Genomic DNA, 144,179 nt, shown 5'->3' with positions numbered 1-144,179 from the left:
TCCGAACACAATGCTAGGACACTAGATATCAATTTTAAAAAAATCTGTAAAAACTATAAACACATGGAGGCTAAACAATACACCACTTAATAACCAAGAGATCACTGAAGAAATCAAAGAGGACATCAAAAAAATACCTAGAAAAAATGGCAATAAAAACACGATGACTCAAAACCTATGGGATGCAGCAAAAGCATTTCTAAGAGGGAAGTTTATACCAATATAAGCCTACCTGAAGAAACAAGAAACATCTCAAATAAACAACCTACCTTTACACCTAAAGCAATTAAAGAAAAAACAACAAAAAACCCTCAAAGTTAGCAGAAGGAAAGAAATCATAAAGATTAGACCAGAAATAAATGAAAAGTAATGAAGGAAATGATAGCAAAAATTAATGGAAATAAAAGCTGGTTCTTTGAGAAGATAAACAAAATTGATATACCAGTAGCCAGACTCATCAAGAAGAAAAGAGAGAAGACTCAAATCAATAGAATTGGAAATGATAAGGAGAAATAACACGTAAAACTGAAGAAATACCAAGTATCATGGGAGATTACGACAAGGAAGTATAAGCCAATACAATGCACAATCTTGAAGTAATGGAAAAACCCTTAGAAAAGCACAATGTTCTGAGACTGAACCAGGAAGAAATAGAAAATATAAACAGACAAATCACAAGCCCTGAAATTGAGACTGTGATTAAAAATCTTCCAAAAAAACAGAAACCCAGGACCAGATGTCTTCAGAGGTGAATTCTGTCAAACATTTAGAGAAGAGTTAACACCTATCCTTCTCAAACTCTTCCAAAATATAGCAGAGAGAGGAACAACCCCAAACTCATTATATGAGGCCACCATCACCCTGATCCCAAAACCAGACAAAGATGTCACAAAGAAAGAAAACTACAGGTCAATATCACTGAAAAACATAGATGCAAAAATCCTCAACAGAATGCTAGCAAACAGAATCCAACAGCACATTACAAGGATCATACACCATGATCAACTGGGGTTCATTCCAGAAATGCCAGGATTCTTTAACATATGCAAATCAATCAATGTGATACACCATATTAACAAATTGAAGGAGAAAAAACATATGATCATCTCAATAGATGCAGAAAAAGATTTTGACAAAATTCAACACTGATTTATGGTTAAAACCCCTCCAGAATGTAGGCATAGAGTGAACGTACCTCAACATAATAAAGGCCATATATGACAAACCCACAGCCAACGTCATTCTCAAAGGTGAAAACTAAACACATTTCCTCTAAGATCAGTAACAATACAGGGGTGTCCATTCTCACCACCATTATTCAACATAGTTTTGGAAGTTTTAGCCACAGCAATCAGAGAAGAAAAAGAAATAAAAGGAATCAAATTTGTAAAAGAAGAAATAAAGCTGTCACTGTTTGCAGATGGCATGATAATATACATACAGAATGCTACCAGAAAATGACTAGAGCTAATCACTGAAATTGGTAAAGTAGCAGGATACAAAATTAATGCACAGAAATCTCTCACATTCCTATACACTAATGATGAAAAATCTGAAAGAAAAATTAAGGAAACACTCTCATTTACCATTGCAAAAAAAGAATAAAATACCTAGGAGTACACCTACCTTAGGTTACAAAAACCTGTATGCAGAAAACTATAACACACTGATGAAAGATGTTAAAGAAGATACAAACAGATGGAGAGATATACCATGTTCTTAGATTGGAAGAATCAACATTGTGAAAATGACTATACTACCCAAAGCAATCTACAGATTCAATGTAATCCCTATCAAACTACCAATAACATTTTTTCACAGAACTAGAACAAAAAAAAAATCACAATTTGTATGGAAACACAAAAGACCCCGAATAGCAAAAGCAATCTTCATAAAGAAAAACGGAGCTGGAGGAATCAGTCTCCCTGACTTCAGACTATACTACAAAGCTACAGTAATCAAGACAGTATGGTACTGGCATAAAAACAGAAATATAGATCAATGGAACAGGATAGAAAGCCAAGAGATAAACCCATGCACATATGGTCAACTTATTTTTGGTAAAGGAGGCAAGAATATACAATGGAGAAAAGACAGCCTCTTCAATAAGTGGTGCTGGGAAAACTGGACAGCTATATGTAAAAGAATGAAATTAGAACATTCCCTGACACCATACACAAAAATAAACTCAAAATGGATTAAAGACCTAAATATAAGGGCAGACATTATAAAACCCTTAGAGGAAAACCTGTGCAGATCATTCTATGACATACATCACAGGAAGATCCTTTTTGACCCACCTCCTAGAGAAATTTAAATAAAAACAAAAATAAACAAATGGGACCCAATGAAACTTAAATGCTTTTGCATAGCAAAGGAAACCACAAAGAAGCCGGGAAGACAACCCACAGAATCGGAGAATATATTTGCAAATGAAGCAATGGACAAAAGTTTAATCTCCAATATTTACAAGCAGCTCAAGCATCTCAATATCTAAAAAAGAACAAAAAAAATCCCAAAATGGGCAGAAGACTTAAATAGACATTTCTCCAAAGAAGATATACAGATTGCCAACAAACAAATGAAAGAATGCTCAACATCACTAATCATTAGAGAAATGCAAAGCAAAACTACAGTGAGGTATCACATCACACCAGTCAGAATGGCCTCTTCAGAAAATCTACAAACAATAAATGCTGGACAGGGTGTGGAGAAAAGGGAGCCCTGTTGCACTGTTGGTGGGAATGTAAACTGATACATCCACTATGTAGAATAGTATGTAGGTTCCTTAAAAAAACTAAAAGTAGAACTACCATAGTACATAGCAATATCACTACTGGGCATATGCACTGAGAATACCATAATTCAAAACGAGTCATGTACCAAAATTTTCATTGCAGCATTATTTACAATAGCCAGGACATGGAAGCAACCAAAGAGTCCATCAACAGGAAGATGTGGCACATATATACAAGGGAATATTGCTCAGCCATAAAAGAAACAAAATTGAGTTATTTTTCTTGAGGTGGGTGGACATAGAGACTGTCTTACAGAGTGAAGTAAATCAGAAAGAAAAAAAAATACCATATGCCAATATATATATATGTGTGTGTGTGTGTATATATATATATATATATATATATATATATATATATATATATATATATATATGAGAGAGAGAGAGAGAGAATTAAAAAAGTTAAAAAAAGGCTCTGAAGAACTTAGGGGCAGGACAGGAATAAAGACGCAGGTGTAGAGAATGGACTTGAAGACACAGGGAGGAGGAAGTTTAAGCTGGGATGAAGTGAGAGAGTGACATGGGCTTATATATACTAGCAAATGTAAGGTAGATCGCTAGTGGGAAGCAGTTGCATAGCACGGGGCTATCAGCTCTGTGCTGTGTGACCACCTAGATGGAAGTGGTAGGGAGGGTGGTAGGGAGATGCAAGAGGGAGGAGATATGGGGATATATGTATATGTATAGCTTATTTACTTTGTTATAAAGCAGAAACTAACACACCATTGTAAAGCAATTATTCTCCAATAAAGATGTTAAAAAAATAAAATAAAATGCATGAATCATCATTTACAGTATCCCTGAAATGTAGTCTTATTATCTTTGCATATTTTCAGGTGTAAGGAGCTTGCAACTGTGCATGGCGACACATTCCATTATAGAACTATTGTTTTTCTTTTCTTTTTTTTTTCTTTTTCTTTTGACAGTGCCTCTTCACTTACAGATTCTGCATGGGTAGCAGCAGATATTGCCTGGAAAGTTGGATGAAACCAAGCAAAGGCTTTGGATCAGGTTCCTGGAATTGAAGTCCCCAATCTCTGCCCAGCAGCTGAATTAATGTCTTCATAAACTTACTATCAGCAAATAATTTAGACTATGGAATGACACTGGCTCATTGTGTCTTCTTATCAAATTCTAAAATGTACATAATAATATTAATACATTTTTCTTATTAAGGCCTTATTTCACAAAATTATTCTTTCATCCACCTAGTATATTTCAGAGCTATGCCTGATAATGAATCATTATATGCAGTCAGGTATAACATACTTTGTGGAGATACTGCAATGTTCATTTTATTGTTTAATTTCCTTTTAGGACCAAGAGAATATGTCTGCAGTAGTAATATCTAGGAAAAACTCTCCCCAGGTGTTCAGGTTGAGGGAGGAATAAATGTTATATAATGAAAATTACTAAAGGCAGAACTTCTGGAGCCTGGCTTAGCAACTGCAGCTTCCCTGAAGCCAAATGCATGGCTAAGCAATGACCCATGCAGGATCACTGCATATGGCTGCTCAGACTGTGCCTGAGCAACTCCAAGGGTGCCTTCCCATAGACTATTATATGATCCATGATCTTAGAGTTTTGCAACACAGTGCCCTGGCCCCATAAAGTAACTGATATTCCTAAGGCATAAAAATTGGAAAAGATAGAGAAGGGGATAATAATAATAATAATAATAATAATAATAATAATAATAATAATAATAATAATTACTAAATTTTATTGCTTGAAGTGCCAAGACCTAAGTGTTTTGCCTTGATATTTTTTTAATTTGATCTTCACAGCTATCTTTAAGTTAGATTATATTTTCTTAGTTTCACAGATAAGGAAATAAACACGTACAAGATGAAACATCCCTGACAACAAGTTGTTCACATTCAGTGGGGAAATAAGCTTTCATAAATTATCACAGTACAATGTATTTCTATTCAAGGAGGAAAATTCTGAGTCATCTTTGAGTCTTGCATCATTATTTAGTAAATTTTCAGATCTTACCAGTTAGAGTCACCAAATATCTATTAGTCAGTCTTCCGTCCTCTCTATCTTTACTGTCACTGTCATAGTTCTGGCTTTTCTTATACCTACTTTGAGGTTTTTTGTTTGTTTGTTTTGTTTTTTTTAAGCATTCTAGTTGGTCTCCCTGACATCAGTTTATTCACCTCCAGTTTATTTTCACATTTCTGTCAGAGCGACTGTTCTAAAACAAATATTTGAATCCCAGCTAACTACAGTAGATGGAGCACAGTGCAGGTCAGCTGTTCTCATAGTGTGGTCCAGAACTGCTAGGGGTCCTCAAGATGCATTCAGGGAATCTGTGAGTTCAAAGCTATTTTCTTGTACCACCGTCATGCTCAGTCATTGGCTAAGAGCAATCCAGAAGATGCATGGCCACTGCACAATGTAGGTAGTGAATCAGAGGGATGGCAGCTGAACTTGTTAATCAGTGATGCTCCCTAGAGCTGATCATCTGAGCAATGAATTTCTGTGACCACCACAATTTGGGAAGGAGAGTGTTTGTGTGCCAGAGAACAGTGGGGTAACTTTAGTGCAGTGGTGACTGTGGTGGTGGTAAGTGAGGAGTAGTAGTCTCATCTTTCACAGTGTGTAGTTGATAAATCATATACAGCATGGAAAAAATCTAGGAATAACAATAAAAGCAAACTATTATGAAATTTATCAGTAAATACCACATGAAATAGCTAAAAGAGCTAAGCGAATTTTTAAAACACACATATATATGTGTGTGTGTGTGTGTGTATATATGTATATATATATATGTATATATATATGTATATATATATATATATATATACATATATATATACATATATATATAACTTGGAAATAGAAAAAATAAAACACATATTGGAGCACATCACAAAAGTTTTCAGTGACTTCCCCATTACCCAGCAGAGAAAATCTGAACTTACTAAAAGCAGTGAGTTGTCATCTATCCTCTGCCTCACTTTGGAGCCATTTCCACTTTCCTTCCTCTTCCTGTTGCCTAAAATCCAGCCACTCTGAAATGATCTAACCCTCAAAATTATATATTATTTTGCAAAATTATTTAGCAACTGGACCATTTTTAAATTTGAAATTCTAGTGCTGAACTGTAATACATAAAGCTAAGAGGAGCTTCTCTAGTTGACAAAGGTATTGAGTATTTTAAATCTCTACCAACCAAACCTCCATTACAACCCTCTCTGCATATAGATGTAAAGCTCTACCACACATTATTTGAAAAATCCCTATGCTTAAGCACATAGCAGAGGATTGGGGGGGTCAATGAATGTGCACCAAACAGACTTCCTAGAATAATCCTGCAACACATTGAAGCAGGTCGTATTGAAACCCAGTAACAATGATGCTTCTACTTATCTACTGAGTCACTGTACTCTTTTATTTAAATTAAATTTTATTGAAGTATACTTGCTTTACAATGTTGTATTAGGTTCTACTGTACAGCCAAGTGAATCAACCATCCATATACATATATCCCCTCCCTTTTTGACTTCCTATTTAAAGATAAAGAGAAAAGAGAAACCTCTTTTAGCTTTCTTACTATTCAGGTCACCACACTACATTAAGTAGAGGTCTCTGTTGTATACTATACAGTATGTTCTCATTAGTTAACTATTTTATACATAGTGTCAATAGTGTGTATGTGCCAATCCCAATCTCCCAATTACTCCCACCCCCACCTTTCCCCCTTGTCATCCACACATTTGTTCTCTAATCTGTGTCTATTTTTACTTTGCAAATAGGATCATCTGTACGATTTTCCTAGATTCCATATATATGTGTTAATATATGATATTTCTTTTTCTCTGACTTACTTCACTTGGTATGACACTCTCTAGGTCCATCCACATCTGTACAAATGACCCAGTTTCATTTCTTTTTATGGTTGAGTAATATTCTATTGTATATATGTACCATATCTTCTTTATCCACTCCTCTGTTGATGGACATCTAGGTTGCTTCCAGGTCCTGTCTATTGTAAATAGTGTTGCTATGAATATTGGGGTGCATGTATCTTTTTGAATTATGGTTTTCTCTGGGTATATGCCCAGTAGTGGGATTGCTGGGTCATGCAGTAGTTCTACTTTTATTTTTTTTTTTTTTTTTTTTTTTTTTTTTTTTTTTTTTTTGCTGTATGCGGGCCTCTCACTGCTGTGGCCTCTCCCGTTGCGGAGCACAGGCTCCGGACACACAGGTTCCGCGGCCATGGCTCACGGGCCCAGCCGCTCCGCGGCACGTGGGATCTTCCGGGATCGGGGCACGAACCCGTGTCCCCTGCATCGGCAGGCGGACTCTCAATCACTGCGCCACCAGGGAAGCCCAGTAGTTCTACTTTTAGATTTTAAGGAACTTCCATACTGTTTTCCATAGTGGCTGTATTAATTTACACTCCCACCAACAGTGCATGAGGGTTCCCTTTTTGCCACACCTTCTCCAGCATTTATAAACTGTTTTCTTTCTCAGTGCTTCCCTTTTTTATCATTTATATGATGAAGGTAAGGGCTTAGATATTCTCTTAGCATCCTTCAAGTTCTAAATATTTATGAGTCTATATGAATGTCCAAATTATGGAAAATTAAACATCAGTGTAGTATAGAATTTAATTTTCCTATTACCAAGACCTTTATGGGGTTCAGGCACAGTACTCAAAAATATGAAACCTTGGCATATGAATATTTTAAACTGAAGGAGTTTGAGAAATGGCAGAATAAAAATGTTACTCTGATTGTTGCCTTCCCCCAATCCTGCTCTCCTGAAACAGTTCATAAAATTTTCAGGTGACAGATACATCCCCTCTATACCCATTGGAATGGAGCATCCTTATCTCTGAAGACAAAGAGATACCAAGAAAAAATCCGAACAAAAGGCCCTTGCTAAGTTTCCTCAGGTTTACTACAATTACCTCATACTCTTTTACTTATCATATTCCTCTATGACTGTCTGCTCTTCATAAAACCTATCATAAAAATACTCAGGGTTAGTTGTTTCTTCTGGTCTTCACTTTCTTTTATTTTTCCTTTTTAATTTTTATTGGAGAATAGTCACTTTACAATATAGTGTTAGTTTCTTGCTGTACAGCAAAGTGAATCAGTCATACATATATCTATATCCACTCTTTTAGATTCCCTTCCCATTTAGGTCACCACAGAGCATTGAGTAGAGTTCTCTGTGATACACAGTAGGTTCTCATTAGTTATTTATTTTATACATAGTAGTGTATATATGTCAGTCCCAATCTCTTAATTCATTCCACCCCCACCTTCCCTCCTTGGTAACCATAAGTTTGTTTTCTACATCTGTGACTCTATTTCTGCTTTGCAGATAAGTTCATCTCTATATTTTTTTCTAGATTCCATATATAAGCAATATTACAAGATATTTGCTTTTCTCTTTCTGACTTACTTCACTCTGTATAACAATCTCAAGGTCCATCCATGTCTCTGCAAATCACACTATTTTGTTCCTTTTCTGGCTAAGTAATATTCCATTGTATATATGAACCACATCTTCATTATCCATTACTCTGTTGATTGGACATATAAGTTGCTTCCATGTCCTGGCTATTATACATAGTGCTGCTATGAAAACCGGGTGCATGCATCCTTTTGAATTATGCTTTTTTCCTGGATACATGCCTAGGAGTGGGATTGCTGGGTAATATGGTAGCTCTATTTTTAGTTTCTTAAGGAACATCCATAATGTCTGTACCAATTTACATTCCCACCAACAGTGTAGGAAAGTTCCCTTTTCTCCACACCCTCTCCAGCATTTATTGTTTGTAGATATTTTGTTGATGGCCATTCTGACCAGTGTGAGGTGATACCTCATGGTAGATTTGATTTGCACATCTCTAATAATTAGTGATGTTGAGAATCTTTTCATGTGTTTGTTGGCCAGCGGTATGTCTTCTTTGGAGAAATGTTTATTTAGGTCTTATGCCCATTTATTACTTGGGTTGTTTGATTTTTTTTTATTGAGCTGCATGAGTTGTTTGTATATTTTGGAGATTAATCTCTTGTCTGTTGCTTCATTTGCAAATATTTTCTCTCATTCTGATGGTTGTCTTTTCATTTTGTATATGGTTTCCTTTGATGTGCAAAAGCTTTTAATTTTAATTCAGTTCCATTTGTTTATTTTTCTTTTTATTTTCATTACTCAAGGAGATGGGTTGAAAAAGGTCTTGCTATGATTTAAATCAAAGAGTGTTCTGCCTATATTTTCCTCTAAGAGTTTTATAGTATACAGCCTTACATTGAGGTATTTAATCCATTTTGAATTTATTTTAGTGTATGGTGTTAGGGAATGTTCTAGTTTCATTCTTTTACATGCAGCTGTCTAGTTTTCCCAGCACCACTTATTAAACAGACTGTCTTTTCTGCATTGTATATTCTTGCCTCCTTTGCCATAGATAAGGTGGCCATAGTTGTGTGGGATTATGTCCAGACTTTCTATCCTGTTCCATTGATCTATATTCCTGTGTTTGTGCCAGTACCATATTGTTTTGATTACTATAGGTTTGTATTATAGTCTGAAGTCAGGGACCCTGATTCCTCCAGCTTTGTTCTTCTTTCTCAAGATTGCTTTTGCTATTTGGGGTCTTTTGTGTTTCCATGCAAAGTGTATATTTTTTTTTTTTCTAGGTTTCTGAAAAATATGCTTGGTAATTTGATAGGAACTGCACTGAATCTGTACATTGCTTTGTGCAATATAGTCATTTTCACAATACTTATTTGTCTAATCCAAGCACATAGTATATCTCTTTATGTGTTTGTGTCATCTTTGGTTTCTTTTATCAGTATCTTATAGTTTTCTGAGTATAGGTCTTTTGCCTCCTTAGGTAGGTTTATTCCTAGATAATTTATTCTTTTCCATGCAGCGGTAAATGAGGTTGTTTCCTTAATCACTCTTTCTGAATTTTGTTGTTAGTGTATAACAATGCAGTTGATTTATGTGTATTAATTTTGTATCCTGCAACTTCACCAAATTCATCGACTAGCTCTAATACTTTTCTGGTAGCATCTTTAGGATTTTCTATGTATAGTATCATGTCATTGACAAAGAGTGAATGTTTTACTTCTTTTCCAATTTGGATTCATTTTTTTTCTCTGATAGCCAAACCTAGGACTTCCAAAACTATGTTGAATAAAAGTGGAGAGAGTGGACACCCTTGTCTTGTTCCTGATCTTAGAGGAAATGCTTTCAGATTTTCACCATTGAGAATGACGTTTGCTGTGTGTTTGTCATATATGGTCATTATTATGTTGAGGTAGGTCCTCTCTAAGCCCACTTCCTGGAGAATTTTTTATCATAAACAAGTGTTGAACTTTCTCAAAAGCTTTTTCTGCAACTTTTGAGATTATCATATGGTTTTTATTTTTCAACTTGTTGACATGGTATATCACATTGACTGATTTTCATATATTGAAGAATTTTTGCATTCCTGGGATGAATCACACTTGACCAGGATATATGATCCTTTTAAGGTGTTGTTGGATTTGCTTTGTTATTATTTTGTTGAGGATTTTTGTGTTTATGTTCATCAGTGTTATTTCCCTGTAATTTTCTTGTTTTTTGATATTTTTGTCTGGTTTTGGTATCAGGGTGATGGTAACCTCATAGAATGAGCTTGAGAGTGTTCCTTCCTCTGCAATTTTTTGGAAGAGGTTCAGAAGTGTAGGTGCTAACTCTTCTCTAAATGTTTGATAGAATTTGCCTGTGAAGCCATCTGGCCCTGGATTTTTCTTTGTTGGAAGATTTTTGATCACAGTTTCAATTTCAGTACTTGCGTTTGGTCTGTTCATATTTTCTGTTTCTTCCTGGTTCAGTATCAGCAGGTTGTACCATTCTAAGAATTTGTCAGTATCTGCTAGTTTGTCCATTTTATTGGTGTGTAGTTGCTTGTAGTAATCTCTCATCCTTTATATTTCTGTGGTGTCCATTGTAACGTTTCCTTTTTCATTTCTACTTTTATTGATTTGAATCCTCTCCCTTTTTTTCTTGATGAGTCTGGGTAATTATTTATCAATTTTGTTTATCTTCTCAAACAACTAGCTTTTAGGTTCATTAATCTTTGCTTTTGTTTTATTCATCTCTGTTACTTTTATTTCTGCTCAGATTGTTATGACTTATTTCCTTCTATTAACTTTGGGTTTTGTTTCTTCTTTTTTCTCTAGTTGCAAGAATAAGTTGTTTATTTGAGATTTTTCTTGTTTCTTCAGATAGGATTGTATTGCTATAAACTTCCCTCTTAGAACTGCTTTTGCTGTATCTTATAGGTTTTGGATTTTCATGTTTTCTTTTTTTTCTTTTTTTCTTTTTTTTTGTGGTACGCGGGACCCTCACCACTGTGGCCTCTCCCACTGTGGAGCACAGGCTCCAGATGCACAGGCCCAGCAGCCATGGCTCACAGGCCCAGCTGCTCCATGGCACGTGGGATCTTCCCAGACCAGGGCACGAACCTGTGTCCCCTGCATCAGCAGGCGGACTCTCAACTACTGCACCACCAGGGAAGCCCTGGATTGTCATGTTTTCATTGTCGTTTGTCTCTAGGTATTTTTTGATTTCCTCTTTGATTTCTTCAGTGATCCATTGATCATTTAGCAACATTTCATTTAACCTTCATGTGTTTCTGTTTTTTACATTTTTTTTCCTGTAATTGATTTATAATCTCATAGTGTTGTGGTCAGAAAAGATGCTTGATATGATTTTAATTTTCTTAAATTTACCAAGGCTTGATTTGTGGCACAAGATGGGATCTATCTTAGAGAATGTTCCCGTTGTGCTTAAGAAGAAAGTGTATTTTGCTGCTTTCAGATACAATGTCCTATAAATATCAATTAAGTTTATCTGGTCTAATGTGTCATTTAAGACTTCTGTTTCCTTGTTAATTTTCTCTCTGGATGTTCTATCTATTGGTGTAAGTGAGGAGTAAAGTTCCCTTACTATTATTGAGTTACTGTCAATTTCTCATTTTATGACTGTTAGCATTTGCCTTATATATTGAAGTGCACCTATGTTGTGTGTATATATATTTACAATAGTTATGTCTTTTTTTTCTTGGATTGATCCATTGATCATTATGTAGTTTCCGTCTTTGTTTCTTGTAACAGTCTTTATTTTAAAGTCTATTTTGTGTGATATAGGTATTGGTACTACAGCTTTCTTTTGATTTCCATTTGCATGAAATATCTTCTTCTATACCTTCACTTTCAGTCTCTCTATGTCCCTAGGTCTGAAGTGGGTCTCCTGTACATGGCATATATAGGGGTCTTGTTTTTTATTCATTCAGCCAGTCTGTGTCTTTTGGTGGGAATATTTAATCCATTTACATTCAAGGCAATTATTGATATGTATGTTCCTTTTACCATTTTCTTACTTGTTTTGGGTTTGTCTTTGTAGGTCTTTTTCCTCTCTTGTGTGTTCTCCCTAGAGAATTTCCTTTAAGATTTGTTGTAAAGCTGCTTTGGTGGTGCTGAATTCTCTTAGCTTTTTCTTGTCAATAAAGCTTTTTTCTCTGTCAAATCTAAATGAGATTCTTGCTGGGTAGAGTAATCTTGGTTGTGGGTTTTTCCCTTTCATCACATATCCTGCCATTCCCTTCTGGCCTGCAGTGTTTCTGCTGAAAAATCAGCTGATAACCTTCTGGGGATTCCCTTGTATGTTATTTGTTTGTTTGTTTGTTTTTCCCTCCCTGCTTTTAATATTTTTTCTTTGTATTTATATTTTGTTAATTTGATTAATATGTGTTTTGGCCTGTTTCTCCTTGGGTTTATCCTGTATGGGACTCTCTGTGCTTCCTGGACTTGGGTGACTATTTCCTTTCCTATGTTAGGGAAATTTTTGACCCTTATCTCTTCAAATATTTTCTCAGACCTTTTCTCTTTCTTTTCTTCTTCTGAAACCCTTATCATTCAAATGTTGGTGTGTTTAATGTTGTCCTAGAGGTCTCTGAGACTGTCCTCATTTCTTTTCATTCTATTTTCTTTATTCTGCTCTGCATTTGTTATTTCCACTATTTTTTACTTCTAGGTCACTTATCCTTTCTTCTGTTTCAGTTATTCTGCTATTGATCTCATCTAGAGTATTTTTAATTTCATTTATTGTGCTGTTCATCGTTGCTTGTTTCATCTTTAGTTCTTCTAGGTTCTTGTTATATGTTTCTTGCATTTTCTCTATTCTATTTCCAAGATTTTGGATCATCTTTACTATCATTATTCTGAATTCCTTTTTCAGGTAGACTGCATATTTCCTCTTCATTTGTTAAGTCTGGTGGGTTTTTATCTTGATCCTTCATCTGCTGTGTGTTTTTCTGTCTTCTCATTTTACTTATCTTACTGTGTTTGGGGTCTCCTTTTTGCAGGCTGCAGGTTTGTAATTCCCGTTGTTTTTGGTGTCTGTCCCCAGTGGCTAAGGTTGTTTCAGTGTGTTGTGTAGGTTTCCTTGTGGAGGGGACTAGTGCCTGTGTTCTGGTGGATGAGGCTGGATCTTGTCTTTCTGGTGGGCAGGTCCACGTCTCTTGGTGTGTTTTGTGGTGTCTGTTGACTTATTATGATTTTAGGCAGCCTCTCTGCTAATGAGTGGGTTTGTGTTCCTGTCTTGCTAGTTGTTTGGCATAGGGTGTTCACACTGTAGTTTGCTGGTCGTTGAGTGAAGCTGTGTGTTGGTTATGAGATGGAGATCTCTGGGAGATTTTCACTGTTTGATATTACATGGAGCTGGGAGGTCTCTTGTGGACCAGTGTCCTGAAGTTGGCTTTCCTAACTCAGAGGCACAGCACTGACTCCTGGGTGCAGCACCAAGAGCCTTTCACCCCCACAGCTCAGAATATAAGGGAGAAAATGTAGAAAGAAAGAAAGAAAGATAGGAAGGAAGGAAGAAGGAAGGAAGGAAGGAAGGGATAAATGAAAGAAAGAGAGAGGAAAGTGGATAAAATAAAAAAGTAAGATAAAATAAAATAAAGTTATTAAAATAAAAAAATATTATTAAGAAATAACTTAAAAAAAAGGATGGATATAACTCTAGGACAAATGGTGACAGCAAAGCTATACAGATAAAATCTCACACAGAAGCATACACATACACACTCACATAAAGAGGAAAAGGGGAAAACAATATAAATCTTGCTCTCAAAGTCCATTTCCTCAATTTGGAATGATTTGTTGTCTATTCAGGTATTCCACAGTTGCAGGGTACATCAGGCTGATTGTGGAGATTTAATCTGCTGCTTCTGAGGCTGCTGGGAGAGATTTCCCTTTCTCTTCTTTGTTCGCCCAGCTCCTAGGGTTAAGCTTTGGATTTGGCCCCACCTCTGCATGTAGGTCGCCGGAGGGTGTCTGTTCTTCGCTCAGACAGGACGGGGTTAAAGGAGCAGCTGCTTCAGGGACTCTGGCTCACTCAGGCTGGGGGGAGGGAGAGGTGTGGATGTGGGGTGAGCCTGCGGTGGCAGAGGCTGGCTCAGCATTGTACCAGCCTGGGGGCTGTGCGTTCTCCTGGAGAATTTGTCCCTGGATCCCAGGACCCTGGCATTGGAGGGCTGCACAGGCTCCCCAGAAGTTTGGTGTGGATAGTGACCTTTGCTTGCACACAGGTTTCTTAGTGGTGTCAGCAGCAGCCTTAGCATCCCATGCCCGTCTCTGAGGTCCTTGTTGTTTGCCGTGGCTCATGCCCGTCTCTGGAGCTCCTTTAAGCAGCACTCTTAATCCCCTCTCCTCACGCACCAGGAAGCAAAGAGGGAAGAAAATGTATCTTGCCTCTTCGGCAGGTCCAGACCTTTCGCCCGACTCCCTCCCATCTAGCCATGGCACACTAGCCCCCTTCAGGCTGTGCTCACGCAGCCAACCCCAGTCCTCTCCCTGGGATCCGACCTCCGAAGCCCAAGCCTCAGCTCCCAGCCCCACCCGCCACCTCGGGTGAGCAGGCGATCCTCTCAGGCTGGTGAGTTCTGGTGGGCATCAATCCTCTGTGTGGGAATCTCTCCGCTTTGCCCTCTGCACCCCTGTGGCTGTGCTCTCCTCTGTGGCTACAGAGCTCGCCTCTCTGCCACCCACAGTCTCCACCCCCGAAGGGGCTTCTAGTGTGTGGAAACCTTTCCTCCTTCACAGCTACCTCCCACTTGTGCAAGTCCGATCCCTATTCTTTTCTCTCTGTGTATTCTTTTTTCTTTTGCCCTACCTAGGTACGTGGGAAGTTTCTTGCCTTTTGGGAGGTCCGAGGTCTTCTGCCAGCATTCAGTACGTGTTCTCTGGGAGTTATTCCACGTGTAGATGTATTTCTGGTGTATCTGTGGGAAGGAAGGTGATCTCCACATCTTGCTCTTCCGCCATCTTCCTGATTCCCCGACTGCTCCTTTCTTGACAAGTGCTCACACTTCACACCAACCCTCCTCGGCACCATTAATATTATGTATTGAAATTAATAGAATTTTGTTAGTATACTTGTTGTCCAGTTATTATATTATAATATTGCATACCATAAAAACAACTAAATCTCCTTATCAAATTAATTCTCATCAAATCTTTGAACATAGCCATTTTATTTTTTTTGTTATTCACAGATAGTTATTATTTTACTAGGATGATTTCTTAAAAGATTTTGAAAGCAGCTGTGATCTAAAATTGCTGTTTATAGAAAGATTCATGGAATAAACTCTGACAAGTATCTAGAAAACAGATTTTTGATAACTTTAAGACTATATCATTGGACTTCCCTAGTGGTTCAGTGGTTAAGACTCCATGCTCCCAACACAAGGGGACTGGGTTCGATCCCTGGTAGGGGAACTACATCCCACATGCATGCTTCAATTAAGAAGTCTGCATGCCATGAGTAAGAACCTGTGTGTCTCAACTATGACCTGGCACAGCCTAAATAAATAAATAAATAAATAAATAATACCATTGAACTGGAAAAGAATGTCCAGAACTAATGAAGGAGCTGGTTAATTCATAAAACTATGAGTCTAAAGTTAAGCAGAATTATTAATTTTATAGGATTGCATAAACAGATGAGAATTATTATAATTTTTATACATTTTTGTTTAAAATAATACTGGTTCTTTAATACTTTGTTTTCCATATTTAAATAAATATTGTCTCTTTTCTTTTAAGCTATGGAACTTGCAGGATTTTGGTAAAGTATACCTTTCTGAACAATTTTGAAACAATTAGATTTTTCTCCTAACCGGATCCCTTCAGAATTCTGAAACTTTTAGTGAGTATTCTTATTTTCTTGGCAATATAGTAATTTGTATAAGTTCAATAAGAATATGTTCTCCTTATAAGAGGACATAATTGGAAACATTGGTTATACTACCAAGGCTTTGGATGGAATGACATATTTGAGAATGATGTGTGTAGAATCAGATATGCCCAGACAGATTTAGGAAGATAAGGTTGAATTTATGGAGCTAGTAAAGCCTCTGGAAAAAAACACCTAATATCTTGCTTTCTGGGTTAGTAAGGAATGTTACTTCCTGGCAGCCCCAGGAAACTCAGGATATTTGGAGGACCTCAAGAAGAGAGGAATTTACCCAATTCTATATGTTTCATATGTGAAGTCTGATGGTAAGTTCTTGGCTTGGCTTCCTAACCTCAAAAGGCTTTTAAAAATCCAGTCTGAGATTCTTTATGTACAGTTCCACCAAAGCAGAATTAAAAAGAGCATATATCATCAATCAGTATTTTTGTCACTTTTAAGTAAATAATCAGTCTAAGTTTAATGAAATGACTTATTTTGCAAACAAATTAGTTTTACTGTCCTTATCTTTGATAGAAATGTGAGTGACTATAGAGAGAAAAATGATGTTTTAAGAGAAAACTATAGCATACCAGATGCCAGATTCTAGTCTTGTTCATTGTCTTTGAGGTTTTATTCTCTACATGTAAGCTGGGCTGGATCCTGAATTCTTCTTGTTTCCTCCAATCTGGCTACAACTCTCCCAATTAATGTTTCAAATTTTTCTCCCTTCCAACTTAGAATTACTGAGAACTAAAACTACCCTTTTCCCAAAGCCCTGCAAGCTGAACCTGTATAACTTGACACAAGCTTCAGAAGAAGCACCACAACAGCTCATGTTTATATCGTCATGCCTGCTCCTGTGTGGGCTACTCAAAAGTTTCACCAGAACACTCAATAACATCTCCAGAAGCAGTAAAACTGCAAATAGGAAAATCTGTCAGGTTGCCACTGCCTGCCCTCACTCAATCTGAAGATGCTTTGAGCCCAACTTTGAGAAGTCTTCTCATGTGATTGCCCTATGGACTCAAAAACTGAGTTTATAGTTTGTTCTAGTTATTAACCTTTGTTTATCTTTCATTTCCACAGGAATACCCAGGACTGAGAGACTGATTCAATTGGTTATAGAATAATCTACTATTTCAGTTTCTGGACTGTAAAACTTCTTAGGGAAATTTCAGATGGGAAATGATGGAGATCAGGACATGATACCTCAAAATATGTAACCTTGGCAAATTGGATATTTTAAGTGGAAGATGTTAGAGAAAAGAGCAGAGCAGGAAGGTCACTCTGAGTATCTACCTGTCCTTCTCTCATGATACAGGTGATAAAACCCTCAGTTGAGAGGTGACCTCCCTATACCGAGAGGAAAGGAGTATCCTTATCTCTGAAGACAAAGGGCTGCAAAAAAAAAAATCCTAAGAAAAGGCCTTGTTTAGTTTCCCCCAGTTTACTACAATTCTCTCTTTAACTTAGTATATTCCTCCATGACTGTCCAATGTTCATTAAATCTATCATAAAAAAAATATTAAGATCTGTTTCTTCAGATCTTCACTTTTTCATGAAGGCTCCAGTGTCATGTAAAACTTATATTAAATAAATTGTATGATTTTCTCTGGGTAATCTGTCTTTGTTGAATTAATTTTCAGAGACATCCAGGGACCCTTAAAGGGTCAAGGAAAACACTTTTTCTCCCCTAAAACCTGAATAGTGGTTCATTTAATTTATAAGCATTTATTGATACTCTACTGTGTGAAGGAAAACTTACTAGGTACTAGGGTGCAGCATAAATGGGTCAAAAACACATGGAACTTATCAACAAGAAGCTTAAGGTACAGAAAGAATGAGAGATACAAGGGTTACAAGTATATAGACAGATGGAACATTCATTCATATTTTAACACAACCACAAGCATTATTTTGCTCTCATTAACTATAAAAATACTACAGAAAGAATGCACACATAACACATACATGAAGATTATCAATATAATCTTAACAGAGCTGGCTTTCTTTGAAGGTTTTGATTGATCAGGCAGCAATGTATCAGGGAATATTGGAGATGAAATGGTCCTCTTGAGCAAAGACATTTATATTAAAATTAAAAAAAAGAAAAAAAAGAAAACTAGTGGCAATGGAATAGCAAGGCTCCTAGACACCTGAAAAAGAAGGGGTATGTGCACAAGTAACAAGAAATGCTATGGAATGGGTAGATATGGGAGGCAGAGAAAGAACAGTTAATTGAAGGAGAGCTTTGGATGCCAGAATGAGATGAGATTTGAACTTACTATCAAAAGGAAATCTCTTTAATTTGATCACATGAGAGAAACCAATTAGAGTTCTCTAACAATATGGGGACTAGTATATGTGGGAATGAAACAGAAATGGAGAGCAAGATTAGAAATAAAGAAATGTCAAAGGTACTGTTCTCTGGGATCAAGAGAAAAATAATGTCAATTGCTGTACTGGGAGGTTTGGGAAGAAGAGACAGAGTGGAAGGAAGGATGAAAAGATACCGTGCAGTATGCTAATTTTAATATGCTAATTTTCAGGTGTCAGCAAAGCCACTAGTCTCCTCTTCATGCAAAGCATAACTAGGTAAAAATGGAAATTTAAGAAAATAGAAATTTAAGAAAATATCTACACACTACATTTTAAAGGGGACAATTTATACTTATTGAACTTAACAGAATCAAACCTAAAATAATTTTGTATTTAATTTTCAACTATTTTCAAATTGCTCAATAAATTGCAAATATGGAAAGTGCTGTTATTACTGAGTCCAAGCTCCTTCTGCTCTCTGCACAACAGGCCAATAATCAGGAGACAAGGTGTTGGGGGGCAAGGAATAACAACTTTATTCAGAAACTTGAGAGTCTGAGAAGATGGACAAGTGTCCTAGAGAACCATTTACTGGGGTCTGGATGCTAGTGTCTTTTATAGAATAAAGAGGGGGAGGTGAGGAAGTAAAGTAAAAAGGCCATAAGTTGCAAACATCTCCTGGCTTCAGCCAGACTCCTGGAAAAAATGTGTTAATTTCTTCTTTCCTGCAGCCATTCTCAGTTGGGCTGGGTCAGGATGTTTCCTGTGAGCTGAACAAAGGTATTTTTGTTTTACATTCAGGCATGGGGGGGGCAGTGTTCTTAGAGATGGGCCATTATGTTTAAGCTATGGGCAGCACCTCTTTAGTGATTAACTTGCAGCAAAAGCAATAGACTAAAAAGGTTAAAGTGAATGAAACAGATCTAATATGGAGTCAGATTTGTTATTCCCTATTATACTGTCTGGGTACCATACTTGCCTTTCAATAAAAAGATTTGTAGTTGTACAAATATTATTACAAATTTTCAGATCCCTATTATAAGGAGAAAAGGAGATGTCTATTCAGAATAAAATCTGCTAATATCCTATTTACCTTGGCTTTAAGGCTGTTTCTGAGGAAGTATGAAGTCTTTTTTTATTGTTGTTGTTTTTGTTTTTTTGTTTTCTGCTATATGGAGACATAGATATAGATAGTAATATACAGATAAATATATCCATACACACATATACACCCATACACACAATTTTTTCCAACAGTGTTTTCTGTCTCTTCCTTGAAATTTTGCTAGTGAAATTAACTTCTATTAAATGTTGATCCTGAGAGAATATGGATATTTATTTTAAGAAAAAAATTACAGTACAACTTATCACAAAGTTACAGTCAGTATTACATTTTCGAAAATAATCAGTATTGCATTATATGAGTCAAATGAACACAAAACAATCCTATTTCAGATATTTTTGCTTACATTTTTGATGGATCAAAAGTTTTATCTTTGAATTTAGTATTTTATTTTAAAATATTCATATAACAAAATAAAATGAAATCTTCATCTCAGATGGTCTTTCAAACTGTTGCCTTTTAAATGTTACTTTAAAACTTATCATTGTCTGAAAAAATGATAATCTACTTTTTATGATATCCGAGATGGTATTAGTATTTATAGAACTCTATTGTTTGCAGATACATTGTTCTCACTCTGCAAACTCCATTCCCATGATTCACTTATTTTCTTCATTAATAAGACTGTGTGCAGTGATAACACACATCAAGCTCATTTACCTAAAACAAACTCAAAAAGACACAGTTCGTCCACCTCCCTTGTTTCAGTACACTTGAATTTCTGTTATTACTGGTATTATTCAAAGCCTGTGAATTTGCCTCCTATGAATTAAAAGAATAAAGTGCATTAAATCTACACTTACCAAAAAGAAAAATGTTACCCTGTGGTGTGCATGTTTTCCACATAATGTATCCATTTAAATGCAGATAATCCAAGACAATAAAAAATGTCTTACCCTAGATGGGTCATATATATGGTAATGATGGAAAGATTAAGACATTTCAATTTGTGTCTCATTGGGTCAAGATGTTGGTTTAAAATCTATTACCTTTTTCTTTGGTAGTTCATTTACATTAAAATTTGTTGCTGAAAAGGATTTTATCTGACTTACAGTTTTATAAAATAACAAAGAAACTGAATATCCATTTAGTAGTTACAGATACAAACCTACAGTTGATAAGAATGTAATCATAAGGCCTATACTCCCCTAGATATATACAAGCTAACTAAACTGCAAAATGAGGATCACTAGAAAGTCTGACTCTAAATTTTAATTATGAGAATTAGTCATTGGAATTAGCTTTCAGTGAAATGTTGGAAAAGCAGTAGTGGTATATGAAGATTAAAGCACACACTGTTCTGATATACTTCATTTTTCAATGTGCAGTAATTTTTAGAAGTGAAAATCTATAGCTCCTTAGCTCATACAATTTTTTGGAATTATTTTTCTTAAAGCAACAACTGACCTTGTTAAATGGTGAATATTTTCATCTATATCAATTGAAAACTGTCACCACATATAAAACTAAATCAATATGTTATTTCATTCAGTCAAGTTAAGAATCAGTTATGTCAACAAATAGCTGCTACTGGGTCTGGTCTCTATCACCAGAAAATAATAATGTATGTACATGATGTGGATCAGGACATGCTATCCCAAAATATGGTACCTTGGCATATTAAATATCTTAAGCTGAAGGAATTTGAGAAAATGTTCTAAGTAGGAAGGTCACTCTGATGTCCCTCTCTTACCCTTCTTCCCTGAAAGAGGTAATGAAACTCCCTTGTGAAAGGTACCTTCCCTGTATCAGGAAAAAGGAAGACATTTTTATTATCAGACATAGGGATTTGGGGCTGAGATATCTGTGCAAATAAACTTTGTTAAACTAACCATAATCTTCCTAGTTACTACTTCACCATTTACTACCCCTAACCCACACCCCTCTGTCTTATCAATCCTTTACAAACATAATGTTTCTTTATCAAAATGTATAAAAGGTTCCTGCTCTGGTCACTTCTTTGTGTCTTCATTCTCTTGTGGAGATTCCTATTAAAATTTTAATAAAATTTGTGTCCTTTCCTTCTGTTATTCTGTCTTTGTCAGTGTAATTTTCAGACACATCCAGGGACATTAAGAGAGTCAAGGAAAACTTTCCTCCCCTACATATATCAATTAAAAAAGGAAAGTCACCTTTCAACGTGGTGGAAATATAACAAAATTAGAAGAAGAAAAATTATAACCTGACTAGATATAATCTTAAAGAGGAATATCTAAGACTAGATGAGGAAAACTCAAACTAATTTGTAGTTTGAAGACATGAAAACATTTTAGACATTTACACAATGTTAAATATATAAAAGTATACCATATTAAATAAATGAGGATTCATTGAAACACTGTAACAAGTGATAAAAATACAATATCCACAAACTTAAGCAAAAAAGGGAAACCTACTAGTTTGTATCCAATAGAGGTATCCAAACTACATGATAGAGAGTAATGAAATGATATGAAATAGGAACTCAAAGGCAGTCAGAACTCTCTGTTTCTCTGTCCTTTCTCTTTTCCTGTTAGTAGGAATAAGGCTGCCAAGGGCACCAGATTCATAGCCCTACTATTCCAGAAACAGAGAGGAAAGAGATTTTCTCCATCAATTTCTGTTTGTAAAATGAGTGGGAATGTGTTTGATAGAACCACCTTGATAGCTACTTCCTGAACTATCACTACAGACAGGGAATTTGAGTCAACTAGGTTGTGGAAGGAGAGAGAAAAAGTCACCAAAGAAAGAGGCAAAACATACATGGCTACCAGGAGAATTGTAACATGGGTAACTACCTCCATTTCTGATTGGGTTGCATATTGTGAATATGTTAATACTTTAAAATCTATGTGCAAGTCCAGTGCAATTTTTTTTTTATTTTTTTATTTTTTATTTTTTTGCAGTACGCGGGCTTCTCACTGTTGTGGTCTCTCCCATTGCAGAGCACAGGCTCCGGATGCGCAGGCTTGGCGGCCATGGCTCATGGGCCCAGCCACTCCGTGGCACGTGGGATCCTCCCGGACTGGGGCACGAACCCGCATCCCCTGCATTTGCAGGCAGACTCCCAACCACTGCGCCACCAGGGAAGCCCCCATTGCAGTTTTAATATAATTTTGTGGTATGTGTATTAGTAAGGAGGGAATTTTTAAAAATGATTCTATAGAGCATTTGGCAGAATAGCTATGCACTATAATCTTTTGTATCATAAGATCAAATCATTATTTTATAGAGTCTAGGACATTTAAGAAACTTATATACGACAATGGCATTGGCTAGATTTATCAATAAAAGATAGACTATTTTATACATTATGGTGGCATACATGATTTTCCTTGTAGAAATGAATAAAAATGAAACCCCCATCTTACAGAGGAAATAAAAATATATTCCAGATGTATTAAATATTATAGTTTATTTATTTTTTATTCTTACAAGAAAATCTAAAGTCCTACATGTAAAATTCAAATGTTGTGAATACCTTGCTAACCAAGGTAAGAATCTATGAGATATAAAATTAAAGCAATAAATGCTTGAATATACATTTGTTAAAAAACACTATAGTATTTTCTTCTGAGGTAGCTTACTCCTTAGGCCTCTTTTTATTTTGGTCTGTGAGGTCTTATTCACCTGGGGGTACTGGCTTCTCAGTTTATGTGAACTTTTCAGAGCCGAAAGACAAACTTGGAGAGGGGTGTTGAACAAGTTCAGTGTGAAGAGCTCAGGCTCCATAAAACCATAGTTAATCACTGCACCAAGCAACACTTCTGGTCTAGGTTTCAACTTTAGATCCTCAGGAGAAGACTATAATCCACCATTCCTGAAGGATGGGAAAGGGAGGGGTGGAGGCTGATAAGTATATACAATAGTTCCCCCTTATCTTTGGTATCCTGTTTCATGGTTTCAGTTACCCATGGCCAACCAGAATTTGAAAATATTAAATGTAAAATTCCAGAAATAAGCAATTCATAAATTTTAAATTGCACACCATTCTGAGTAGTTCAATGAGATCTCACACCATCCCTCTGCATCCATCCCTGGGGCACAAATAATTCCTTTGTCCAGAGTATCCCACCTGTTAATCACTTAGCTATCTCAGTTAGATTGACTATTGAGGTATTGCAGTGTTTGTGTTCAAGTAACTCAATTATTTTACTTAATAATAGCCCCAAAGCACAAAAGTAGTGATGATGGCAATTCAGATATGCCAAAGAGAAGCCATAAAGTGATTCCTTAAAGTGAGAAGGTGAAAGTTCTTAACATAGTAAGGAAACAAAGGAAAATTATATGTCAAGGTTGCTAAGATCTATGATAACAACGAATCTTCTTTTTTTAATATTATTTTTTATTGGAGTATGGTTGCTTTACAATATTGTGTTAAGGAATGAAACTTTTATTTGTAAAATTGTGAATAATGAAGAAGAAATTTGTTCTAGATGTGCTGTCACACCTCAAAGTGCAAAAGTTATGAACATAGTGTTGAATAAGTGCTTAGTTAAGAGAGAAAGGCATTAAATTTGAACAATAAGATATTTTGAGAGAGAGAGCACATTCACCTAACTCATTACAGCATATTGTTATATCTTCTATTTTATATTAGTTATAGTGATTAATATATTACTGTGCCTAATTTATAAATAAAAATATGTATCATAAGTATGTCTTAGGAATAAATTTAAGCAAGAAGGTAGAAGACCTGTACTCTGAAAACAGTAAAACATTGATGACAGAAATTAAAGATGATACAAAGAAATGGAAAGAAATCACATGCTCTTGGGTTGGAAGAATTAATACATTTAAAATGGACATATGGCCAAAAGCAATCTATAGATGTAATGCAATCCTTATCAAAACACTCATGTAATTTTTCACAGAACTAGGAAAAATAATCTTAAAATTCATAAGGAACCACACAAAAATCCCAATTTGCCAAAGCAATCTTGAAAAAAAAACAAATGGAGGTATCACCCTCCCAGACCTCAAACTATACCACAAAGCTGCATAATCAATTAATCTGTGACAAAGAAGGCAAGAATATACATTTGGAGAAAATAATGTCTCTTCAATAAGTAGTGCTGGGAAAACTGGACAGCTACATGTAAAACAACGAGATTAGACATCTTTTCACACCATATACAGAAATAAATTCAAAATGGATTATAGACCTAAATGTAAAACATGAAACCTTAAAACTTCTAGAAAAGAACATAGGTGGAACACTATTTGACATAAGTTGCAGCAATAGTTTTTGGATCTGTCTCTTAAGTCAAAATAAATAAAATCAAAAATAAACAAATGGGACCTAATTAAACTTAAAAGCTTTTGTACAGCAAAGGAAACCATCAATAAAATGAAACAACCTAGAGAATGAAAGAAAAATATTTGCAAATGATATGACCCATAAGGGGTTAATATTCAAAATACATAAACAACTCATACAACTCAATATCAAAAAGCTAACAACCTGATTTAAAAATGAGCAGAAGACCTGAATAGACATTTTTTTTCCAAAGAAGACATACAGATGGCCAACAGGCACATGATGCTCAACATTGCTATTTATTAAAGAAATGCAAATCAAAACGACAATAAATTATCACCTCACACTGGTCAGAATGGCTATCATCAAAAAGTCTACCAATGGCAAATTTTGGAGAGGATGTGGAGAAAAGGAAACACTCCTACACATTATTGGGAATGTAAATTGGTGCAACCACTATGGAAAACAGTGTGGAGTGTCCTCAATAAACTAAAAATAGAACTACATATGATCCAGCAATTCCATTCTGCGTATATATTTGGAAAAAAAACAAAATCACTAATTTGAAAAGATATATGCACCCCAATGTTCATTGCAGCATTATTTACAATAGCCAAGTTATGAAAGCAACCCGTGTCCATCAAAAGATGAATGAATAAAGAAGATGTGATATGTGTGTATATATATATATATATATATATATATATATATATATATATATATATATATATATAATGGAATATTACTCAGCCATAAAAAATGTATAATGCTGCTATTTGCAGCAAGTGGGTGGACATAGAGAATATTATGCTTAGTGAAATAAGTGAGACAGAGAAAGACAAATACTGTATGGTCATTTATATGTGGAATCTAAAAATTAAACAGATGAATATATATAGCAAAACAGAAACACACTCACAGATATGGAAAACAGTAATTCTTTTAAAGTGGTAAGAAAACTTTTAAAGACCCAATGAAACAGCAAGAGAAATGTATAAATAGACCCTTCATAGATGATCAAATTAAAATAATAAACAACCATATGAAAAGATGCTAAAATTTACTAAAAGTCAATGAACTACAAATTAAACTGACAGTGACATATCATATTACCCCCTTCCAATATAAAATAGTAACAGAATTTATCTTTGGCAGAGCTGTAGGATGTTTTGTAACTGGTCAGATACTGACCAGTTAAGTATCAATTTATAAGTGTATATATATATACAAAAATATTTATTGCAGCTCTATTTATAAGGACCAAAAACTGAAAATAAAGTGACTATTATTCCAAGATAACAGTGTGTAAAATGAAATTAAGATAATAGAAGTTCAGATAAATAGTAGTGAATTTTTCTGATTATTTTTTTGTTTTTCATTAACTATAATTTATTTAATTCTTAAATCTGTCTTTAATTTGCTATGTTTGTTATTAGTTGATATTTTTTCTCCAGTACTGATTCATGAAATCAACTTGATTGCATATACTAAATTCTTAGCTCTAACATCTGATAGGAAATGCCTCCAGATCTTTAACTAATGTGGACTTTCTAAACATAAAAAAGTGGAAGAAATAATAAAGAACATTTTGAATTTTAATAATTAAAAATATATAAGTTCTATAAGTCAGAAATCACTATGAACTAAAAGCCAAAGGAAAAAATAATAATAAATTGAACATCAGCATATTTTAATATTATATATCTTTATTGGCCATATATATAATAAATTTGCTGTTCACATACTAATTTGTTTACTCAAACTATTTATTAAACAATCCCTATGTGCCAGTCATTGTTCTAAAGTTTGAGAATACAGTAGTGAACAAAATAGATAAAATACTCCTTTCTCAAAATATAGTGATGGGGTCCAGCAAATAAATGAATTTATATAATATATACATCAGAACTTGATAAATATTAAGGTAATAAGGAGTGATGTGAGATAATTATGGTGGGGAGAAGAAGAGATTGTTATGTTAAGTATAATGGTCAGAGAAGGCCATACTGTATAGGCGACATTTTGAGCAAATTTCTGAAGGAAGATAACTTTTTATGTCCTATGCCTATTTTCCTATGGGTATAACCCTAATTTATCGAATCTCAGTATATTAAAGGTCTATTAGGAATATTAACTATTATTATGCATGCAATTATAATTTTATATCATTATTTACAGTGAAATGTCAATCAGTTATTAAAATATTTTATTGAATATTTCATCATATGGAAGATGTTCAAAGTATAAGTTGTTAAGAAAAATTATTCCAAAATTGGAAATAAATAAATAAAAGTGAGAGGCATGTCCTTTCAATTTTGATCAGGGGCACAGGCCCACCCAAAGGTTTGCAGAATGAACTCTGTTCACATGTTTGCTATTTATTAAAGGTACCACACTTATTGAAGTTGCAGCTTTGTACAGATGCAAATAAATTCTCTCTGGGAGGAAAAGATAACTCCAAATGGTAGGGTTTATTTTCCTGTAGAACATCAAACAGTTTTATATCATATCCTGACATTCTTAATGCCATAACATTTCCCTATAAAACTGCCTAAAAATACCTGGCTCCTCAAATACTCTTTGAACCAGTTTTAACATCTTATAAGTTCCCTCATTAATTAATGAATTGAAAAAAAAATCTTTGACATATTTTCAGTTTATATTTTCATGACAGCCATGATTTTACATTTTGAAAAACTATAAGACAATATAAATTTTTTAAGTCATTTTCACTCCTCAGTCACACAACAGATTCCTGAGTGATTTTTTGAGACTTTATGGATTTTAATCTCACCCAGTATACAGTGCTTTGTCCACTACAATTTTTTCCAGGAGTTCATGCTGAGGTAAATTGCCAGCTCGATATTTGAGTCTTTCTTTCAGATATTTATATTTTATTATATTTAAAATATCTGTACTTCTGTTTACTTTTATGAACAGTATCTCAGTATATGCACAGAGGAATTCCATTAATTGATGAGAAGTCACTATTTGTATAAAGCACATTCTTGTATTTAGACTTATCTGATTATCACAACAATGCCATGAAATAGGTTGTGTATATAATATTGTCTTTATTTTATACATTTTATAAATTTGTAACTTGAAAAATGAGGTGATTAATGATTTGGCTAATGTCACACACCTAGAAAGTCATAGGACTTGACATTTCATGCCCAGAAATAGGAATTACTGACCCTAAATTCAATGTTATTTTCAATAATGCTAGAAAACATGATTGTATTATTTGTCCAAATGCCAATGAAAGAATTGTACAACTAGGATAACTAGTTAAATAGTTTATTAAATTTCTATTGAGACCATTATATAAACTTGCCAGGGTGCTTATCCAGAGAATTTTTTTCCCTTTTGCATTGTCTGACAAAAATGAAGATATTTCCCTTACTCTATTCTCTGCAGCCTTTCAATTGAGAAACGACTTTTACCTGGAAGACAAGTTGCCTGGGAAGGCAATCTTCTGAAGCCAAAATCTTTGCTGAAGGCACTGAAGGAGTGAGGCTCTAGCCTTATTTTTTATTAAATAACTTTTTTTATTATAAATGCAGTGCTACTAGTCCTCTGTACTTAAAAACCCCCTAAGCTGATATTGGATATCTGAATTTGCCAATGGTCTGTGTTCTTCAGACAAGAACATCATGTATTTGTAATGACATTATTATAGATAAAGTCATTTAAGGTAGGTAATTATTATAAGTATTATTGTTTCACATTTCTTATTTAAAGATACAATAATTTCAACTAAAAAATAACAACAATTCTTCACACAGGAAAAAAAAAAGCTTCACTTATTTTATATCCATTAAAAGGTCAGAAATCTCACAGATAAAACTTCTGAAATTATAGAATATTTTACAAAAATTCATTGGCATTTTCTTAATTAATGATTCTTAAAGCTTATGAGTCATCTTATGACACAATCTTAGTAGAATGAATAATTAATTTTTAAAAAAGGAAAAAAATGCAACTAAAATTTATTTTATCTGATTGGTTAAGGAGATTAAATTATATTTTTTATTCCACATTTTCATAATACTTGATTTAAAGTATCATAAATTAATGCATTAAATTACAGAAAATAATGCTGCTAATTATTATTTTATTGCTTCAAGTGTTTGACAAGTTTGACCATCACCTAATGACATCAAGCTCATTAACTCTGTCATGCTTTTGATAGACAAGAAGGGCAACTCCAATTTTAAACTTAGATGCATCAAGTTCATTAGCCCTGTCATTCAGTTGATCTAGGAGGAGCAAAACTCTGAAAAAAAAAAGTAAATTCAAGACTTAAAAGTGATTGTTATGCCTCATATCAACCTTTCTTCTCAGCAAGTGAATTGGTGACTGGTCATAATGACCTTTTTAATATGACAACTTGAAAGAGTTCATACCTTATCAATCAACTTAATAGTTGTTTCCCAAGTGTCTGACCAACAGATTTTGAGAAAACTGAGGCATCTTCCTCAGGTGCAAAGAATAATTGTCTGGCTTGTGAATTAATGGCTTGCAATCAATTCCAAAAAATACATCTTACAGTTAATTAACCATTTCAGGAAGAATAGAATGTTACATGTCTTTGCATACAGAGCCTTCCACTTTCTCATAGACTTTGGTCTAAAGCAAGTATGTGTTGAAGGAAAAGGAAGTGTTTTTACCTAAATTCCATCCCTCAGTTTCATCATTTGTGTAATGAAGATAATAACACTAATTAACATGTGTAAAAAATGTAAAACTGTGCCTAGTACAGAATAAGCATTCAGTAAACGCAAGTCTATTATTATACATTGCAATCCAGAATAACAAAGCAGTTGTAGGGTATCTCAAAACTTGTGTGACTAAACCAGAAAAGCATATCCTATTGTTATATTCAACTAATTTAGTACCAAAATATTCAATACTGGCTACAGTTTTAATCAGTTATGGGAAATATATAGCATGTTTGCCACTATTTGTCATCTTCCCAACTACCTGGATGCTCATAGACTCTTTTCTATTCAGCAAAGATAGGATTTCCAGTTATTCTCTGAACCTAGTGTTCCACTACTATCTATTTAGATGTGGCACACAAAGTGAAATCTATTTGCCATCTCTGGCTTACCTGATTGCATGGTAAGTACGGAAAATGAAACACAAGAGGGAAGGTAGATGGCTAGCTAGCAAATACTAATGATCAATTAATAGTGGATATTATTAATTCATTAATAATAAATCCACTATGACTCCCATACATACACTAATATAAATATTTTAAAGCTTATGGGGAGAAGAAAGCTTAAGATTGAAAAAGAGGAGAAAAAAGGGAAGATAAAAGAGAAAAAATAACAAATAAATTACTGAGGGGTGTCAAACAGAAGCCACAAAAAACCTCCTGGAACAGAATATGTCATTCCCTTGTGATGTTCTAAGAATTGTTCTAATTAGATTGAGATGAAGTGGCTAGAAGTAAATATTTCAAAGGAATTCACATTTTATTACCTAGCAAAAATATTCTATTTTCTTATGATATTTTTGTCTTATCATTGGAACCAGTATATATCTATTTTATGTTGGTTTATTTTTGTTTTATAATTCATGTCAGTATTCTGAGTTCTAGTTCATCACTGCAGGCTAAAACATGAATCAAAAAGATCTTTGACATAATTGGAATAACATTCAATGTAATGTGCAGGAATATTGTATTCAATGACCTTTTCATTATCTTAAAATTTATGCAATATAAAATATTTAAATTTTGTCCCTACCAAGTTATGCAAATATTTTAGTGTATTAATTCACCTATTAGCGTGTTTTTAGCTTTCTCTTGTCTCCTGCATATTTCACAGACATTATTCTAAAGTTTTATAAATTTGAGAATGAAAAGTATAGAAAATATTAGAGGATTAATCATGGCATATTGAGGAAAACATCTATTTCATATTTTTGAGTCAGAGAATTATAGCGATTTTGAGTAGTAGAGATTTTAACCTTTATTATGTGGCTTATATTTCCAATGGCAATATGATGTTTTTAAAGAGAACCATAGTGTTTTGTTTTGTTTTTTCTTTTAGAAAAGACTGATTATACTTTGTTTTAAATATAAACTAAATAATGTTAGAACTAAAAGTCACCTCAGAAATCATCTGATGCAAATCCTTCATTTTATAGAAAGTTATAGACATTTTCTAATATAATAAAGACAAGTCCCTGTGGAAAATACAAAGTGATGTGTTGGAAAGAGCATGGAAATTGAAGTTAAACAGACCTGGGTAATAATCTAAGCTCTGGCACTTAAAAGCTCAATTATTTGGTCAAGTTAATAACTTCTTTTAACAATGTAACTATGAACTAGGCATAAAAATGTCCATTTAAAGAGTGGTTGTGAGATTTATATGACATTGTGTGAAGAGCACCTTATAAATAGTGGAAAAATAAATCTTCTTTCCTGTTCTTTTGAAATTAGATTTTGGAAGGAAATAGAATCACGGACATACCACTCATGACAATGAGAAAATTTTAATTTATTTTCATCATGGTTGTGAGGAATACAGTTCTTTCATGTGTGTTTGGCATTAAAATGAAATGGCCATCCTTGCCTGAGTAAAATTTCCATGAAATTCAACAAATGTTTATTAAATATATACTGTGAACCTAACACTCTGTTGGGGCAACTGTGGAAAGGAAGAAATAAATAATAGCATTCAAGAAACTTATAAACTGCATAAGATTATGAATATAAAAATCTTGACTCCCAAGCTAGAGTTTATGCAATATATATTTTTAATTTAGTTCAATATGCAATAAAATTAAAAACTTGTTTCCAATGTCTATGTCATATATATGCATACGTATATGTATACTTAAAATGTGTGTGCATATTATATATTTGCACATATACATCCTTATTATATAATTTCTTCTTTGCATATGTATCCAAACTTATTTAAACATATACATTTTTAGTATCATTTTATTAAGCTTCCTAAATCATTTTTCATAGTGATTTTAGTGTATGACTAGTTTGATGTGCTTTTAAATAATAAAGTTTAGATTACCAGTCCCTTGGCATACTATTGTCTGTCTTTTCACAGTAGTTCAGACAACCTGTTCAAAAGCATTTGCATGTTAGAAAGTGTGTGAGTATATTGTCTTTGGAACATTTTTGATTGTGTGCTCAATAATTTCTAGGACTATAGTAAGTCCCCTACACGCAAACTTTCAAGTTGTAAACTTTCAAAGATGCAAACATGCCCCTGTATGCCAGCTGACTGTACTGTAAGATTAAAAATATTTTCTTGGGCTTCCCTGGTGGCACAGTGGTTGAGAGTCTGCCTGCTGATGCAGGGGACACAGGTTCGTGCCCCAGTCTGGGAAGATCCCACATGCTGCGGAGTGGCTGGTCCCATGAGCCATGGCCACTGAGCCTGCATGTCCGGAGCCTGTGCTCCACAGTGGGAGAGGCCACAATAGTGAGAGACCTGCATGCCGAAAAAAAAAATGTTTTCTTTATTTTTTTTTTATGTATAATTTGTGTTAAGTATTATAAGCCTATTACAGTTCAGTACGATATAGCTGATTGTGTTAGTTGTGTACCAAGGCTAAGTTTGTTGGACTTATGAACAAATTGGACTTACGAATGCACTCTCCAAATGGAACTCATTCATATGTAGGGGATTTACTGTAATTTCATATCACATATATTATATGAGCATTTTAACTCGAATTATGACCTTTGTCAAATCACTCAAACATGAATTACGTATTACAAAAAGTTAGTTAGAGGGTCATAATAGATTGGCAAAAACACAAGCAATCAAAGAAAAAAAAAAACAGAGAAATAAGACTTTATCCAAATAAAAACCTCTTTTACTGCAAATGACTCCATCAAGAAAGTGAAAGGACAACCCACAGAATAGGAGAAGGACAACCCACAGAATAGGAGAAAATATTTTAAATATATCTTATAAGGGTCTAGTTTAAAAAATATATACCAAGCTCTTATAACTCAACAATAAAATGACAAATAACCCAGTTAAAAATGAGTAAAGAATTAAATAGATATATCTCCAAATAAGATTAAAAGTGGCCAGTAAGACCCTCACCCCCCCAAATGGTCAACATTATTAGTCTTTAGAAAAATGTAAATCAAAAACACAATGCAATACCACTTCACAGCCACAAGGACTGTTGTAATTAAAGATACAGAAAATAACAAGTGTTGGCAAGGATGTGGATAAATTGGAATGCTCATACATCTATGATGGGAATGTCAAATTTTGTACCTGCTTTGGAAAACAGTTTGGTAGCTTCTTAAAATGTTAAACCTAGAGTTATGATATGGCCCAGCAATGCTACTCCTATTTATGTACCCAAGAGAGTTAAAACATATTCCCACACAAAAACTTATACATGAATGTTTATAGCAACATTATTTACAATATTCAAAAAGTAGAAACAACCCAAATGTCCATTAACTAATGAATGGACAAACTATTCATGGAAACAGAGTTTCTTCTTGAGGTGACAAAAATATTCTGTAATTAGATAGTGATGATGGCTGTACAACTTTGTGAATATACCAAAATCCATTAAGTTGTACACCTTAAAAGAGTAACTTATATGGTCTAATAATTATATCTAAGTTAATAAAAAAATATGTTGGTGGTTTTCAAAATCTCTTTTAGCAACAAAACCTGCCCATTTTTAATAACATCTTATACAAGCCTCTAATATATGCATGAACAAACAAAAGTTAAACTGTTTCTTTGAAGTAGAAAATGGAGGATTCAAAGCTATCTCATTTGGCTTCCCTCTAATCCTCTAGGGCAGTCTTTTAAACAATTACATAAAATCTTGGAGTCCACAGAGTTTGAAAATTATTGGGCTAAATGTCTTTTGAAGTTTCTTTCATCTCTCAAAATCTGTTTATATAAATATAATCTAGTTGGATAATTTTAAATTAGTTGACTGATCACTTCAAATCCAAAGTTTAATTCAACTGTTCAGCAACTGGCTAATATAGTCAAAATTTCTAATCACTTTGTACATGAAAAAAATAACATTAGAAAAAGCACAGTTTTATCTAACTTTGTTAGTGTGAACAATTCAGTCTATACTAACCTTACCACTTCATGAAACAGTCAGCAGGAGTTACTGCTTTCTTTCTTTCTTTCTTTTTTAATATATCTTTAAATTCTACCAAAATCTTGGAAAACTATATATGGAAAACTAGATCAAAATATTTGTGAATTACATTATGATAATGGAGTTGTCACTAAAATTTATTAAAAAAATTATTAAGACAATAATACAACTTAAAAAATGGGCAAAAAATTTGAAGAAGTTTTTCATGACAGAAGTTATACAGATGGCCAATAAACACAATATAATACTACACACCCAACAGAATGGCTAAAATATAAAAAGTCTGATAATGCTAAGTGCTGATGAAGATGTGAAACAACTGGAAATTATACACTACTGGTCAGAGTATAAAAGGGTACAACTAATTTGGAAAATAGCTCTGTGGTTTCTTTAAAGTGAACTTAAAGATCCCACCATACAACCCAGAATATCCAGTCAAAGGGAAAAGAAAACATAAGTCCACAATAAGTCTTGTAAAGAAATCTCATGGTATCTTTATTAATAATACCCGGAAACTGAAAACAACCCAAATGCCCATTCACAGGTGAATATATAATCAAACACTGGTAATTCTACAGTGAAATATTGCTCAGTAATAAAAAAGAATGAACTACTAATGATACAACCACATGGATGAATCTCAAAAGCAGATTAAAGAAATTAAACTAGGTACAAAGCATACATAGTGACAGACTTTCTCCTTTACCTAACTCTGGCTCCTATGAACCTTCCTATCAATTGGGCCTCAATCTTGGCCTATAAAAGCTGCAGATGATTAGCACAAATGTTTTCATCCACCCCAACACTAAGAGACTTTAGTAGACTCTAGCATGGCTCAAGGCTGCCAAAAGAACTTACTATTTGTTCTAGCCAGCACCTGATAATAGGCCCCTCACCTCCCTTTCTTATAGCATTTACTAAAAAAGGCTGAAAACTCTGAATCCTTCCTCTGTTTCTTCTACTCTCCCACAACTCAGAAGTATCTTTTCAGAGGACTGGAAAGCCATTCCTTTGAAGTGTAATCATCAGGGGGGTTACAGCCTCAGTCTCTTTGTGGGAGAGTAGATGCCTCACTTTGATAAATGCCAATTAGCAGACACACATGGCCTAATCACGTTGACATTGATTAACTTTCTTCTTCTTTTTGTAATTTTTCATTTTCCTTATTGCAGAAGTTCTCACTTTCTCCCCCTCCCTTCTCCCTCATTCTCCCTTTAAAACTGGAATCACAGCTGCAAATCAAAGTTGAGCTAAATTTACATAAGCTTTCTTCCCTACTGTAGTAGTTTCTGAGAAAAATCTGTATTTATTGCCTTTAACTAATGTTTAGCTTTTTTTCTCTTTGACAGTAGTAAATAATTATCTTTAAATGGTATTCTAAAAAGGAAGAATTTGAGGGACAAAAACAGATCAGTTGTTGACAGAGAATGGAAGATAAGATGAGGATTCATTGCAAACAGGCATGAGGAATTGTTTGAAGTGATAGATATGTTCTGAATCTTAATTGTTTGTAGTAATGGTTAGACAAGTGTATACATTTGTCAATACATCCAACTATAAACTTATAAAGGATAAATGTTATTGTATATAAATTACTGTTCAATAAAAATTATTTTGTCACATATATAAACACATACAAAATGGGGCAATTCATGATTTTATGTGGTATTTACTATCTATAACTGTACAGCTTTATCAATAAACCTGCAATTTTTGCCAACCTTATTAGCAAAACTAAGCAATGCTTCCCCAAAATTTTGCTCCACCTCCCAACAATGTAGTGATATACCAGAAATTAAACCACTGTATCAAGAAAAAATGAATTATTTCAAAGATTAAGGTGTAATAATAAGATAGAATATTCCTATATTTATATTTTACCCTGATTTTGCAATATAAAATTATTTTGAAGCTGAATGAAAAGGTAAAGTAAGCTAAACAAAGCTAAAGGTGACTCAGGAGTAAGGTCAGCAGATAAAAGAAGTGCCAGAAAGAATCGTTCTAATGCTAGAAGTTAAGTATTATTCAGCAATGAGATTTCTAACAATACAAGGGAAATAAATGTAAATCAAAATATACCTAAGATTTTAAAACATTTAAAAAGTCAGGTGCATAAGGAAAGCACAACTATTCCTGAAACTAAAAACAGTTAATTATTCTCTATATTCTTTGGAAAAAAATACACTTTGAAATTTAGTTAAAAATCATTTTACCAGTAAGTACCATGATAAATTTGTTAGACCAATATCTCATAACATTCCACAATAGAGACTAGTAGCAAAATGTCAAAGCCTTAAAAAATATTTATATATTGGGAATTATCTGGCTAACTCTGGGAAAAAAAGAAAACAACAAACAACAGCAACAACCAAAAAAGGAAACTATGAAGAAAAATGGATGAACTGCACACCTTCAGTCAATCCTCTCCAAATACTGTTTCTTTCAATTGAGCTTTTGAGAAGTATAAAGGGAGAGTAAGTTTAGGTTCTACCTCTGTCAGGAGTCTGTAGTACCTATAGTGCAGCTACATTTCTGTGACAGTTACATGCAGAGCTATATAATTTCCCAGCATCTCAAGTGAAAGGTTTTAACTTTCTGTCATGGATCTTAAGGATTTTTACAAGGATACCAATCTAAATAAGGTCATCTTGTCTACATGAGGACAGCTGAGGACTCCTATGCGCAGAGCCACAAGTCTCTTCAGTAAAAAAATAAATGATCCAGGCCCTGAATTATATACCATGAGCAAAATAGTTGATCAGTTTTGATGTGGAGCTTTTTTCTGTGTTCTCGTCCTTATGTTTATTCTCCAAACAATTGTTCAATCAGCATATGTTTAATGAGCACATGCTACATGCCAGGCCGTACTGTAGGAGCTGAGAATTTTTTTTAATTCTGATTTTATTACTGATAGTTTAGTGGGAGAGAGAGAAAAAATATGTATTACAATGCTTGGAACATATTAAGCATTATATAAATATAAACTGTTATCTTTTTAATTTTAAAAAGGTAAAATCATAAAAACACTCAATAAGATGAAATGTCAAGTTGAGAAATGAGGCAGATATTATGTTTTTAAATAATTGATAAAAGACTTGAACAAAAAGAGGTAAAATTAAAGTTAAATAGATTGTTTAAAATACAAATACATGTGATTTAAAATTAAAAATACAATAACAATGTTAAAAGTAAAACATATGTATGCATATATATAGCTTTGTGTATATACATACACATATAATATATACATAATACATATTATATTAGAAGCTAATAATTAGATTAAATTAGATAAATGGAAGAATGACTTTAAGAGACAAACCAGCAAACAACCTCAAGAACAACAAATTCAATGTATATAATTCTATAAAAATATCATTAAAGACTACTGGTTTCAACCCTAACATGTTGTCATGTTTGTCCTTACAGTAAGATAAAAGCTGAACAAACTGAAATAAATAGCTTTTCCTAGATCCATCAGAGATCTGAGGTTGCAGGGAAAACTGCTACCCTGAAATTTGTACAGATAGGCAGATCCATAGAGTCACAGCTGAGATCTGCTTATCTCAGATAAGAAGAAGAAGCTGTTGGAGCCATAAACCACTCAGAATACATAAATGGTAATTCTAACACATTGCTGGAGGCTTAGTGTGACTTAGAGTGAGAGGGAGAAACTTCTGGGGGCCACTGGCCAAAGGGGAAACCCCACAATTTCATGGGTTTTTAACCTCCAAAAACCTGAGCTCTTCAGGTTCTCACAGTGAAGAGCCAAGAAATATCCCATCTTGGCTCTGGCATGGGGGAAGAGAAGAATAATAATCGTCAAATGCATCCAGAGTCTTCTCCATTACCAAAGCCTACTCTCCAGGGGGAAAGAATACCAAAGCAATTTTCCAGAGCCTTGAGGGAAGGACATTCTTCTCACTTGAGTACCCTCTTGCATTCTTTTTTCATCTGAAGAAGCAAGAGAGATCTATACAAAGGGAAACATGTATGAAGATTACAGTCTAGAGACACAAGCCCATAAATAGTTAAGATTTAAATGGAAGATTAAAGAATAATCACTCTCCTCCATATTTCACCATCACACTAAAAAGGCTTCAGATTAATAACAGTGGATTATAGCTGAAAGAAGCAAAAGGTACAGAGTCTAAAGTGTTCTTAGGGAAGCAATGACAAGAGGGGCGACAAAATTAAGCCCATCAAAGGAATTTGAAGCTGCTGACACTTAAAAATATAGCAAAAATTAAATAAAGCCCAATTCCTGTCCAGTTTAACTTAAATCCTCTCATCAGACACCAATTTATCTCAGTTCCTATTGATTGATATATTACGGCCAGTTTTCAGCAAAAAATTACAAATCACATCAGAAGGCAAGAAAAAACACAGTTTGAAAAGACAAAGCAGGAATCAGAGCCAGACTCAGCAATGACACACATATTACAATTATCAGACAGGTAACTTAAATAACTATGCTTAATATGTTAAGAGCTACTATGAAAAAAATGTATACAACATACAAGTAAAGATGGGTAATGTCAGCAGATGTTTGAAAACTATAATAAAGCATTGAAAGGGGGACTTCCCTGGCGGTCCAGCAGTTAAAATTCCATGCTTCCTCTGCAGGGGGCACAGGTTTGATCCCTGGCAGGGGAACTAACACATGCTGAGAGGTGTGGCCAAAAGTAAAAAAAAAAAAAAAAAAAAAGGAGTCGAAGAAATTTCTAAAAAACAAAAACACAGAAATGGAAATGAAGAATGTCTTCAACATATTCATGAATAGAGTGAACGTGGCTGGGTAAATAATGAGTGAGATTGAAAATAGTTCAATAAGAATTTACCAAAATAGGTCAATAAGAATTTACCAACATAAAAGCCAAAAACAAAACGAAATGATAAAATCAAAATAATATCCAAGAATTTTAGGTTGATTTCAAAAGATTTAGCATATGCATATTTGGAATACCAGAAGGAGAACATACAAACAATGGAACAGAAGACATAGTTGAAGTAATAATGACTGAGAATTTTCCAAAATTAATGACAAGCATCAAAACAGATTCAAGAATATCAGAGATGAATCTCAAGAAGAATAAATACCAAAATATTTGCACCCAAGCATATTATATTCAAACACCAGAAAATAAAAAAACAAAGAAAAATCTTGAAAAAAAGCCAGTGGAATTGAGGGAGGAAACACCTTATCTAAAGAAATGCAAAGATAAGAATTATTAGATCATATTTCTTGACAGCAACTTTATTTATAATTGCAAATATTTTTTTAAATAAAGCAAAACTAAAAACCCTAGAAACATTCAAAATGTCCTTCAATAGGTGATGGATAAACTGTGGTACACCTATACAATTGGATACCAATCAACAATAAAATTAAACTATCAAGCCACATAAAGACAGGAATAAATTCTAAATGCATAATGCTAAATGAAAAATTCAAGTCTAAAAATGCTATATTATTCAATTATATCATAATTTAGGAAAGATAAAATTATAGAGACAGGAAACAGATCGGTTGTTTCCAGGTATTTGTTAGGAGGAGTGTAGACCACAGGTAAATAGGTAAACCACAGGGAATATTTTAAGACAGTGAAACTCTTCATAGAGATACTTGTGGTAGGCTGAATAATGACCCTCAGTGGATGTCCATGTCCAAATTTCCATAACCTGTAAATGTTACTTTTTATGGCAACATAATTTAAGCTCTTGTTATAGGTAGACCATTATGAACTATCTTGGTGGGCCCAAAGAAATCACAAGAGCCCTCATAAGGGAGAAGGTAATGTGAAGACAGAAGCAGAGAGAGATTTCAAGATGCTCTGTTAACTGGTTTTAAAAATGGAGGGAGGAGCCACAAACCTTGGAATGATAAATGCAGATCTAACTGGTGGAAAAGGCAAGGAAAGAATTCTCTCCTAGAACCTCTGGACAGATTGTAGCTGCACTGACATCTTGATTTTAACACTGTGAAACCCAATTTAGACTTCTGACCTCCAGAACTATAATAAACGTGTTGAGTACTTTTTGGGTTTAATTTACTGTGTCAATCTCAGTTTTTTTTTTTTTGAAATTATACTTTAGTTTTCAGAAGTTTTAGATTTACAGAAAAATTGAGCAGATAGTGAATAGAATTGCCATATGAATATTTATACCAAGTTACCCTATTATTAAGCATCTTATTTTAGTATGATACATTTGTTAAAATTAAGGAGCCAATTTTGATTAATTATTATGAACTGTAGTTTATTTAGATTTTCTTAGTTTTTACCTAATATCTTTCTTTTGTGTTACAGGTGTTAAAATGTAAACTGAGGCACATTACATTTTTCAAGAAGTTATTTGAACAAACATTGATTTGAATTGGGCAGTATCAAACCAAAAGTTGTTAGGAGTGCTCTACTGAGAGGAGCTGGGGAAAGGTATTTATAAAAAAGATGCAGGAACAAAGTGAGGATATTATTTGATTGGCTATAGCTTAAATAGTTGCCTTATTTGAGAAAGAATGGCTGGTGTTGTGACTGGCTATTCTTAAGTTTCATTTTTTCAAATTCAAGTGCACTGAGGCTTAGGTTTTGGTGTGCTTACATAAGCTACCAAGGCATGAAAGCCACCTCAGTCTGGCCTCCTTTATTTAAGTACCTTAACATACGATCCCACCCCAAGATACATTACATTCATTTATCATGTCTCCTTAGGTTCCTCATGGTTGTGACAGTTTCTCAGACTTTCCTTGTTTTTGATGACCTTTAAAGTTTTGTGTATTATTGGTTAGGTATTTTGGAGAAGTCCCTTAATTTACCTACTTAATATTAATCATTTACTTTTGGTTTTCTCATTGGGTTGTATTCAATAAGAGTAAAACTCTGTGTACTACAATCTTGAATGTTTTTCATAAGTCCAGAAGAAGTGTTATTTTCATTTACAGTCAATATGTTCTCCAAAAATGAATACATTTGCATTCATCTAAAGTTAGTACTGAATGTTTACTAATTTGCCTTTTAAAGCAGTTAGTGTTATATTGCTTCTATCTTGTTATTTCAACATTTAACAAAAAATATTTTTAAAATCATCCCTGCAAAAAGTTGTAAAATTTGCCATGTTTATTTAACCGGCCCGTGCTCTTCTTGTAAGCTATACAGAGTCCTAAAAGGTACATCTGTTTTAGTTCTCTGACTCCTGGCAGTGAGGATATGAGTCAATTATTTTCTAAGTCATACTGGGCTGGAGATTCCATAATTTCCCCTTGTAGCTTCACTGAACATTTAATCACTCTACCCATATATGATGAATAATGTTCTATGAAAAAGAATGAACACTTTTCATCACAGAAATTGGACAGAGAGGTCAGGATGTATTATATAATGTAGATCTTCCACAACAAAATGTTATATTTGAAGCACTTTAAAATATTTTCTTATTTGTAACCTACAACAATCTTATGAAGTAAGTATGTCTCATGATAGTCCCATTTTATAGAAAGGTTGATTTATCCAAGTTTACAGTAAATGTGTTTCAGACCTGGACCTGGAACACTTCTTTTATGACACATGTTATTATCCCCTTTCCTTTCAGTAAATCTTCTTTTTTTAAGGTTTTAAGTTTTTAAAATATTAATTAATATATATGGTAAAGTACCACCTAATCACATTTTTATAAAGAACAAATAAATCTCAGAAAAAAACAGGTGTAGCATTATTTCTATTAATAGGGGTTATTTTTAGAGATCCTTACTTTTAAATTTTTTTTATTTTAAAAAATGTTTTTTTTTTTTTTTTTTGGCTTTGTCAGGTCTTCATTGCAGTGTGCAGGCTTCTCTCTAGTTGTGGCATGTGGGTTTTCTCTCTCTAGTCATGGTGCGCAGACTCCAGAGCATGTGGGCTCTGCAGTTTGTGTCACGTGGGCTCTCTCATTGAGGCACACAAGCTCAGTAGTTGTGGTGTGTGGGGTTAGTTGCCCCGTGTCTTGTGGGATCTTAGTTCCACCACGAGGGATCAAACCTGCATCTCCTGCACTGCAAAGTGGATTCTTTACCACTGGACCACCAGGGAAGTCCTTAGAGATCCTTACCTTTTTAATGTTGCTCTTTCTATTACTCTTGTGAGAGTAAATAGTTCTTCTTAATGTTATTTTTATAAATAGTATTTAGTTATATGGGAGACAGCCCTTTTTCCAAGTTTCTCAGATACAAAGCTGAGAACACCAGAGCTATCCTTATTGGTCTACTACTTCAGAAAAAAATAGATTTAATACTGGTCATATCAAGCAAAACTAAAAAATGATACAAGCCTTAAAATTTTTAAAAATTCATTAAAAATCTTTCTTCTAACCTTTATACTCAAGCTTTTCCATAGTCCTCTGCACACTCAATCTTCTTTCCACTTCTCAGTCCATTCCATTCTGGATATTTTTTGGATCTTACTTAAAAAACAAACAAAAAAACAAAAAATACACAGAAAAAAAAAAAACACACCTCTCTATCTTTCCTTTGCCTCCACACCAAAGCACATATTCCTAATTTTACTCCTTCTTCATTGGACACTCTTTTGGTGTCTTTCACCAACTCCTTTTCAATTATTCTCTGGGTCCAGTTCCACATCTTTTTAAATTTAACTAATTCTTTAGGCTTTAAATACCATCTACAAGTTGACTATTGCTGAGAACTCATAGTTTATTTCTTCAGCCCTGACCTGTCTATATCCCTTCATATATTGTTACATAAATCCAGCAGCTTATTTGATATAGTCCACTGTATATCTCATAAACATAGACATTTTAAATTTAACAAGTTCAAAACCAAATTCAATCTCACCACCTTAGTCTAATCAAAGTAAGTCTTTTACCTCAAGGGAAAAAACAAAACAAAACAAAACAAAAAAACAACTAAATGTTGGTGGAAATGATAAATGTTTAAATTGTAACTAAAATTAGAATATTGGAAAATTTATATCTGCCATCCTAAGTTTGATAGCTTCCCAATACTTCAGGACTTTCCAGATTAATTTGTTGGCAGTATTAGTAAATGTGATTTTTAAATGTTATTGTGTAGTAAAGTGTGTAAACTTTTGAAAGATCTGCATAACTCATTGAACCAATATTTTCCAAATGTCAAATGTGTGATGTCATAAGATCATGCATGGGCAAAAGATACACTCAAAAGACAAAGTAGACCAGTATAATTTTATGTAACAGAGTATGAAAAGTTTATTGATTTAAGATTTTATTGTAGGGGAGCAAAATTTGCCACCACAAATTGCCTCTTTGGCATGTGGATTATCTCGAACTGAAAACAATCAAGACCCAAAGACTCAGGAAGAAACTTTGACCTTCCTCTTAACTGCCTAAGGAATATAGATAAAGGGCCTACTCTAGGGAGGGAGGTATCACCATAGTATGAACTGAGTGTGTAGACAGGGGAGAACCTAGCAAAAAGTCTTAAAATTCCTCTCTGTGTTCCTTTGTCTCTATATGGCCTAGAAAACATTTGTTTTTCCATTTCCATGTCAATTGTCTTCCTCCCCTTTGAGGTCCCAAACCACTACCTTAACATCCTTTTTTGTCTTTAAGGTGAGGGTTTTGGCCATTCTGGAAATTTACTAAGTTTTCATAGGTGTCTCCCATGTATACATGTTATTAAACTATTGTTTGATTTTTTTTTCTTTTTTTTTTTTTTTGGCTGCAACATGCAGTATGTGGGATCTTAGTTCCCCGACCAGGGATAGAATACATGCCCCCTGCATTGGGAGCGTGGAGTCTTAACCACTGGACCACCAGGAAAGTCCCTGATTTTTTTTTTTTTTTTTGTGAATCTGTCTCATGTCAATTTAATTCTTAGACCAGAAGAACATAGAAGGGTAGAGGAAAATTTTTCTTCCTCCCTGACACGATGTTGCAACTAACCTTAAACAAATTACCACTTGTCTCTTTCCAACTACATAGCTGTTTTAGTTTTTTCATATACTTCAACCAAAACAACATATTACAACAAACTGAATGCAGAAGCAGCTATGAGAATTCAAGTCTATTCTATTAGGCTAGATATTAAGAGATTTGAAAAAATGGTAAGTAATTGCACCATTCTATTTTTTTGTTTGTTTATTTATTTTTGAAAATATAATTATTTTTATACAAATATTATTTATGCTAACACAAAAGGGGATTATTATTGTTATATTTAATAAATTAATATACAAATATGTATATTTTAAATTTCTCAGTTTTACTTCTAATAATGCAAATATAAATAATTCACATTAGCAAAAGTTTACAAGTTTGTAAAAATGTAATGGGGGCCTGAGTACCAAAAGCTTGGGACCTGTTATTACTTGCCAGATTACAAAAATGTGTTCCACTCTGACTGCAATGCTTTTCCCTAGAATGCTTTACAGAAAAACTACTATTTATTTTTTAAGTCCTAGCTGAATCTGATGCCCTCAGCTTTATTCTCAACCTCAAGATAATTATGTAATTCCAAATTTTCTATCACAGCATTTTGTATTTTCCTTCAGAGTATATAATGTAATTTTTCATTATATAGGCATCCATATTTACTTGTTTAATGGCTTTCCCCCACGAAACTCTAAGCACCACAAGGACAGGAATTATGACTATTTTGATAAAGAGTTATTGGTATATTGTAAATTTTCAGACATTTAATGACTGACAAAAGGACATAGAGGTACACATGGTGGGGTTGGGGGCATACTTCTCCTTTTGATTTGATATTTTTGTTAATACCATGTGGTGGAAAATTATAGACAAGGACAATTTTATTTGTAGACACAAAACCTCATCTTAAATTAGTTTAAATAACAGCACAAAATAAATTTATTTAGAAGTATACAGTGATATCTCACCAAACTTCAAGACTAGAACAACAGTTTATTTCAAAGAAATGAAAATCTGTTAGGAGTAAAAGCAGCTGTTCTCTTCTTATAAGTCTCTCTTTCATTCTCTTCACACTGGGGCCTCTTATCTTCTAAGTTCTGCTCCTCTAACTGTGTTCTTCGTCTGTCTCTCTATCCTTTTGTTATATATTCTCTTTGACTTGCTCTTGCTTTGACTTCCTCAGCAAACAATGCATCAAAAAATAGCAGTGAGGGACTTCCCTGGCAGCACAATGGTTAAGAATCCACCTGCCAATGCAGGGGACATGGGTTTGATCCCTGGTCTGGGAAGATCCACATACCATGGAACAACTATGCCCATGCACCACAACTACTGTGCCTGTGCTCTAGAGCCCACGAGCCACAACTACTAAAGCCCACACACCCTAGAGCTGATGCACCACAACTACTGAGCTCATGTGACCCAACTACTGAAACCCACGTACTCTAGGGCCCGTGTGCCACAACTACTGAAGTCTGCATGCCTAGAGCCTGTGTTCTGCAACAAGAGAAGCCACCACAATGAGAAGCCTGCACACCATAACAAAGAGTAGCCCCTGCTCACCACCACTAGAGAAAACCCACACACAGCCGTGAAAACCCAATGCAACCAAAAACAAACAAAAAACAGTGAGTCAGTGATTATAACTACTGTGTCCCAATTCCACCCTTCCAGTAGAAACAATCTGATTGATTTACTATGATTTAGGCACCTTGCTCTGGCTAATAAACTATGTTCATGCAAGTGTTCACGAGAAGCCCATACTTCTCAGGAAGTATTTCTCAAATTAGGATGAGTTGTTTGTTAAGTAAAGGCTCCTAAAATTATTGACTGTTATGGAATTAATACATTATTTTCTTTGTAATTTTTTTTAATTGAAGTAGAGTTGATTTACAATATTGTGTTACTTTCAGGTGTATAGCAAAGTGAATCGTGTATATATATATATATATATATATATATATATATATATATAATATGTGTATACATATATAATTTATATGTATATGTATAATATATATACATCATTTAGATTGTAAAAAAATGTATACTTACATTTGAGCATAGTATAATATATACATATTTTACATGTATAATATATATATATATATTAGATTATCTTCCATTATAGTTTATTATAAGCTATTATAGTTCCCTGTGCTATACAATAAATCCTTGTTGTTTATCTATTTTATATATGGTAGTCTGTATCTTTTAATTCCCTTCCCCCACATTTCCCCTTTGGTAAGCATAAGTTTGTTTTCTATGTCTATTTCTGTCTTGTAAATAAATTCATTTGTATTAATGTTTAGATTCCACATATAAGTGATATCATATAATATTTGTTTTTCTGTGTTTGACTTACTTTACTTCGTATGATATTCTCCAGGTCCATTCATTATATATGTATATACCACATCTTTATCTATTCATCTGTTGATGGAAACTTAGGTTGCTTCCATGTATTGGCTATTGCAAATAGTGCTGCTATGAACATTTGGGTGTATGTATCTTTTTGAATTAGAGTTTTGTCTTTTCTGGATATATGCCCAGGAGTGGGATTGTTAGATAATATGGTAGAACTATTTTTGTTTTGTTTTTTTAAGGAAGCTCAATACTGTTTTGCATAGTGGCTGCTCCAATTTACATTCCCACCAACCTGTAGGAGGGTTCCTCCACATCTTCTCCAGTATTTATTATTTGCAGAGTTTTTGATGATGGCCATTGTGACCCATGTGAGGTTGTACCTCATTGTGTGTTTGATTTACATTTCTCCAATAATTAGCCATGTTGAGCATCTTTTCATGTGCCTGCTGGCCATCTGTAGGTATTCCTTGGAGAAATGCCTATTTAGGTCTTCTGCCCTTTTTATGATTAAGTTGTTTGGTTGTTTTGATACTGAGTTGTATGAGCTGTTTGCATAATTTGGAAATTAACCCCTTGTCAGTTACATCATTTGCAAACTTTTTTTCCCTTTTCATAGGTTGTCCTTTTGTTTTGTTTATGATTTCCTTTGTCGTGCAAAAGGTTTTAAGTTTGATTATGTCCCCATTTTTTTTTTACATTTATTTCTTTTGTCTTGGGAGAATGATCTAAGAAAATATTGCTAAAATTTATGTCCAAGAATGTTTTACCTACATTCTCTTCTAGGAGTTTTATGGTGTTATATCTTATATTTAGGTTTTTAAATCATTTTGAGTTAATTTTTGTATATGGTGAGGGAGTGTTTACATCTCATTGATTTACATGAGGCTGTCCAGCTTCCCCAACATCACTTGCTGATGAGACTGTCTTCTCTATGTTGTTTATTCTTGCCTCCTTTGTCAAAGTTTAATTGACAATAGGTGTATGGGTTTGTTTCTAGGCTCTCTCTTCTGTTCCAAATATTATTTTCTAATCCTTGGCTACAAGGTTTCTCCCTGAGTCACTTTGCAGCTTCTGGCAATGCAAGATACCCCTAAGCAGAGATTCTGAATTAACCAACTCTTAGAGAAGACTCTGAAGGAGACTTTAAAAAGCAACCTGGTGTCAAAGCATTGTTTTCAATAAATTTAAACAGGACTCTCAGGCATAATAAGGTAAACATGTGTCAACAATGTATTTTATTAATTTATTAATAAGGAAACCAGCAAGATGGTAAAACTGGTTCAAAGATAATAGGAGATAGCAAATAATTTATAGAGTTGAAAAGAAAGAATATTTGAATAAAATTATTAATGGCTAATGTCCTCTGGTTCAATAAAATTATAAAAAATTTGTGTTATTATTTCTACCATTTCCATTATTACCCTGCAAAATTCGTTTGCATTGCTCTCAGGGATGAATCATTTACATCACTATCAGTTTTCTTTAAGTTAACATTTACCCTTGTCAAGTTATAAAAATATCCTAATCGACAGTAAATATTAAATCAAACAAAGGTAAACTTTCCCAAAGTATTGGCTAATCAGTAGATGGGTCTGCTAAACAACACAAGCAGACACTGATTAGATATGGAGTAACTCTTAGATTATTTCTAAATTTTGGATACTATTTCTTAGCACTGGATTAAAGTCAAAACTTTAAAACCAGAAGAATAACACAGCAGCAATTATTAGTTTTAACATAGTGATGATGGTAACATTAATCAATCATTAATGAAACATTTAGAATTCATTGACAATTTACCTCATGACAAGGCAATATTTCTAGATATAGTCTAATAATTTATTTTTTTTAATGTCTCTCGAATTCCTAACAGGAGAAAACTTTACTAACTAACACACCATTGAATTCCTGTTATGGGGCTATGGAAGGAAAATTATTTCTACTTCTCCACAATAAGCTCATGCTCAAAATTCAGTAATGAAATGAAGGGTCTGGGTATGGCTAGAAAGAACAGAAAAAATATATTCCTCATATTCATGGCAACATTGATGAAGCCTCTTTAAAATGGAAAGGAATAACTTGGTCAAACTTTCAGTACAGAGACAGAACACAAGTTTTTTTGTAAGAGTACTTAATAGATGAACTTTTACTTTAATAAAACAATTTAATAATCTTTGCTCTTTGAAGGGATAGGTTTATACTTTATATATTAAAAGCCACTATTATAAATGTGTTAGGATTATGAACTATAAATCTGGTATATTTACTTCCTGCTTTTCTTTTTGACTTGCATTCTGAGGGGTATTTCCCTCCCCCATCCCACATTAATGAAGAAACAAAGATTCAAAGAAACTATAACTCAAATACAAAGATTGCTTTCTGAGTGCACATATACAAAACTGGTTTTTCATGGCACAGAAACTAGATAAGACAGGGCCTAAGTGAAAAGGAGTGGGAAGGTAGTGGTGACATTCTGTAAAGGTAAGTAGTACTCATGTAGAAGATAAAAAGAAAAGCTTCTTGATCCAAGGGTCAGGAAACAGACAAGAAAGGACTTTGATAATGAACTACCTGTGAGCATAGATTTCCCCTCCTTTTTGCTGAGCTTATCTCTGGAAAACCCTCAATTCAACAGTCCTGGATATTTGTAAGCCCCTTTTGGAACTGAGGGCAAGGGAGTCAGATACCATGTGAAGGACTGAAAGCATAAAGGACTCCTGACCAAGGTAAAATTTAATGAACCTCTGGATAATCTGTAAGCAGTGGTAGGAATTGATTCATCACTACTATTATATTCACCTACATTAGCTCTCACTTTTACTGAACTCAGATTCTGCTGCTCAATGTTGAAGAATCCAATACTGAGAGACAAGTATAAGGGTAAAAGGAAGGATAACTTTATTGAGGAAAAGTCAGTAATTCTGGGGAGAAGGTGAACTCATGTCTCAAAGAACCAACACCCAACTCTCCAGGTTTTGCTTGGAGATTATATAGGAAAAAGATGAAAGGACTACTTGATGAAGAGTGGTTAATCTTCCATCTTTAGAGATGAGTGTCTCGATCACATAGTTCCAAGTAACCACCAAGTCTCACTTGTGGTTGGAACATTATATAAGTCATAAATCTCTGGTAAGCTAGTCATGAAAAGCTAGAAACAAGTAACAAAGACAAAGAGCTGAGAGTCCCTAGTTACAGTATCACTCCCTCAGTTACAATCCCACTGTCAGATTTTGCTTCCATTTCTCTGGAAAAAGGGTGAAGGTCCATGTTCTATAACTTCTTCAAGCTGAGCATGGGTGATGAAGGATTCTTAGAGTGGAAGGATCTGACTTGTAAGAAATATTCTTTGATCCCCTCACATGCTGGTTGAGATTCCAAAAGAGGCATCTCATTACTAACCTTTTTAGTAATTGTTTTATATCATGCCAAGGTGACCCACTTGACTAGAAGATAAAACCTCACAATAATTAGTAAAAGAGTTAGTCCCAACTTAATGGTTCCCTCAAGGACTGACCTAATCGCAGAGGGAATCCAAGAAAATAGGTTCATAAATCAATCTCATCCACATTGAAATAGGGGAGTGTCAGAGGTACACAGGTGGGGCTGTGAGCTACTTGTAGAACAGCACAGTCAGGTCCAACAATCATGTTGAAATTGGTCGTACAGTGGTCTCTGTGTCTTCTTGATTGTTTTAAGCTCGGTTAACCTTCAATTCCAGGGTTGTTTTTTTCCCATTCTCTTGAGCCCAGTTCTTAGAACTATGCAAGCCATAGATTCAGTACTGCTCAAGATGGAGCAGTTTATGTCATGGCTACAGTCTATTCATCATACAGTTAACTTTTTTCCTTCTGGTGTCAATTAGAGTATCTGCAAAACACCACAGGAATATGCATCAGACACTGTTATCTATGTAGTTTAGGGAGGAACTAAAGATTCTGTGACTATTGTTCCAATCATTAACTGCTTCAGCCTGTTCTTTTTTGACTCAGGGGAGGCCTGGGAGGGTACAGCTTTTCTACAAACAGGAGTCAAGGTAGGTGGAGGGGATTTTGTATCTTGGAAGGCCTTATAGGTACTGCTTGGTTTCATCACTACTGTTTGTGAGACAATTTTTAGCAAATCTGTTTATTACATATTTCTTCAATTCAAAATATTCACTTTTTTTTTTTTTTTTTTTTTTTTGTACACGGGCCTCTCACTGTTGTGGCCTCTCCCGTTGCAGAGCACAGGCTCCGGACATGCAGGCTCAGTGGCCATGGCTCACAGGCCCAGCTGCTCCGCAGCATGTGGGATCCTCCCAGACCGGGGCATGAACCCATGTCCCCTGCATTGGCAGGCGGACTCTCAACCACTGCGCCACCAGGGAAGCCCCCCCTTTTTTTAATAAATTTAGTTTTTATATATAAATTTATTTATTTATTTATGTATGGCTGTGTTGGATCTTCATTGCCATGAACGGGCTTTCTCTAATTGTGGTGAGCGGGGGATATTCTTCATTGTGGTGTGTGGGCTTTTCATTGAGGTAACTTCTCTTGTTGTGGAGCAGGGGCTCTAGGTGCATGGACTTTAGTAGCTGTGGCACGTGGGCTCAGTAGTTGTGGCATGTGGGCTGTAGAGCACAGACTCAGTAGTTGTGGCACATGGGCTTAGTTGCTCCATGGCATGTGGGATCTTCCCAGACCAGAGACTGAACCTCTGTCACCTGCATTGGCAGGCAGATTCTTAACAACTGTGCCACCAAGGAAGTTGAGCATTGCTTATTTTTAATGAAAATAATTCAGCATAATATTTACCTTTCTGAATTTTGAAAACAGTATATGTTTTAAGCAGTCAATACTGTCTGTAAGCAGTGATTAACAAAGTATGATAAGGATTTCCATTAAAAAAATATTTATAGTACCACCAGACTCAATATTTCCAAAAACTTTCTGCCTAATAGTTTAAAATTTATGTAAAAACATAAAGCTACTTCTGTGTGTGTGTTATATATATATATATATATATATATATATATATATATATATATATATATATAATATCCTTTTTAACTGTAACATGCTGTGTGTGTGTATGTATGTGTATATATATATATATATATATATATATATATATATATATATATATATATATATATATATACACACACACATATAATTGCAAGTACTCCAGGAGGAATGCAGTATTGTGGAAGAGAATTTAGTAGTAAAGATTTTGTTACCAAAAATAATATAGACAAAAATATTTGTCCTAATTTGTGACTACTTTTTAACAACCCATTAGTCCTATTCATTGTGAAACTTGGTGTGTAAATTTTCTTAGACTCGTTGTTCTCATGCATGATTCCTTTAAGATAAAACATTATTCCTTCTATTAATATTCAAATTTCATTATAAATGAAACTGTTGCCTGTTTTAAAAGTAAATGAGGGGCTTCCCTGGTGGCGCAGTGGTTGAGAGTCTGCCTGCCGATGCAGGAGACGCGGGTTCGTGCCCTGGTCCGGGAGGATCCCACATGCCGCTCAGCGGCTAGACCCGTGAGCCATGGCCGCTGGGCCTGCACGTCCGGAGCCTGTGCTCCGCAGCGGGAGAGGCCACGACAGTGGGAGGCCCGTATACCGCAAAAAAAAAAAATAAAAAATAAAAATAAAAATAAAAGTAAATGATTGGGGGAGCTTCAAGATGGCGGAAAAGTGAGATGCAGAGATCAACTTCCTCTGCACAAATACATCAGAAATACATCTACACGTGGAACGACTCCAACAGAACACCTACTGAATGCTGGCAGAAGACCTCAGACCTACCAAAAGGCAAGAAATTTCCCACGTACCTGGGTAGGGAAAAAGGAAAAAGAAAAAAACAGAGACAAAGAATAGGGATGGGACCTGCACCAGTGGGAGGGAGCTGTGAAGGAGGAAATGTTTCCACACATTAGGAAGCCCCTTCACGGGTGGAGACTGATAGTGGCCAAAGTGGGGAGCTTCAGAGCCACAGAGGAGAGTACAGCAACAGGGGCGTGGAGGGCAAAGCAGAGAGATTGCAGCACAGAGGCTCAGTGCAGAACAGCACTCACCATCCCAAGAGGCTTCTCTGCTCACCCACTGGGACAGTTGGGGCCTGGGAACTGAGGCTCGGGCTTCAGTCTGATGCCAGGGAGAGGACTGGGGTTGGCTGCGTGAACACAGCCTGAAGGGGGCTAGTGCACCACAGCTAGCTGGGAAGGAGTCCAGTAAAAAGTCTGGAGCTGTGGAAGACACAAGAGACTTTTCTTGCCTCTTTGTTTCCTGGTGTGAGAGGAGAGGGGATTAAGAGTGCAGCTTAAAGGAGCTCCAGAGACGGGTGTGAGCCGTGGCTATCAGTGTGGACACCAGAGACGGGCATGAGATGCTAAGCCGACTGCTGCAGCCACCAAGAAGCCTGTGTATAAGCACAGGTCACTATAAAGACCGCCCCTCCCGAGAGCCTGTGCAGCCTGCCACAGACAGGGTCCCGTGATTCAGGGATAATTTCCCCGGGAGAACACACGGTGCGCCTCAGGCTGTTGCAACATCACAGTGGCCTCTGCCACTGCAGGCTTATCCCCCATCTGTACCCCTCCTTCCCCCAGGCCTAAATGAGCCAGAGCCTCCAAATCAGCTGTTCCTTTAACCCCGTCCTGTCTGAGCAAAGAAAAGACACCCTCAGGCGACCTACATGCAAAGTCGGATCCAAATCCAAAGCTGAACCCTGGGAGCTGTGTGAACAAAGAAGAAGAAGGGAAATTTCTCCCAGGACCATCAGGAGCAGTGGATTAAATCTCCAAAATCAACCTGAGGTACCTTGCATCTGTGGAATACCTGAATAGACAATGAATCATGCCAAATTGAGGAGGTGGACTTTGGGAGCAACTATATGTATATATATATATATATATATCCCCCTTTTTCTCTTTCTGTGAGTGTGTATGTGTATGCTTCTGTGTGTGATTTTGTCTGTATAGCTTTGCTTTTACCATTTGTCCTAGGACTCTGTCTGTCCGTTTTTGTTTGTTTGTTTCTTTTTATTATTTAAAAAAAATTATTTTCTTAATAATTATTTCTTATTTTTCATTTTAGTAACATTCTTTTATTTTATTTTATTTTATCTTATCTTCTTCCTTCTTTCTTTCTTTGTTTTCTCCCTTTTATTCTGAAACATGTAGATGAAAGGCTCTTGGTGCTCCACCCAGGCATCAGGGCTGTGCGAATGAGGTCGGAGAGCAAAGTTCAGGACACTGGTCCACAAGAGACCACCCAGCTCCACGTAATATAAAATGGCAGAAATCTACCAGAGATCTCCATCTCAACACCAATACCCAGCTCCACTCAATGGCCAGCAAGCTACAGTGCACAACACCCTATGCCAAACAACTAGCAAGACAGGAACACAACACGATCCATTAGCATAGAGGCTGCTTAAAATCATAATAAATCCACAGACACCCCAAAACACACCAACAGATGTGAACTTGCCCACCACAAAGACAAGATCTAGCCTCATCCAAAAGAACACAGGCACTAGTACTCTCCACCAGGAAGCCTACACAACCCACTGAATGACACTTAGTCACTGGGGACAGACACCAAAAACAATGGAAACTATGAACTTGTAGACTGCAAAAAGGAGACCCCAAACAGAATAAGTTAATCAAAATGATAAGACAGAGAAGCACACAGCAGGTGAAGGAGCAAGGCAAAAACCCCCAGACCTAACAAATGGAGAGGAAATAGGCAGTCTACCTGAAAAAGAATTCAGAATAATGAGAGTAAAGATATCCAAAATCTTGGAAATAGAATGGAGAAAATAAAAGAAATGTTTAACAAGGACCTAGAAGAACTAAAGAGCGCACAAACAGTGATGACAACACAATAAATGAAATTAAAAATTCTGTAGAAGGGATCAATAGCAGAATGACTGAGGCAGAAGAACAGATAAGTGACTTGGAAGATAAAAAAGTAGAAATAACTACTGCAGAGCAGAATAAAGAAAAATGAATGAAAAAAAAATGAGAAGAGTCACAGAGACTTCTGGGGAATATTAAATGCACCAACATTTGAAATATAGAGGTCCCAGAAAAAAAGAGAAAAAGAAACGGACTGAGAAAATATTTGAAGAGATTATAGTTGTAAACTTCCCTAATATAGGAAAGGAAATAGTTATCAAGTCCAGGAAGCACAGAGAGTCCCATGCAGGATAAAGCCAAGGAAAAACACGCCAAGACACATATTAATCACAATATCAAAAATGAAATAGAAAGAACAAATTTTAAAAGCAGCAAGGGAAAAACAACAAGCAGCACATAAGGGAATCCCCATAACGTTAGCAGCTGATCTTTCAGCAGAAACTCTGTAATTCAAAAGGGAGCGGCAGGACATATTTAAAGTGATAAAGGAGGAAAACCTACAACCAAGATTACTCTACGCAGCAGCAGCAGCAAGGATCTCATTCAGATTTGACAGAGAAACTAAAAGCTTTACAGGCAAGCAAAAGCTAAGAGAATTCAGCAACACCAAACCATCTTTACAACAAATGCTAAAGGAACTTCTCTAGGCAGGAAATACAAAAGAAGGAACAGACCTACAATAGTAAACACAAAACAATTAAGAAAATGGTAATAGGAACAAACATATTGATAATTACCTTAAATGTAAATGGATTAAATGATCCAACCAAAAGACATACACTGGGAGACGAGGGGAAGATGGCGGAAGAGTAAGACACAGAGATCACCTTTCTCCCTACAGATACACCAGAAATACATTTACACATGGAACAACTCCTACAGAACACCTAATGAATGCTGGCAGAAGACCTCAGACCTCCCAAAAGGCAAAAAGTCCCCATGTACATGGGTAGGGCAAAAGAAAAAAGAATAAACAGAGACAAAATGAATGGGATGGTACCAGCACCAGTGCGAGGGAGCTGTGAAGGAGGAAAGGTATCCACACACTAGGAAGGCCCTTCATGGGCGGAGACTGCGGGTGGTGGAGGTAGGAAACTTCAGAGCCATGGAGGAGAGCACAGCAACAGGGTTGCGGAGGGCAAAGAGGGGGGATTCCTGCACAGAGAATCAGTGCGGAACAGCACTCACCAGGCTGAGAGGCTTGCCTGCTCACCCACTGGGGTGGGCAGGACTGGGAGCTGAGGCTCGGGATTCACTTGGAGGAAAGGGAGAGGACTGTGGTTGGTGGTGTGAACACAGCCTGCAGGGGGTTAGTGCACCACGGCTAGCCAGGAGGGATTCGGGGGAAAAGTCTGGACCTGCTGAAGAGGCAAGAGACTTTTTCTTCCCACTTTGTTTCCAGGTGTGCAAAGAGAGGAGATTAAGAGTGATTTTAAAAGGAGCTCCAGAGATGGCTGCAAGCCGTGGCTAAAAGTGCAGACCCCAGAGAAGGGCATGAGATGCTGAGGGTGCTGCTGCTGCCACCAAGAAATCTGTGTGTGAGCACAGCTAACTATCCACAACACCCTCTGGAGAGCCTGTGCAGCCCACCCCTGCCTGGGTCCCGGGATCCATGGACAACTTCCCTGGGAGAATGCACAGTGTGCCTCAGGCTGGTGCAGCATCGCACTGGCCTCTACCGCCACAGGCTGGTCCTGCATCTTGTCCTTCCCTCCCCCCGGCCTGAGTGAACCAGAGTCCCCGAAGGAGCTGTTCCTTTAACCCCGTCCTGTCTGACTGAAGAACAGATGCCCTACGGTGACCTACACACAGAGGTGGGGCCAAATCGAAAGCTGAGACCTGGGGAGCTGTGAAAACAAAGAAGAGAAAGGGAAATCTCCTCCCGCAGACTCAGAAGCAGCGATTAAAGATCCACAGTCAACTTCATGTACCCTGAATCTGTGGAATACATGAATAGACAGCAAATCATCCCAAACTGAGGAGGTGAACTTTGACAGCAAGATTTATTATTTTTTCCCTTTTCCTCTTTTTGTGAGTGTGTATGTGTATGCTTCTGTGTGAGGTTTTGTCTGTATACCTTTTCTTCCACCATTCTCCTATGGTTCTATCTGTCCATTTTTGTTTTTTGTTTTTTTTTCTTGTTGTTGTTTTTGTAATAATTATTTTTTATTTTGATAAATTTATTTTATTTTATCTTACTTTATTTTATTTTATCTTCTTTCTTTCTTTCCTTCCTTCCATCCTTCCTTGCTCCCTTCCTCCTTCCCTCCCTCCTTCTCCCTTTCTTTCTTTCTTTCTTTCTTTCTTTCTTTCTTTTTTCTTTCTTTCTTTCTTTCTTTCTTTCTTCTTTCTTTCTTTCCTTCCTTCCTTCCTTCCTTCCTTCTTTCTTTCTTTCTTTCTTTCTTTCTACTTTTTTGAACTTTTATTGTGAGCTGTATGGATGAAAGGTTCTTCGTGCTCCAGCCAGGAGTCAGTGCTGTGCCTCTGAGGTGGGAGAGCCAACTTCAGGATACTGGTCCACATGAGACCTCCAAGATCCACATAATATCAAGCAGCGAAAATCTCCCAAAGAACTCCATCTCAACACCAGCACCCAGCTTCACTCAACAACCAGCAAACTACAGTGCTGGACAAAATATGTCAAACAACAAGAAAGACAGGAACACAACCCCAACCATTATCAGAGAGGCTAAGTAAAATCATAATAAGGCCACAGGCACCTCAAAACTCACCACCAGACATGGACCTGCCAACCAGAAAGACAAGATCCAGCCTCATCTAACAGAACACAGGCACTAATCCCCTCCACCAGGAAGCCTACACAACACAAAAAAAATTTAACCACAAGGGACAGACACGAAAAACAATGGGAACTACGAAACTGCAGCCTGTAAAAAGGATACCCCAAACACAGTAAGGTAAGTAAAATGAGAAGACAGAAAAACACACAGCAGATGAAGGAGCAAGATAAAAACTCAGCAGACCTAACAAATGAAGAGAAAATAGGCAGTCTACTTGAAAAAGAATTCAGCATAATGAGAGTAAAGATGATTCAAAATCTTGGAAATAGAAGAGACAAAATGCAAGAAACAGTTAACAAGGACCTAGAAGAACTAAAGATGAAAGAAGCAATGACGAATCACACAATAAATGAAATTAAAAATACTCTAGATGGAATCAATAGCAGAATAACTGAGGCAGAAGAACGGATAAGTGACCTGGAAGATAAAATACTGTAAATAGCTACTGCAGAGCAGAAAAAAGAAAAAAAATAATGAAAAGAACTGACAACAGACTCAGAGACCTCTGGGACAACATTAAATGCACCAATATTTGAAATATAGGGGTTCCAGAAGAAGAGAAAAAGAAAGGGACTGAGAAAATATTTGAAGAGATTATAGTTGAAAACTTCCCTAACATGGGAAAGGAAATAATTAATTAACTCCAGAAGGCACAGAGAGTCCCATACAGAATAAATCCAAGGAGAAATACGCCAAGACACATATTAAACAAACTGTCAAAAATTAAATACAAATAAAAGGTATTAAAAGCAGCAAGGGAAAAACAACAAATAACACACAAGGGAATCCCCATAAGGTTAACAGCTGATCTTTCAGCAGAAACTCTGCAAGCCAGAAGGGATGGGCAGGACATGTTTAAAGTGAATAAGGAGAAAAATGTGCAACCAATATTACTCTACCCAGCAAGGATCTCATTCAGATTTCATGGAGAAATGAAAACCTTTACAGACAAGCAAAAGCTGAGAGAGTTCAGCAACACCAATCCAGCTTTACAACAAATGCTAAAGGAATTTCTCTAGGCAAGAAACACAAGAGAAGGAAAAAACCTACAATAGCGAACCCAAAACAATTAAGAAAATGGGAATAGGTACATACATATTGATAATTACTTTAAATGTAAATGGACTAAATGATCCCACCAAAAGACACAAATTGGCTGAATAGATACAAAAACAAGACCCTTATGTATGCTGTCTACAAGAGATACACATCAGACCCAGAGAAACATACAGACTGAAAGTAAGGGATGGAAAAAGATATTCCATGCAAATGGAAACCAAAAGAAAGTTGGACTAACAATTGTCATATCAGACAAAATAGATTTTAAAATAAAGACTATTAGAAGAGACAAAGAAGGACACTACAAAATGATCAAGGGATCGATCCAAGAAGAAGATATAACAATTGTAAATATTTATGCACCCAATATAGGAGCACCTAAATACATATGGCAAATACTAACAGTCATAAAATGGGAAATCAAAAGTAACATATTCATAGTAGGAGAATTTAACACCCCACTTTCCCTAATGGACAGATCATCCAAAATGAAAATAAATAAAGAAACACAAGCCTTAAATGATACATTAAACAAGATGGACTTAACTGATATATATAGGACATTCCATCAAAAAACAACAAAATACACATTTTTCTCAGTGCTCATGGAACATTCTCCAGAATAGATCATATCTTGGGTCACAAATCAAGCCTTGGTAAATTTAAGAAAATTGAAATTGTATCAAATATCTTTTCCGACTACAATGCTATGAGACTAGATATCAATTAGAGGAAAAGATCTGTAAAAATAGAAACACATGGAGGCTAAAAAATACACTACTTAATAATGAAGTGATCACTGAGGAAATCAAAGAGGAAATCAAAAAATACCTAGAAACAAATGACAATGGAGACACGATGACCCAAAACCTATGGGATGCAGGATAAGCAGTTATAAGAGGGAAGTTTAAGCAATAAAATCCTACCTTAACAAACAGGAAACATCTCAAATAAACAACCTAAACTTGCACCTAAAGCAATTAGAGAAACAAGACCAAAAAAAAAAAAAAAAAGTTAGCAGAAGACAAGAAATCATAAAGCTGAGATCAGAAATACATGAAAAAGAAATGAAGGAAACAATAGCTAATATCAATAAAACTAAAAGCTGGTTCTTTGAGAAGATAAAAAAAGATTGATAAAACATTAGCCAGACTCATCAACAAAAAAAAAAGCGAAGACTCAAATCAATAGAATTAGAAATGAAAAAGGAGAAGTAACAACTGACACTGCAGAAATACAATAGATCATGAGAGATTACTACAAGAAACCCTATGACAATAAAATGGACATCCTGGAATAAATGGACAAACTCTTACAAATGCACAACCTGCCAAGACTGAATCAGGAAGCAATAGAAAATATGAACAGACCAGTCACAAGCACGTAAATTCAAAGTGTGATTTAAAATCTTACAACAATAACAAAAAAAAAAAGGCCAGGACCATATGGCTTCACAGGCAAATTCTATCAAACATCAAGAGAAGAGCTAATACCTATCTTTCTCAATCTCTTCCAAAATATAGCAGAGGGAGAAAAACTCCCAAACACATTCTATGAGGCTACCACCACCCTGGTACCAAAACCAGAGAAGGATGTCACAAAGTAAGTAAACAACAGTCCCATACACTGATGAACATAGATGCAAAAACGCTCAACAAAATTCTAGCAATCAGGGGCTTCCCTGGTGGTGCAGTGGTTGAGAGTCTGCCTGCCAATGCAGGGGACATGGGTTTGTGACCTGGTCTGGAAAGATCCCACATGCCACGGAGCAGCTGGGCCCGTGAGCCATGGCCACTGAGCCTGCATGTCCAGAGCCTGTGCTCCACAACGGGAGAGGCCACAACAGTGAGAGGCCCGCATACCGCGAAAATAAAATAAAATAAAATAAAAATTCTAGCAATCAGAATCCAACAGCACCTTAAAAGTATCATACTCCATGATAAAGAGGGGTTTATTCCAGAAATCCAAGGATTCTTCAATATACACAAATCAATCAACCTGATACACCATGTTAACAAACAGAAGGAGAAAAACCATATGATCATCTCAATACATGCAGAGAAAGCTTTCGACAAAATTCAACACCCATTCAGGATAAAAACCCTCCAGAAACTGGGCATAGAGGGAACTGTCGTCAACATAATAAAGGCCATATATGACAAACCCACAGACAACATCATCCTCAATGGTGAAAAACTGAAAGCATTTCCACTAAGATCAGGAACAAGACAAGGTTGCCCACTCTCACCATTCTTATTCAATGTAGCTTTGGAAGTGTTAGACACAGCAATCAGAGAAGAAAAGGAAATAAAGGAATACAAATCAGAAAAGAAGAAATAAAGTTGTCACTGTTTTCAGATGACATAATACTATACATAGAGAATCCTAAAGATGCTACCAGAAAACTACTAAAGCTAATCAATGTATTTGGTAAAGTAGCAGGATATAAAATTATGGCACATAAATCTCTGGCATTCCTATACACTAATGATGAAAAATCTGAAAGTGAAATCAAGAAAACACTCCCATTTACCATTGCAATAAAAAGAATAAAATATGTAGGAATATACCTAAGGAGACAAAAGACTTGTATGCAGAAAATTATAAGACACTGATGAAAGAAATTAAACATGATACAAATAGATAGAGAGATATACCATGATCTTGGATTGGAATAATCAACAGTGTAAAAATGACTCTACTACACAAAGCAATCTACAAATTCAATGCAATCCCTATCAAACTACCACTGGCATTTTTCACAGAACTAGAGTAAAAAATTTCACAATTTGTATGGAAACACAAAAGACCCCGAATAGCCAAAGCAATCTTGAGAATGAAAAATGGAGCTGTAGGAATCAGGCTCCCTGACTTCAGACAATACTATAAAGATACAGTAATCAAGACAGTGTGGTACTGGCAAAAAAACAGAAAGATATGTCAATGGAACAGAATAGAAAGCCCAGAGATAAACCCACGCACATATGGTCACCTTATCTTTGATAAAGGAGGCAGGAATATACAGTGGAGAAATGATAGCCTCTTCATTTTTTTTTAATTAATTTTATTTTTGGGCTGTGTTGGGTCTCCGTTTCTGCGCAAGGGCTTTCTCCAGTTGCGGCAAGCGGGGGCCACTCTTCATCGTGGTGTGCGGGCCTCTCACTATCGCGGCCTCTCTTGTTGTGGAGCACAGGCTCCAGATGCGCAGGCTCAGCAGTTGTGGCCCACAGGCCCAGCCGCTCCGCGGCATGTGGGATCTCCCCAGACCAGGGCTTGAACCCGTGTCCCCTGCACTAGCAGGCAGACTCCCAACCACCGCGCCACCAGGGAAGTCCGATAGCCTCTTCAATAAGTGGTGCTGGGAAATTTGGACAGGTACATGTAAAAGTATGAGATTAGATCACACCTTAACACCAAACACAAAAATAAGCTCAAAATGGACTAAAGGCCTTCCCTGGTGGTGCAGTTGTTGAGAGCCCACCTGCCAATGCAGGGGACACAGGTTTGTGCCTCGGTGCGGGAAGATTCCACATGCTGTGCAGCAGCTGGGACCATGAGCCATGCTCAATGAGCCTGCACGTCCAGAGCCTGTGCTCAGCAATGGGAGAGGCCACAACAGTGAGGTGTCCATGTACAGGAAAAAAAAAAAAAAAGGATTAAAGACCTAAATATAAGGCCAGAAACTATCAAACTCTTAGAGGAAAACTTAGGCACAACACTCTATGAGATAAATTAAAGCAAGATCCTTTTTGGCCCACCTCCTAGAGAAATGGAAATAAAAACAAAAATAAAAATAAACAAATGGGACCTAAAAGCTTTTGCACAGCAAAGGAAACCATAAACAAGGCGAAAAGACGACCCTCAGAATGGGAGAAAATATTTGCAGATGAAGCCACTGACAAAGGATTTATCTCCAAAATTTAAAAGCAGCTCATGCAGCTCAGTAACAAAAAAACAAACAACCCAATCCAAAAATGGGCAGAAGACCTACATAGACATTTCTCCAAAGAAGATATACAGACTGCCAAGAAACACATGAACGAATGCTCAACATCATTAATCATTAGAGAAATGCCAATAAAAACTACAATGAAATATCATCTCACACTAGTCAGAATGGTCATCAACAAAAAATCTAGAAACAATAAATGCTGGATAGGGTGTGGAGAAAAGGGAACACTCTTGCACTGCTGGTGGAAATGTGAATTGGTACAGCCACTATGGAGAACAGCAGGGAGGTTCCTTAAAAAAGTACAAATAGATTTACCATATGCTCAAGCAATCCCACTACTGGGCATATACCCTGAGAAAACCATAATTCAAAAAGAGACATGTACCAAAATGTTCACTGCAGTTCTATTTACAATAGCCTGGAGATGGAAACAACCTAAGTGTCCATCATCGGATGAATGGATAAAGAAGATGTGGCACACATATATAATGGAATATTACTCAGCCATAAAAAGAAATGAAATTGAGCTATTTGTAATGAGTTAGATAGACCTAGAGTCTGTCATACAGAGTGAAGTAAGTCAGAAAAAGAGAAAGACAAATGCTGTATGCTAACACATGTATATGGAATCTGAGAAAAAAAAATGTCATGAAGAATGTAGGGGTAAGACAGGAATAAAGACACAGACCTACTAGAGAATTGAATTGAGGAGATGGAGAGGAGGAAGGGTAAGTTGTGACAAAGCGAGAGAGTGGCATGGACATATATACACTACCAAACATAAAATAGATAGCTAGTGGGAAGCAGCTACATAGCACAGGGAGATCACTTCAGTGCTTTGTGATGAGCTAGAGGGGTGGGATAGGGAGGAAGGGAGGGAGGGAGACGCAAGAGGGAAGAGATATGGGAACATATTTTTATGTATAACTGATTCACTTTGTTATAAAGCAGAAACTAACACACTATTGTAAAGCAATTATACTCCAATAAAGATGTAAAAAAAAAAAAAGACATACACTGGCTGAATGGATATAGAAAAAAGACCCATATATATGCTGTCTAAAGGAGACCCACTTCAGACCTAAGGACACATACAGACTGAAAGTAAGGGGATGGAAAGATATATTCCATGCAAATGGAAATCAAAAGAATGTTGGAGTAGCAATTCTCATATCAGACAAAATAGATTTTAAAATAAAGACTATTAGAAGAGACAAAGAAGGACACTACATAATGATCAAGTGATCAATCCAAGAAAAAGATATAACAATGGTAAATATTTAAGCACCCAACATAAGAGCACCTCAATACATAAGGCAAATACTAAAATCCATGAAAAGGGGAAATCAACAGTAACACATTCATAGTAGTGGACTTTAACACCCAAATTTCCACAATGGACAGATCATCCAAAGTGAAAATAAATAAGGAAACACAAGATTTAAATGATACATTAAAAAAGGTGGACTTAATTGATATTTATAGGACATTTCATCCAAAAACAAAAGAATACACCTTCTTCCCAAGTGCTCATGGAACATTCTCCAGGACAGAAGATATCTTGGGTCACAAATCAAACCTTAGTAAACTTAAGAAAATTGAAATCAAATCAAGTATCTTTTCTGAAAGAAAACTACAGGCCAATATCACTGATGAACATAGAAGCAAAAATCCTCAACAAAATACTAGCAAACAGAATTCAACAGCACATTAAAAGGGTCATACACTATGATCAACCGGGGTTTATCACAGGAATGCAAGGACTCTTCAATATAGGCAAACCAATCAACGTGACACACCATATTAACAAACTGAAGGAGAAAAATCATATGATCATCTCAATAGATGCACTATAAAACTAGATATCAATTACAGGAAAAATATCTGTAAGAAATATAAACACATGGAGGCTAAAAACACACTACTTAATAACAAAGTGATCACTGAAGAAATCAAAGAGGAAATCAGAAAAGACCTAGAAACAAATGACAATGGAGACACGATGACACAAAACCTATGGGATGCAGCAAAAGCAGTTCTAAGAGGGAAGTTTATAGCAATACAATCCTACGTTAAGAAACAAGAAATGTCTCACATAAACCACCTAACCTTACATCTAAAGCAATTAGAAAAAGAATAATAAAAAAAAGTTAGCAGAAGGAAAGAAATCATAAAGATCACATAAGAAATAAATGAAAAAGAAATGAAGGAAATGATAGCAAAGATCAATAAAACTAAAAAGCTGGTTCTTTGAGAAGATAAACAAAACTGATAAACGATTTGCCAGACTCATCAAGAAAAAAAGGGAGAAGACTCAAATCAGTAGAATTAGAAATGAAAAAGGAGAAGTAACAACTGACAGTGCAGAAATAAAAAGGATAATGAGAGATTACTACAAGCAACTATATGCCAATAAAATGGACAACCTGGAAGAAGTGGACAAATTCTTATAAATGCACAACGTTTTGAGACTGAACCAGGAAGAAATAGAAAATATGAACAGACCAGTAACAAGCAGTGAAATTGAAGCTGTGCTTAAAAATCTTCCAACGAACAAAAGCCCAGCACCAGATGGCTTCACAGGCGAATTCTATCAAACATTTAGAGAAGAGCTAACACCTATCCTCCTCAAACTCTTCAAAAATACAGCAGAGGGAGGAACACTCCCAAACTCATTCTACGAGTCCACCATCACCTTGGTACCAAAATCAGACAAGGATGTCACAATGAAAGAAAACTACAGGCCAATATCACTGATGAACATAGAAGCAAAAATCCTCAACAAAATACTAGCAAACAGAATTCAACAGCACATTAAAAGGGTCATACACTATGATCAACCGGGGTTTATCACAGGAATGCAAGGACTCTTCAATATAGGCAAACCAATCAACGTGACACACCATATTAACAAACTGAAGGAGAAAAATCATATGATCATCTCAATAGATGCAGAGAAGCTTTTGACAAAATTCAACACCCATTTATGATAAACACCCTCCAGAAAGTAGGCATAGAGGGAACTGTCATCAACATAATAAAGACCATTTATGACAAATCCACAGCCAACATCATCCTCAAAGGTAAAAAACTGAAATCATTTGCACTAAGATGAGGAACAAGACAAGGTTGCCCACTCTCACCACTATTATTCAAAATAGTTTTGGAAGTCCTAGTCACAGCAATCAGAGAAGAACAAGAAATAAAAGTAATCCAAACTGGAAAAGAAGAAGTAAAGACATCACTGTTTGCAGATGACATGGTACTATACATAGAGAATCCTAAAGATGCTACCAGAAAACTACTAGAGCTAATCAATGAATTTGGTAAAGTAGCAGGATACAAAATTAATGCACAGAAATCACTTGCATTCCTATACACTAATGATGAAAAATTTGAGAGTGAAATTAAGAAAACACTCCCATTTACCATTGCAACAAAAAGAATAAAATATCTAGGAATAAATCTACCTAAGGAGACAAGAAACCTGTATGCAGAAAGTTATAAGACAGTGTTGAAAGAAATTAAACATGATACTAATAGATGGAGAGATATACCATGTTCTTGGATTGGAAGAATCAATATTGTGAAAATGATTCTACTACCCAAAGCAATCTACAGATTCAAAGCAATCTCTATCAAACTACCACTGGCATTTTTCACAGAACTAGAACAAAAAATTTCACAGTTTGTATGGAAACACAAAACACCCCGAATAGCCAAAGCAATGTTGAGAAAGAAAAATGGAGCTGCAGCAATGAGGTTCCCTGACCTCAGACTATACTACAAAGCTACAGGAATCAAGGCAGTATGGTAGTGGCCCAAAAACAGAAATGTAGATCAATGGAACAGGATAGAAAGCCCAGAGATAAACCCATGCACATATGATCACTTTATCTGTGATAAAGGAGGCAAGAATATACAGTGGAGAAAAGACAGCCTCTTCAATAAGTGGTGTTGGGAAAACTGGACAGCTATAAGCAAGAGAATGAAATTAGAACACTCCCTAATACCATACACAAAAATCAACTCTAAATGGATTAAAGACCTAAATGTAAGGACAGAAACTATCCAACTCTTAGAGGAAAACTTTGACAGAACAATCTACGATATAACTCACAACAAGGTCCTTTTTGACCCACCTCCTAGAGAAATGGAAATATAAAAATATAAAATAAACAAATGAGACCTAATGAAACTTAAAAGTTTTTGCACAGCAAAGGCAACTATAAACAAGAGAACAAGACAGCCCTCATAATGGGAGAAAATATTTGCAAATGAAGCAACTGACAAAGGATTAATCCCCAAAACACACACACAAATCATGCAGCTCAATATCAAAAATCAAACAACCCAATTCAAAAATGGGCAGAAGACCTAAATAGACATTTCTCCAAAGAAGATATACAGGTTGCCAACAATCACATGAAGAATGCTCAACATCATTTATCATTAGAGAAATGAAATAAAAACTACAATGAGATATCATCTCACACCAGTCAGAATGGCTATCATCAAAAAATCTGCAAACAATAAATGCTGGAGAGGGTGTGGAGAAAATGGAACCCTCTCGCACTGTTGGTGAGAATGTAAATTGATACAGCCACTATGGAGAACAGTATGGAGGTTCCTTAAAAAACTAAAAATAGAACTACCATACGACCCAGCAATCCCACTACTGGGCATATACCCTGAGAAAATCATAATTCAAAAATTGTCATGTACCAAAATGTTCATTGCAGCTCTATTTACAATAGTCAGGACATTGAAGCAACCTAAGTGTTCATCAACAGATGACTGGATAAAGAAGATGTGGCACATATATACAATGGAATCTTACTCTGCCATAAAAGGGAACAAAACTGAGTTATTAGTGAGGTGACGGACCTAGAGTCTGTCATACAGAGTGAAGAAGTCAGAAAGAGAAATACAAATACCATATGCCAACACATATATATTGAATCTAAAAAAAAAAAATAGAAAATGTTCAGAAGAACCTAGAGTCAAGACAGGAATAAAGATGCAGGCCTACCAGAGAATGGACTTTAGATATGGGGAGGGGCAAGTGTAAGTTGTGACAAAATGAGAGAGTGCATGGACTTATGTACACTACCGAACATAAAATAGATAGCTAGTGGGAAGCATCCACATAGCACAGAGAGATCAGCTCGGTGCTTTATGACCACATAGAGGGGTGGGATAGGGAGGGTGGGAGAGAGGGAGATGCTAGAGGGAAGAGATATGGGGACATATGTATATGTATAATTGATTCACTTTGTTATAAAGCAGTAACTGACACACCATTGTTAAGCAATTATACTCTAATAAAGATGTTTAAAAAAATGATTGCTGGACACAATGGAAAGCTTAGTAAAGGCAATATGTAATGAACAAGAACATTTTGTTAAAAATTTATAAACATCATCTACAAAAATAAAAAGTGTATATGTATACATATCTAGTGATATATATAATACCAAAAAGCAGGATAATTAAGTTCAACGAAGAAAGTTGCATTTTAATACTTACAATATTCTGTTTGTGTTACTATTTGGGGGTATTCTTGACAAAAATATTTCAAGGGTAAAAATCATAGATGTTCAAAACACTTTTTAAATATTAAGGAAATATTTCTAGACTAAATACTAATGATTGTTAGTGGATCTGTAACTTGTTATCCCTCTGTCATCAGTTTAACAGACTTCCAATTCTTTATAGAAATATATTATAAATAAGAAAAAATATTTTATGTCAAACAAAATTTGTTCATGTATCCAGTTTAATGGCCAGCTGACTAGATTATCTATAGATCCTACCTGTATTTTTTCCTACTTACCCAAGGCTACAGATAACCGTCTTCTGGCCGACCAAGCCTGGTGACACTGGTACAGCCATGACTGCATAATATATTCCCAGTAAAGACACCTCAGACTGAAATCAAGACAGCTCAATGTATAATCTCTATAAGAGGATCTTGTGTAGAAAACAGAGGCACCTGGATGCCGTATACTCAAGAAGTGCCACCCACATGCATGCATCTGTCTCCAGAATGCTTACTGCTTACCTTACTAACAAATTCTATCATCAACCAAGAAACAACTCTCAGAAACTTCTCCCCTAAATGTGAGAAAGATAAAGGTTCTGGTTTCAGCTTTTAAAAATATATATATTTTAATTTATAGAAAAGTTGCAATTTTAACACAACATAATGCCAATGTAATGTCTCATTATTTCTGAATGTGTTAGTGTGAAATTCATATAAGCAAGGACCTTTTCCTACATAACCACAATAGGACCATCACAATCAGGAAATTAACACTGATACTTTATTACCATCTAATTCTCAGACCCCATTCAAGTTTCATCATTGCCTCAATAATGCCCTTTACAGCGGGAAAATCCAGTTTGGATTCATGCATTATATTTAGCCAGTATGTCTCTTTAGTCTCTGTTAATCTGGAACAGTTCCTAAACTTTTCCTTGATTTTCATAACCTTGACATATTTGAAGATTATAGGCCATATATTCTGTAGAAAGCTGCTATAATAGTGACCCCTCCCCAAATTCATTTCCAACTGAAACCTTAGAATGTGACCTTATTTGGAAATGGGATCTTTGCAGATGTAATTAGTTAAAATTTGAGATGAGATTACACTGGATTACAGTGGGGCCTAAATCCAATGACTTGTGTCCTTATAAGAAAAGGAGAGGACACACAGAGAGTCAAGCTATGTAAAGATGCAGGCAGAGATTGGAGTGATGTGTCTACAAGCCAAGAAACACCAAGATTTGCCTGGGGTCACTGAAAACTGGAAGAGGCAAGGAATAATTCTTCCCTAGAGGCTTCAGGAACATGACCCTGGAGACACCTTTATTTCAGGCTTCTGACCTCTAGAACTATGAGAGAATAAATTTCTGTTATTTTAAACAACCAAGTTTGTGGTAAATTGTGATGGCAGTCCTACGAAACTAATAGTCCCTCAATTTGGGTTTATGTGATTCAGGTTATGCACCGCTGGCTGGGAAATTATTGAAGTCATATTTTCCTTATTCTCTTCAGTTTTTCCTAAGCTCACTGGATTTTTATTTGTCCCACTCTAATGATGTTCACTTTACTTACCTGATTGAAATGATGTCTGCCAGGTTTCTCCATTGCAAAGCTAGATTTTCCCCTTTGTAACATATATTTTGCAGGGAGATGCAATGAGACTATGAAAATATTTTATTCCTTATCAAAATTTTCCCTTTTAGTTTTAGAAATTTTTGGCTGAAATAATTATTACTATGATGGCTGTGGAAAGGTGATTTTCACTTCCAATATTTCTTCTACATATTTACTAGTTGGTCTACTACTATAGTAATAAAATTTTTCTTCTTATCATTAATTTATTACTTTACATCTGCATAGGCTCATGGAGCTCCATTTTATTCAATGGCTTATAATTCAGATTATTACTTATTTTGAGGATCAAAAGTTATTTTTTTCTAATTCGTCCAATGGAGCCCTTTCAAACTGGCTCCTCCTGTCATATTCCCATCATTCTTTGAGCAGTTCCTTGCTTTTTGTCACAAATAAATATTCCAGACTCTTCTTGTTTTTACTCTGTCCCCCTTTTGGAATCAGGCAGTTTTATAAGGAACTCTAGTTACTTTTAGTGGACAACAATATTTAGAAACCAAGATCTCAGTGCAGTTATGCTCATTGATATTAAGTAGCACTATTCTTATACAGAACTAGGAATGGTTTGTGTGTTCCCCCCCCACACACACACATCTAAATTTACATCCATTTTTAATCTATCACTATATATAGAAAACCATACATTCACACCAAGAACTTTAATTCTAACACAAAAACACAGCATTCTTTCTAATGTTCTGCCTTTTCATACTTGTAACTCGCTTTTCTAACAGTGAGAAATCTGACCCTTGTTATCCTAAATATAATTAATTATTGGCTTAATCCACCTTCTATGTAAACAGTCTATTACCACTGCTTCCAATCCTCTATCCCTTGCCCCCCCAACCCAACTTCCCAGTGCATGCCTACTTGGGCACTGATACCCCATGCTGGGTCATTCTAATGCTTTCATCACCATGCATGGATTCCAACACTCTCTGTCAGGTCACCATGACTCTTCTCCCACTCTCAAAATTTTACAAATTCAGTCTTACTTGGACTCACTTAATGTTTCTCAAAAATGGTTTATTCAGTAAGAAAGGCAGAGAGGGTCTTTTGCCTTTTAAATATCTGTCCCATTCCTCCTCTGAGAATTTTATCTTATAGCCCCAAGGTTTATCTGGACACTATGTTGTACTGGGTCCCCTGCTTGAGAGTAAACCTTTTTTATTCAGCACTCAATCTTATTCTGTAATGGTTGTTATTATTTTTCTTTAACATTGCATCTATACAAGTATAACTATTATTTTTGGGAAATTCAATATTAACTATTTTAAAAAACTGTATACACTCACAAACCAGTTTGAATACAACCAGCTGAATTTGAGCAAATAGTAATTTAAAATTATCAAGTCAATATGCCTGAAGCTATAGACTAATTTCTGGCTTATATAGAAACCTCTTTGCAACTATGACCAAATTAACACTAAAGAAGGATACTCTTGGACAGAATATTATACTTCTTTCATACACCTGAATCTTTGAGGTGATGAGTTATTAATTCTGTGTAAACAATGTGCTTAGCTACTAATGTAGCCAAAATTCAGCTGCTATACCCCAGTACCAAACTGAATCTCAGAGACAGAGTTTTGGATGAAGTAGAAAAGAATAGCTTCATTGCTTTGCCAGACAAAGGATGCCAATACCCTCAAAACTGTGTCTTCCAACCTGGAGTGGGAGTGAGGAGTTCTATAGTAATGGTTCAAAGAGGAGGGCATGATCAGCTTATGGGCATTCTTCTGATTGGTTGGTGGTGAGGCTACTGGGGCTCAGCAACATCAACCTTCTGGTTCCAACTGGTCTGAGGTCTATGCGCTTGTGGGTAGAATATGGTTAACTTCTTCCATCTCATGGGGGTTTCAGTACCTGCAGAACAGCTCAAAGATACAGTTATGTATATCCCTTGAAGGAGAACTAGGACCCTGCCCGAAGGCTGCACTATTGTTTCTTGACTGCTCCTCCCTTGTCTCTGTATCCCCTCCCTTCCCTGATTAGCAACTGTTTGAGCCTGCCCTTTGGAATTCAGGGAAGGTCATGAAAGTTGAATAAACCCTATTTCCTGCAAACAAGGAAGAGGGGACACAGAAAGGCTTTTGTGCTCAGGAGCCCCACAGGGTCCTACTCAGTTTCAATAACAAAATTAAAAATAAAGCCCAGCACACATAAGAGGGAGAAATGTTTGCAGTGATAGAATCTCAAGCTCAAAGAGATTCAGAAATCAAAAGTTTAGGTCCCAGAAAGAGTTTATAGCATCAACACATTCCTTAGCAAAACCAAGAGACCAAGAGGTAAAGCTTATGTAATTGCACATGTGATAATAGCAAGTATTATTATGCTTGCTCTGTCCAGATCATTTGTATATGTTTTCTTCCTTTGCCTTCTCTCCTCAGGTTTGGCTCTCTTGGTACAATACTAAAATTCCAAAAGAACTGAATACAATCTCCCTTTCTCTCCCTCAAACAATGACAGCAGAAACAATATTAGTAGTTCCAAATAAAAATTAGTATAATCAGTAATACTGAACAGATTGAGTAGGAGGAGTATAAAAATTTCTGATCATTTTATATTTTCTATATGCAGCTGGTTATACAACACATGAGGCTGGGTATTATAGGACCCCAAAATATAAGAATGTAAATACAGTATCTTCCACTTATTGTCTATAGACTTTGTGAAGTTACACCATCTCTCTGGGTCTTGGTTTTCTCATCTCAGGAATGTAACAAACACCGCTTCCTACATAGCATTATTGTGCAATTAATTGAGATAATGTATGTAAAGGGCCAGGCATTGTGGCCAAGTTCCTTCTGTTTGGAACTTGGGCATTGTATATACCAATGGGTCTTTGAAAAAAAGAGTAAGCCAAGATCATTTTGACTGAGGTTAGAACTATTACTAACATAGAACTGTATTCCCACGGGGAGTGGCCAGCAATGCAAATGTCAATCTCCAGAGGATATAGAAAACAATCTTCTCTTCATTTTAATATCAATATACGAAGGGACCTAAAAGAGTGTGTGAGAAGTAACAAAAGATGTGATGGTAATAAGGATTTGAAGGATAGGACAGAAAGACTTTAGGTTTCTCTTAGTTGTGTTGGTTCTTCTGTGTCAGGTATATAAAAATGTCATACTTATTTCTGGGAAGACCTGTCACAGATGTTATAATAAAAAAAACCCCAGTTATAGGGTAAAGAGGTCAGTGCTTACTGAGAACTAGCAATTTGGGGAACTGGGAAACAGGAACTGAGGCAGAAGCTGATTCACTTAAACATGATGTACCCAGAGGAGGTTAAGAAGAAGATGGTGCACAGACAGCTGCTAAAGTTATGACTTCTGATGCCATGTGATTGAGACCATGACCTCATTCAAGGTTCTTACATCAAAAAATCTTAATACGGGGCTTCCCTGGTGGCACAGTGGTTGAGAGTCCGCCTGCTGATGCAGGAGACACGGGTTTGTGCCCTGGTCTGGGAAGATCCCACATGCCGCGGAGCGGCTGGGCCCGTGAGCCATGGCCACTGAGCCTGCGTGTCCAGAGCCTGTGCTGCATAACAGGAGAGGCCTCAACAGTGAGAGGCCCGCGTACCACACACACACAAAAAAGAAATCTTAATACGTTACCAAGACTTGTTCTAATTAACTCAGAAATTGTGCAGATATAAACCTACAGAGGTAAGCTTATTTACTTTTCTGATTTTTATTTGTTTATTTTACCTATGGTAGTATACAGCTAGGGAAGAAATTAAATAATTTGTTTTTTATTCAAATTTCAAGACTAAAATGTATATGATACTTGTAGCCTATGAAACTGTAATGGGCTCGAGTAGAATAATATAGTTCTGTGAGATCAAGTTTGAAAAGCCTCTGATTTAATGTGATCACAAAATAACTACTGCATCTTCTAGAGGTGTCTTGTTTAAAATCTAATTTACATTCATGGAATAGTTCAAGTACAGGAAGATTGTTAGTATTTATGCACTGAAATAAGTTTCCTATCTAAACTCATATATACCAGTAAAATTTAAAGCAGACTTTCCATCACTTAATAGTTTTCAAATTACTGATCATTTATTTTCATATTATAGGGAATTGAATATTAAAAAGAGCTGAATATAGTTGTGAGGTATATAGGAAAATTTATGTGTATAATTTCTCAAATGTATGAATACCTAATTATTTATGAATATATGCTTTATTACTCTAAATGGTACAATGAAATTTTTTTCATATATGTATTATATTTTGGAGTTAAGCCACAAACATTGATTTTGCTTACTCCAAAAAGACCTCATCATTTTGGTCACAGCTCAATCAGCATAACATTACTAATGAAAATTTTCAGGCCTTAAAAAAAACAAAATCAATTGAGGAACCCTTTAGGGAAAAAAGGATAGCTTTATCAACAGTCAAAATTCTTTCACAAGTGAATATCACACCTGAAACACATTGAACACATTTGCAAACACTATTGCAATGGTAGACACATTTTAAAGTGATATTACATGATTTTCAAAAGCATTTATCAGACTCACACATCAGAGCTTAATGTCAAGAGTATGGAATCATGAAATGGAAGGGAAGTTAATTATTAAATTGAGAAGTGTCTAAAGGGCAGAAAACAAAGGAAAGCAGTAAGTGGAAACTTTGAGCTGAAAATCGCTTTTCTTTTGATATTGGAGCAAAAAGAAAAGATTGATCTCAGGAAGGTTTTCTGTCTGAGATTTTCCAATATTTATTTCCTAAGCACAAAATGAATTAAATTAAATTGGAAGGATGGGAGAAGCATTCACTTTTAGAGAGTTACATTTACTAAGCAGCTTAACATAGTCTATGATTTCAGATTTGCAGTTCTAAGAATTTATTTTGCCCTCTATTAATGTGGGTCTAGTAATATGATATGAAAGAAAACTATTTTGTTATATTTGAATACAAATAGAAGATTTTGCTAAAATTATCCTCAGTCACTTTACAGAGGACAGTGGGCTTGTCTTTTTTCTTTACCTCACTATTGTCCTCAGATTATTTTTAATCATAGCATTTTTATGATGCTGAATTACATGCAATGATGGACTGTATCTATGCCCAGATTCTATTCTTCATCTATAAAATAAGGGTTGGACTAGATGATCCTTATGATATTGAAGGGTGAGTACATGACATTCTAAAATATGCCACTTTGGTATATTCATTATTCTGAGCTGAAGCTACTTGAGAAAGACCAGATACCGGAAGGATTCTCTGAACTCCCCTTTTCTACCTAAAAACAAGACATAAATTTTCCCATGACAAAGGTACCCTCCTTGTGCCAGAAAGCAGAGAACAATCTTATCATTGTAGGTAAGGAGTTGACAGCAAGATAAATCTGTACAAACAAATCTACTAAAATAACCCATGTCTACCATTAGAGTCCCCCATATATTTTGTAGTTACTTTCTCACAATTTACCACCCCTAGCCCAAACCTCTTTTTCCTTTGTCTTGTCACAGCTCCATAATTTATCATTATTTGTTGAAATGGTATAAAGCTGTCAAAGCTATCTGCTTCTTTGGGTCTTGATTTAGTTTCTATGAAGGCTCCCATGCCATGTCAAATATTAAAATTAAAAAAAGAATTATATGCTTTTCTCCTGTTAATCTGTTTTTTGTTGAATTCTCAGGCCTAGTCACAGAACTGAAGAGGATAGAGGAAAAGTCTTTCCTCCCCTACAGTTCCTTCTAAGTCTTAAAAATGTTACAGACTTTTAGCTGTAGTGAGAATTTATAAACAAATACAACAGAATTAAAACATGATTTACAAAGTTGTAAAATAATAAGACCAAGAAAGTTATAGCAAATGTGAGTATCAAACACCCAAAAATGTATGCTACTCCATTATAAAAGCTCATAACCTTTAGAGCTGAAATCACCTTTGTAACTAATTAAATAGAGGTACCACAAAGTGATTTCTCTAAATATCAGTAGACATGCATTTTGATAACTGATGCAATTTCATGAACCATGGGTTATATAAATAAAATATTTCATCAACATGGTAGTTATTTCTCATATAATAATCATTCAATAAATATAATATTTATTCAGTTGTAGCTTTAGTTCCATGACCAAAATTACATGCTTTCCTTGGGAGATGGGTCTGCTAGATTCTAATTAGGGTTCTGCAGAGAACAGGATTTATTTTTCCTAAGAATAAATTAGTAAGCTTATTATTTTACCTATACTCCATAAAGCAAAATTCTCTTGAAAAATATACATATGCAGACTTTATAGAACAGATAAAAGATAGCTAAGCTTTGGAAAGGAAGGATAAAGGGTAATTTTTTATAAGTGTTAAATATTTGTGAATATTAAAATTATAAACAAAGTTGCAAATCTGTAAGGAACATTTTACTAACCAAAAGATGATCATCCTTTATGTTATATTTTGGACAGTAGTTCCCAGTCTTTAGCATGAATCAGAATTATCAGGGCCCCACCCTCAGAGTTTCTGACTTTATAAGATTGGGGTGGAGCCCAAGTTTTGCATTTCTAACAATTTCCTCTGTGATGTTAATGATACTGATCTGGGGACCACATTTTGACCAACACTCATCTAGGACACTGGTTTCCAACTTTAAGGACTAAAACCATTTAATTCAGAATCATTCAAGACTAGGAAAGAACTAGGAAAGATAGGAAAGAACTAGGAAAAATAGATTCCTAGTTCCTATACCTATGTTGCAGGAAAGAAAGTGGGGCATAAGAGATGATCATGTCCCAGGTCTCAGGCAAGTCCCTGGGACAGGCCACGAAGTGTGGGTTCTTGGTTTCACACCAGAAAGAATTCAGGAGCAAGACATAGTAAAGTGAAAGAAGGTTTATTCAGGGAGGTACACACTACATAGAGTGTGGGCCATCTCAGAAGGTAAAATCTGTCAGGGTATGGGATTGTTGGTTTTTGTAGGGGTGGGTAATTTCATAGGCTAATGAGTGGGAGGATTATTCCAACTATTTTGGGGGAGTGGTGAGGATTTCCAGGATTTGGGCCACCATCCACTTTTTGGCCTTTTATGGTCAGCCTTGGAACTGTCATGGTGCCTATGGGTTGTCATTTAGCTGTTGTATTACAGTGAGCATATACTGAGGCTCAAGGTCTAGTAGAAGTCGATCTTTCACCATCTCGGGCCTAGTTGGTTCTAATCAGTTTATGTCATGTCCTCAATGGCTGTCATTCTTTTAAAGGTTCTTCTCTGCCCCCTTCTTGTCTCACCTAGGAGAGACTGACTTAGTAAGTCTGCACTGCATTCTAGAATTCTATATTTTCAAAACATTTCTCTCATGATTCTGGTGATCAGTTAGGTTTGCATGCTTTCCTTTTCTTTCTGTCACCTGATCTTGAGACTTCCTATAGACAGGATATAAATTCAATGTTTCTTCCCAAATCTTTTAATTCATCTATAGGGAGCCATAAAATACATTAAAAATCAAGTTGAATAGAAACTTGATCCATCTAAATCCTGTAAGGAGACTTTATTATAAAAATAGCATCTGGAAGCATATGAAAGCAAAAGATGCAGTGGATGGATTTCTACATAGATTGAAAAACAAATGAAGTGCTTTACATCATTGGTCAGATTAATTGAAAAACAATTGGTTGTTTATTTTCTTTTTAAATAAAAGGAAGAAGAGGAAGTGTACTTTGATGTTAGATTAAGAAATATCACATGGAGAAGGCCAGAGACACTTTAGGGTGATTACAATGTACTAATGATAATAGAAAACCAGTGCAATGAAACCCTATTATAAATTGGTTCCCTATATATTATGGATTTAGTGGATCAAGGTATGTCCCATGTGTACAGAGGTATAATTCATCTTTCTCACACCTATATGAAGAGTCCTCTACAAAGAATAAAGTAAAGCAATCATAAGCCTTTGTGATGGATGAGCCTCTTTTAAATCATTTTTAAGACCTTGTTAGATTTTCTATTTGTTTATTTTAAAATAGCATTCTTTCAAAATGAAAGAGTTGATAACTTCTAAGAAGGCAGTTTGCAAAGAGTAGCTAGTTCCAGGGGTAGTTTCCATTGCTAACAAAAGTATCATTATATTTAAATTTCAAGAACCATTTAGAAGAAGAGTTGCCAACTAATGATATAAGTAGGAAAGAAAAGGAAATCAAGGAGAATGAGGAATGGCTCCACTCAGATTATAGACACAGTCATGAATTATTTGTGTTTGACACATTAAAAGAGTAATTTTTTTGGTTTTGTTTTGGGGGCTTTTTGTTTTGTTTTGTTTTCTCACTTTCTATCATTCCTTCCTTCTCTTTCTCCAAACTACCTCTTCCAACCACCAACACATAAACAAGTAATTTAATTACAATGTTAGAAAGGTAAATATGATCATCCAATGAATTACCTCAAATAGTTTACACTAGTCTAGTAATTATACAAATCGAATAATCAAGACTAGCTGTAAGATCAGCATTAGAATAAATTGGAGTTGATGAAAGTAATAGATGAAAGCTCTATCTAAATAGTAGTCTTTAAATGAGTGCTCTATAAAAATATTTATTTTTTGGTTTAATTTTTAAGTGCAGCTATTTTAATAAGCATTTGCAGTGAGGGAAAAAAAAAAAAAAACTCTACCCATTTTAGGTTCTCCAGCTGGGCCGTGCAAATTATACTGACAAAAGGCAGATTAACAAGAGAAAAACAAACAGAAGCTTATTAACTTGTGCATCACACACAAACATAGGAGCACCCAGTGACAAGTAACTCAAAGGTAGTTAGAATTTGGGCTTATATAACATTTTAGGCTTGTTGACTTAAAAAAAATGCACAACATGAGAGTTGCAAGTTAAGTTTTATTTGGGGCAAAATGAGGACTGCAGCCCGGGAGACAGCGTTTCAGATAACTCTGAGAAACTGCTCCGAGGTGAGAGCAGCGAGGATATATAGGAGTTTTGCAGCAAAAGGGCAAGGAGTTGGGGACATCAAAAAATTATTGTTAATTAAAGAAAACCAGATATCTCAAGTTAAGGAATTTTGTTCTTTTCTATATATGGGAAGATGCAAGAGTCTGAGCTCATTGAGATCATTCCTTTGATATGCACCTCAGATATCTGGGGCCAGTATCCTGTATTTTCACATCCTGAGTTTCCTCAGGGCTCACCTCAGAGTGGCTGCAGTCTGATGGCTGCTAGATGGCAGGTATCCTTTCCAGCCCTGAGTTTCCTCAGGGCTTACCAGCTCATGCCAGAGGGTTGCAATTGTTGATGACTGTGATATCATTTGTTTATTGATATGGCAGGAAATATTCTATTTATAAATATTCCATTTATCAGTCCTTCCTCTTGGTCAGAAGTTCAACCAATGTTTGGGAGACATTTCATGACCAACTTTTGTCTCAAGGTGCTGGGAGGCTCATCCCAGATCAGGCGAAAATTCTTGTTGATATGTCACTCCAGGTGTTCATTTTCGGATTAGGCCCTGTTGATAATTAAAGATTCTCTAGATCTTCTGTCTTACTAGCCTACTATGGTCCAGGAAATGTTTTCCTTTATTGCTTCTTCCCATACCTAGAATCACACTGTTACAATTATTTTATGAGTCATGAGTGTGATCTTTTTCCTCAAGATGCTTAGCCATCATCAGTTTTGTTGGAGGTTTGGTCACACACTGGGTACTGTAAAAGACAACAATCTTATAAAATAGACAGGATATAAGTAATGTATCTGGTAACACTGACAGAGACATAGTGTAGCAGGGAGACACAAATTATAAACAATTTGGAAACAACAAATTTAAAAAAAGTGATTAGTATAACAGTTGTAATCCAGTTGCAATAAGCCATCAAGTCCACAGGAGAGCCAGCTGAGAAACCATATTCTGGCAGGATCAGGTAGAGAGAAAAATATAAATGTTTTATCTTTGTTTACAAAGTTATACCTTATCAACTTGTTGTAGGTCATATCACGAGAAAAGTTTTTCCTGGAAAACAAAGATTAAGGCTAGTATATTTCCCAAAGTCATAAAGTTATAAGTAATATTCATCAGTTCGTTTAGTCCCATGTAATTGATTCCTGTTGATCTGGATGAAGTAATCAGATTTTCCATTAGAGTTTTGGCATTTGTTACATAGTTCAGTCGTATTATCTAAAGGCTATCAGAAATTTCTATTTTTTATATTCTTTTTGGTCTTCTTGAAAATCTTCATTTTGTAAAGCATCAGGACAAAACTTAAAATAACATGGTTAAAGATTTGAGTACAATGCAATTAGCAGGAAACTTGGATATTTCTGTGATATATAATATTTTAAAATAACTAGAACTATGACTGATAACATTATATTAGGACATATCAGATGTTAGGGATTCCATATAAATTTTGGAATACCTATAACATTTGTCCATACACTATAACCTAAGTTTCATCTCCAATCACTTGACAATGTTTCTGAAGTAATTAAATATACCAGATACACTTAGTTGGTTTAATATTTATCTCATTTGTATATTTATGTTCCTTCAAAGCATCCCAGAGTCAGCTGGAGGCTAAAAGAGTTTTTTTAGTGAGATTTTTGATATTTGGGAAGTTTGTTAAAAATATCAAAAACAGTTTTTAAACAGAACAGGATCATAAATCACTGTGAAATGATACTTATTCATTTAAACAAAGTTACAAAATGATTAAAAGAAAACAACATATATGGATCACTTAAGGGCACAGAAACTCAGTCTACTTCACATATTTGCATGGTGCCTATTTCTCATGTGGAATTGTCTAGCAACAAAAGGTACCGGGTAATTGCAACCACTCAGCAATGCCATCAAGAAATAAAGTCCTACGTGTTTTCTGACATCACGATTATAACTTTCAGGATAGAGTCAGGAACACAGGGCCACTAGATATATTATAAGAAGATGTTCACTACACATATTAGACCCAACACAAATATGGTAAGAACTGGAGAAAAGAGAGAATGTCAGAGAAGATCATCAACCAAAAAAGTATAAAATTAATGCTGTGAGTGGACATGTTGGAGCTTGCAGGAAGATCCAAATTGTAGACTGGAACATAATGATAATTAGAAACAAATAAAACTATCTAACATCCCAGTAGTTACATATTTTAAAATACACTTCAGGGGGACTTCCCTAGACAGAAACCGTTTTAAACAAGACTCTCATCAGATAAGGCCACTGGGTGTGATGGAGTAAGGCACAAGCAAGAGCACTCTGTGATAAAGTCATCACACAGGATCAAGAGAGAATTATACAATCACAAAAAATGATGAAATATCCTCCTAGTCTAGCTAACAAAATGGACTTCTTTCCTTACAAGTTAATTTTAGCTCCGGTCCCTTCTTTTTGTCATCCAAATATACCAACCAGTTCTAAGACATACTTTGTTCCTTTCCCCTCAATAAAATGTAATTCCATTCCTCATACCTTCTTTACTGAAAACACACATTCTCCTTTCCTACTGTACACTGAAATGTTTCTGTATTATTCCTATTAGTTTAAATTACATGTTTAAATTAGAATCCTCAAATCTTAGAAACCTTAATTTCTAGTGAAAGTTAAGAAGTAAACAATTACGAACTGTCTTTTACGTTAGCATTCTGTAGACTGGCGAACATAAATATTAGTGATAATTTTTAAAAACATTTGTTTTCTTATAGAGAACATATCAGGGCAGCCCCAAATATTTTCACTAATAGTCCTAAATGCCTTTAGTTTCTCTATTTAGTAATCGATGTCTCAGTATCTTATTGATTTTTGGAAATTATCTAGCTATTTAAAAAAACTTTCACCACTTAAAATTAGCACAACTCTAGATCTTTAAGTCACCAAATATCTGGAAAGATCATTTTAAGTAGACATTTCTAAAATATAATTATTTTTAAAGAGTTTACCGAAAAGTTCTTACCTCATTTACATTTAAAGTCTTATCATATCAAGTTATTTTCCTTATAACAGATATAATAAGGTCTTATTTGACTTCTATTAAACCTAGGTACAATAAAGTATTATACTTCATGTTGATGACTCTAGAGACATGTCTATATTAATATCAACAAACTTTAATACCACGTATCAACTTAATATTGAATATTTCTCGGTTCATGTGAACCTGAAAGTCATTTTGTTCAGGTTCTTTATTTGTAAGCACTTTCTTTTAAAATAAATAGAGCTCTTTATTAATTCAGTTTTGATAATACTTTCCAGAGGTAGAGATATCTCATATGTATGATGTATACACAGACATATAATATAAACCAGCAGAACTAGAGAACTCATGGCTCCAGTTAAAAACTTAGTTATGAATCAGGTATCACAATATAAACTTACTAGTTTACAAACAACAGTTGGAATACATTAAAGTTGCTTGCTTAGATGGCTAAGGGTTTATTACTTGTAGAGGCTGGCTAAGGAAGCATTCCCAGCAGTTTGAATTTTAAAATTGCCACTTTTTTTCCCTTTGGTTTCAGGTCTTGCCTGATTGAGCTAATTAGGCTCAGTCTCATGCGCTTGTGGCCTGTATTTACATTTCTGGTTTGTAGAGATTTGTAAGAGAAAGACAGTTGCTTTTAGTTCCCTAAAGAACAGGTCTGTCACCTAAATGATACTAAAAGATTTTATCAGTCATAAGATTGCTTACTAAACTGAAATCTATTTTATGAGTTCTATGTTCTAGAACTTTAGAGTTTAATTTATCATGCCTTCAAAGGTTTGTATAAGGCATTCAGCAAAGATCTTCATTTTGAGTTCACAAGCTCAGAGCAAAATCATTAGCCCTTGAATGTTAGTTCCCAGTTTTTACTTATTTGTATGGATCAGGTAACCCTATTGGTTTCCTTTAGTATGTTTAACATTTTCCGAGGGGCAATCTATATGCCTTGTCTTATAATGCCAAACAGGGGAATCTTTCCCCACTGAAACATGCCTATCCCACAGTATAATTAAACAAAGAGGGTGTAACCGTCTCATATAAAGCCCATTTAAATATACCAAATTTATACATTTTTATCTCACTTCTGTCAACTTTTATACCTTTAACTTTAGCTTTCATTAGGATCCAATCAACAAGCTTTTTTCTTAGAGGAAGAGTTCTAAATGTTTTTTTACTCTTTTTGTTCCCTGTCCATTTTATCTATTTTTATATAAATGTTCTGTGATACCCAGAGTGGGGTTGAGCCAAGGAACTCAGAACTGTTGGCCTGTTGTCCCAAATAATTGCTGGTCAGGTATCTCAAGTGAATTTTTTTTTTTGTCCTATCCCGTTAAATATATTTAAAATTGGGGTAAATAGAACAAACTTGTTTGGTGTTTAATGTTGGGGACCAATACGGGTTCCATTTTGGCCCATTTAACCTTAGGTAGTGTGATATCAAAACCTTGTGTTTAAATCACATAAACGTCCATTTTATTTATCGCATTTTAAATAACCATCTAAAGACTTTTTTATTCATTTGAGATAATTCCCTTAAAATTTCTACCTTGTTGGAAATAGTATCCAGACATTCCTTACAGGATTTTTCCTGTTAACATTAATTCTTCTAATGCTTTTATTAGCATCTGTAAGACCCATTGAGGGAAGGCAAAGATCAAAAAAGAAGCTTCCCAAACCAGTTTTCTTACTTGTTTTAAACTAAAGAAGTTCTTAGGTAGTCATTACATATATTTCTTTATTTTTTCCACCTTTAATTTGATTTTTGTTTTTATAGGCACCAGTAAAACAGCTGTTTATAATGAGAGTGCACTAGATTCACCAATTTGTTAGTTTCTCCAATTTTAAAAGGATCCATCATTTGGCCATTATTAAAGTACATATATTTATAGTGATTCAAACCATTAAGATGCAAGAGGCTTCCCCATAAAAGACTGGGGGAGGATGTAACCTAAGTTTATTCTCAAAAATAATATGGCAGAGGTCCAGTTTTCAAAACAACTACATATACACAGACATACAGGGAAAGTCCTAGGATGATAAGGTAGAACATTTACATCTCAAAGACACAGGAAGAGAAATGCAAGTTTTCCCCTAGAGGCCTTTGTTTAAAGTCAGAATTCTGAGAAGATATTTTTATCAAGCCAGGTTTTATTTAACCTTAATTTAACTGTGTACGCAATAAAAGTCTCCTCATTTTTAGGGTGAAATTTCCTTTAATTTCCGATTAAGTAAATACTAATTGATATGGAGGCTCGTAGGTCTGGATGGTTAATTCAAATTCCTTAGCAAATCCCAATGGATCCTGACTCAGACTGGGAAATTAGCTAAGGCTCTAAATTCTGCTCGGGTCCAGGTTGTGTATGTAAGCACTGAGAACAGTCCACTACTCCCTGTAACAGGTTTCTCCTTAAAGGGAGCTATAATCACTTCTGATTATTATTATTATTTTTTAATCCTCCTTTGCTGGGGAAGAGGGAGCAGCAGGAGGGGGAAGAATTGGAAGAGAAAAAGATAGCGTCTGGGTCAGACAATTCTGATAGAAAAGGATACATGGGAGGAGCTGAGGGAAAGATGGAATCAGAGACAGAATGCTAGCAGCCTTTTTTTAGTTCTGACATAGTTTCATTAAGTTACTCTATCATTTCCTCTTTTAGAAGCTTCTGGATACCAATCAAAATAAGCATTCCATTCAATCTGTTTGATCTTACGGCCAGCTTTTTTTAACGGTGCATGCAAAAATAGCAATTTTTGGAATATCAGAAGAACCCCAATTTGGCCATTTAGGTTGAGTTCTCCTTTAGTATAATTTTCCAGTTAACTAGGTACTTGCAAGTATGAGCTATGTACGTGCTGTACATGAATCTGGTTGGGGTGTTAGAGGTTGGTTTTCTGATGCCCCTTGTTTCTGTGTTTGATAGATTCTCTTTCCCATTTTACGTTGAATTTGTCAGGGATAAAATTTTCTAGTGAAATTGTGTAATGGGCCAGTTAAGCTTGTGAACTTAACTCCTCTAGGCATCACCCTAGAGTTGTTTCATCCTTCTATGTGTCTCAGTTTCTCCCTTTGGTGTTCTAAGACCACCGTGGGTGCTGGGATCGCTGAATGGCCAATTCTTATCCATGACCCCTGGACGAGCAAGTGTTTTAACTAATGAGTAGGTTTCCCTATGGGACCCTTGCACAGTATGAGAAATCTGCCTCCACTACTCCCGCAAAGTTCTCAGTCACCTGAGAAAGCTGTAACCGGCTGGAAGGAGTCTTGTCCCTTTTCTTCAGAGCAAAGCTCTCATGTAATATCTTCATTTTTATCCCGACAAATTTTATTAAGGCAGACCAGCTGAAGAAAAGTGTCAGATCAGCCTCTTACCTAAACACTCAGCCAAGACGACTCAGTCTCCTACAAGTGAGCAAACCCTGCTCACTTGGTTGGTATCTTTCAACCAACCCCACCCACCTAGTATCTTGCACTTGGGTGGGTATTTCCCTGGTATCTTTCAACCAGCCCTCCCCCGCCCCACCCCCCACAGTATCTTTCAACTGGGTGGGGCAGGTACCTGCTATACACCACCAAATAAAACTCAGGATCATCAACAAACACAGAAGATCAGAGAACCAGGAGAGACTTACTCAAATTCGTCTGGACTCTCCGAAGATGCAGATGGGTGCAAGGAGCCTCTGCTGGTACCAAGGCTCCAGTTCCTTGTAGAGCTCAAGCAAAGGAGAGAAGTCCACTCTGGGTCCCTTATTCATGGTCTCCATAACTGTTGACTTAAAAAAATGCACAACGTGAGGTGAGTTAAATTTTATTTGGGGCAAAATGAGGACTGCAGCCTGGGAGATAGCACTGCAGATAACTATGAAAAACTGCTCCGAGGAGGTGACGGGGAGGAACCAGGATATATAGGAGTTTTGCAACAAAAGAGCAGGTAGTCGGGAACGTCAAAAGTTTATTGTTAATTAAAGAAAACCAGATATCTCGAGTTAAGGAATTTAGTGCTTTTCTATGCAAGAGCCTGGGCTCTCTGAAATCATTCCTTTGATATACAAGAGATACAAGACGCTGGGCTCACTGAAATCATTGATTTGATATGCACCTCAGCTATCTGGGGCCAGTATCCTGTATTTTCACATCATGAGTTTCCTCAGGGCTCACCAGCTCACGTTGGAGGGTTGCAATTGTTGATGACTGTGACATCATTTGTTTATTGATATGACAGGAAATAGATAAAACAGAAACAACACTGAAAGAAAAATAACTCCACACACTGTGCCAAACTTTTTATCTCTTAAAGCAGGAAATCAAATAAACAATGCGTAAAATTGATAAACCAAGAAATAGCAGAATAAAGCACACTATATATAGTTTATTATTTGGGTAGACTAAGCTACTATAACAAACACACACCAACAATTTAGTAGCTCTGGAGTGAGAAGTCTATTTATGTCTTACATAGCAATCAAAGATGAGTATTCCAGGATAAAAGGCCACTCTGCTTAACTCAGTCATTCAGGACCCCAACTAAAGTCAGCCTTCTCACATCTTTTATACAGGCTTCCCAAGACTTTCTAGTTATTGTTATTCTGTCTATGTAGACAGGGAAGGAAAATATGGAAGAGGTATGCTTTTTTTTCAAACCCAAGTTTGTGTGCCCAATGCACAGTGAGGCAAAACAAACCAATATGTCAGAGTTTGGAGCAGATAAAGGTTTACTGCAGGGCCAAGTAAGGAGTACAGATGGCTTCTGCTCAAAAGATCTAAACTCACCCATGGTTTTCAGGGCAGAGTTTCTGGCAAAATTTGGGGTGAGGGTTGCAGGGCATGTGCCTTTCTGATCTTGGGTGGCCTTGGCTTGCAGCAGCTTGAAGCAGCTTTTCTGTTCCTGGCCAGAGATTTAAGTCGGGCCGAGGCAGTGAGAGCGCTCAATCCTAGCCACTAGACCACCAGGGATCAGTGACCAGTGACAAGGCCATGGCCAGTCAGCTGTGTAGAAATGAATTTCCACATAGAGATAGAAAGTAGTGAAGCAAGTAAAGTGTTTATTAGGAGGAAAAAGAACACAGTACATATGGATAGACACACAGGTGGGCTTAGAGAGATAGTTGTGCTCTCGTGGTGATTTGATTCACTTGTATGGGGCATTTCTTCTGGGTTTCCTCCGCCACTTATCTTGTTTGCCTGTCTCTGAGTCCATATTTGGTTTATCTCAGGGTCCTCCCCTGTGTGTGTGTGCATCTGTTAGCCAAGATGGAGGCTAGTGAAGAGGCCTATGTGTAATTGACATCACTTAATATGGGGTGGCATCCCCTCCCTTTTTGACCTCCAAGGAAACTTGCTGAGCATGTGTAGCTGGGGATGTCTCCTTGACTTCCAGAATGAGGAATATGTGATCTTCTATCTCTTATCTGGGCAGGGCCCAGCCTCCTCCATCATCTTGCTTTTATGGAGTTTCTGCTTTTATGGAGTTTCTGTCCGCAAGGGAGAAAGTGTTCAGCCTAGGGCCCATCTATCTCCTGCCTCATTTATTCTGATTGATTGGTAGTGAGGTAATAGGGTCGTCTTCCAAGAATCATGCACTGAGCTTGAAGATATCATCCTCCACCTGATGAGGGCCTTAGTTCCTATAGAAGAACTCAAAGATATGTATCAGATTGTTCTACATCTCCATTGGGGAGGAACTAGGACACTTCTTTATCGATACACTATTGTTTCTTGCCTGCTTTTCCTTTGTTTCTGCATTCCCTCACTTCTCTAATTAATAACCATTTGAATCTGCCCTTTGGAACTCAGGAAAGGCCTACAAACAAGAAACAGGGGACACAGAAAGGCTTTTATACACAGGAGAGCCCTGTAGGATCCTGCTCAGTTTCATGTTTTTTCTTAAGGTACTGGTCCAGCATGACAGATACCAATTATTCCACTAGAAATGACATAGTCACATGACCATATCAAACTACAAGGGGAGCAGAGAAATGCAATATCTAAATAGGACGCCATGTACCCAATTAAACTACAACAGTCTAGGGTAGAAATGAATTTTGGTGGAAAGCTAACAGTCTCTGTCTTGTGAAGTTAAAGAGGATGGAACAAGTGAAGAGAACAATAGACTTTTGATCTAACTGTAATTTGGTTGAGGGATTAACATGAAAAGATTATCTTTAAAGTTACTGTTCACCCAAGTGTATACAGATATTTCTCTAATTAGACTTGTCAAAATAAACATTAAATACAGCTGACCAGAATTTTAGTGGCAGTTCTTGAGGATCCATCCCTAGAAACAAGGGCAAACACACACATAGGTGTATATATGTATGTATATATGTGTAAATGTATTAAAAATATAAAATATACACGTCTGGAAGGAAGAAATTTTCCTCCACGCTTCTAGGTTCTTCTGGCTGGTCTAATAATTAAATTGACATGAGACAGATTAAGAGGGGAAATCAAACAAAATTTAATAACTTGTATGCACAAGAGTGACCTAGGAAAACTGAGGAACTCACCAAAATGTCGGAAACCCTCACCTTAAATACCAACTTCAGCTGAAGACAAAAGAAGATGTTGGGGGTACTTGCATGGGACCTCACGGAGGAAGAAGGCAATTGACATGGAGAAGGAAAAGCAATTTTTTTTTGCAAATTAATGTTTGTATTGCAAAATAAATGTTTGCTGGGCCATGTAGAGAAGATGGGACAGACTGGACTGATCTCTAGGCCCTGCAGAGTTTTCCCCATAACACTTAGCCCATATTCTTTGCAGATATCTCTGGTGATAGCTCTATTCCTGGAACAGGCTCTCTACCTAAATTTTCTTAGGCAATACTTAGAGGGAAGATCAAAGTTTCTTCCTGTGTTTTTTGGGCCTTGATTATTTTCCACTTGAAATAATCAGCATGCCAAAGAGACATTTTGGGGTGGCAAGTTTTGCTCCCTTCATCATGTATATATCATATACACACATTTGTATATTATATATATTTGTATATAATTGTATATATTATATATATTTGTATATGTGAGATACAAATGTGTGTATTTCTGTATATAAATTTATATGTATATAGGTCAAAATCATCGTAGAGATTTTTTTTAGGTGGAATAAAACATTGGATGATAAAGTGACTAGAATAAGATGTCTTGTAGTAATGATAGTGCTGGTGGTAAAAGAGATAAAAAAGACATTGTATTTGGCAAAAAACAAGATGTAAGTAAATACTAGATTTGGTCAGTGGATGTATTGAGGATGTATATCTATATAAATAAGCTATAAAAATAAAAACTTTAAAATCCCTGCAAAAAAATAGAATGAAGTATGTCCACTCCAACTTTGTAAATACCTAAACATCCCATTATAGCTGAACAAAGAGTATTATGAATTGAAACAGTAGTGCCTTACATTTATATGGTGCTTTTTTACAGTTTTGTTTTCAATGAAAGTTTCTCATACATTATCTTATTTGCCCTCCAGAGAAAAAACACAGATTAGGTATTTCAAGGATTATTAATCTCATTTTTATGTATTAGGAGCTGAGGTTTGGGAAGGTAGATAATTTGATTAATACCACAGCTATGGAGACTGGATACAAACTCATGTCTGTTTAAGTCCTGGTGTTAACACAAGTTCATATGCCCAATGCACAGTGAGGGCAAACAAACTGAAACATTGGAGTTTGGAGCAGAGAAAGGTTTATTGAAAGGCCATGCAAGGAGACAAGGTGGCTCATGCCCTAAAAAACCTTGAGCTCCCAGAAGGGTTTCAGCAAAGCACTTTTAAAAGCCAGGTGAGGGAGGGGGCATCACAGGGTATGTGATCAGCTTCTGCACAATTTTCTGATTGGCTGATGGTGAGGTAGCAGGCTGGTGTCACAGGGCTTAACATTATCAGTCCTTAGGGTCCAGGAGGCCTGGGGCTATGTGCTCATGGTCTTCAAGTAGTTAACATCTTCCATTTGTTAGAGAGCGTTTATATATATATATATATATATATATATATATATATATATATCTGCAAGACAACTCAGGAAATGTGTATCAAATACTATTTTCTAGGTACTTCAGAGAGGAGCCAAAGCAGAGGATATGGGGGAAGGCCTGTCCCAGGAAGGCCCCCATGGAGTCCTGTTTGGTTACACTGGTTTTATATTTTTGTCTGCCTATACTTTGCTGTCATTCATTATCACAACATGCCATCCCCATCAATAGGCTAATAGAAAGTGCCACTTACAACAGGGTTGCCAGGTTTGGCAAATAAACACACAGGACACTTAGTTAAATTTACATTTCAGATAACTCATATTTTGTTTAGTATAATTATGTCCCATATACTGTACAGGAAATATTTACACTGAAATACATTTTGTTGAAATTCAAAGTTAACTGGAAGTCATTTTTTCTGACAACCCCAACCTACAACAATTATGGATGTTTTTATTCCTGATCAAACACCTCTTTGCTTTCAAATAGTAGCAGGTACTCCTAAATGAGAGTTAGGCATTTACATGAACACTTTGGTCACTCTAGACTGCCAACCTGAAAAAGCAAAAACTGACCAAACTTTATTATCTTTGTTCCCAATTGCAGATTGAAGAATACAATTCCCCCCTTTTCTTTGATACTCATCAGTCTTGAGGAGAGAAAGTTTTGAACAAGAAAAGGAATAAAGTTTCAGATATGGAGGTTAATCATAAACTTGACAGAGGTACCCACATTCCAGCCAACACCATTTTGAGAATCGCTGGTGGCATCTGAGTCTGACACAGTTACTCCATTTTTACTTCCAAATGCATTTCTCTCCTCAGTGACCAAAGCAAATGTCACCATTAGTGATTTTAATGCTTTTCTAGATATGAGAAGATGCAAGAATTTGGGCTCATAAAATCTTCTGAAAAATGTCTAACTACCCGAAGACCTGTTCTGCCAGTTGTTCCCAGAGCACAGAACGCCTCTTTCCTGATCTCCACCGTGAACTCCTTGCAGGGGCTCTTGAAAGTCAGCAGCTGTAGTGGAAAGGTAGATGACAAATGTCAATTTTCAGCTGACGGGGCCCCTTCATGGTCATAAATTTGACCATGGTTTTGGGGGCATTTCATCACAATTTCATTCCAGGGTGCTAGGAATGCTCATTCCCGGGTCTGGCAAAGATTTCATTGATAGGTCACTCAATGTGCTATCACTGGACTAGGCCTTATTAACAGTGCAAAAATCTCTGCACCACCTATCTTATTAGTCTCTTATGGTCCAGGAAAATATTTCCTCTTGTTGCTTCTTCCCATATCTAGAGTTACAATATTACAATCATTGATCTCATATGGAACTATATATTATAATTTTATCAGAGACTCAGCCACATATTTCTTAATGCAAGAAACAACAAAAAAGGCAATATAGGTTATAAGTTGTTGCAAATATCTCCTGGTTTTGGCCAGACTCAGGAGGGGATGTGTTAATTTCTTCTTTCCTGCAGCCATTCACAGGTGGACTGGGTCAGGATGTTTCCTGTGAGCTGAACAAACATATTCTAATTTAAAATTCAAGCATGGGGGCAGGGTTCCCTGAGATGGGCCATTATGTACACTTTAAGCTATAGGCAACATCCCTTTAGTGATTAACTTGTAGCAAAAGCAATAAGATACAAAGGTTAATGTAAAAGAAACAGGTCTAATAGGGAGTCATATTTCTTCTTCCCTATTAAAATTCCCGACAGTCAGTGTCCATTCCACAATCTTGTGGGGAAAGGGGTGATGACAGCTCTTGACTACTTCCTGCTGTATGGGGGCGATGAAGGGTGATTGTGGAATGGAATTGAGAAACTTTGGGCAGGGAATATTAAACCCCTTAGACTTGTTGTTATCAAATTTGTAATTGGACCTATCTATAAATTTTAACGTTCTGACTGTCATAACTATACTTAGGGAGAAAGATTTTCTTACATCTGGGTAAACACACATTAAAAGCCAGTAATATTTCAGGCAAAAATCAAAAGTGAAAACCATATTCATCAGTTTACTCAGTCCTATATATAATTAATCAGTTTTACTAATAGTTTTAAGGAGTCAAAGTTTCCATTCCACTTTTAAAATATCTTCCCTAGTTTAGCAATATGATTTAAAAGTTATCAGAAACCTGTTTTTGTCAAAACATCTTTTCTCTGACTCTTCTTGAAGATGTGGAAGTTTTGCAAATCATCAGCTTAGCTGCCTATGAATGATAAAGGTCTTAAAAAGGCAAGGTTAAAGATCTGATTACAATTCTTCTTCACAAAGTAGCTTATCCAAGTTGTTGTGACATGCAACATTTTAAGAAAACAACTCAGACTATAATATTATACCAGGACATATACAAATTTCAGAAACTTTATACAATTTCTAGAAAGTCTATATTAATAACATTTATTCATACTATATAATCTGAGGAGGCTTATCACTCATTTGACAATGCTTTCTGTGTAATTTAGCATACTAAATTCTAGTCACTTTAATATATATATATATATATATATATATATATATATATATATATATATATATTCCCCCCCACCGAGTTACCTCAGTGGCCCTCTGAAGCATCCCAAAGCTAGCTGAAGTCAAAAGAACTTTAATTAGAATTTGACAGGAAGTTCATCAAAATATTAAAAAGGTTTTTTTTAAACATTTGGTCAGATATAATATTTAGGAACAAATACAGATCAGTTAAAGGAAAGATAGTTCACACAATCTGTTATCAAAAGCAGCATTCTAAGTAACCTCTTCTCTTAGCAAAGAGGAACCAAGTCTGGTCCTGCATCAGTCTACTTTTAATAACAAAATCCATTTACCCAATTAAGCTTATCTAATTTCAGCCTGACCATGCATAAAGCTCCTTTTTACTCAAAGCATATATCTTACTTTCCTACTGTATAGTGAAATGTTTTATTTTTAGCAGCTTTAATTACATATTTAAATTATAATCCCCAACTCTTAAAAACCTTAATTTCTAGTGAAAACAAAGAGGCAAGTAATAGTTACTAAAATCTGGAGAAACTATTTTAGAAAATTTTCATAATGTAATTATTCCTATATAGAGTTTACCTGAAAGCTCTTATCTCGCTTGTGTTTAATTCACTCATAAAAATGTCATCATACCAAATTATTTTTCTTGCTGACAAATTTGTAACATAAATAAAATTTCATTTAGCTTCTATTTTTTTTCTAAGCACAGGGTGGCTGTTTTTATTTTTATTTATTTATTTATAATATTTATTTATTTATGGCTGCATCAGGTCTTAGTTGCTGCATGTGGGATCCTTCGTTGTAGCATGCAGGCTTCTCTCTAGTTGTGGCATATGGGCTTCCCTTGAGCTGTGGCATGCAGGCTTCTCTCTAGCTGTGGCACATGGGCTCCAGAGTGTGTGGGCTCTGTAATTGTGGCACACAGGCTCTCTAATTGTGGCATGTCTGCTTAGGTGCCCCGTGGCTTGTGGGATCTTAGTTCCACAACCAGGGACTGAACCCGCGTCCCCTGCATTGGAAGGCAGATTTTTAACTACTGGACCAACAAGGAAATCCCTCATTTAGCTCCTATTAAACCTAGGTGCAGTGAAAGTATTATACTTAAAGTTGATGACTCTAAAGACAGGTCTATATTAATCAAACCAACAAGCTTAAGCCACCTTCAGTACCAGATATCAGTTTAGTACTGAATATTTTCCAGATGACATGAAACTGAAATTCATTCTGGCCAGATTATTTCCTATTTCTGAGTATCTGTATAAGCACTTAATTTCCTTTAATTCAATTAAATAGAGCTCTTTACGAATTAATTTTTGGCAATATCTTACATCCACAACACACATATAGATACATAGAAACACACAAACACAGAGCCCTCATAGTTCTCATTCCAAAATTTCAGCCCTGAGTCAGGTACAGCAATGTAATACCCATCAGTTTACAAAAGAGGTTGGATTAAAATTGGGTTTCTGGAAGACAGAACAAATGAGGCTCACTTGTCCAGATGGTTAAATCTTTTAACTAATATTTACAGAAAAGGCACATAGGATTTCTATTTGTCCTTAACAAGTCAATTTCTATGAGGAACCAAGATGGCGGAGTAGAAGGACGTGCTCTCACTTCCTCTTGCAAGAACAACAAGATCACAACACACTGCTGGACATTCATCAGTAGGAAGACACTGGAACTCACCAAGAAAGATACCCCACATCCATAGACAAAGGAGAAGCCAAAATGAGATGGTAGGAGGGGCACAATCATAGTAAAATCAAATCCCATAACTGCTGGGTGGGTGACTCACAGGCTGCAGAACACTTATACCACAGAAGTCCACACACTGGAGTGAAGGTTCTGAGCCTGACATCAGGCTTCCCAACCTGGGGTTCTGAAATGGGAGGAGGAAGTCCTAATGAGTAAGACTTTGAAGCCTAGTGGGAATTGATTGCAGGACTTTGACAGGACTGGGGGAATCAGAGCCTCACTCTTGGAGGGCACACACAAAGTAGTGTGCTCATCGGGACCCAGGGGAAGGAATAGGGACCCCATAGGAGACTGAACCAGACCTACCTGCTAGTGTTGGATGGTCTCCTGCAGAGGTGGGGGGGTGGCTGTGTGTTACGGTGAGGACAAGGACACTGACAGAAGAATTTCTGGGAAGTACTCCTTGGCGTGAGCACTCCCAGAGTCTGCCATTAGCCCCACCAAAGAGCCCAGGTAGGCTCCAGTGTTGGGTTGTCTCAGGCCAAACAATCAACAGGGAGGGAACCCAGCCCCAACCATTAACAGTCAAGTGGATTAAAGTATTACTGAGCTCTGCCCACCAGAGCAAATGTCAGCTCTACCCACCACCAGTCCCTCCCATCAAGCCTCTTAGATAGCCTCATCCACCAGAGGGGAGAGAGCAGAAGCAAGAAGAATTACAATCCTGCAGCCTGTGGAATAAAAACCACATTCACAGAAAGATAGACAAGATGAAAAGGAAGAGGGCTATGTACCAGATGAAGGAACAAGATAAAACCCAAGAAAAACAACTAAATGAAGTGGAGATAGGCAACATTCCAGAAAAAGAATTCAGAATAATGATAGTGAAGATGATCCAGGACCATGGAAAAACAATGGAGGCAAAGATTGAGAAGATGCAAGAAATGTTTAAAAAAGAACTAGAAGAATTAAAGAACAAACAAACAGAGATGAACAATACAATAACTGAAATGAAAACTTCACTAGAAGGAGTCAATAGCAGAATAACTGAGGGTGAAGAATGGATAAGTGACCTGGAAGACAGAATGGTGGAATTCACTGCTGCAGAAGAGAATAAAGAAAAAAAGAATGAAAAGAAATGAAGACAGCAAGAGACCTCTGAGACAACATTAAATGCAACAACATTCGCATTATAGGGGTCCCAGAAGGAGAAGAGAGAGAGAAAGGACCAGAGAAAATATTTGAACAGATTATAGTCAAAAACTTCCCTAACATGGGAAAGGAAATAGTCACCCAACTCCAGGAAGTGCAGAGAGTCCCATACAGGATAAACCCAAGGAAATACACGCCAAGACACATAGTAATCAAATTGGCAAAAATTAAAGACAAAGAAAAAATATTGAAAGCAGTAAGGGAAAACCATAAAAATAACATACAAGGGAACTCCCATAAGGTTAACAGCTGATTTCTCAGCAGAAACTCTACAAGCCAGAAGGGAGTGGCATGATATACTTAAAGTGATGAAAGGGAAAATCCTACAACCAAGATTACTCTACCTGTCAAGTATCTCATTCACAGTCAATGGAGAAAACAAAAGCTTAACAGACAAGCAAAAGCTAAAGGAATTCAGCACCACCAAACTAGCTCTACAACAAATGCTAAAGAAACTTCTCTAAGTGGAAAACACAAGAGAAGAAAAGGATCTACAAAAATAAACCCAAAACAATTAAGAAAATGGTCATAGGAACATACATATCCATACTTTCCTTAAACGTGAATGGATTAAATGTTCCAACCAAAAGACACAGGATTGCTGAATGGCTACAAAAACAAGACCCATATATAGGCTGTCTACAAGAGACCCATGTCAGAACCAGGGACACATATGGACTGAAAGTGAGGGGATAGAAAGATATTCCATGCAAATGGAAATCAGAAGAAAGCTGGAGTAGCTATACTCATATCAAATAAAATATACTTTACAATAAAGACTGTTACAAGAGACAAGGAAGGACACTACATAATGATCAAGGGATCAAACAAAGAAGAAGATATAACAATTATAAATATAATGCACCCAACATAGGAGCACCTCAATACATAAGGCAACTGCTAACAGCTATAAAAGAGGAAATAGACAGTAACACAATAATTGTGGGGGACTTTAACACCTCACACCAATGGACAGATCATCCAAAATGAATATAAATCAGGAAACAGAATATTTAAATGACACAATAGGCCAGATAGATTTAATTGCTATTTATAGGACATACCATCCAAAAACAGCAGATTACACTTTCTTCTCAAGTGTGCACTCAACATTCTCCAGGTCGCAAATCAAGCCACAGTAAATTTAAGAAAATTGAAATCATATCAAGCATCTTTTCTGACCAAAACACTATGAGATAAGAAATGAATTACAGGGAAAACACCTTAAAAAACACAAACACATGGAGGCTAAACAATATGTTACTAAATAACAAAGAGATCACTGAAGAAATCAAAGAGGAAATAAAAAAATACTTACAGAAAAATGACAATGAAAATACGAGGATCCAAAAGCCATGGGATGCAGCAAAAGCAGTTCTAAGAGGGAAGTTTATAACTATACAAGCCTACCTCAAGAAAGAAGAAAAATCTCAAATAAACAATCTAACCTTACACCTAAAGGAAATAGAGAAAGAAGAACAAACAAAACCCACGTTAGCAGAAGGAAAGAAATCATAAAGATCCGAGCTGAAATAAATGAATTAGAAACAAAACAATAGCAAAGGTCAATAAAACAAAAAGCTGGTTCTTTGAGAAGATAAACAAAATTGATAAACCATTAGCCAGACTAATCAAGAAAAAGAGGGAGAGGACTCTAATCAAAAACATTAGAAATGAAAAAGAAGAAGTTACAACAGACACCACAGAAATACAAAGCATCCTAAGAGACTACTACAAGCAACTCTCTGCCAATAAAATGGACAACCTGGAAAAATGGACAAATTCTTAGAAAGTTATAACCTTCCAAGATGGAACCAGGAAGAAACAGAAAATATGAACAGACCAATCACAAGTAATGAAATTGAAACTGTGATTAAAAATCTTCCACCAAACAAAAGTCCAGGACCAGATGGCTTCACAGGTGAATTCTATCAAACATTTAGAGAAGAGCTAACACCCATTCTTCTCAAACTTTTACAAAAAATTTCAGAGGAAGGAACACTCAAAATTCATTCCATGAGGACATCATCACCCTGATACCAAAACCAGACAAAGATACTACAAAAAAATAAAATTACAGACCAGTATCACTGACGAATATAGATGCAAAAATCCTCATCAACATACTAGCCAACAAAATACTAGCAAACATAATCCAACAACATATTAAAAGGATCATACACCATGATCAAGTGGTATTTTTCCCAGGAATGCAAGGATTCTTCAATATATGCAGATCAATCAATGTGATACACCATATTAACAAATTGAAGAATGAAAACCATATGATCATCTCAGTAGATGAAGAAAAAGATTTTGACAAAATTCAACACCCATTTATGATGAAAACTCTCCAGAAAGTGGGCATACAGGGAACCTACATCAACATTATAAAGGCCATACACAACAAACCCACAGAAAACATCATTCTCAATGATGAAAACCTGGCAGCATTCCCTCTAAGGTCAGAAACGAGACAAGGATGTCCACTCTCACCACTATTAGTCAACATAATTTCGGAAGTCCTAGCCATGACAATCAGAGAAGGAAAGTAAAGGAATAAAAATTGGAAAAGAAGAAGTAAAACTATCACTGTTTGCAGATGACATGATACTATATATAGAGAATCCTAAAAATGCCACCAGAAAACTACTAGAGCTAATCAATGAATTTGGTAACGTTACAGGATAAAAAATTAATGCACAGAAATCTCTTGCATTCCTATACACTAATGATGAGAAATCTGAAAGAGAAATTACGGAAACACTCCCATTACCATTGCAACAAAAAGAATAAAATACCTAGGAATAAACCTACCTAGGGAAACAAAAGACCTGTATGCAGAAAACTATAAGACACTGATGAAAGAAATTAAAGATGATACCAAGAGATGGAGAGTTATACCATGTCCTTTGATTAGAAGAATCAATATTTTGAAAATGACTATACTACCCAAAGCAATCTACAGATTCAATGCAATCCCTATCAAATTACCAATGACATTTTTTACAGAACTAGAACAAATCATCTTAAAATTTGTATGGAAACTCAAAAGACCCCGAATAGCTAAAGCAGTCTTGAGGGAAAAAAAAACGGAGCTGGAGGAATCAGACTCCCTGACTTCAGACTATACTACAAAGCCACAGTAATCAAGACAATATGGTACTGGCACAAAAACAGAAACATATATCAATGGAACAAGACAGAAAACCCAGAGTTAAACCCACATGCCTGTGGTCAACTAATCTATGACAAAGGAGACAAAGATATACAATGCAGAAAAGACCCTCTCTTCAATAATTGGTGCTGGGAAAACTGGACAGGTACATGTAAAAGAATGAAATTAGAAGACTCCCTAACACCATACACAAAAATAAACTCAAAATGGATTCGAGATCTAAATGTAAGACTGGACACTATAAAACTCTTAGAGGAAAACAGAGGATGAACACTCTTTGACATAAATCACAGCAAGATCTTTTTTGATCCACCTCTAGAGTAATGGAAATAAAAACACAAATAAACAAATGGGACCTAATGAAACTTCAAAGCTTTTGCACAGGAAAGGAAACCATAAACAAGACCAAAAGACAACCCTCAGAATGGGAGAATGTATTCACAAGCGAATCAATGAACAAAGGATTAATCTCCAAAGTATATAAACAGCTCATGCAGCTCAATATTGAAGAAAAAAATAACCCAATCCATAAATGGGCAGAAGACCTAAATAGACATTTCTCCAAAGAAGACATACAGATGGCCAAGAAGCACATGAAAAACTGCTCAACATCACTAATTATTGTAGAAATGTAAATCAAAACTACAATGAGGTATCACCTCAGAACAGTTAGAATCGGCATCATCAGAAAATCTAAAAACAACAAATCCTGGAGAGGATGTGGAGAAAAAGGAACCCTCTTGCACTGTTGGTGGGAATGTAAATTGATACAGCCACTATGGAGAACAGTATGGAAGTTCCTTAAAAAACTAAAAATAGAAGTACCATATGATCCAGCAATCCTACTACTGGGTATATACCCAGACAAAACCATAATTCAAAAAGACACATGCACCCCAATGTTCATTGCAGCACTATTTACAATAGCCAGGTCATTGAAGCAACCTAAATGCCCATCAACAGACAAATGGATAAAGAAGTGTGGTACATATATACAATGGAAAATTACTCAGCCATAAAAAGGAACAAAATTGAGTCATTTGTTGAGATGTGGATGGATCTAGAGACTGTCATACAGAGTGAAGTAAGTCAGAAAGAGAAAAAACAAATATCGTATATTAACACATGTATGTGGAACCTAGAAAAATGGTACTTACGAACCAGTTTGCAGGGCAGAAGTTGAGACACAGATGTAGAGAACAAACGTATGGACACCAAGGGGGGACAACTGTGGTGGGGTGGGGATGGTGGTGTGCTGAATTTGGCAATTGGGATTGACATGTATACACTGATATGTATAAAATTGATGACTAATAAGAACATGCAGTATAAAAAAGCAAACAAACAAAGAAACAACTAATTCTATACTTTCTTTGGGTTATTTGTTTGGAAATATGTTAATATAAATGTTTCAGGCATTACATGAAATTTCTAAACTTCTTATATGTTCTGGTATAATGTCATAAGTCATAATTCTAGTTATTACTTTAAAATGTATATCTCATAAATAACTAAAAAAAAGTCAATTTCTAAATTATTTTACCCTCTTTTCAAAATTTGCATTTTAAATAGATGACAGAGATAAGGGTTCCTGAGAATACAAGATAGGACGTTTGCATCTCAAAGATAAAGGCGATTTCTCCTAGGATAACCTTGTTTCCCTTTTATTTAATACTTACATGCCTCTTAAAATAAATAGGGAAGGTTTTGGGAGTGGTAAAAGGATTGGGCTTTGGAATATTTTTGGAGCCACACCTCTGGTCCTGTCAAGATTAGATTTGTAAAAGAAGGACTTTTTTTTTTGAAAGAATTTATTGGCTACCTCAATGATATTGAAGGACTGACATACTCATTTACCTATGCTGGAATGTTTTGCTTTTCCTCGTTTAGCTTATGGGAGAAGGCCATCACCGCAAAATTCCTATCTGGCTCTGAATATCAGCTATGGTTAGTTTAGTTAGAGCAGTAGCCTCCCATTTTGGTAATCTATTTACAAACACTTTTGGGGATCTTCCCTAGGTTTAAGAAATGTATGCCTTATATTTAGACACTCTATAATGCTTTTTACTTGATAATCACTGGCTAGATTCCTTCATCCAAGCCCAGAACCTCGATATTCCACATTCCAGTATCTACTAAGCCTTCTATTTTAGTTTCAGATTTCATCTGTTCCTTTCCACTTTCAGTTAGAACCATTTGGTGATAAGGGGGGTTCCCTTGCCCTTTGAGCAACAGAGTGGCCCCTAACTTAGTTAATAAATCTCTTCCCATTAAAGGGATGGGACAATCAGGCACAAAGAGACAGGAATGTAAAAACAGCTGGCCATTGATCTTGCAAAGAGGGGTTTCAAGAAAGTGTGCCCCTGCATTTTCCCTGACACCCCCATTACATACTCTTTATGCTTGCTAGGGTTTCTATACTTTTGGGTTAAGAATGAAAAGGTTGCACCAGAGTCTATCATTTGGGCCTTTTGCATATTTCTCTGGGCATGTTCAGCCTTTTGGGCCACATCCCTATTATTGAAAACCGAATAAGCCAATTGGAACAAATCGTTCATCAGAGTCTGAGGAGCAGTAGTTGTTTCCTGAATTCTGTGCCTGATGTCTGGGGCAGACTGGGCTATGAAATGCATGGCCAAAAGGGCCTGTGCCATGGGAGAGGAGGGATTCATGTTCGTATACTCCCTAAAAGCCTCCACTAGTCTCCCTTAGAAGACTGCAGAATTTTCATCCTGTCCCTGTTGGACCTCTTTCACCTTTTTATAATTAACAGATTTTATGATAAGTTTCTTCATATCCTTATGAAGCTTATGAATTAAAGTCTGGCTGAGGGAACATTCCCAGTAGTTTAGAGGGTTTTTTGTTTGTTTGTTTGTTTTAATGTTATTCCTACATCCCTTTTTTATTCAGTTACAAGCAACACAGATTGATTAGATAAGCTCCAGAGAGCCCAGGTAGATCATTTACATCTAAAAGGCACAAGAAGAGCAATGCAAATTCCTCTTCTAACTACTTATACGAAACCCAGCCATCTTGGGCTATTTTCAGGACACTTTCTTTTTCCCAGTTCCCAGATATCCACCTCAGTTTAAACAAACAGATAACAGTAATAAATAAATACAATAAATAATACATATCATCTGCTCACATTCATATGCCTGTCTTTCAGCAAAACCAGGAAGAAAAAAAGGGATTTGGACTCAGGTACCAAGACACTCATTTGCATACACATACATACACCCCCAAGGTAAAAGCAATTGCAAAAAACCCACTTTTATATAATAGCTGAGCCATTAGGGGCTTTGCCTTCCAGATCTCAGGGAGTACTGAGGCATTTTCTTTCATTTACCGAGCATACCTAAAGATCTCTTGTTTTTACAAAACTACCCCAGGGGACTGTAAAATGGAACAGAGCTCTGGTCATTCATACTTAATTATTCATGGCTGGTGTTATCAAATACCAAGCAAACAGCAATTCAAATCGGTCTCTCAGGGTCACAGTTCCCTAGCCCCAAAAAAGGAAGAAAATGCCAAGCAACACTCTGCCGCAGGTGAAACCAACACAATAGGGAAGGATACCCTGGTGTCATCACACAGGAGTCCCATTATTCACCAAAGACATCTCTGGCCAATGCAAGTATTAACACACATACAAACAACGAACACATGATCCCACAAACAAAGAATTAGATAAGGCGTAGCTCAGGAATTCCACCTCCATTCCCAGATGGAGGCTCCAGAACGGCCTGTCTCCTGAAAAAGAATGGACCACGAGTGGCTCACCCCAAAATGATACACACAGAAACATAACAACTAAGCTACAGTCACACAGGGAGAAAACCAGAGGAGGTGTAGTCTAAAATTCCACTTCCACTCCCAAAGGAGGCCTCCAAGCAAATTGTCCCGGCTCTCAAAATGAAAATGAACTGGTTCCCAAATTGAGTAGAGTCCAAAAACAATTCCCCTCTCCAACAAGTTACCCCAATCAAATGCAAAACAAGTTGGCTTGTCCCATAGAGAGAAAGCCCAAATTGAGGGTGCAAACTGTTCCTGGTTGTACACACTGGAGCAACTTACACTCAAGTGGCTCACTTCCCACAAGGGAAACAGCCCAAATGGAGTGAAGAGAATTCCCAGCCTGTGCAAGCTGGAGTGACTCACCCAATGACACGGAATGTGGACCAGACATTTCTCGGCTCCAAACAACCTCATGTCATGGGTGGCTGGCACCTGTTGGGGACAGTCCCTATGAGATCCCTGCAGCAAAATGGGCTCTGGCAGCTCCTGGGGGCTCAGGGAAGGGATTGCCCCAGGCTGGGGTCAGCCTGCCACGGGTACGGACTCCTGGCTAGCTGGCCAAAATTGTTAACCCATGTTCGTGTGCCCGACGCACAGTGAGGCCAAACAAACTGAAAGGTCGGAGTTTGGAGCAGAGAAAGGTTTATTACAAGGCCATGCAAGGAGACAAGGTGGCTCATGCCCTAAAAAACCTTGAGCTCCCAGAAGAGTTTCAGCAAAGCACTTTTAAAAGCCAGGTGAAGGAGGGGGCATCACAGGGTATGTGATCAGCTTCTGCACAATTTTCTGATTGGCTGATGGTGAGGTAGCAGGCTGGTGTCACAGGGCTTAACATTATCAGTCCTTAGGGTCCAGTAGGCCTGGGGCTATGTGCTCATGGTCTTCAAGTAGTTAACATCTTCCATTTGTTGGAGAGGGTTTATATATATATATATCTGCAAGACAACTCAGGAAATGTGTATCAAATACTATTATCTAGGTACTTCAGAGAGGAGCCAAAGCAGAGGATATGGGGGAAGGCCTGTCCCAGGAAGGCCCCCATGGAGTCCTGTTTGGTTACACTGGTTTTATGTTTTTGTCTGCCTATACTTTGCTGTCATTCATCATCACAACATGCCATCCCCATCAGTAGGCTAATAGAAAGTGCCACTTACAATAGGGTTGCCAGATTTAGCAAATAAACACACAGGACAATTAGTTAAATTTACCTTTCAGATAACTAATACTTTTTTTAGTATAATTATGTCCCATATATTGTACAGGAAATATTTACATTAAAATAAATTTTGTTGATATTCAAAGTTAACTGGAAGTCATATTTTTTCTGACAACCCAAACCTTCAACCATTAAGGATATTTTTATTCCTGATCAAACACCTCTTTGCCTTCAAATAGTAACAGTTACTCCTAAATGAGAGATAGGCATTTACGTGAACACTTTGGTCACTCTAGACGGCCAACCAGAGAAAGCAAAAACTGACCAAACTTTATGATCTTTATTCCCAATTGCAGATTGAAGACTTACAAAAAGAACTAAATATTTTCTGCACATTACCATAAAGACACCAGCTGTGTTTATACAGTAATAACATTAAGGGGAGATTCTATTTGCCAGGCTTATTTTTCATTTTCAGTTTGAATTATAAGATATGGCTGTACATATTGATCACATTTGCTGGGTAATTGTGCAATTACTGCTTTTATGTTTGCTGTATCTGAGTGGGCCACATGTAGCATGTTTCACAATAGTGATTTATTGTATCACTCTAAATTATTAAAAAATAAAAACTTCTAATACATTTCTCTCCCAACAAATGGTGTTTATACTATAGAATGTTTTGTTTGGCATCCACTGCCAAAATGTTAACATATTTTCCATTTGTGTTATGCTTAATTTTGAGGGACGTGTGATGTTTTTGCTTGCATTCAGAATCAGAAAAGGTAATACTATGTTGAGTAAGGGAACTACCTTTTATGAGAAAATAGATTTGTGTGACAGTTTTTATTTCTGGGTTTGAGAGAGCCTGACTTGTCCTTCTGTATGGATTTTTATGTCCTTGGGCAGTCTGGCATGCCATTCTGGAGGGCTTCCTGCTACGTTGCACTGGATGGCTCAACCTCTGGAGTTCTTTTCTAGGTCAAGATCAGGCAATTGGTCCAGGACCTAGGTCTTGACATATTCATTATATCACCTACAATCATAATTAATTGTATTGCTGTCTTTAGTCATGTTATACTGCCTAGATTTTTTAATGTTCTTTTAGATTATCTCTATATGACAGTTAAATAATTGATTTTTTTTTTTAGCTTAGTGAGGTAAATTAGTCAAATAGGTCAAATGTAGATACAAATAAACCTGATTGTTGGACTGTATTGTTCATGTTTAAACTTCTTTTGTGGGCTAGTTTTTGTGGAGTGAGGATTTATTAGAGTCAAGGGGTCAGTGATTACATTGAAACTAGAAGCCCAACTTCCATTTATTTTTTAGGTTTATTTTAATGAATGGTGTGAATAATTTTACAGGAAGATACCTACTATGCTGACCTTTTCAAACACTTTTATTTTTTAAAAACTGTCTCCAGGGCAAACATACCTCATCTTAGCATCTAAAATATATTCTCAGAAGACAAAACTTGGGATAATTTTGGTCAATTGCTGTTGCATAAATATAGTATGAGCATCTATTGTCAGTGAACAAGGGAGAAGAACTATTTCCATCTACCAACAAGATTCATTTTATCAGTAAACAATAAGAAGCCTCAGAGAAATTTATATTTAATACAAAATGATTTTAAAGTGCTTATCTTGATATTTATATCACATACTATTCTTTAAAATGTATCCTCCCTAGGGAAGAAGTTATAATGTGCGTGTGTGTGTGTGATAAATTAAAACCAGAAATTACTAAAAGCAAAAAACTTTGATGGATGAAAGTTCCCAGTGAGAGAAAGCTCATTCTAAAAAACAATTATTTTCTGTGGAAGACATTATATTACTTTACAACACCTAGAGGTGACCTACAATTCTTCTTAAGAATCTCTGTTAATTAAGAACATCAAAAAGTACCAACAAATTACAGAGTGGAGTATACATTTACAATACATACATATGACAAAGGATTCATACCCAAAATATATAACAAATTCCTACAAATCAATGAGAAAATGACAAACATAATTTTCAAAAACAAACAACAACAAGCAGGTACAAAATTTTGACATTTCACAGAAGAAAATTTCCAAATGGCCATCAAACCCATGTAAGGATGATGAACCTCATCAGGGAAATTCAAGTTAAAATCAGAGTTAGATTCTATTGCCCAATCAATCACCATAATGACTTAAATGAAAAAGACAGACAATACCAAGTTTTGATAGGGAGTAATTGAACTATTCATACACTGTTGGCTTGAAGTAAAAGTGACACAACCACTTCGGAAAACTGTTTGCAGCGTTTATTAAAATTGAGCACATGCATATCTTATGGTTCAATAAATCCACTCCTAAGTTTAAACTTAATAGATATGCATGGGTGTGTATGTGTACTAAAGGTCACGTCCTAGAATGTTTATATCAGCACAATTCACAGTTGGCAAAAATCGGAAACAATCCTAATTTTCATCAACAAAGAGTGGATATATAAATAATAATATAGCATACATTGGCGTAGTATGCAATAATGAAATTAAATTAACTGCTGCTACTTGCAACAGATGGATGAATCTCAGCAACATAATTTTGAATAAAATAAACCAAAACCAAAAAATTATATAACCGTATGATTTTGTATTTAAAGTTTAAAAATTGAAAAATGTTAAATTACATTTATTGAAGGCAGAATAGTGCTTAACTTTGTGTTGAGGTAGGAGGTGATTAGAAGGGGATAGAAAGGAGACTTTTGGGGTGTTGCATATATCTTCATATGAATTGTGGTTTCATAGGTGTATTCACTTTATAAACATTTATTGAGCTGTATGTTCATCACATGTATTTTTCTGAATGTATGTTTCACTTAAAAAATATTTAAGAACAAGAAAAGTTCACAGAAATGATCAGAGAAAACAAAGAAGAGGCAATGAAGATATCAAAAAGATAATTAGAATTGTCATTATGAGGTCATGAACATTTGTATGAATATCTTGTAAATCTACCTTTCAATTATATTATAGCTATCATTAGGCTATTATTGAAATAGCCTGAAACTGTCCATGGATCTCAAGTTATGCTCTCACTAGGGCAATTTTTCAGTCAATCACTGTTGTGTGGGACTGGTCTGTTAAATTCAGTGTTTTGTGTAGCAGCAAAAACAACACTAAGGCTATGCAGAATTTTAACCACATTTCTGCACACTTCCATCACATCTAGCTATGTCATGGATGTGAAATTAGCAGAGCATGGAAGTCTTTATGCTCTGCTAAGATATGTGCTCCTAAAAATTATTTATATGGAAGCTTGGAAGTTGAGCCATATTTTTATAACTATTTTATGTTGATTACAGTTTGCAAAGACCAATACAGGGAGATTTCAGTTATTACAAAAAAAACCCAAAACCCAAAAAACACTATTATCTGGTTTTGACAAAGTATTCATCAACAAGCAGGGAGCAGATGCTGTTAAAATTTTTAGCCCAGAGAAAGACACTGCCCAGTGTATAATTGGATTCCACCTGATGCATAATTAGTAGTTTTATATCTCCTTTTACTTTATTTTGACACCTGAGAAATTTAATGAGACAATACTGTTGAGAAACCCCAAGCATTCAACCTCTCTTCACCCTTAAGACTGTAGACTTGAAAATTAATTGTTTTGTAACACACGATTTTACTTTGTATATTTAAATAGAATTTAGATTCTACTAATAGGCAAGTCACATGTGAGAATCATACAAAATATACTTCCTTTCGAGGCAACTGAAGGATGTGAGAGATGTGAGTCATTCCAATTATATGGATCTATATCAAGTTAAATATGATGACTGTTTGCAATCATATCATAAATGTAATGAATGTTTTCAATATATGTGTTGCAATATATATCATTATATATTTCAAATATTATTCATATTTATGATATATATGATATGTATATGATAACATGGTTTACATACATGATGTATATAACTTGGCTAATAACTCTCAAAAGTTTATCACAATTAGTTCCTAACTTTTGTATTAGAAATGCAAACCTGTATATATTTGCTCACATGTGAAAACCAGCAGGAATCGTCTCATTAAAGCAAGTTTATTGGAATTAGAGATTAATATTATGCTGATATATGTGTCACTATTTAACAGACCATAAAGATAATATACAAATGTTTAAAACCAGCTTCACTATCTAAGTGCATAGATCGTGGTGTGTGAGGTCTGGGAGATTCTTGACAAGGATGATAAATTAGTAAGAGCTTAGGTAAAACGAGCTCTAAAGTTCACTGCCCAGGTGTAGATATTTTACCAGCACCTGATAGGAGATTTACCTAAGATCTCCACACTAAAGTTACAGTAGCTATATAACCTATTAGTAATAGCACTCTTCCCATTAAATGCCATTTTACTGTTGACTAATAATAAAAGCAAGGTCAAGATTCGGTTCTAGTATCTTAGTTATTTTTGGAAATAAGTGCAGTAATTTAGAACTCACAAGCTGTAAGAAATGTTCACCAAATGTTAAATCCCTTGGTTCCCCAAAGCATTGACAACAGGTGTTTGATTTTTATGTGCCCCGTCTGGAATCAAGAACTGAGAGTATAGTAACTGGAGTGTAATCTTATTTGGTGTTTCCAGACTGCACTATTATATCAAATTTTTCTAATTATTTTATAAATATCAGTTATATTAATATTCACTTATTCAATTCAGACAAAAACACACTGATGAGGCTTTATTAATATTTGTATAGAAATAAATATATGTGATTTAAATATTTCCAAATAAATAATAAAGTACCTGTCCCAGGGAAAATACTGTCTAAGAGTAAAATAAAGTTTCTATTAGAATAAAAAAATCCTAGCTCTCTAAAGTTATATAGTGAGTCTGTATCATTGTGATAATATTTCAGAGATATGAAAGAGTGAATAAAAGTAGGTATAATCTATTTAAGTTTCCAGGATATAAGCCCATGGATACAGAAGACTGTGAATGTCATTCTAAGTGAAATGAAAAATTGAAAGAGCTATCCAAAAAAAGTAATGACTCAAAACAAGCTTTGGTTTAGAAATACTATTTACCATTCACCAAATATATCTTGAGTGCTTACTGTACACAAGGTCCTGTGGGAGTTACAGAGATTCATACAAATCCAACCCTGATTTTCAAGGTTGGTTTAAAATGTGTGTAATAGTCATATAAATTTTGATTTTATATTACAAATTTCCTAAAACTATAAAAATTTTGATTTGAGAAATTTATTTTACTTAACAGTCATTTAAGACATAATTTTAAATGAGGACTGACTTTGTGAAGCACTTGTAAAAAGTACTGACAACAGAGATAAACCCATGCACATATGGTCACCTTATCTTTGATAAAGGAGGCAAGAATATACAGTGGAGAAAAGACAGCATCTTCAATAAGTGGTGATGAGAAAACTGGACAGCTACATGCAAAATAATGAAATTAAAACACTTCCTAACACCATACACAAAAATAAACTCAAAATGGAATAAAGACCTAAACATAAAGCCAGACACTATAAAACTCTTAGAGGAAAACATAGGCAGAACACTCTTGGACATAAATCACAGTGAGATCCTTTTTAACCCACTTCCTAGAGAAATGGAAATAAAAACAGAAATAAAAAAATGGGACCTAATGAAACTTAAAAGCTTTTGCAAAGCAAAGGAAACCATAAATAAGAAGGAAAGACAACCCTCAGAATGGGAGAAAATATTTGCAAATGAAGCAACGGACAAATGATTAATTTTCCAAATATACAAGCAGCTCATGCAGTTCAATATCACAAAAACAAACAACCCAATCCAAAAATGGACAGAAGACCTAAATAGACATTTCTTCAAAAAATATACACAGATTGCCATCAAATACATGAAATGATATCCAACATCACTAATCACTAGAGAAATGCAAATCAAAACTACAGTGAGGTATCAACTCACACCGATCAGAATGGCCATCGTCAAAAAATATCCAAACAATAAATGCTGTAGAGGGTGTGGAGAAAAGGGAACCCTCTTGCACTATTGGTGGGAATGTAAATTGATACAGCCACTATGGAGAACAGTATGGAGGTTCCTTAAAAAAGTAAAAATAGAACTACCATACGACTCAGCAATCACAAATCCCACTACTGGACATATGCCCTGAGAAAACCATAATTAAAAAAGAGACGTGTACCACAATGTTCATTGCAGCACTATTTACAATAGCCAGGATATAGAAGCAACCTAAGTGTCCATCGACAGATGAATGGATATAGAAGATGTGGCATATATATACAATGGAATATTACTCAGCCATAAAAAGAAACAAAATTGAGTTATTTGTAATGAGGTGGAGAGACCTAGAGTCTGTCATATAGAGTGAAGTAAGTCAGAAAGAGAAAAAACAAATACTATATGCTAACAAATATATATGGAATCTAATATATATATATATGGTTCTGATGAACCTAGGGGAAGGACAGGAATAAAGACGCAGATGAAGATAATGGGCTTGAGGACACGGGGAGGGGTAAGGGTAACCTGTAACGATGTGAGAGAGTAGCATGATCATATATACACTACCAAATGTAAAATAGATAGCTAGTAGGAAGCTATCGATATGTATGTTCCTATACCCATTTTCTTAATTGTTTTGGGTTTGTTATTGTAGGTCTTCTCCTTTCCTTGCATTTCTTGCCGAGAGATGTTCCTTTAGCATTTGTTGTAAAGCTGGTTTGGTGATGCTGAACTCTCTCAGCTTTTGCTGGTCTGTAAAGGTTTTAATTTCTCCATCATATTTGAATGAGATCCTTGCTGGTTAGAGTAATCTTGATTGTAGTTTTCTCTCCTTCATCACTTTAAATATATCCTGCCAGTCCCTTCTGGCTTGCAGAGTTTCTGCTGAAAGATCAGGTGTTAACCTTATGGGGATTCCCTTGCACGTTATTTGTTGTTTTCCCTTGCTGCATTTAACATGTTTTCTTTGTATTTACTTTTTGACAGTTTGATTAACATGTCTCTTGGCAGGTTTCTCCTTGGATTTATCCTGTATGGGACTCTCTGTTCTTCCTGGACTTGATTAACTATTTCCTTTCCCATATTAGGGAAGTTTTCAACTATAATCTCTTCAAATATTTTCTCAGTACCTTTCTTTTTCTCGTCTTCTTCTGGAACCCCTGTAATTCGAATGTTGGTGTGTTTAATGTTGTCCCAGAGGTCTCTGAGACTGTCTTCAGTTCTTTTCATTCATTTTTTTCCCCTTTATTCTGCTCTGCAGTAGTTATTTCCACTATTTTATCTTCAGGTCACTTATCCATTCTTCTGCTTCTGTTATTCTGCTATTGATCCCATCTAGAGTATTTTTAATTTCATTTATTGTGTTGTCCATCATTGCTTGTTTCATCTTTAGTTCTTCTAGGTCCTTGTTAAATTTTCCTTGCATTTTCTCTATTCTATTTCCAAGATTTGGATCATCTTTACTATCATTATTCTGAATTATTTTTCAGGTGGACTGCCTATTTCCTCTTCATTTGTTAGGTCTGGTGGGTTTTTATCTTGCTCCTTCATCTGCTGTGTGTTTTTCTGTCTTCTCATTTTGCTTATCTTACTGTGTTTGGGGTTTCCTTTTTGCAGGCTGCAGTTTCATAGTTCCCATTGTTTATCGTGTCTGTCCCCAGTGGCTAAAGTTGGTTCAGTGTGTTGTGTAGTCTTCCTGGTGGAGGGGACTAGTGCCTGTGTTCTGGTGGGCGAGGTTGGATCTTGTCTTTCTGGGGGGCAGACCCATGTGTAGTTGTGTGTTTTGTGGTGCCTGTGGACTTATTATGATTTTAGGCAGCCTCTCTGCTAATGCGTGGGGTTGTGTTCCTGTCTTGCTAGTTGTTTGGCATAGGGTGTCCAGCACTGTAGCTTGCTGGTCATTGAGTGAAGCTGGGTGCTGGTGTTGAGATGGTGATCTCTGGGAGATTTTTGCTGTTTGATATTATGTGGAGCTGGGAGGTCTCTTGTGGACCAGTGTCCTGAAGTTGGCTCTCCCACCTCAAAGGCACAGCACTGACTCCTGGCTGGAGCACCAAGAACCCTTCATCCGCATGGCTCAGAATAATAGGGAGAAAAATTAGAAAGAAAGAAAAAGGATAAAATAAAATAAAGTTTTTAAAATAAAAAAATTATTAAGAAGAAAAATTTTGTAAACAAAACAAAAAAATACAAACAAAAAATGGACAGATAGAAACCTAGGACAAATGGTGGAAGCAAAGCTATACAGACAAAATCTCCCACAGAAGCATACACATACACACACACACAAAGAGGAAAAGGGGAAAAAAATCATAAATCTTGCTCTCAAAGTCCACCTCCTCAATTTGGGATGATTCTTTGTCTATTCTTTTATTCCACAGATGCAGGGTACATCAAGTTGATTGTCGAGCTTTAATCCAGTGCTTATGAGGCTGCTGGGAGAGATTTCCCTTTCTCTTCTTTGTTCTCACAGCTCCCGGGGCTCAGCTTTGGATTTTGCCCTGCCTCTGCATGTAGGTCGCCATATGGCGTGTGTTCTTCACTCAGGCATGACGGGGTTAAAGCAGCAGTTGCTTCGGTGGCTCTGGCTCACTCAGGATGGGGGGAGGGAGGGGTGTGGATGCAGGGCGAGCCTGCAGCAGCAGAGGCCAGCGGGATGTTGCACCAGCCTGAGGTGTATCGTGTGTTCTCTCGGGGAAGTTGTCCCTGGATCCTGGGACCCTGGCAGTGGCGGGCTGCACAGGCTCCCTGGAAGGGAGGTGTGGATAGTGACCTATGCTCGCATGCAAGCTTCTTGTTGGCGGCAGCAGCAGCCGTAGCATCTCATGCCCATCTCTGTGGTCCCCGGTGTTACCCACGACTCGCACCCTTCTCTGGAGCTCCTTTAAGCAGTGCTCTTAATCCCCTCTCCTCATGCACCAGGAAACAAAGAGGGAAGAAAAAGTCTCTTGCCTCTTCAGCAGGTCCAGACTTTTCCCGGACTCCCTCCTGGCCAGCCGTGGTACACTAATCCCTTCAGGCTGTGTTCACGCCGCCAGTCCTCTCCTTGCACTCCAACCGAAGCCCGAGCCTCAGCTCGCAGACCCGCCTGCCCCGGCGGGTGAGAAGACAAGCCTCTCGGGCTGGTGAGTGCTGGTTTGCACTGATCCTCTCTGCGGGAATCTCTCCACTTTGCCCTCCACACCCCTGTAGCTGTGCTCTCCTCCGCGGCTCCAAAGTTTCTCCCCTCCGCTACCCGCAGTCTCAGCCCGCGAAGGGGCTTTTAGTGTGTGGAAACCTTTCCTCCTTCATAGCTCCCTCCCACTGGTGCAGGTCTCATGCCTATTGTTTTGTCTCTGTTTATTCTTTTTTCTTTTGCCCTATCCAGGTACGTGGAGAGTTTCTTGCCTTTTGGGAGTTCTGAGGTCTTCTGCCTGCGTTCAGTAGGTGTTCTGTAGGAGTTGTTCCACGTGTAGATGTATTTCTGGTGTATCTGTGGAGAGGAAGGTGATCTCCGTGTCTTACTCTTCTGCCGTCTTCCTCCTCACTCCTTCCTATGCAATTTAAATAGCATTTAATTATAACTGTTTAAAGTGACCAGCTGATACCATATTAATTGAAATGTGTGCTAAAATCAATAAATTGCCTTTAACATATAAGGGAGGAAAGAAATTTTTTCTGCTCTCATAGATTTTGTGACTAGGTCTCAGAATTCAACTTACAAAAGACAGATTAACAACAGAGAGGCACACATGTTTCACTAGATGTTACCTAAATAACCTGTATACCTAAAGCATGGTTGGAGTGCTTTTCATAATTTTTGCAAAGTGAGGTAAGTTAAGGGAGACAGCTAGGTATTTAAAGGATTTTCTGGGTAAACTGGAGGGGTTAAAGAGATTTGCTGAAGAGGTGAGGCTGGATTTGGGGGAAGGGGACTTGAGGCAGGGTTCCAGATGTCCAAATGATCTTCTGGAAAATCAGGGACAGGGAGTTGGGGATAGAAGAGAATGTAGGTTGATGGAGAAGGGTAATTTAGAATGGATGTGGATTCTATCCTTTTTTCTAAGTCTGATTTCTGTGTTGTGTTTGAAATGGAGTATAAATTAATAAATAAAAAATATATATCTAATTTGGCTAGAACTAGAATTGAAATTCTGTCAATTCTTATTAGTAGGATGCCTTATTTAACTGATTTTTATAAGAATTTCTCAGATTATTTTGATGTCATACAGTTAGGCATATTAAAATTATTTACATATATACACAAATTATTGTGTATTTGTATGTGCATGCATGTTCATGTGTGCACATGTGCATTTCAGTGTATGATAGAGAATAGTATGGATATAGAGTTAAAATCAAACAATTGAAAATTATACCTATTTATTTGACTAAAATTAACTTTAAAAATCTCACTTGGTTCACAAATTCAAAAGAAGGAAATATACAGGTATCTTACATGTTTCTACCTATATTGGTCCATCACTACAAAATCAGATTATACTTTTTATATAAAGGAATTTCAAGAGTCACTGCCACCATCTTCCATGTGCCTCCTGGTTATTTCTGAAACTTCTTCAGATTATGGATTCATGATTCTCCTCCAATCTCTCCTTTGTTGCCTGCTTCTTCCTTGTGAATGACTCTCAGAGGATCAGGACTTGACTGAGTACAGCTGTCTTCAGCTGATGATTCCCCACTCAATAACCCCAATCTTTTCTCAAATGTAAAATATTACTCATTACTTAGCTATTTCTCCCAAAACATAGAACAAGTATACATTGTTGTATACTAAATTGTCATGTTGTAACTAAATTGTCATGAAATTTAGTTATGAGCACATATCAAAATTTTATTCCAAAATTGCTGCGAGGGAAGAGGTCAAATCCAGGCTAATACAAAGGTTGATAACTTGGTAGAGACACTTATGATAAAAAAAGAGTAACTAGATTAGAATGACTGATAAAAGACCATCAGAATTCATTGAAAGTAAGATGACAATAAGCTGAGTCAATGGAGAACTAACTTCTTGGAAGTTCTTAATATTACTTAAGTCCAGGATGTAAACAAAAAAAATATCAGTTTATCTAAGAAAGAAATAGAAAAAAATATTTGCACCAAATTGAGGATTATAACCTGGGAATAGATCCCTAGAAAGCTCTGAGAACTGTTCCACCAATTAGAAGTCAAAGCACAGTTAGATAAGTTTTTTTTGGACAGATAGCTGTACATTAAATTACATATTATGACAGTTTACACAATCCAGATCTTCAGGTACAAAGTGGTGGGTCATTGGAACCCTTATAAGATCAAGAAGCAATGTTATATTTGAAGGAGTTGCCAGGAGAATGTTGCTCTTTATGGTTGAGCAGGTATTTCTACCAATGAGGTGTGGTTGATGCATAATGCAAATACACAATGCACAGTAGCGAGGAGAAAGGAGGCCAAAAGGCAGAGAAGAATCTTTATGTTTACATTTTTCTTGTTTTGCCATAAAATATAAATTTTATTTCACAATTGTTAAATTTTAATAACCATCTTCAGGAGACAAGAAGTATGAATTCTGCAAAGCCCTGGTTCATGGAGTTTGCTGATTTCAGTGATGTGAACACTCCCACCATGGCCAATTTTAAGCTACTAACATAAAGTCACTAAGCATGGAATTGAGAAGAGGTGCTGATAATCAGATCTCTGGTATCAGCTAACTCCACCAAAATAGTCTATCAATAAATTACTTAAGCATTTTATTACAAAGGTTAACTTTTTCACTGAGAGAAATTATGAGTTACAACACACAAAACAGTTTTAATCAGGGCCAAATTTGTGACAATATTTCCTGAACAAACCTAATTTCCTATTACACAACTGAGACCATGCTATAATGTTAAAAAGATGAGATGGTAAACCTGATGGGAAGAAAACGTTTTTCCTTTAATAACTTATGTCCAAAATGGTCAGGGGCCTGTGAATTAACTCACAATAGACAGATCAGCAGAAAAAAGACAAACTTTATTTATATGTGCACATGTATACACACTGGAGTACTCATTGACAAGTAATTCACTAAATTGTCAGAGATAAAGTCTTATATATCAAATTTAACAATGTGGGGGTGGGGGAAGTCAGTGGGAGGTTATGCAAGGTTCTATTGGGCTTTTTGATGGTAATTGGAATGAATAGTCTATCTCCATGGCAGTTGAATTCACAGGAAACTCTCTCAGAGGTGGATTATAAGCAGCTCTAGTTTTGGAGGCTCTGATATACTCAGATGAGGGAAGTTTAGATAGGATTTCTTTCTGCATTTCCTTTAGCTCAAATGTATTCACTTTAAAATAATCTTTATAACAACTCTGAGGGTCCAAGTGAGTCCCAACATTACCCTCATCTGACAATTCCCTAGAAGTTTCATAAAAATAAATCAGGTTCATTGCTGTGGAAAGATTTGGGTTAGAAATTGTGAGTTGAGATCTGCAAAGGGAGAAAAGAGCATAGATTAGAATGAGAAAACAAAAAGAAGAATAAAGAGTAATATTTGAAGTAGACTGTAAAACCAGTCTTGGGTCCAGAGGGCAACCAGCAAAGATTTCAAGACACTGGGCTTTAATCATCTTTAGTGAGGATGTTTGTAATAGTGTCAGAGCTATGGTTATTTTCTGGACAGTACATGCAAGATACAAATCTACCAGTGAACTTTCTGAGTGGCCCAAAGTATTGTGATGATAAATCCTTTGAAGTTTATATTAAGTCATCCAGTTTCAACCTGCAAGGCTTTAGGAAAAGGGCAGTTTAATTCTCAGTAATACCAAGTCAGGAGATTGGGAGAAGAAACAGGAAATGTTAACTACTGAAAAAATGTGCAAAATCGTTTGATCCAAGTTACAAAGAGGTAAAAATGTCTTAAAAACAGTGAAGAGAGGGCCTCCCTGGTGGCGCAGTGGTTGAGAGTCCGCCTGCCGATGCAGGGGATACGGGTTCGTGCCCCGGTCTGGGAGGATCCCATATGCCGCGGAGCAGCTGGGCCCGTGAGCCATGGCCGCTGGGCCTGCGCATCCGGAGCCTGTGCTCCGCAACGGGAGAGGCCACAACAGTGAGAGGCCCGCATACCGCAAAAAGAAAAAAAAAAAAAAAAAAACCAACAGTGAAGAGAACTAGAATTTGATAACCTTCAAGAGTGGGTTATAGTTTTCCATTGAAGCATAAAATTCTCTCTATTATTGCCCTTGTTTTTGATCAAAGATAATAAAAATGATTATTTTTGTTTGCAAAATAAGGCTAATTTTCAGATTTGGCCTGATAATTTACATAAGTGTAGCAAGAATGGTAACTAACCACATAGGTCTTTTTAAGTTTGTTTTGCTGAGATTCCTAAGGAAACTCAGATTAGAATTTTAAAAGCCTCTTCGAGGTTAGGAAGGCAAGCCAAGAACTTATCATTAGACTTCACAAGAAGTACCTGTAGATTTTGGTGAATTCCTTTCTTCTTGAGGTCCCCCAAATATCCTATTTCCTGGGCCTGCCAGGAAGTAACCTTCTTTTCTCTCCTGTGATGCTGGGAACTCTTTAAGCCAGGTACCATGCTGTTTTTTTTTTCCCAAGAGGGCTTTGGAGTAAGCATTGGCTCCTTAAGGTCAACATTAATTCCTTAAAATTGTGTGGCTATATCTGATTCTATGCACATTGTTCTCAAATATGACAAATTAGTCAAAACCTTGGTAATATAACCAAAATTTCCAGTTTTGTTCTCTTAAAATGAGAACAGATTCTTATTCAACTTATGCAAGTCACTATATTGTCATGAAAGTAGAACTATTCAAAAAAAGTCTCTAAATTCTGGAAAAATCAGGAAGGAAGGAAAAGACATATGCTTCATTTCTTTAAAAATTATAATTTAATAAATTGTTATAAGTTTTAGATATCTTAAAAGAGAAAAAGGGTATTTATATCCAGAAAGTAGAACATTAAAAAAACATCAATATTCCCAAAAAAAGCCATAAAAATCATAATTATCCCTCGTCAGATTTCTCAGGTCCATGTAATTAATTCTAGTCTTGCTGATTTTGGGTTAGCAGTTATATGAACCTGTCAACTTCTCAACTAGATTTCTTAAATCTTTACTTAGTCCAGTGGTATAATCTTAATGTTTTTTAAGCAATGTTACCAGAAACCTGTATCTCAGACTACCTGTCATAGGCTTTTCCATGTGTCTCAGAGATAGCTTTCTTTGTTGAAGAAGGATTCTGGTTAGTAGTTGAATGCAAGAGCTATCAGGAAGGGATCTGAGTAAAATAATAACTACCTGTGAATGACGAAAGGCTTAAAATGCCCATGAATGAAGATGTAATCAGAATTCACTATATCACAATACACACACACAAAAATGTGGTTCTTGTTGTGTCATACAACATTTAAAATGTTAACTAGCATTATGTCTGATAACATTATACTAGGACATATCACACACAACAAGGACATTGACAAATTCCTAGGAACTTCATATAATTTTTGAAACATTAATGTTTCATTCATACAACTATAACCTGAGGAAAGTTGTGTCTCTTCTTATTTGAGAGTGCTTCCCATGCAATATATCAAATAATTCTAATTAGTTTAATGTTGCTCTTGTTACAAGGTGAGAAAACATATTTTGAGATTTTTAGAGACCCTCTGGGAAGGTCAGTTCAAGGTAAAGTTTTCATTCAGAATGTTGTATTGGAAAGTTGTCAAAAATTTCAAAAGATTTGAACCCTTGATTAAATAAGATCACATGTCATTGGGAAACAATACCTAGTTATTCATTTAACCACAGTGACAACTATTTCAAAAGTAAATATAGGAGGTTATATGATGTAAAAAAAATTCCTGGGGGACCTTCAAGATGGTGGAGGAGTAAGACATGGAGATCACCTTCCTCCCCACAAATATATCAAAAATGCATCTACATGTGGAACAACACCTACAGAACACCTACTGAATGCTGTTAGAGACTTTAGACTTCCCAAAAGAACCCTGAGGGCAACCTACACTCAGAGGTGGGGCAAAAAACAAAGCTGAACCCCAGGAGCTGTACAAACAAAGAAGAGAAAGGGAAATTTCTCCGTGCAGCCTCAGGAGAAGGGAATTAAATCCCCACAATCAACTTGACGTACTCCACATCTGTGGAATACCTGAATAGACAATGAAACAACCCAAAATTGAGGTGGTAGACTTTGAGAGCAACTGTAGACTTGGGGTTTGCTGTCTGTGACTGACTTGTTTCTGATTTTTATGTTTACCTTAGTATAGTTTTTACTGCTTGTTTTTATGGTTTGGTTGCTCTATTCTTTATATTTTTATTATAACTTTTTATTTTTTTATTTTAATCATTTTAATTTATTTTTTTAATTTCATTCCTCTTTGATATTTTTTTTCTTTTTTTCTCCCTTTTCTTCTGAGGCAGGTGGTTGACAGGGTCTTGGTGCTCTGGCCTACTGTCAGGCCTGAGCCTCTGAGGTAGAACATCCAAGTTCAGAACACTGGACCACTAGAGACCTCCCAGCCCCACATAATATCAATTGATGAGAGCTCTCCCAGATATCTCTGTCTCAATGCTAAAACCAAGCTCCACCCAATGACCAGCAAACTCCAGTGCTGGAAGACTCATGCCAAACAACTAGCAAAACAGGAAGACAACCCCACCAATTTAGGCAGAGAGGCTGTCTAAAATAATACTAAGTTCACAGACACCCCAAAACATACCACCAGAAGAACTCCTGCACACCAGAAAGACAAAGTCCAGCCCCACTCACCAAAACACAGGCACAAGTCCCCTCCACTAGGAAGCCTACACAAGCCACTGAACCAACCTTACACACTGGGGGCAGACACGAAAAACAATGGGAACTATGAACATGAAGCCTGCAAAAAGGAGACCCCAAACACAGTAAGTTAAACAAAATGAGAAGACAGAGAAATAAAGAGCAGATGAAGGAGGAAAGTAAAAACTCACCAGACCAAACAAATAAAGAGGAAACAGGCAGTCTACCTGAAAAAGAATTCAGAGTAATGACAGTAAAGATGATCCAAATTCATGGAAATAGAATGCAGAAAATACAAGAAACATTTAACAAGGACCTAGAAGAACTGAAGAGCAAACAAACAATGATGAAGAACACAATAAAAGAAATTAAAAATTCTCTAGAAGGAATCAATAACAGAATACTGAGGCAAAAGAACAGATAAGTGACCTGGAAGATAAAATAGTGGAAGTACAGCTGCAGAGCAGAATAAAAAAAAAAAATGAAAAGAATTGAGGACAGTCTCAGAGACCTCTGGGACATTAAACACAACAACATTCAAATTATAGGGGTCCCAGAAGAAGAAGAAAGAAAGTCTGAGAAAATAATTGAAGAGAATATAGTTGAAAAATTCCATAACATGGGAAAAGAAAGAGCCAATCAAGTCCAGAAAGTGCAAAGAATCCCAGACAGGATAATTCTAAGGAGAAACATGCCAAGATACATATTAATCAAACAGTTAAAAATTAAATAAAAAGAAAAAAATAATAAAATCAGCAAGGGAAAAGCAACAAATACCATACAAGGGAATCCCCATACATTTAAGAGCTAATCTTTCAACAGAAATTCTGCAGCCCAAAGTGAGTGGGCAGGACATAGTTAAAGTGATGAAACGGAAAAAATTACAACCAATATTACTCTACACAGCAAGGATCTCATTCAGATTCGACAGATAATTTAAAACCTTTACAGACAAGCAAACTTTAAGACAATTCAGCACCACCAAACCAGCTTTATAACGAATGCTAAAGGAACTTCTCTAGGCAGGAAACACAAGAGGAGGAAAAGACCTACAAAAAAAACCCCCAAACAATTAAGTAATTGATAATAGGAACATACATATTGAAAACTACCTTAAATGTAAATGGATTAAATGCTCCAACCAAAAGACATACACTGGCTGAATGGGTACAAAAATAAGACCCATATATATGCTGTCTACAAGAGACTCACTTCAGACCTAGGGACACATATAAACTGAAAGTGAGGGGAAGGAAAAAGATATTCCATGCAAATAGAAATCAAAAGAAAGCTGGAGTAGCAATTCTCATTATCCGACAAAATAGACTTTAACATAAGACTATTTAAAAAGACCAAGAAGACACTATATAATGAAAAATGGATCAATCCAAGAAGAAAATAAAACAATTGTAAATATTTATGCACACAAAATAGGAGCACTTCAGTACATAAGGCAAATGCTAAAAGCCATAAAAGGGAAAATAGACAGTAACACAATGATAGTAGGGAACTTTATCACCCACATTTACCAGTGGACCGATCAACCAAAGTGAAAAGAAATAAGGAAACAAAATTTTAAATGACACATTAAACAAGATGGACTTAATTGATATGTATAGGACATTCCATCCTAAAACAACAGAATACACTTTCTTCTCAAGTGCTCATGGAATATCCTCAAGGATAGACCATATCTTGGGTCACAAATCAAGCCTTGGAAAATTTAAGAAAAATGAACTAATATCAACTATATTTTCTGACCACAACACTATGAGACTAGATATCAATTACAGGGGAAAAAAACTGTAAAAGATAAAACCCCTCTAGGCTAAACATTACACTACTAAATAAGCAAGACATCACTGAAAAAATCAAAAAGGAAATTTAAAAAAACACCTAAAAAAATAACCATGAAAACAGGATGATCCAAAACCTATGGGATGCAGCAAAAACAGTTCTAAGAGGAAAGTTTATAGCAATACAACCCTACCTCAAAAACAAGAAAAATCTCAAATAAACAACCTAACCTTACACCTAAAGGGATTAGAGAAAGTCAAATGAAAAAAGTCCAAAATTAGCAGAAGGAAATAAATCATAAAAATCAGATCAGAAATAAATGAAAAAGAATTGAAGTAAACAAGAGCAAAGATCAATAAAACTAAGAGCTATTTCTTTGAGAAGATAAACAAAATTGATAAACCATTAGCCAGACACATCAAGAAAAAAAGGGAGGACTCAAATCAACAGAATTAAAGCAAAAATAGAACTGACACTGTAGAAATACAAAGGATCATGAGAGATTACCGCAAGCAACTACATGTCAAAAAATGGACAACCTCGAAGAAATGGACAAATTCTTAGAAAAGCACAACCTTCTGAGACTGAACCAGGAAGCAGTAGAAAATATAAACAGACCAATCATAAGCACTGAAATTGAAACTGTTATTAAATATCTTCCAAGAAACAAAGCCCAGGACCACATGGCTTCAGAGGTGAATTCTATCAAAAATTTACAGAAGACCTAACACCTATCCTCCTCAAAATCTTTCAAGATCTAGCAGAAGGAGGAATATTCCCAAATTCATTCTATGAGGCCACCATTACCCTGACACTAAAACCAGAAAAAGATGCTCACAAAAAGAAAACTACAGACCACTATCACTGATGAACATATATGCCAAAATCCTCAACAAAATACTAGCAGTCAGAATCCAACAGCACATTAAATGTATCACACACCGTGGTCAAGTGAGGTTTATCCCAGGAATGCAAGGATTCTTTGATATATGCAAATCAAACAATGTGATACACCATATTAACAAACTGAAGGATAAAAACCATGTGATAATCTCAAGAGATGCAGAAAAAGCTTTTGACAAAATTCAACACCAATTTATGTTAAAAACTCTCCAGAAAGTAGGCATAAAGTGAACTTACCTCAAAATAATAATGGCCATATATGACAAGCCCACAAAAAAGATCATTCTCAATGGTGAAAAGCTGAAACCATTTCCTCTAAAATGAGGAACAAGACAAAGATGCCCACTCTAACCACTATTATTCAACATAGTGTTGGAACTTTTAGCCACAGCAATTAGAGGAGAAAAAGAAATAAAATATATCCAAATTGAAAAGAAGAAGTAAAGCTGTCACTGTTTTCAGATGACATGATACTATACATAGAGTATCCTAAAGATGCTACCAGAAAACTACTAGAGCTAATCAATGATTTTGGTAAAGTAGCAGAATACACAATAAATGCACAGAAATCTCTTGCATTCCTATAGAGTAATGATGAAAAATCTGAAAGAGAAATTAAGGAAACATTTCCATTTACTATTGCAAAAAAAAAAAAAAAGGAATAAAATAACTAGGAATAAACCTACCTAAGGTGACAAAAGACCTGTATGCAGAAAACTATAAGACACTGATGAAAGAGATTAAAGATGATACAGACAGATGGAGAGATATACCATGTTCTTGGATTGGAAGAATCAACATTGTGAAAATGACTCTACTACCTAAAGCAATCTACAGATTCAATGCAATCCCTATCAAACTACCAATGGTACTTTTCTCAGAACTAGAAGAAAAATTTCCAATATTCATGGAAACACAAAAGACCCTGCATAGCCAAAGCAATCCTGATAAAGAAAATTGGAGCTGGGGGAATCAGGCTCCCTAACTTCAGACTATACTACAAAGCTACAGTAATCAAGATAATATGGTACTGGCACAAAAACAGAAATATAGATCAGTGGAATGGGATGGAAAGCCCAGAGATAAACCCACACACATATGCTCACCTTATCTTTGATAAAGGAAGCAAGGATATACAATGGAGAAAAGACAGCCTCTTCAATAATTGGTGCTGGAAAAACTGAACAGCTACATGTAAAAGAATGAAGTTAGAACACTAACTAACACCATACAGAAAGATAAACTCAAAATGGATTAAAGACCTAAATGTAAGGCCTGACAATATAAAACTCTTAGAGGAAAACATAAGAAGAACACTCGGACATAAATCATAGCAAGATCCTTTTTGACTCACCTCCTAAAGAAATGGAAATAAAAACAAAAATAAACAAATGGGACCTAATGAAACTTAAACACTTTTGCACATGAAGGGAAACCATAAACAAGATGAAAATAAAACCCTCAGAAAGGGAGAAAATATTTGCAAATGAAGCAACTGACAAAGGATTAATCTCTGAAATATACAAGAAGCTCATGCAGCTCAAAATTGAGAAAACAAACAACAAAATCTAAAAATGCACAGGGGCTTCCCTGGTGGCGCAGTGGTTGAGGGTCCGCCTGCCGATGCAGGGGACATGGGTTCGTGCTCGAGTCCGGGAGGATCCCACATGCCGCGGAGCAGCTGGGCCCGTGTGCCATGGCCACTGGGCCTGCGCGTCCGGAGCCTGTGCTCCGCAGCGGGAGAGGCCACAACAGTGAGAGGCCCGCATACTGCAAAAAAATAAAAATAAAAAAATAAAAATGCACAGAAGATCTAAATAGACACCTCTCCAAAGAAGATAAACAGATTGCCAATAAACACATGAAAAGATGCTCAATATCACTAACCATTAGAGAAACGCAAATTATGGCTTCAGTGAGTTATCACCTCACATTGGTTACAATGGCTATCATCAAAAAATCTACAAGCAATACATTCTGGAGAGGGTGTGGAGAAAAGGGAACCCTCTTGCACTATTGGTGGGAATGTAACTTGATACAGTCACTATGGAGAACAGTATGGAGGTTCCTTAAAAAACTAAAAATAGATCTACCATATGCTCAGCAATCCCACTACTGGGCATATACCCTGAGAAAACCATAATTCAAAAAGTGACATCTACCACAATATTCATGGCAACACTATTTACAATAGCCAGGACAGGGAAGCAACCTAAGTGTCCATCGACGGATGAATGGATAAAGAGGATGTGGCACATATATATGTACAATGGAGTATTAGCCATAAAAAAAATGAAATTGAGTTATTTTCAGTGAGGTGGGTTGACCTAGAGTCTGTCATACAGAGTGAACTAAGTCAGAAAGAGAAAACCAAATACCATATGCTAACACATATATATGGAATGTAAAAAAAAAAAAAGTTTCTGATGAACCTAAGGACGGGACAGGAATAAAGATGCCAAGGTAGAGAATGGACTTGAGGACACAGAGAGGGGGAAGTGTAAGCTGGGGCGAAGTGAGAGGTAGCACTGACTTATATACAATACCAAATGTAGAATAGATATATAGTGGGAAACAACCACATAGCACAGGGAGATCAGGTCAGTGCTTTGTGACCACCTAGATTGGTGGGATATGGACTGTTGCAGGGAGATGCAAGAGGGAGATATATGGAGATAAATGTATACATATAGCTGATTCACTTTGTTCTATAGCAGAAACTAAGACAACATTGTACAGCAATTTACTCCAACTAAGATGTTAAAAACAAATATTCCTTTATCTTTTTTGTTGCTGCTTTTGTTTTTAAGTGAGAAAACTTTGTTCTTTTAAATAATCAAAGGCATCATAAAGCACAGGAGATTATTCTGATAAGATACAGAATCTTTTTTTTTCCCCAAATGGTTTACTTATAAGGTAAAGAAAGCCTTTAATTTTTTTTCTTATTAAGAGGAGACTAATAATCTAATAAAAATTTGTTAACTTAACAAGAAAGAAAACCAAACTCTAGTTTTGCAACAGTACACTCTTGAGCTAATTAAAAAAAAACATAAATAAATTCATTCAATCTTAGCTAGCTTCACCATACGATATAAAATGGTTTTCCCAGAAACATTCTACAACTTTCTATATCCTTTCAGGTTTTGTTCTTTCTAGGTAAATAGAAATGCATATACAGAGATAGAGGGATATGGAGATAGAGATAGATAGATATAAATATAGATACAAATATACAGATACCTTTTTAACAGCAAGCCATTTTACTTTAAGAAAAATTACTCTTTTTTCCCCTTGACAAAAACATATCTTTCATACTTCATAACTTGTATACTTTTCCTTGTCAAGAATATATTTTACTTGTTTTTCATACTTTGCATACAGAGTTGTTTCCCTTCACTCTTTGCTTTTTTAATTGAAATATAGTTGATTTACAATGTTGTGTTAATTCGTGCTGTACAGCAAAGTGATTTAGTTTTACATATATAAACATTTGCTACCAAGTCCAAGCTTGCTCTGCTCACTGCATGACAGGCCAATAAATTGGAGACGAGGTGTTGAGACAAAGAGCATGACTTTATTTGGAAAGCCAGCAGACCAAGAAGTTGGCAGATTAAAATCTCGAAGTAACAATCTTATGAGGGTTCGGATGCCAGTTTCTCCTCTAGCACAGAGAGGGGGAGGAGATGAGGAAGTAAAGTAAAAAGGCCATAAGCTTTACAAATATCACCGGAATGGCCAGCCTCAGGGAGGGGATATGTTAATTTCTTCTTTCTTGCAGCTATCCACAGGTGGACAGGGTCCAGATGTTTCCCTGAACAAAGGCACTTTTGTTTAACATTCAGGCATAGGAGCAGGGTTCCCTGAAGCTGGCCATTATGTATAGACAGTATCCTTTTAGTGAACAAAAGCAGCAGAAAGCAAAGGTTAAAGTAAAAGAAACGGATCCAACATGTAGTCAGATTTGGCTCTTCCCTGTTAATTCTGTTTTTTTAAAACATTCTTTTCCATTATTGTTTATCATAGGTTATTGAATATAATTTTCTGTGCTATACAGTAGGACCTTGTTGTTTATCCATTATATACATATAAGCTTACATCCTTGAGCTGCAACCTCCCACTCCATACTTCCCCCAATCCCCTCCTCCATGGCAACCACCAGTCTGTTCTCTATGTCTGTGATTCTGTTTCTGTTTCATAGATAGGTTCATTTGTGTCATATTTTAGATTGCACATATAAGTGATATCATATGGTATTTGTCTTTCTCTTTCTGACTTACTTCACTTAGTATGGTAACATATAGTTGCATCCCTGTTGCTGCAAATGGCATTATTTCATTCTTTTTTATAGCTGAGTAGTATCCCACTTTATATATGTACCATATCTATATCCATTCATATGTGGATGGACATTTAGGTTGATTCCATGTCTTGACTGTTGTAAATAGTGCTGCTATGAACATAGGGGTGTATGTATCTCTTTAAATTATAATTGTTTCTGGATATATGCCCAAGAGTGCGAATGCTGGATCATGTGGTAATTCTATTTTTAGTTTTATGAGGAACCTCCATACTACTGAACCTTCATACAAACCCACAGGCTATATAATTCTCAATGGCGAAAAGTTGAAAGCCTTTACTCTAAACTCTGGAACAAGACAAGGATGCCCACTCTCACCTCTTCTATTCAAATTTATATTGGAATTCCTACCCACAGCAATCAGACAAGAAAATGAAACAAAAGGTGTCAAATTGACAGAGGTAAAATTGTCATCATAGGCAGGTGATATGATACTATATACAGAAAACCCTAACAACTCCACACAAAAACTACTAGTAATGATAAATGAATCCAGCAAGGTAGCAGGTTATAAGATTAACATTCAGAAATTGGTTGCATTTCTTTAAACCAACAATGAAATATCAGAAAGAGAATGTAAAAAAAAAAACCAAAACAGTATGTTTTAAAAGCATACACCCCCAAAAATAAAATGCTTAGAAATAAACCTGACCAAAGAGTTGCAAGACTTATATGCTGAGAATTATAAAACATTAATAAAGGAAGTTGAAGATGATTCAAAGAAATGGAAAGATTCCTATGGTCTTGGATTGGAAGAATTAATATTGTTAAAATGGCCATACTACCTAAAGCGATCTGCAGATTTAATGTGATCCTAATCAATTTACCCATGACATTTTTCACAGAACTAAAACAAATAATACTAAAATTCATATGGAACCATAAAAGATCCAGAATTGCCAAAGAAATCCTGAAGAAAAAGAACAAAGCAGGAGGCATAACCCTCCAAGACTTCAGACAATACTACAAAGCTACAGTAATCAAAACAGCTTGGTGTTGGCACAAAACAGACATATGGAGCAATGGAACAGAATAGAGAGCCCAGAAATAAACCCACACACCTACAGTCAATTAATCTTTGACAAAAGAGGCAAGATTATACAATGGGAAAAAGACAGTCTCTTCAGCAATTGGTGTTGGGAAGTTGGACAGCCACATGTAAATTAATGAAGTTTAGAACATACCCTCTCACCATACACAAATGTAAACTCAAAATACCTTAAAGACTTAAACATAAGACATGACACCATAAAACTCCTAGAAGAGATCCTAGGCAAAATATTCTCTAACATAAATCGTACCAATGCTTTCTTAGGTGAGTCTCCCAAGGCAATAGAAATAAAAACAAGAATGAAAAAATGGGACCTAACCAAACTTACAAGCTCTTACACAGCAAAGGAAACCATAAAGGAAACAAAAAGACAACCTACAGAATGAGAGAATGTATTTGCAAATGGTGCAACCAACAAGGGCTTAATTCGCATAATATACAAACGGCTCATACAACCCAAAAACAAAGAAACAAACAACCCAATTGAAAAATGGGCAGAAGATCTTAATAGACATTTCTCCAAAGAAGAAATACAGATGGCCAATAGGCATATGAAAAGATGCTCAACATCACTAAGTATTAGAGGAATGCAAATCAAAACTACAATGAGGTACCACTTCACACTGGTCAGAATAACCATCATTAAAAAGTATACAAACAACAAATTTTGGATACACCATGAAGAAAAAGAAACTCTCTTACATATTACATTGGTGGGAATGTAAGTTGGTGCAACCATTGTGGAAAACAGTATGGAGGTTCCTTCACTCTTATTATTTCTAGTAGCTTTATTTACATATATTGTTTATACTTTTAAATCCTTAGTGAAAGCAGCTCTCTTATCCCTTTCCTGTTCTCCAATTTCTGTCCTCCTCTAAACTTGAAAGAACATAAGTATAGGAATCAGATCACTAGGCAATTTAACCTAATTCCTAACTTATGCTCTCCTGAATGCACACCATGCCTTGCCTAACATTTTGGCTCTCTTCCCAGATAAAAAAGAGTGATAATGAAGAATTATTGTTTAAAGAATGACTAGCTCTCTATCCACAACTGTGCCCTTAGCAGTCCTGTAGGCAGATCATGTGGGCAAGATAACATCTGAAGAGAGAGTTAGCCAGCCTGCAAGCAATGGAGAATAATGCAGAACCCAACCTTCTGCCTTGATGATTCACTGAGATACTTCCCTCCCTCTTTTTCCCTTTAAAAATTGTCATGACTGAGCAGAATCTTCAGAGTTTGTCTTGGGACATAAGTCCACCCTCTCCCTATATTGCTAGCTTTTCTGATTATAGCATCTTTCCTTTCTACTTACAATTGCCTCTTGATTGTTGGCTTTTGAGTGGCAAGCAGGCAAACCTGAGTTCAGTAACACTGGTAATCTTAATTTTCCAGAGGAAACTAGGATGTAGAGAATAGTGAGCTCTGTCATAAACCAGCATTCTGTTGTAGGTGAGCAAATTTACAAATATATCATTGCACAATTTCTAGAGGTATATGCTTCCTCATAGCACAGTTTGTCTATGTGGTAAAAAGAATATGTTTATTAGGAGACAGTAATATTTTTAGTCCCTAAAAACTAGAAGCACAAACTATATAAACTTAAACTTGCTTTTAGTAACTAATATTTCAGTATTTTATCTTATTTATAAATGAGCTAGATATTCAATGAAAACCTGTCATTTAACTTAATTTCATACAAATTTAGGATTTATCTTAAATCTTTCCAAAAAAAATTTAGATACTACTTCTCAGCTGACATATATAAATATGTAACTGAATTAAAGTTTGTCATAATAATGACTCAATTTGATTAAAATCATATCCATAAGTTTTATAATCTTAAACATTTAGTAGATATAATATTAGTTTATTTGCCTAGTATGCCCTAGTAGAATAAAAATGTATGTCTGTATTATATTTAATGGTGAAACTTTGAAGACATACTTGTTTTTATTAAACTAACAATATTAAACTAATTTTACATACCAAAGGTTTATCCAAAGCACATGAACTTGAAAAACACTTGAGTCAGTTCCTGTATTTCTGAGAGCTTTAGGAAAACTTGTATGTTCATTTTTAAGCCAACTTAGAATAGTGTACTTTTAAGGGATTTTACAAATTAACCACCAAAATCATCCATACGTAAAAATAAAATATCATTTACATACACACACACACATATAAACATACAAGACATGCAAACACAGATCTAATGGTTTTCATTTTATGATTTTAGCCATGAGTCAAGTATGAATACAGTAATCTTTGAGAAGATAGCTTGGGTGGTAGAAGAGTTGTATCTCAAAGGGGGAAGAGAAAGGGTGCAGGCTTTTTGAAGTAACTGCTGTAAGAGGGAGTTGAGGAGTATATATTTCTATTAGGATTGGACTGGGACAAGCAGCAAGTTCTCCTGGAGGCATTGAACTTTGTCAAATGGGCATTTTAGGGGACATTTAAACACAAACATTACTTCTGTTGAGAGTCTGCAGCTTTTGTTATTGAGAAGAGGGCATAGGAGCCTGACCAAAGAGCCTGAGGCCTAGGGCAATTACTATTTAAGGGTTTTTGTTTGTTTGTTTTTTGTTTTGTTTTTTATTTTTTAAGTTTATGGCAATCCCTTTTCCAATGTCCTGACTTTTCACACTATCTGCAATCATCTTGAGATAAAAAGGGAGGCTTTGGAATTGGTAAGAAAGATGGGTAAACCTTGTGTTATTCATAGTGCCACATTTCCAATTTTGCAAAGATTTGATTTGTAAGGCAAGGGTAGTTGTTTTTAATTCTTTAAAGATTCAGGTGGCAGCCTCATTAGTAACATTAAGAGGCTGACCCACTCATCCAACTACATTTTATTGAATTTTTTTTCTTTATGTTGTAGAGATTTCCAACCAAAGTGGAAATCAAAAGATTCCTATTTTCTGGGGATTCTGGACTTAAAGCAGTGTGACTTTGAAATGTTTGTATAAATTGTTCAACAAAGGCTTTAGAATGTGTTTGTTCCTTCTGAGTACATAGTTTCACTTTAGCCCAATTAACTTTCAGAGGAAAGCCTTCTACAATAGCTCCTATCAGGCCTTGAATATGGCCTTAAACTGGGCCATTTTATAATCATTTGCAGAAGGGCCTGGGAGAGGGTCTGGCCATTTGCATCTTGGTGAGGAGAATGTTCTCCAGGGGGCTTTGTTGCATGACTACTATATAATCATGCGTGGGAGGGTTTATAGTGTGTTTGAATTTTAACTTCTGTTCTAAATCTGACTTCTCCTCTTTAATTTTGTTAAATAAGTCTTTCAGTCTTTCATGAAAGTTTTGGTACCCTTCTTTCAGTTTGATTCTTCCATAGGTACCAATAGGACATTTGTTCAGGGTGAGAGGTCTCTAAAAATCGTTTTAGATATAAATAATTTTCTAAATCAAAAGATATATCATATTGCCACTGATGCCTTAGGATCTCTAAAGTTATACCTCTGCTAAATGTGACTCAAATCAATTAATTACTTAATCATGATGCCAAAAAAACATCTCCCTAAAGGGTGCAACCCAGAAGATGCAGCCTCCATAATTCAAAGTCACTCCCAAAGACAGTCAAAGAGAAGAAAGCAAAGATCCTTGTTGTCATAGGTGGTAAGAATGGTATTTGTGAACACTTGTGTCTCTGGTCTCACACAAAAGTGAGATTCCTCAAACCACGGGCCCACCACTCCATGACATGAAGCATGTGATACTGAGATGAAGATGGGACTTTTCAGCACTAGCAAGGCAAGGAGGAAAGAGATTACAAGGATTTTTATGGGCTGTGACCCTTAATTTAGACTTATACAAACCCCCTGAGATCTGGCAACAGTTGGTAAGATGTCAGCTACAAATGTTGGGCCCAGTCTACCCACATTTCTGTCTAGCCAACTACAAATTCTCAGACCCCCAACCTCACGTTTGGCCACCCCTGAGTGCAGGCGTGACAGTCTCTGTCCTCAGCAGGTAGAAAATCAGAGAGAGAATACTTTCACTGGATCCAAGCCAAGCTCTCGGGGAAGAAAACAAGAAAGACAGGGCACAATAGCTATCTTTGGGAGGGAAAGGATCTAAAACAGGAATACACAAACCAAGACTCACAATACCCAAAAAACTAGTTCCTACAAGTGTTTTCTCCTGCTAATTTAGATCTTGGGAAAAAAAATACAATGAGGGTATCTTGCCAACCTCACTCAACTGGACTTCAAGTAGAAATCTGGGAGCCTGACTGGTAAGGAAGTTTCCCTTTGCCAGCTTGTTCATAGGTACCAAAATCTCAGTTTCAGCTTCTGGTGGGAGCAGGGAGTCCCAAGCAACCCTCCTTGTCACCAAAATTGTCGGAAGAGAAAAGTTTTTCACTACCAGTGTAAGTCTGAATTGTTTGGGACCTGTGGATAATTGACAATAGATAGCTTTACAGGAGAAAATACAAGGTCTATCTACACATGCATATGCATACATGGGGACTACTCTGTGATAAGTAACTCATTAAAATAGCCAGAGATAAAGGCTTATAAACTAAATTTAATAAAATGGGGTGGGGTGGTGCTAAGGCTTCAGAGGGACAGTATGAAAGGTTCTATCAGGATTATTTTTAATACTAATAGGAATGAGTAGTCCCTGTGGCAGCTGACTTCTTGAAATCTCCTTTGGTGGGGGGGTTAAGACAACTATATTTTTGAGTCTCTGCTTTAGTCAGATAAGGGAAATTAGGACAAGATTTCATTCTGCATCTTCTTTATCTCAAATGTTTTCACTTTAATAATCTTTATGCCAACTCTGGGGATCCAAGTGGTTCCCCTCCAATAAATAAATTAAAAGAATGTAACTACAACTACCACAATATATGACTATTTTAAAGCCTACAAACACAACCTCAGATTTCTTTTTTGGCATAGGAAGAAGAAATCAGAACGCTTTCCCCTAAATGAAAATGTTCTTAGAATCTTCTTGTTTAAGAAGCAAATGCTTCAGGCTTCCCTGGTGGCACAGTAGTTGAGAGTCTGCCTGCCGATGCAGGGGACACGGCAGCATTCAGTAGGTGTTCTGTAGGAGTTGTTCCACGTGTAGATGTGTTTCTGGTGTATCTGTGGGGAGGAAGATAATCTCCACGTCTTACTCTTCCACCATCTTCTCCTCATCCCCCCACCAATTCTTGAAATAAGGGCAGTATAAGATATGGCACATGTATACAATAGATTACTACTCAGCCATAAAAAGGAATGAAAGTATGTTATTTGCAGTGAGGGGGATGGACCTAGTGTCTGTCATACAGAGTGAAGTAAGTCAGAAAGAGAAAAACAAATAACGTATGTTAAAGCATATATATAGAATCAAAAAAATGGTTTGTGCCCCGGTCTGGGAAGATCCCACATTCCACAGAGCGGCTGGGCCCATGATCCATGGCTGCTGAGCCTGTGAGTCCAGAGCCTGTGCTCCGCAATGGGAGAGGCCACAACAGTGAGAGGCCTGCGTACCACACACACACAAAAAGAAACAAAACCTCTTCATATATATAGAGAAGATCCTTTTTTCTTCTATACCAAGGTCTTTCTTATTTTCTTATTAACCTCTTAAATTGACTGGTTGAGAGTAGAAAAATACATTTCTTTCCAAGATATTTCCAAGATACTCCAGCTTCAGGCTTAGTAAACCATACCTGGCTCCAAAGACCTGACAAAAGTTGAAATAGTACACAGTACTTGTAGCTAGCAACACAATACAAGTTGTACTGTAGCAAACTCAAGCCAGTGTCTGTTTAGAACTCCTCCAGTTCCAGGTGAAGAGAAGATTTGTACATAATTCTCATCATTGTTCAATCTAGGTTGCTTTCTAATCTCATACTTTGGCGAACATATCTTCCAAAAGTAAAACATAAATATTAGGCATAGGGTAATCTATATAGGTATCTAAATAAGGTATTCTTATTGGGAGAGGGAAGATTTAGATAAATCTAAAGTGGGATATTTTTCTAACAGTTCTTTTAATTTACAATATAAAATGCAACAGAACATCTAATTCAAATGTATTTGGGCTACTTCTTCTTAGGACTTATTCAAGAAAAATTATGACTTATCTTACATGAAACTAATAGACAAATTTAAATACTTTTTTTTTTCTAAAATAAAGGAGTAGTTTGACCCTAAAGATGATTTTAAGTCTTTACCCTAAGGGAGGGAAAAAAAAAAAAACCCAAGAATGAAACTTTCAAAATGTTATTTTGTTGCTTTAAATAAAGGACAAAAACAATGTGAAAGTTCTACTCCAGGCATTCCATTATATCTAAATAGCATAACCTTTAAAAATTCAATATTACCCCAGTCTTCTGGATATGGTTAGTGAAGGAATGTAGGTTACAAGTTACATAGATGTAGCTTAACTCTAAAAGTTAGAATGTGAGCCAGCCATAATATAATTGATTTGTCCAAGTAGCTTTGAAAAATGTGTCTAAAGGTTCTATAGACTAATGGTGAAATTGACATCAAGGATCAGTAGGTGCAAGAGTATGCAATTTTCTCTCCATTTTTTCCAAATTATTCCCCCAAATTAAGTTATCTAATTTATACTCCTTTATCCTTTTCCCCCCATAACTCTTTAGGGAATAGTCAGGCACATCCTTACTGCACTTTGTTGAATAGCGTATGATCTTTTATTTTTCCTAATACTACTCCTTTAAACATTTATACTGCCTATATTTTATTTATTTTTATACATCTTTATTGGAGTATAATTGCTGCATAATGTTGTGTTAGTTTATGCTGTACGACAAAGTGAATCAGCTATGTGCACACACATATCCCCATATCCCCTCCCTCTTGAGCCTCCCTCCCACCCTCCTTATACCACCCTTCTACATGGTCACAAAGCACCGAGCTGATCTCCTAGTGCTATGAAGCAGCTTCCTACCAGCCATTAATTTTACATTTGGTGGAGTATGTATGTCAATATTACTCTCTCACAAACCTTACCCACTGTGTCCTCAAGTCCATTCTCAAAGTCTGCATCTTTATTCCAGGCATACCACTAGGTTCATCAGTACCATATTTTTGATTCTATATATATGCTTTAGCATACGTTATATGTTTGTCTCTTTCTGACTTACTTCACTCTGTATGACAGACACTAGGTCCATCCACCTCACTGCAAATAACGTAATTTCGTTACTTTTTATGGCTGAGTAGTAATCTATTGTATACATATGCCATATCTTATACTGCTCTTATTTTAAGAATTGGGGGGGGCGAGGGGAAGATGGTGGAAGAGTAAGATGTGGAGATCATCTTCCTCCCCACAGCTACACCAGAAACACATCTACACGTGGAACAACTCCTACAGAACACCTACTGAATGCTGGCAGAAAATCTCAGGCTCCAAAAAGGCAAGAAAGCCCCCATGTTCCTCCGTAGGGCACAAGAAAAAAGAATAAACAGAGACAAAAGGATAGGGACGAGACCTGCACCAGTGGGAGGGAGCTGTGAAGGAGGAAAGGTTTCCACACACTAGGAAGCCCCTTCGTGGACGGAGACTGTGGGTGGTGGGAGGGAAAGCTTTGGAGTCGTGCAGGAGAGCACAGCTACAAGGGTGCAGAGGGCAAAGCAGAGAGATTCCCACACAGAGGATCGGTGCCTACTGGCACTCACCAGCCCGAGAAGCTTATCTGCTCAGCTGCCAGGGTGGGCGGGGCTGAGAGCTGAGGCTTGGGCTTCAGTCAGAGCGCAGGGACAGGACTTGGGTTGGTAGCATGAACACAGCCTGCTGGGGGTTAGTGTGCAACGGCTAGCTGGGAGGAAGGCAGGGGAGAAGTCTGGAACTGCCGAAGAGGCAAGAGAATTTTTCTTCCTTCTTTCTTTCCTCGTGCACAAGGAGAGGGGATTAAGAGTGATGCTTAAAGGAGTTCCAGAGAGGGACACGAGCCATGGCTAACAGCGTGGAACACAGAGATGGGCATGAGATGCTAAGGCTGCTGCTCCCGCCACCAAGAAGCCTGTGTGTGAACACAGGTCACTACCCACACCACCTTTCTGGGGAGTCTGTGCGGGTCGCCGCTGCCAGGGTCCCGGGATCCAGGGATAACTTCCCCGGCAGATCGCACGGCGTGCCTCATGCTGGTGCAACGTCACACCAGCCCCTGCCAATGCAGGCTCACCCTACACTACGTACCCCTCCCTCGACCTGGCCTGAGGGAGCCAGAGTCCCTGAAGCAACTGTTCCTTTAAGCCCGTCCTCTCTGAGCGAAGAACAGATGCCATGCAGTGACCTACATGCAGAGTCGGGGCCAAATACAAAGCTGAGCACCTGGAGCTGTGAGAACAAAGAAGGGAAAGGGAAATCTCTCCCAACAGCCTAAGAAGCAGTGGATTAAAGCTCCACAATCAACTTGATGTACACTGCATCTGTGGAACACATGAATAGACAACAAATCATCCCAAATGGAGGAGGTGGACTTTGAGAGCAAGATTTATGATTTTTTCCCCTTCTCCTCTTTTTGTGAGTGTGTATGTGTATGCTTCTGTGTGAGATTTTGCCTGTATAGCTTTGCTTTCACCATTTGTCCTACGGTTCTATCTGTCTTTTTTTCTTTTTTTCTTTAATTTTGTTTTCTTAATAAGTTTTTTTTATTTTTATAACTTTATTTTCTAATCTTACTTTATTTTATTTTATTTTATCTTCTTTCTTTCTTTCCTTCCTTCCCTCGATCCTTCCTACCTTCCCTCCTTCCTCCCTCCCTCCCACCCTCTTTTCCTTCTTTCTTTCTTTCTTTCTTCTTTCTTTCTTTCTTTCTTTCTTTCTTCCTTTCTTTCTTCCTTCCTTCCTTCCTTCCTTCCTTTCTTTCTTTCTCCTTTCTTTCTTTCTTTCTTTCTTTCTTTCTTTCTTTCTTTCTTTCCTTCTTCCTTTCTACTTTTTCTACTTTTATTCTCAGCTGTGTAGATGAAAGGCTCTTGGTATTGCAGCCAGGAGTCAGTGCTGTGCCTCTGAGGGGAGAGAGTCCATTTCAGAACACTGGTCCACAAGAGACCCCCCCAGCACCAAATAATACCAAAAAGTGAAAGTGTCCCAGAGATCTCCATCTCAACAACAGCAACCAACTCCACTCAACAACCAGCAAGTTACAGTGCTGGATACCCTATGCCAAACAACTAGTAAGAAAGGAGCACGTAACCAAACCTTAGCAGAGAGGCTGCCTAAAATCATAATAAGTCCACAGACACCCCAAAACACACAACCAGACGTGGACTTGCCCACCAGAAAGACAAGATCCAGCCTCATCCACCAGAACACAGGCACTAGTCCTCTCCACCAGGAAGCCTACACAACCAACTGAACAAAGGTTAGCCACTGGGGACAGACACCAAAAAACAATGAGAACTATGAACCAACAGCCTACAAAAAGGAGACCCCAAACACAGTAAGATAAGCAAAATGAGAAGACAGAAAGACACAGCAGATGAAGGAGCAAGGTAAAAACCCATCAGACCTAACAAATGAAGAGGAAATAAGGAGTCTACCTGAAACAGAATTCTGAATAATGATAGTAAATGTGATCCAAAATTTTGGAAATAGAAGAGACAAAATGCAAGAAACATTTAACAAGGACCTAGAAGAACTAAAGATGAAACAAGCAACGATGAACAACACAGTAAATGAAATAAAAAATACTCTAGATGGGATCAATAGCAGAATAATGGAGGCAGAAGAATGGATAAGTGACCTAGAAGATAAAATATTGGAAATAACTACTGCAGAGCAGAATAAAGAAAAAAAGAATGAAAAGAAATGAGGACAGTCTCAAAGACATCTGGGACAACATTAAACACATAAACATTCGAATTATAGATCCTCCAGAAGAAGAAGAGGAAAAGAAAGGGACTGAGAAAATACTTGAAGTGATAAACTTCCCTAATATGGGAAAGAAAATAGTTACTCAAGTCCAGGAAGCACAGAGAGTCCCATACAGGATAAATCCAAGGAGAAACACGCAAAGAGACATATTAATCAAACTGTCAAAATTTAAATACAAAGAAAACATATTAAAAGCAGCAAGGAAAAAGCAACAAATAACACACAAGGGAATCCCCATAAGGTTAACAGCTGATCTTTCAGCAGAAACTCTGCAAGCCAGAAGGGACTGGCAGGACATATTTAAAGTGATGAAGGAGAGAAACCTGCAACCAAGATTACTCTACCCAGCAAGGATCTCATTCAGATTTGATGGAGAAATTAAAACCTTTACAGAGAAGCAAAAGCTGAGAGTGTCCAGCACCACCAAACCAGCTTTACAACAAATGCTAAAGGAACTACTCTTGGCAAGAGACACAAGAGGAGGAAAAGACCTACAATACTGAAACCAAATCAATAAAGAAAATGGTAATAGGAACATACAAATCGATAATTACCTTAAATGTAAACGGACTAAATGCTCCCACCAAAAGACACAGATTGCCTGAATGGAAACAAAAACAAGACCCACATATATGCTGTCTAAAAGAGACCCACTTCAGACCTAGATACACATACAGACTGAAAGTAAGTGGATGGAAAAAGATATTCCATGCTAATGGAAACTAAGGAAGGCTGGAGTAGCAATTCTCATATCACACAAAATAGACTTTAAAATAAAGAATATTAGAAGAGACAAAGAAGGACATTACATAATAATCAAGGGATCAATCCAAGAAGAAGATATAACAATTGTAAATATTTATGCACCCAACATAGGAGCACCTCAATACATAAGGCAAATACTAACAGCCATAAAAGTGGAAATCGACAGTAAGACATTAATAGTAGGGGACTTTAACACCCAACTTTCACCAATGGACAGATCATCCAAAATGAAAATAAATATGGAATCACAAGCTTTAAATGATATATTAAACAAGATGGACTTAATTGATATTTATAGGACATTCCATCCAAAATTAACAAAATACACATTTTTCTCAAGTGCTCATGGAACATTCCCCAGGATAGATCATATCCTGGGTCACAAATCAAGCCTTGGTAAATTTAAGAAAATTGAAATTTTATCAAGTATCTTTTCCAACAACAGCACTATGAGACTAGATATCAATTACAGGAAAAGATCTGTAAAAAATACAAACATATGGAGGCAAAAAAATACACTAATTATTAACGAAGTGATTAATGAAGAAATCAAAGAGGAAATCAAAAAAATACCTAGAAACAATGACAATGGACAAACAACGACCCAAAACCTATGGGATGCTGCAAACGCAGTTGTAAGAGGGAAGTTTATAGCAAAACAATCCTACATTAAGAAACAGGATACAACTCAAATAAACAAACTAACCTTGCACTTAAAGCAATTAGAGAAAGAAGAAGAAGAAAATGAAGAACAACAACAACACAAATTTAGCAGTAGGAAAGATATCATAAAGATCAGATCAGAAATAAATGAAAAAAAATGAAGGAAAAGCTAGCAAAGATCAATAAAACTAAAACCTGGTTCTTTGAGGATATAAGAAAAATTGATAAACCATTAGCCAGACTCTTCAAGAAAAAAATGGAAAAGACTCAAATCAATAGAATAAGAAATGAAAAAGGAGAAGTAACAACTGACAGTGCAGAAATACAAAAGATCATGAGAGATTACTACAAGCAACTCTATGCCAATAAAATGGACAACCTGGAAGAAATGGACAAATTCTTAGAAATGCACAACCTGCCAAGACTGAATCAGGAAGAAATAGAAAATAAGAACAGAACAATCACAAGCCCTGATATTGAAGTTGTGATTAAAAATCTTCCAACAAACAAAAGCCCAGGACCAGATGGCTTCACAGGTGAATTCTAACAAACATTTAAAGAAGAGCTAACACCTACTCTTCTCAAACGCTTCCAAAATACAGCAGAGGGTGGAACACTCCCAGACTCATTCTACGAGGCCACTATCATCCTGATACCAAAACCAGAAAAGGATGCCACAAAGAAAGAATACTACAGGTCAATATCACTGATGAAAATAGATGCAAAAATCCTCAACAAAATACTAGCAAAAAGAAACCAACAGCACATTAAAAGGATCATACGCCATGATCAAGTGTTTTTTTTTTCCAGGAATGCAAGGATTCTTCAATATATTCAAATAAAACAACATGATGCACCATATTAAGAAACTGAAGGAGAAAAACCATATGATCATCTCAATAGATGCAGAGAAAACTTTCAACAAAATTCAACACCCATTTATGATAAAAACCCTGCAGAAAGTAGGCATAGAGGGAACTTTCCTCAATATAATAAAGGCCATATATGACAAACCCACAGCCAACATCATCCTCAATGGTGAAAAACTGAAAGCATTTCCACTAAGATCAGGAACAAGAAAAGGTTGCCCACTCTCACCACTCTTATTCATCATAGATTTGGAAGTTTCAGCAGAGAAGAAAAGGAAATAAAAGGAATCCAAACCAGAAAAGAAGAAGTAAAGCTGTCACTGTTTGCAGATGACATGATAGTCTACATAGAGAGTCCTGAACAGGCTACCAGAAAACTACTAGTGCTTATCAATGAATTTGGTAAAATAGCAGGATACAAAATTAATGCACAGAAATCTCTGGTGTTCCTATACACTAATGATGAAAAATCTGAAAGTGAAATCAAGAAAACACTCCCATTTACCATTGCAACAAAAATAATAAAATATCTAGGAATAAACCTACCTCAGGAGACAAAAGACCTCTATGTAGAAAAGTATAAGACACTGATGAATGGAATTAAAGATGATACAAAGAGATGGAGAGATATAGCCTGTTCTTGGATTGGAAGAATCAACACTGTGAAAGTGACTCTACTACCCAAAGCTATCTACAGATTCAATGCAATCCCTATCAATATATCACTGGCATTTTTCACAGAACTGGAACAAAATATTTCACAATTTGTATGGAAACACAAAAGACCCCATATAGCCCAAGCAATCTTGAAAATGAAAAGTGGAGCTAGAGGAATCAGGCTCCCTGACTTTAGACTATACTACAAAGCTACAGTAATCAAGACAGTAAGGTACTAGCACAAAAACAGAAATATAGATCAATGGAACACGATAGAAAGCCCAGAGATAAACCCACACACATATGGTCATCATATGTCTGATAAAGGAAGCAGGAATGTACAGTGGAGAAAGGGCAGCCTCTTCAATTAGTGGTGCTGGTAAAACTGGACAGGTACATGTAAAAGTATGGGATTAGATCACTCCCTAACACCATACACAAAAAAATGTTCAAAATGTATTAATGACCTAAATGTAAGGCCAGAAACTATCAAACTCTTAGAGCAAAATATAGGCAGAACCCTCTATGACATAAATCACAGCAAGATCCTTTTTAACCCACTTCCTAGAAAAATGGAAATAAAAAGAAAAATACACAAATGGGACCTAATGAAACTTCAAAGCTTTTGCACAGCAAAGGAAACCATAAACAAGACCAAAAGACAACCACCAGAATGGGAGAAAATATTTGCAAATGAAGCAACTGACAAAGGATTAATCTCCAAAATTTATAAGCAGCTCATGCAGCTCAATAACAAAAAACAGACAACCCAATCCAAAAATGGGCAGAAGACCTAATAGACATTTCTCCAAAGAAGATATACAGACTGCCAACAAACACATGAAGGAATGCTGAACATCATTAATCATTAGAGAAATGCAAATCAGAACTACAATGAGATATCGTCTCACACCAGTCAGTATGTCCATCATTAAAAAATCTAGAAATAATAAATGCTGGAGAGGGTTTGGAGAAAAGGGAACACTCTTGCACTGCTCGTGGGAATGTGAACTGGTACAGCCACTGTGGAGAACAGTATGGAGGTTCCTTATAAAACTACAAATAGAACTACCATATGACCCAGCAATCCCACTGCTATGCATATACCCTGAGAAAACCATAATTCAAAAAGAGTCATGTACCAAAATGTTCATTGCAGCTCTATTTACAATAGCCCAGAGATGGAAACCACGTATGTGTCCATTATCAGCTTAATGGATGAGAAGAGGTTGCACATATATACAATGGAATATTACTGAGCCATAAAATGAAACAAAATTGAGCTATTTTTAATGAGGTGGATGGACCTAGGGTCTTTCATAGAGATTGAAGTAAGTCAGAAAGAGAAAGATAAATACTGTTTGCTGACATATATATATGGAATTTAAGAAAAAATAATATATCATGAAATACCTAGGGGTAAGACAGGAATAAAGACAGAGACCTAGTGGAGAATGGACTTGAGGATATGAGGAGGGGTAATTGTAAGCTGTGACAAAGAGAGAGAGTGGCATGGCCATATATATACTACCAAACATAAAATAGATAGCTAGTGGGAAGCAGCCACATAGCACAGGGAGATCAGCTCAGTGCTTTCTGACCACCTAGAGAGGTGGGATAGGGCAGATGTGAGGAAGGGAGATGCAAGAGGGAAGAGATATGGGAACATATTTATATGTATAACTGATTCACTTTGTTATAAAGCAGAAACTAGCACACCATTGTAAAGCAATTATACTCCAATAAAGATGTAAAAAGAAAAATTTAGCCATGAATCAAGTATAACAATAAAAATCTCTCTGGCTTATAAATTAAAAAAAAAAAAAGAAAAGAAGAATTGGGTATCAGGTGGTCAAAAATCTATGTTTCTTCATTTTATAGACATCACTTCTATCTTCTTACTTTTTCTCTCTGATAAAGTAAAAAAAAAAAGAAGGAAAGTGGCAAATAGAAACACAACTTTTGTGGTATATAAGTACTTTTGGTATATATGTTAATGGGATATTTGAAACTCAGTGTGTAAAGTGAGATGAAGTAGAAGTCATAGAAATGTGCAGTGGAACATCACAGTGTTCACTTACATCAATTTTCTTTAATTTTTAAAATTTATGATCGATGTGATGGAATAAAACTATGGTTCAAAACACGTTTGCATAAGATATTAATATTGGAGGCATTCTAAGGAAAAACCAGTGAATAAAGGAAAAGAATACCTTAACAATCTGTAGGTTGCAAAGTAAGAGAAAAACTAATAAAAAAAATTCATCTCAAAAGGTAAATCTAATCTATGAGAGGAAGTTAAAAACTCAGATATGCATTTCGGGCACTTAAGCACTTTTATTTGGAGTAAATAAAAACAAAGCATGTGTCGCAGTTCCAGCAGACATTAATCAATCTTTAACTAATAGATTCAATGTAAAAACATTTTACTCTTGCTATTTTGTACCCGCCACACCATCTTCTAGAAGAAGAGGTCAGACATGGTGAAATAGGAGAGGAAGAGGTCAAGTCTCCTATTCTTAAACCAGACAGTTATTATTATTTAGAATCTTGTAATTTAACTATTTGCCAGTTTTGGAAAAGACTGAATGAAACTCTTAGGGTATAGTGAAGGGAAGGTGTGGTAATATAGATAGTATTTATTCAACAGAATCAAAAATATTTCAACTCTATCATACATAGGGAAAACAATATTCAATAAATTAATAAAGGCTTCCTTTTTATTATATTTAAGATTTACTGTCTTAGAAGCTTTCAAATATGCAATACAGTATTATTAACTATAATCACCATGTTGTACATCACATCACCATGACATTTATTTTATAACTGGAAGACCTTACCTTTTGAACTCCTTTAGCCATTTTGCCCATCCCCCACCTCTGGCAACCACCAATCTGTTCTCTGTTTCTATAACCTTGGTTTTTGTTGATTTTTGCTTTTGTTATTTTTCCTTTTGGTGTCATGTCCAAGAAATACATTGCCAAGATCAATATCAAGGAGTTTCTTTCTTAAGTTTTCTTTTAGGAGTTTTATGGTATCAGAACTTACGTTTAAATTTTTGGTCTCTTTTAAATTAATTTTTCTGTGTGATGTGATATAGGCATCCAATTTTATTGTTTTGCATGTGTTTCTCTGGTTTTCCCTGCACCATTTGTTGAAGAGACTATCCTTTCCCCTTTGAGTATTCTTGGCACCCTTATTGAATATTTGCTGACCGTATATGCTGAGATTTAATTCTGGGCTCTCTATTCTGTTTCATTAATATATGTGTCTGTTTTGTACCAGTATTATACTGTTTCAATTACTATAGCTTTGTAATATAGCTTGAAATCAAGGAGCATGATGCCTTTGGCTTTGTTCATTTTCAAGATTGCTTTGTCTATTTGGCATCTCTGTGGTTCCATACAAACTTTAGGATTGTCCTATTTCTATAAAAAATGTTATGGAAATTTTGGTAGGGATTGCACTGAATCAGTAGATGGCTTTTGTTAATATGGACATTTGAAAGATATTAATTCTTTCAATCCATAAGCATGGAATATCTTTCCATTTATTTGTTTCTTTTTCAAATTCTTTCATCAGTGTCTTATAGTTTTCAGTGCAGAGGCCTTCACATTCTTGGTTAAATTTATTCCTGGGGATTTTATTAATTTTGATGAAATTGTAAATGGAATTTAAAAATCTCTTTCTGATAGTTTCTTATTAGTGTATAGAAATGCAATAGATTTTTGTGTATTGTTTTTGTATTCTACCATATTTAATAAATTAATAAAACGCTTTATTTTAAAAAAATCCATAATATTTGAACTCAATATTTTAAAAAGAATAATGAAAAATGCACTGGCTGAAAGAAATATATTTTTTTAAATTTTTACATAGATATTTCTGTGATCGATTTAACAATGTGTCAGTATATTTTAAAATGTGGTCAATTCAGTAATAATATTTTAATTGATTCTGATGTTTACTGTTAAATAGACAGTTTGTTCTCAAACTTTTTTGAATTATAGCTCTCACTTACAATTTACTCATAATTTATTTGAAATTTCACAATCTCTTTCTCTTTCTCTTTCTATACTAATGATGAAAAACCTGAAGTAGAAATTAAGGAAACACTCCCATTTACCATTGCAAGAAAAAATAAAATACCTAGGAATAAACCTACCTAGGGAGACAAAAGAACTGTATGCAGAAAACTATAAGACACTGATGAAAGAAAATAAAGATGATATCAAGAGATGGAGAGATATACCATGTTCTTGGATTGGAAGAATTGATATTGTGAAAATGACTCTAATACCCAAAGCAATCTACAGATTCAATGCAATCTCTATCAAATTACCAATGGCATTTTTTACAGAACTAGAACAAATCATCTTAAAATTTGTATGGAGACATTAAAGACCCCGAATAGCCAAATCAGTCTTGAGGGAAAAAAAACTGGAGCTGAAGGTATCAGACTCCCGGACTTCAGACTATACCACAAAGCTACAGTAATCAAGACAATATGGTACTGGCACAAAAACAGAAATATAGATCAATGGACCAAGATAGAAAGCCCAGAGATAAACCCACACACTTAGGTCAACTAATCTATGACAAAGGAGGTAAGGATATACAATGGAGAAAAGACAGACTCTTCAATAAGTGGTGCTGGGAAAACTGGATAGCTACATGTAAAAGAATGAAATTAGAATACTCCCTAACACCATACACAAAAATAAACTCAAAATGAATTAGAGACCTAAATGTAAGATCAGACACTATAAAAAACATAGAGGAAAACTTAGGAAGAACACTCTTTGACATAAATCACAACAAGATCTTTTTTTGATCCACCTCCTATAGTAATGGAAATAAAAACAAAAATAAACAAATGGGACCTAATGCAACTTCAAAGCTTTTGCACAGCGAAGCAAACCAAAAACAAGACCAAAAGACAACCCTCAGAAT

Source organism: Mesoplodon mirus (assembly GCF_964341445.2).
Source record: "Mesoplodon mirus genome assembly, chromosome: X".
NCBI lineage: Eukaryota > Metazoa > Chordata > Mammalia > Artiodactyla > Ziphiidae > Mesoplodon > Mesoplodon mirus.
Note: the sequence above shows the minus strand (reverse complement) of the source record.